The following is a 144179-nucleotide window of genomic DNA, read 5'->3' on the forward strand; positions in this document are numbered from 1 at the left end:
GTTTTACCACTGCTGTAGTGTAATACTAACAAATAAAAACATTTTTTATTGTGAATCATGATTGTTTCACAGCACAGAGAGTCAGTTTTATCTCCTCAGCTGTGTGAAAATGCTTGGGCTTTGGTTTTGCTTCTTTGTTTGCTGGGGTTTTTTTTAGGACATTAGGAAGTCTCAAAAACTGTAATAAAAATGAACAGCAGCTTAGCTATTCCAGATTGACCTGTTGATCTTGAAGATTGGAAAAAGAAAGGCACCAACAGCTCTGGGTATCCATATTGGAGTCAAAACATCATGAAGATTTAAGGATGCAGCATCTTTTATTTTAGTGAAAGACTGACAGTTGACATTCCAATCAAAAGCTCAGTAGGCATGTTCTTTCACGTTACCTAAACTGAAGGCAAATTATGACCTTGCCTTAGGACATGAGTAACAGTCTTTTTTTCTAAGATGAAAAAAAAATAGTATTGCCAGCTTTTCTTTCCAGAAGAGAAAGAACAGTAACTGCTGAAATCCTTTCCCATTTACACATGTGAAATAAAGTAGGTCAGGAAGCAGTCAATGGTAAAGCCTTTCAGAAAAGCTACCAGCAAGTGAAATACATCAGAAGAAAAGAAGGGGGCCTGTAATTTCTCATCTGTGCAAGTGTTCCAAATGTAAGCTGCTGTTTAAGGCAGAATTGAGAGCATTCATAAGTGAAGTGGTTACTTAGGAATCAACTTCCTAAGTGTCTCCCTTTTGAAGATCAGTCCTCAGATCAAAACCAAGGATAAGAAAATTGAAATAACTGCTCACAGAACCAAGACTCCACTCTGCTACAGCCTCTTGCGCTCTCCTTCAGCCAGCATGTAAGAGAGAGGGTATAAGTACGAGGGATCCATGCCAGCAGCTCTCGCTTTGTGCTACCCCCTAGGTACACAAACGTACATCATAACAGCTTCCTCCCTGCTAACTGATTCAATGTGTTGGCTGCAACTAGCTGACCTGAGCTGCATCCTGCCACCATGCTGCACCTTTCCATCAGGTAAAGAGAGTAAGAGAAGAACCTGTGGCATGGCTCTTCAGCTACAGATTTACAAACCACCAGGATCCTGTTAAAGAACACACTGTCATGCTATGAGACACTGTGATACTAGCACTCTAATACAACTTCCCATTTGAGGTTGTACATTACTTGATTTATATCAGCCTGGAGTAACCTTAGAGTGGCCACAGAGCCTGCTGAGCCAGGCTGATGGCTTGCTGATGGCCAGGACATGCTGGACAGTGATAGACTTATCTATAGAGAAGCAGTTCTGCAGCAAGGAGGAAACCCTCCTTTTGTTCATCTGCACCACATGACTGAAGAAAACAAAATGATGTCACCTGGCTTTTCACTTCCAAATGTGCTTCACTTCACTTGCAAATGTGCAAGATTCTTCAGTCACTACCATCTCCTAAATCCTCAACTGTGAAAAAAAGTTTTGATTTCTTTTCCCCCCCATAGGAGAAGGATGCACAACTCCCTGAACATTTCTATTTTACAAAGCAGTTTTGGGGAAGTTTTAGTACAATTTCTATTCATCCACTCAGCCATGCAAAATTTTCTTTTGTGTTTAAAATTCCTTTGAAGGCTTTTCTTTTTCTTCTTCTTTTAAGGATAAAAGTGTTTAAAGAACCAAATAAAAATCCCACAATCCTTTTAGATCAACACTCTTGAGGTTGGCCAAAGTCCAATTAGATTTAGAGAGCTATAGAGGACTATACTAATATCAAGAGATTTAGTCTGGAAATAAACAAATGTTATTTAGTCACTATTTTTGTTTTGTTTCATGCACATCTCTGTTACATGTGGCTTCTCCAGACTGTCTACTCAAATAATCTAAGAGAGCAGCAAGGGAATTAAAGTGCTGGAGTTTTGCATGTTCCCCAAATACTGCCAGCTCACAAAAACTCACAGCACACAGACAAAAGAAAAGCCAAATACAAAGCACACATCTGGCAGCTCAGAGGAAAACTCAGCTTCTTGTGTTGGTGTTCTTGTGTCCTCCTTAGACATTAATTTCTAAATTAAGTAGGCACTGCACTGAAATTAAAGCCAGTTCTAAGAGCACAGAAAAATGATAAATAATATCGTTTGTTCAGTGGATGCTATAGTGCCAGTAACCCTGGATATCTGGGATCTCTCTTGGTTCTGTCTTGATAAACTCTGATAAACTCTGTGATCTTGGACATGTCCCTGCTCATCCTCCCGATAACTCTCCTATATTATTTAGACTGTAAATCCTTTTCTAAGAAGGTCCCATCCTATCATATACTTGCATAGAGTCCAGTCCAGCAGAACTAAGTCTCTGCAAAATGCTGACAATCATCTCTCCAAGTGAAGAATTTAAGCATTTGCTTTCCAGGTACCTAAGTTAGACTTCGGCTTTCATGCACCTGATGATGTCAGCATGGAAGAACAGATATTTTATTAACATTATCATACAAGAAGAGAGGCTGGGCTGAAACAAGGAGATGGGATCCTAGCTGGCTCCCATAGAAGGCACACTCCAACTAAGTTATAGTACTGCCATATCTCTCTCCCAGTAGGCATGTTGGAGGATGAAACAAGACATAAGAAGGAAGGAAAGAACGAATGGGGGTGAAGGAAGTGGAAAAGAGTGTCTCACAATGAATGTATGAGATTTAGAAGGAGTCAGTGTAGTTGGCAGGCAGCATGACATCAGATATTGTAAAACTAAGACTATTCAGAAGCTTGGGCCAATATAACTCAATTGAATGCATATCATTGTCTCTTTCTGCAAGCTGAGGACCTGACCTGACCTTACCTAACCAGACCCAAAAGGGCTGCGAGAATAACATAACAGTCAAAGAATGAATTTACTCTACTGGATTTAAATACATTACATAGGTACATTTTTGCACACATATGAATTTGTCAGGCCTGATTCCTCACTTCCTCAAATGGTAAATGCTGTAGCTGCAGTTATATAAGGCAATTATAAATGGAAATCAGAAGCACCAAACCTGTGATGTTCATTTTACAGCTGTATTTCTTTTTGCTGACTTCTTGAAAGCAAAGTCTCTCTGTCAAGACTACGGTCTCAGGTCATAGGAGTTAAATAAATAGGAGATAAATGGCTTCTTCGGCAGCATCTAGCAGCAGGACGGTGAGTTCTGTGGTGGGGTGGACTTTTTGAGGCGGTGGGAGCTTCCCGGAGCCGGGAAAATCCCAGAGAAATAAAAAACCCAGGCGGGGGTCCTGACAGCCCCCACACGCCGGTCCCGCGCGGTGCCTGACGGGAGGGGGCGGTCCCGGCAGCTACCGCGGGAGATTTAAACTGCGCCCCTGGAAGCACGGCGAAGAGGAGCGTGGCAAAGAGGTGCGGGCCAGTTCGAGCGGGCCAGTTCGAGCGGGCAGGGCGAGAAGGCAGGGCGAGAAGGCAGGGCGCAGAGAGGACCTAGGGAATAGGCAGAAGACACTGAAGACCATGGTGGCCACCCGGCAGCAGGTTAAAGCTGCTCCGTGTGCTGCAGCCGGCAGGGTGGGTGCTGCCACCCAGACGGAGCCACAGTGGGTGCATGCACCTACCCAGACCCTGGGCTGCAGGCAGTGCCCCCTCCCACACCGGCTCGTGCCTCTGGTCCTGGCCCCACTTGTGAAAGCTGCGCTCGAGTGGGGGAACTCCTTCACATGGTGAAGGAGCTAAGAGAGGAGGTGAAGAGACTGAGGACCATCAGGGAGTGTGAGAGGGAGATTGACCAGTGGAGCAGGGCCCTCTCACTAACTCAGCAGCCTGCTGGGGCTGGAGTGTCCGAACATCATCCACCTGCAAACTGCAGGGTTGGGGGAACAAGAGATGGGGAATGCCAGCAAGTTCCTGCCAGAGGAAGGAAACCTACTCCCCTCACCCATACAGCAAATCCCCAGATCCCCCTGGCGAACAAGTACCAGGTGCTGCAGGTGGAATCCAGCCCTGAGGATGAGGATGGTGGCTCCCACAGCCTAGAATCCTTCCCTGGGCTGCACCATTCTCAGAAAAAGATAAAAACATCCTCCATCAAGAAGAAGAGGAGGGTGATTGTTGTAGGGGACTCCCTCCTAAAAGGAATGGAGGGACCCATTTGCAGACTGGACCCGCTCCACAGAGAGGTCTGCTGCTTACCGGGTGCATCAGGGAAGGAGGTAGCTAGAAAACTTCCTTCCCTGGTTCACGAGACAGACTACTATCCTTTGATAGTAGTCCAAACTGGTAATGATGACCTAACAAACAAAAAGGCCAAAGCCATCAAGAATGGCTTCAGGGCAATTGGGAAAGTGATGGAGGGCTCTGGGGCACAAGTAGTATTCTGCTCCATCCCAATGCTAAATAGAGAGGAGGGGGAAGCCAGGATGAAGAATTCGATTAATACCTGGCTCCAAGCCTGGTGCGAGGAGAGGGGCTTTGGCTTTTTTGATCATGGGGGGGCTCACGCACCCCCAGGCTTTCTCGCTAAGGGCGGGACACATGGGTCTCCTAGGGGGGCTAAAGCCCTTGCCAGAAACCTAGCCAAGCTCATAAATCGAGCTTTAAACTAGATGTGAAGGGGGAGGGGGTTGAGCCCAGGCTAGACAGGAATGAGCCCGGATGTGGGGAATTGGTGATTGGGAGAGGGTGCGCGGGCGAGGACCACCAGTACCTCACCGCACAAAAAGTGGGGGAGAACACACCTCGGGGTGTTAAGGGAGATGCAGGCACTCTGGTGTCAACTACTCCAGTTACCAGGCAGTTGGGAACAAGCCCTGTTCCTTCTAGGAGGGCTGAAGGCTCGGCAGCTCAGCTGAAGTGCATTTACACCAATGCACGCAGCATGGGGAATAAGAAGGAAGAGCTGGAAGCTGTCGTAGGGCAAGGGGCCTATGATGTCGTTGCCATCACGGAAACGTGGTGGGACGACTCATATAACTGGAGTACGGCTATGGTGGGGTATAAGCTTTTCAGGCGGGACAGGAAGGGTAGGAGAGGAGGTGGGGTAGCCCTCTTTGTAAGGGAGGACTTGGACATCACTGAGATGGATTGTGGAGATGAGGAGGTTGAGTACCTGTGGGTCAAAATCAGAGGAGCCCACCAGAAGGTAGATTTTGTGATGGGAGTCTGTTACAGACCACCCAACCAAGGAGAAGCAGCTGATGAGCTCTTCTATAAACAGCTGCGGTCAATCTCTAGATTGATGCCTCTCGTTCTGGTGGGAGACTTCAATCTGCCTGATATCTGCTGGGTGTACAACACAGCAGAAAGGAAGCAGTCTAGGAGGTTCCTGGAGTGCGTGGGAGATAACTTCCTTGCACAGTTGGTGAATGAACCAACCAGGGAAGGTGCCCTCCTGGACCTCCTGTTGGTGAACAGAGAAGGCCTTGTAGGGGATGTGGCGGTAGGTGGACGCCTAGGACTAAGCGACCATGAGATTATAAAATTTTCTGTTCTAGGTGAAGTGAAGAGGGTGGTTAGCAAGACTGTAGCATTAAATTTCCAGAGGGCAGACTTTGATCTCTTCAGCAGGCTGGTTGGTGAAGTCTCATGGGAGACAGTACTCAAGGGCAAGGGAGCCCAGGAGGGCTGGGAGCTCTTCAAAGGGGTGGTCCTAGCAGCTCAGGAGAAAGCCATCCCCGTGGTCCAGAAAAAAAGCCGGCAGGGGAGAAAGCCAGCTTGGTTGAATAGAGAGATCTTGAGGGATATCAAGAAGAAAAGAAATGTTTATGGCCTCTGGAAGAAGGGACAGGCCTTGGGTGGACTACAGGAGGGAAGTGAGATTGTGTAGGGAAAAAAATCAGAAGGGCTAAGGCTCAGCTAGAAATTGGATTGGCCAAGTCAGTGAAAGATAACAAAAAATCTTTCTACAAATATATAAATAATAAAAGGCGGACTAGGGAGACCATACAGTCCCTATTGGACGCAGAAGGAACAACAGTGACAAGGGATGAGGAAAAGGCTGAGGTACTTAATGCCTTCTTTGCCTCAGTCTTTAGTCGTAAGGAGGGTCGTTCCGCCTGTGTACAAACCCAGGAGCTAGAGGAGCATAATGAGGCTCCCATGATCCAAGAGGAGGTGGTCAGAGCCTTGCTAGCCCGACTGGACAGTCACAAGTCTATGGGGCCAGACGGGATTCACCCTAGGGTACTGAAGGAGCTGGTGGATGTGCTGGCCAAACCCCTTTCCATCATCTTCCAACAGTCCTGGAAGACTGGGGAAGTCCCACTGGACTGGAGGCTGGCTGATGTTGTGCCCATCTACAAGAAGGGTCGCAGGGAGGATCCAGGAAACTACAGGCCTGTCAGTCTGACCTCAGTGCCAGGGAAAGTCATGGAGCAGGTGATCTTGAGTGCTATCATGAAGCACATGCAGGAGAACCGGGTGATCAGGCCCAGTCAACATGGGTTCACAAAAGGCAGGTCTTGCCAGACTAACCTGATCGCCTTCTATGACAAAGTGACCCGGCTACTGGATGAGGGAAAGGCTGTGGATGTGGTCTTCCTGGACTTCAGCAAAGCCTTTGACACAGTTTCTCACAGCATTCTGCTTTGGAAACTGTCAGCCTCTGGGCTGGACAGACGCACACTCTCCTGGGTGGAAAACTGGTTGGATGGCCGGGCCCAGAGAGTGGTGGTAAATGGTGTGAAATCCAGCTGGAGGCCAGTGACAAGTGGGGTTCCCCAGGGCTCAGTGCTGGGTCCAGCCCTGTTCAATGTCTTCGTCAATGACCTGGATGAAGGCATCGAGTGCACCCTGAGCAAGTTTGCGGACGACACTAAGCTGGGTGGAAGTGTCGATCTGCTGGAGGGTCGGGAGGCTCTGCAAAGGGATCTGAACAGGCTGGACCGCTGGGCAGAGTCCAATGGCATGAGGTTTAACAAGGCCAAATGCCGGGTCCTGCACTTGGGGCACAACAACCCTATGCAGTGCTACAGACTGGGAGAAGTCTGTCTAGAAAGCTGCCTGGAGGAGAGGGACCTGGGGGTGTTGGTTGACAGCCGACTGAATATGAGCCAGCAATGTGCCCAGGTGGCCAAGAAGGCCAATGGCATCTTGGCTTGTATCAGAAATGGCGTGACCAGCAGGTCCAGGGAGGTTATCCTCCCTCTGTACTCGGCACTGGTGAGACTGCTCCTCGAATCCTGTGTTCAGTTCTGGGCCCCTCACCACAAGAAGGATGTTGAGGCTCTGGAGCGAGTCCAGAGAAGAGCAACAAAGCTTGTGAAAGGGCTGGAGAACAAGTCTTATGAGGAGCGGCTGAGAGAGCTGGGGTTGTTTAGCCTGGAGAAGAGGAGGCTGAGGGGTGACCTCATTGCTCTCTACAACTACCTGAAAGGACGTTGTAGAGAGGAGGGAGCTGGCCTCTTCTCCCAAGTGACAGGGGACAGGACAAGAGGGAATGGCCTCAAGCTCCGCCAGGGGAGATTTAGGCTGGAGATTAGGAAAAAATTCTTTACAGAAAGGGTCATTGGGCACTGGAACAGGCTGCCCAGGGAGGTGGTTGATTCACCTTCCCTGGAGGTGTTTAAGGCACAGGTGGATGAGGTGCTGAGGGATATGGTTTAGTGTTTGGTAGGAACGGTTGGACTCGGTGATCCGGTGGGTCTCTTCCAACCTGGTTATTCTGTGATTCTGTGAGAATATATTCAGATTGGTGGGCAGTCTGCGGTTGCCATCTGGTGGCTAAATGTAAATAGTACAGGAAAATAAGGAAATATTCCCTTCTCTCAATCATGCTTTCTTAACAGAATTTTGAAAGAACATGCACTTATTATGGCTATTTTCTTTTGGTTTAGTGTTAATAACATTTCTAATACATTACAGGACTCATAATTTATATCTGCATGTTCTCAGAAATTTAATTATTCTCTTTTACCTTTTGCTTCCAGAAATCTCCAATTACTGCATTCTCCCTCATTCTCCCTCATGTAACTTACCCTCTGCAGACTAGGCCAAAAAAGACTTAAAAGTAGTCGCATGTAGAAGAGCAAGAGATTCTCCTGTAAACTTCATCCTTTGTCTAGTAGTACATCAATCCTACTATCATGTCATCGCCACCACCCCTGTACCAGCACATAATTAGATCCTGTAGAATCAAGACAATATTGTCAGACAACACCAGATGGTGTTGATTGACTCTGATGTCCAGGAAGCTGATATTGAGGTGGCCAAGAGCATCAGAAAAGGGACTGATGATATGGACATTGTGAGGAAGGCTAGAGCTGGAGATGTGATGCTAGTCAGGATGCAATTCTATAAAATTTACATAGGAGAGGTTGTTCACTTTCATTTTTGTTTCAAAACCCTTGCAATTTAAGGCTGCTGCTTCATAATGGTATTTTGAAAATACCATTATACAAACTTTCATTCCTTCTCCACAGATTCCCTATTTCGATGCTGTCTTTTCAGATAACTTTGGCTTGTTCCAAAAGAAGAATAAGTTGCTATTGGCAACATTTCTTTTTTAAACCCCCTCTACAGGATTGTCTAAAGGATTCACCCTGTGGGTTCAGAATGTAGAACACAATTTCTCCAAGGACTAAATGAAATGCTATGGTAAGTCAGACTGGTTTTATTTAAACTCTTCAGGTGAGGATGAAAGGATCACACTTCTTGGTAAAATACTCATAGAAAATCTTTGGTTAATTATGTATGGTTACAGTGCCACGTTTCACAGGCATCCATACATATGCATAGCACCAGTTCTATCTGAGGCTGTAGATGCTTCTATAACACAAATTAATAATATTGCATATGAAATGTCACATACATTCTACCAAAAATGAATGTAATTTTAAAAACTGATATAAGTTCTTGTCAACAGGTTTGTTTTAGCAGTCTTTTAGTAATACAACCTAAAGTCACTGAAGAGCAAGAACCTTTGACAGAGTTGAATTCTGTGTCACCAGGATGATTGAGGCAGCACATACTCAGCTCATCCCCATACGCCATACGTCCTTTCACTTCAGTCTCCCAACAAAGGAAGTATGTTTGGTTTGCAGTTCTGGCATAGCAATTGAAACACGTGAGAGGAGATCTTTTTGCGTGATAATGATATTCAGCAATGAAAATAGTCTAAGACATGAGTGGGACCTGCCCTCTCATGCCTGTCATATGCATACAAAGAAACAAAAAATCAGACATGGCAGGTCTCCTCAGAGTCACCAATTTCACTGTTCTCATACTTGAAGGCTGAGGCAGTTGGCAATTTTAACTGAACCACAGCGATGTTGGAATTATTAAGGAATCTTTCAACAAAAGAAGGCAAGGTGTTGACAACTGAAGTAATTAAGCTTGTGGTGACTGAAGGAAGAAGTGGACCCCACAGATCCAATTTTGCTCACCCTGAAAACTGCCAGACTCTCATTTCAATCACCGTATTTTACTGCTTGTTTCAAGCTCCGCTATAATGATGTGTCTTCAACATAAAATGGCTCAGCTAAAGAGGGCTTTCCTTACACTAACAGGTAGAGCAGCTAACATGACTGAATTATTCAGTGAATTTCTTTATTCAAACAATATCAAATTCACTGACTGAACATGGAGAAACATGTTAGGACTTCTTTTTCACATAGATTTTTCAGAGGTCTGACGACTTCTCTTTAGAAGTCAGGGCAGAGGAAAGCATTTTTCCCCTTGCACTGCAGGACTTTCATGGGAGTTATTTTAAAGAGTTGTTTATTTCTTGCCTTGCCTTTCTTCAGCTTCCGTCTTTAATCTGAACTCTATCCTTTGCTCATATTTTTTTTTCTACAGCTCCGTACCCTACTTATTGCTGTCTCAATTGCTTTTTTTTTTCTGCACTTCAATTTGTCCTTCGCATGGTGATCACCCAAAGTTCAGGAGTCTGATTTACTTGTGTATCATTCCAATTTCACACCAATGCAGTTTCTTTTTAAAGAGGCTAGAGAGTAAGATTGCTGTGATTCAGGTCAATGCTACAGATTTGTATGCAGTACTGAAAACCAGTGAATTATTTAGGTGTCTGCTTGGAGGAGGTTTCATGTGAGCCACTGGGGCATTTTTCAAGGAAAGACAATGCTCGAAATATGCAGGAAAATGGTGGGAGGGAAAACCCTCCCCACTTTTTTACTGATAGCAGAAATTTCAATACTGTAAGCAGAACTTTACCCGGTAGCATTTTTTTCCAATGTGCCCACAGTGCCCACAGTCTTTCTCAAAACAACTTGCCTTTGCAGTAACAGCAGTTGCAAAGACCATGAACTAGTTAGCTCATGCTCTGAAAGTCAAGTGTAGGCTTAAGGAATTCTACAGGCTCTGGACTCAGAGAAGTTACCATAGTCAGGTGTTCAAGAAACAGGACTGAGAAATCAGAGACCTTCCTTGTTTAGTCTAGTGACCTCAGATAAATCAGAAAGACTCTGTACTTCAGAGTGAAAAGAAGTACCCTGCATAAAGTTATTCAAATTACCCAGGAGAAATGCTGCTGTCTAAGGCCTAATATAGTAATTTCTCTGTATAAGAAAAAAAATAAAACAAAATAAAAGATCGTGAAATCTCTAACCACAGAATTATCCTGAATAAGACAAAAAATGAAAGAGAGATTGTAAACTTCTGGAGCAAATATTTATTTCTTACCTCTGACCACAAAAAAATCCCACTGAGAATTATTAGCATCTTGTTTCTGAGAAAATTATATTCACAACAGGAAACTATTAAAAAATAAGCTTCATACTTCACATTACGATGCAATCACAGAACAAACACAAATGTCCATAATCATGGTGCCTATTTTTAACTTGTTTTTAAAAGTTAAAGCAACTATGTCTTGTTCACCAGCAGAATTGAAATGGTTACCTGCCTCTCACTTTATATACTGACTCTCTTCCAGCTACAATCGAGCATCTTACAGAATGAATGGCTAGGAATAGACAAAACTGCCAGAATGCATACAACAGTGATAACCACAGCAACATCAAAGAATGCCGGATTCAGAGAATACATGTTGGCTAACTGTGACTCATCATCAGTAAAGAGGGTTATTTAGCAGGCAATACAATATAAGTCTGTGTGGGCAAGCACAGAAAACAACACTCTTATCCATTGCTTCTGTAGCATGCAAAAACTAGGATATTAGTAGGCATCAGCAGGTTATTAGTAGGCATTAGTAGGCATGCAAAAACTAGGATATTAGTAAGCATCAGAGCACTCCAGTGCAGCTATGAGTTAAGCAGGAGCAGTTGGTATGCTCAGCTTAAGCCACTTGCAACACGACTAAACTGCAGTTTATTGATTTCTCAAAGCAGAAGGGCACACATTTTTATACAAACTATGCCCTAACACCTGAGAGGATTTCCAGGTTTATATCATTAATTCTGCTCCATTCTCCTTGTTTTCCACTTGGCATCTCAGTCTTTGCTGGAAGAATCAACAGAAGAATCTGCACTTGCTCTATGTGAAAGATCAATGCCCTGTGAAAGCAAAAGCTGAAAACCACAAAAAAAAATTGCCTTTCTGTAAAAACCTGTCCTCAGTCCATAGGAAGACTCAAGGCAATTCAGCCATGATGGAGTTCATTCTGCAGTAATAACAGGCCATTTATGTTCTCATCTCAAAGAGCGGTTTGAGCCGATTCAAGGTTCTGCTGCCACAAAAGGGGAAGACATTTGGTGGATACTTTTTGCCACAACTGCAGCACTCCAACTCCTCCATGGTCCAATTCAACACCACAACCCAGCAGCAAACTGAAGTTGAGAGAAGTACTTTTCCATGCATAGCGATGAAGCTTAATGAATCAGATCATGAGCAGTTCAGTGAGCACCACAATTGGGAGAGAACTGACTTGTGAAGCCAAGAGCAGAAGCAACATCAAAAGCTCCCTCATTCAATATGACAAGCTGTTAAATGAGTGCAGGTATCTTTTCTTAGCTTTATCCTTCTGCGTCTTGCAACACTAGGGCTGAGTTGATCTCTGATACAATCCAGAATTACCTCAGGTCTTTACCTGTGTAGGACAGATCCTTAGTTACCTTTACACTAGTTTACAGTCCCTTCCTCTTCCCTCTTTTACAATGTTCTACCCCAAAATATTACACTATTTGAATAACCAGATTCCTTTCTGCAAGCAGATAGATATTCACTTCTATGACTTCTGTAGAAACTAGAGTGTTCCAAAAATTCATTAGCAATCTCCAGAAGACAATACAAGCATTTCTGACAGAGTAAATAATTTCACCATTCAGTACAAAAGGGAGTTAACAGACGAACGCACGTAAGCAGGTAGGTACTATGGTTAATTCATTACTGTTTTCAGTAGGGCACAACAACTGATTCCCTTGCAGACTTTTACAAGTTGGGAGAGTAGGAAACAGGATACAAAAGGAACTCAGAAAAGAAAAGGAGGACAAAATTAGTGAGCCATTGTGGTAGGAAAGCAGCCCTACCACTTCTGCTTTTATTAATAGTCACTAAAGCCTCAGCAGAAGGAATGCCAAACATGGAAAGCTAAAAAACTTGACTGCCAAAAATTAAAATCAGAGAGGTGATTCTGCCCCTCTAATCTGCGCTGGTGAGACCCTCCCCCCCAGAGTACTGCATTGAGGTATGAAACATCTCTCCTATGAGGACAGGCTGAGAGAGTTGGGATTGTTCAGCCTAGAGAAGAGAAGGCTCTGGGGAAACCTTACTGCAGCCTTTCAATACCATGAAGGGGACTTTGAAGAAAGATGGAGACAGACATTTTAGCAAAGCTTGTTGTGATAGGAAAAGCGGTAAGGGTTTTAAACTAAAACAGGAGGGATTCAGACAAGGTATAAGGAAGACATTTTTACAATGAAAGTGGTAAAACATTGGAACAGGTTTACCAGAGAGGTGGTAGATGCCCCATTCATGGAAATATTCAGAGTCAGGTTGGATGGGGCTCTAAGCAACCTGGTCCAGTCGAAGATGCCCCTGTCCAAGGCATGGGAGTTGGACCAGGTAATCTTTGAAGGTCCCTTCCAACCTGATCTATTTTATGATTCTGTGATTGCCCAGTGCATCATGTAGGTGCAAAGGCAGCATTCTGACTTCTTTAGAGACCTATATGGTGAAAGATATGGTTCCAGTACACAGGCATATGTGGCACCTTGCAGAATGTTTCAGAACTGTAGTGTTTTGTGAAAGTCAAAAGTAGCATGGTTTCTGGGCACCTGAGAAAGTTTTATCTATGGAATTTCTATTATAAATACAATGCAAAGAGTATGTAGAAGGGGAAAGGAAAACACAAGTAACAAATGTACTTATTTGCATGCCTTACATTATATAAGTAAAAATTATGAAGCTGGTATTTTGAATAGTTTGAAAATACGAAGCTAGAATAAAGTATAAGAAAAGTTTTCTAGGTGAAAAATCTTCTAGGTTTCATTTCCTGCTCTTCTATTGACATTTGACAACAATACATCTAATTTAATTCACTCATGAAGCATATAACAATAACTTCTATCAGAAACACTTCAAATTTAATTAGCAAGTGGTGCTATCACATAATAGAGACTTCGAACTCATGAATTTCTTTCCTTTTATTCAAAATAATTTAAACCTACAGAACCCTCGGGAAGTAGGCAAGTCTTTTCATTTCACTATCTCTATTGTAAATTTGTAACAGAGAAACACAGACTTTAACATTTACAAAGCAGACCCCGTATTAAACTACAAGCACCTCTCCATTAAAATCACAGAATCATAGGAAAAGGTTACAAAGGACCCCAGAGGTCAATACAGACCATTTCCTGCTCCAAAGAGAGCTAACATCCAAATTAGATCAAGTTGCAGAGGCTGTTGCTCAAAAGCTCCAAGAATTTATATGCCACATTTTTGGGGCAGCCTGTTCTAGTACTTACGCACTCCCATGCTGAAGGACCTGTAATCATGAGACTTCTAGTTGTTTAAATAAGGCTTCATGTATTTTCTTATCTTGAAGAGAGCAGTCAGTAGCAGATGATCCACATGATATCCCCTTGCTGGCCTCCCTTTGAGCCCTGACATGTAAGCACCCAGCCAGTCTGTCACCAATTCCACAGCAGAACTCCATGCATTTGAGCATCCAACTCCATACTAAACTGTCTGTTCCTCCAGTGGACTGTAAGTGACACAACCGGTTTTGTCTTCTTTGCCTTATGCTCAACCAAAAGCTTGGAAGCTCCCATCCCAATCACCTATCAAACTAGCTTTGCGGCTCAGAGGAATGAAAGGCTATTGCAAAAGCTGCCACTGAAATAACTTCCTCACCCTTCCCCAAATCCCAAACCTGAGTAAACTCACAGCATGCACTCAGTAGGTACATCAAGAACCCTCTCCGCAAATATTTGTAAACCTTATTTACAGTGAATTAACATGACAATATCTTCACATGCTGAATAAAGTAGTAATTCAGCAGGCATATCAAAAGGAAGTAGCACAGGAGTTGATCTTACTGTATCTGCATTTGAACAGCACCTTAGTATACAACTAAGTTCCTCAACATCTTCCAAGGACAGATCCTACTCAAAATAATCACATGAAATTGGTTTCAATTGGACCTGAGGAAGACAGTGTCACAATAAATGATATGCAAAAGCACAACCCTAAACAAAATGTTACCTAGTATTTGCATCTGAAAAAACAATGTTTGTTTTTTCAAGTGGACTAATTGAAAAAAAATCATACATTCCTCACATACATTCCCCAGAGTTCAGAGATAAGAAAAATAATTTACAGTACTTGATTTAGCAGAAGATATAAGCAGAAATGTTCTCATAAGCCATGGAGATTGATTAAATCCCTCTGGAATATTAATCGAGAGATAAGATATACTTTGCTCAGCGCCTAGTCCCATGGTGCTTCATTAACTTAATTTCCAAGTGCATCAAACAGAAATTAGCTGATCCAGAAGCTCTTCCAAGTTCCTATGCTCAAAGATACCTTGGCTATATTAATCTTTTTTAGGAATACCATAAGATCTGCCTGTTCTTCAGCCCACTTAAGCACTGCATTGATTTCAGCTTCCATCACAAAGCAGCAGTATAGTAGCAAGCACAGGCATATTGTGACTCTCCAAGTACACTGCGGGGTAGGGGTGCAGCTTTCCATTGGGCTTATTTCCAAACTTTGGTTCCATATATATTATAGAGGAGAGTGAGGCATTCCCAAATGGTATCTAGAGCAGCCAGCACGCTGAGGGCAACTTGACAGGCATCTGAGTGGACTTGACAATGTGGCAGAGCACCTTGCTAAGAGTATAGTTAAAAGCAGGGCTTTTGCAGAACAGCGCCAGAATGTGTAGTACCAAATAAATCTGTAGACAGGGCTAATATCACTCTGGCATTTTTTATTTTTTTTTAGTATGTGGCTGGTCATTTGGGGTTTTTTGTATCTTATAATGTTTTGAAGCACACTACTACTGTGTCATGGGTGCATTGCTCTTTGCAATCAACATGTCTGTTTTCCACAGGGCTCATTTAGTGGTCTGGTATTAAGATTTCCTAGTACAATGGGCCCCACAGATGAGGTCAGTCAAAGTCCAATGTCTGGAATTTATCTTAGGCTGAGGTTTTGTCTGCCTCAGCAAATAGTAGGGTGCAACAGGAGCACCTGTTGCTTGCACTTCCAGTTAAGAACGGCTGTTCTTACTGTATGTCCACATGGACACAACATAACTTCAGACTTTGTGTCTTAAACATCAGCTTCCTCCCCAGCTGGCACCTGAGCAAGTGTTCCAAGGATGAAAATCTGTGCATAGCTCAGGAGCTCACCTCTGCATGTAAAGTTCCTCTCTACTCATGAACCTAAAGGTACAGCCTCCTCCTAAAGGCAATGACCAAACTGAATGGAGAGTTTTTTCTAAAACCATACAGTGGAAGTTTCAAGAAGTGGAAAAAAGACTCCAGCAAAGCAAGTTGTGTACAAAGTTTCCGGTTTGTCCTCAAACCAAGAGCTGGAGTGCACCTTCAGGTGTTAGGGTTGTGCTTCTGTAAACTCGAAAGAAACAGAGCACAGAGATGTGTGATAGTCAACCCACCCCTGCAGGGGCATGTTTGTCTCTCTGAAGAGTCTTTATAGCCTTTGGGAGAATGTTTGGTACTGGGGCATAATATTTCTTAAAATAAATCTCCTAAATAATGGCTTTTAATTTTTGCCTCTTCCCACCTTTGCCCTGCTGGTATTGCCTACTCTGGCATATGCCCTGTGGAGGGTGGTGCAGCCCTGTGTTAAATAGTCACAGAGAACCAGGTGTCAAACCCATCACTTTACTTCCTCACTGCAATCTGTAGCAAGTTAAAAGAAATTTGGGGTGGTGGGATAGCTAGGACATGCAGAAAGTGAGGGGGAAGGCAGAAGGGAGGTCCTGAGGACAAATGTCTCAAAAGTGGCAGATGGAAAAGGACCTGGAGGTGTAGGTTGACAACCAGCTGAATAAGAACCAGCAATGTGCCAGGTGGCCAAGAAGGCCAATAGCATCCTGACTTGTATCAGAAATACTGTGACCAGCAGGACCAGGGAAGTGATTGCCCCCTAGTACTCAGCACTGGCGAGGCAGCACCTCAAATGCTGTGTACAGTTTTGGGTCCCTCAGTATAAGAAAGACACCAAGGTGCCGGAATGCATCCAGAGGAGGGCAATGAAGCTGGTGAAGGGACTGGAGCACAAGTCCTATGAGGAGCAGCAGGGGGAAGTGGGATTGTTCAGCGTGGAGAAGAAGAGACATTATTGCCATCTACAACTACCTGAAAGGAGGTACTAGTGAGGTGGGTGTTGGTCTTTTCTCCCAAGTAACAAGCAATAGGATGAGAAGAAACGGCCTCAAGTTGTACCAGGGTAGGTTTAGTCTGGACATTAGGAAAGCATTGGAACAGGTTGCACAGGGAAATGATTAAGTCGCCATCCCTGGAGGTATTTAAAAGAGGTGTCGATACGGTACTTGGGGATATGGTTTAGTGGTGGACTCAGCAGTCTTAGGTTTATGGTTGGACTCAATCTTAGAGGTCTTTTCCAACCTAAACTATTCAGTGAGGAGAACACTTCTGGACCGACTGACAGAGAGTGGCAAGATCTCAGCTGAGCTAAGTGGTGCAGTGTCACACCAGAGGGACAGGATGTCACCCAGATGGATCTGGATAAGCTGGAGAAGCGGGCCTGTGCGAACCTCATGTGGTTCAACAAGGCCAAGTGCAAGGTCCCAGACCTAGGTCGGGGCAATCCCCAACTTCAGTACAGGATGGGGGAAGATGTGATTAAGAAGGACTTGGAGGTGCTGGTTGATGAGAATCTCGACATAAGCCGGGAATGAATGCTCGCAGGCCAAAGGCCCAACCGTATCCTGGGCTGCATCAAAAGAAGCATGGCCAGCAGGTTGAGGGAGGTGACTCTGCCCCTCTGCTCTAGTGAGACCTCATCTGGAGTATTGTGTCCAGTTCTGTAATCCACAGCGTAAGGATATGGAGCTATTGGAATGGGTCCAGCTGAGGAATGGGTCCAGATGATCCAAGAGCTGGAGGACCCTCCCTGTGAGGACAGGCTGAGAGTTGGGGTTGTTCAGCCTGAGGAGATCTTAACAGTGACTTTCCAGTACCTGAAGGGGCTACAAGAAAGCTGGAGAGGGCCCATTTACAGAGGCATGGAGTGAAAGAACGAGGGGAAATAGCTTTAAATGGGAGGGGGGAAGATTTAGGTTGGGCATTGGGAAGAAATGGAGAATTCCTCACGCTGAGGGCGGTGAGGCACTGCCACAGGGAAGCTGTGGCTGTCCCATCCCTGGAGGCGTCCAAGTCCAGCTTGGTGGGACCTCGAGCAGCCCGGCCTGGCGGGAGGCGACGCTGCCCGCGACAGAGGGTGGAGCTGCACAGGCCCTCAGCTCCCTTCCAGCCCAAACCACTCCACGATTCTCCGATCCGTCACGCCCAGCGGGAGGTGCCTCAGGGCGCAGGGAGAGACTCGCCCCTTCCCCCGCGGCGCCGAGCGGGGCTGGGCTCGGCCGCGATGTGGGCGCCGCTCGGTGCTCTGGCGGAGCCGCGGGGATCCCGGGCAGCCAGCGGCCGCCGCTGGGCAGCCGTGCTGGGAGCGGCGGCGGGGCTCGTCCTCCTCGGGTTCCTCCTCGGTACAGTGCGCGGGGAGCGGGGAGCGCTGCGGCCGCCCTGCCCGCCGCGGGGACGGGAGGGGACGCGGGGGAACTGCCAGCGCCCGGGGACGGGAGAGACCGGGCTCCCTCCTGCCCCGCAGCCACCGACCCCTCCGGGCATTCCCGACCCCTCCGGGCATTCCCGGCCCCTCCTGGCATTTCTGACCCCTCCTGGCACTTCTGACCCTCCTAGCACTTGTGGCTCCTCGTGGCATTTCTTACCTTCCTGGCATTCCTGCCCCCTCCTGGCACTTCTGGCCTCTCCGCAGAAGTGGTCCTGCCATCGAGAGTGGCTTTGGGGCTTGTTTTTCATAGAGTAGAATCATAGAAAAGGTTGGAAAAGACCCCTGAGATCATCAAGTCCAACTGTCGGTTCAGACATGCAAGTAGAATGTTTTGGTTCGGTGTTTTTTTTTTTTCCAGTTTCCTTTTCAATCAAGTCATTTTGCTACGGGCAATAGCAGAGCGGCAGGATTTGTGAGGAGGAGACTGACATGGGACCCTCGGCTCTGCTGCCTCAGGGCTGCACCAGCCCAAAGCAGAAAGGGTGAAGTGTAAATGCAGGGCTGAGGAGCCTGATGGCAGCAGGGGTGTGGGCTGCAGCAAAAGAAGTGTGGCCAGCAGGTCGAGGGAGGGGATTCTGCCCCTCTACTCCGCTCTCATGAGACCCCACCTGGACTATTGTGTCCAGTTCTGGAATTCCCAAAGTAAAAATCATATGGAACTGTTGGGATGGGTTTAGTGGAGGGCTACGAAGATGATCAGAGAGCTGGAGCATCTTCCATACGAGGAGAGGCTGAGAGAGTTGTTCAGCCTGGAGAAGAAAAAGCTCCAGGGAGGCCTTATAGCGACCTTCTCCTACATGAAGGGGCTACGGGAAAGCTGAGGAGGGACTGTTTACGAGGGCTTGAAGTGATAGGATGAGAGGGAATATCTTTAAATTGGAGGGGGAAAGATTTAGGCTAGACATTGGGAAGAAATTCTTGACTCTGAGAGTGGTGAGACACTGGAACAGGTTGCCCAGGAAAGTTGTGGATGCCCCATCCCTCGAGGTGTTCAAGGCCAGGTTGGATGGGGCTTTGAGCAGCCTGGTCTGGTGGGGAGTGTCCCTGCCCATGGCAGGGAGGTTGGAACTGAATGAGCTTTAAGGTATCTTCCAACCCAAACCATTCTATGGTTCTATGAATTTCTTGTTCCGCCTCCTGCTTGGCCCAGGCAGGGAGGCCTGGCACTTGCTGCCACAAGAGATTTTCCCTCCCTCCCTCCCTCCTCATTGCTTCACAGATGGATCAGGATCAGTTTGGAGGAGGAAGGAAAACAAAAGAGCCACTTGTATTTTGAAATGCCTTTTGGTATGTACTTGTGATTCATGCCATTGGGACACCCTGACTGAATTATTTATGTGAAAAGAACCTTTCACTGGGCCACCAGTCAGGGCTGCGCTCATTTGCACTACCTATGTAACTGCTGCTGCATTTGCTCTGAATATGTCCAATCTCTGACTTATAAATAATAAAAAAAAAGATGTCAGAAACACTGTATTTGTAGCCAGGTGTTCCTCTCATCACTTACTCTGGTAATGCCAGCACAGTAAGAGAAGGATTCCAGAATAAGAGCCAGACAGACCAGAGGGTGAGAAAGTAGTTAGAAGACATCTGTTCCTTACCAAGGGTGTCTGTGTTTCTGTGCATTTTTTGTAGAGCTGCTGCCTTATTACTGAGGCGACAGATATGATTGAAATGAGTGACAGCACGGTGTTCTGCTGCTAAAGCAAGATAGATAAGTCTCCTTAGCATCTACAGTAGAATAACTGCTGAATAAATATAACATATTATTTCATTCCCTTCGATATCCACCTAAGTAAAGAAGTTCTCTTACTGTGTGGATGACTGCCACTGCCATCACTGTGCAGCCTGTATTGGTTTGTGGCTGCTTGTCTGTGCTGAGGTAAAGACGATTGCAAAATACGCAGTGAAAATCTTGTGGTGATACCGAAGAGAAATGGTGTGTGTTATGAGGATATTACTTTGGTGGTTTTACTGTCATATTTTGCTGTGTTGTACAGGCTGGTTTGCAAAACCTACAGAAAAGAAGACATCTGTGAGTCCTTATGAGAATGTGAAGGCGGCATTTATGGCTGAAATGAAAGCTGAAAACATCAAGCAGTTTCTTCAGTAAGCAATGTATAGACTAATGAGTCAAATAAAAAAAAAAAAAAAAGAAAATCCAAGCAGAAAGCAGCCCAAGGATGCTACCAAACAGAGGCTAGTGTACAGGTTCTCAGCCATAGCTTTTATCTAATTGTCCCAGTGAGCTGTGATTGACAAAACAGTTCATCCCAGCTTCTCTCATTCATGTTTGTGTTAGAAACAGTTGAGTTGATCAGTAATCTCAATACTTAAAGTAACTAAAAACTAAACTAAACTCTTGCTCAGCCTTCGGTGAGTGCATGTACAGTATGAAGGTTCAGCCTTTCTCTTCTGTGTCTGTTTTTAGACTACCACCCTGTTTATTTTACATCGGTTTTTATGTGAAAACATTCACTTAAAATTGGGCTGTATGAATGAACTTATATCAGGAGAGATTGAATGGAATATCAGTGTAAAAGAGAAGAAAACCATACCAGTGTTCAAGCCTTTAGTTCTTCCTACAACTTAAGCTGTAATATCTTATTGCTACTCTCTCTTTACACTTTGTCATACAGTGACCAAATGTATGTTTTCATCTGTCACCATTCTGACCTTATTTTCGTGAGGGAAGATAGATCTCAGTGCTCTCTCCTTCTGCACAGTGGATAGCTACAACAGACATACTAGATACCAGCTAGTCAGCCAACAGCGCATTCCACTGCTCATGATATACATCTAATAGTCTTAAAGCTTTAGAGCCTTTTTCAACACTATGTTATTTTCCACAATAATTTTTCCTCTCATCTAACTTTTACTGCTTGAATTAGTTGATTTTAAATGTACTCATTTCTTTTATTAAATCCTAAAAGCAAACCTGCTAACAGTTGTTCCTGAAAATTCAAACAATGGAAGATGACAATACAAGGGGCTTTTTTATTCTGTTACAGTTTAACTAATCTAATTGATTTCTTAATTTCTGTAACTTAGAAGCTTTAACAATAAGAAAACTGATGCACTATTGTTTGTTTATTTTAGAGATCTTGTAAGCAGATTATTTTTCTCTTAGGAGAGTGTAGTAGTTGTTAAAAGCTGTATTTATTTCAGTCAATCCTAGACCAAAAGTCGAAGTTTATTGATAGAAATTTACTTTCTGTTGAAAAAAAAAAGTGTTAGAATATCAGTTATTTTGGAAGTGATCAGCAAATTCAGGTTTGCTTTAAATTCCCAGCCTGATTAAGTAGCATGAAGTTGTATCTTGATACAAAACTAAATTACTAAAAATACATTTTCAGTTTATAAGATTTTGGCAATCCCACTTCTTTCATTTTAAGTGCACTTGCCACAAGCTGTTGCAAATAAATTACCTGGAAAGTATATTCTCTTTACTCTAGAACAGCCATGTCCTGGATTGTATAAACATTGAAAACTAAGAAGATTTTTTACAGTCTTAACCTGTGTTTTGGCTCCTACAATGTCAGCTGTTGTTAAACAGCTCTGTAAGAGGACTGCTTTCTGCCATCTAAACAACCTGTGTCTATGCCAACAGGAAACATTGTACTTCCTTTTACTGTCATAGGGCCAATTCTGCAGTGAAATAGGGCAGACACTTTGTCGCTACTCAGAACTACAAGTACAAGCAGTCAAGAGAGGAAATGAAAAAAAACCACAATATGCAGTTAAATGGGAATATAGTACAGGCGAATGTTATTGCATAAGTCAAATTTTAAGGAAAACATGCCTAACTCTTACAGAAAACAGCAATTGTCTCTAACAAAAACACATAACTCTGCTCTCGGTTATGTGTGTCATCTAGAAAATGGTACTGTCACCATAACAAGGATTTCTAGCACAGTGTTGGTACTGGATATTGACATTATCAGAGGACCATGGTTTTATCTAGCAGTATTCGTTACAAAGCAGAGGTGTGTAATTCTTTCAGAGTGTTTTGTTTGATGACTTTGTTTTTACTGGAACTCAAGAATTAAAAGTTTTCCTTATTTTATTACCCCTTCCTTGTTGAAGATCCAGTTTCCTTCGTTAACACCAGCTGGTACAGCACATGCTTCTGTGGCGTGTTGATGGCATGGCCCTGTGACAGGATGAGGAGATCATGATGACAACTTCATGCAGCTGGGAGTTTCTTCAGCTCACTGCACCACTGGCCTCTCTCAATGGTCTAGAGAATTTATGTTTTTTTCAGGCAGTGGGTTGCTCACTATTTATGGTATCATTCAGTGCTTGTTATTCACTCTGAATGACTTTTAAGTCATAAGCTGTTGAGGTTTTCTGTTCCTTGTTTGTAAGCCATGGTGAACTCACTCTTTCTTATTTGCCAACAAGACACACTCAAAGTGAATTTTTGTGCCAAAATTCATTAAAGTGGGATACAAGAAGAATCTCCAGTTAATTAACTGTATGGATCAGAGTAATGATGCACATTTCTAAATGGAATATGCAGAGATAAGTATACTCAATTTTTTTTAGTGCGTCATAAAGAAGTTTGGTCTCATTATGCATAGGATTGATTTGCTTAAGGTCACCCAGAAGACACTGAGTAAAGGGAAGACAAGATCCCACAGCTGATATAATTGTGCCATTCTTACTAAACCACACTCTGAGGAAGGTGCAAGCACCTGTGATAATCAGGACAGACCAAAACCATTTACCCCAACTTATACGCATACAAGATGGGCAAAAGAATTGATGTAGAGGAGTCCAGGTTGTTATTTAGCCCAGGTACATCTGGTTCATTTCTAAGAGGAGTTTTGATTATGAGCTGCAGTGCCTGATCCTGACTCATTCCTTCTTTTTCTCCAGCAATTTCACACGGCTTCCTCACCTAGCAGGAACAAAGGAGAATCTACATCTGGCACAGCAAGTCCAAACTGAATGGAAGGAGTTTGGTTTGGATCATGTTCAACTGGTTCATTATGATGTTTTGCTCTCTTACCCTGATGCTGCTAAGCCAAACTACATCTCAATAATTGATGAGCATGGAAATGAGGTACAGAAAATACAAGTTTTTGCAAACAGGGAACAAAATTACCTTCATACACTTGGGAAGTCTGGGAAGGAAAACTATACTTGGTTTTGTTGATGGTGTTGGACCTGATCCAAAACTCAAGGAAATCAGGGGTTCCACTTTCCTCTTATATTTTGTATAGTTATTTCTTAATTTATGTGTTAGAAATACTATTAAATACCCTGACTTGTATAGCATACTGGCACATCGATTAAATGAGAATTATGTATGGTAATTACTTTATGTAATTAAATTGTTTTGAAATTGTTCTTTTACTCAGAAAGAGGAAAGCATCTATGATCAGCACTACTATTTATGATGTTTCATCATATAATATCAGTGATAATGCTAAATTCAGCTTCTTGAAGATTAAAACTTAGACCTCAAGATGTATTATCACAAGTAACATCAATTCATTATGGAGCAGCTCAAGTGTTCGAGAAGCTGCGGGGAAGAGGAGAATGCATGTGTTTTTTACTGCTACAATATATCCTGCTTTTATCGGTGGTACTGAGACCACCTTAAGGGACTGTGTGCTCATTTAAGTGAGATTCTCTGTGAAGAGTGAAGATGGGAGGAAGTCAAGCATTGAATCTGCATACTGAAAGGGATGTCCAGTGCTTGCTTAAGTTTTGGCCACTCTAGGGTTGTAAAACTAGAGTCCTTTAAATACATGTGAAATGTGACTCAGTAGGAAGTGCTTCTTTTTCATATTGCCTGGTTTTACTTTTTTCTTCTTCCCTACTAGATTTTCAACACATCATTGTCTGAGCCTCCTCCTCCAGGATATGAAGCTGTTAGAGATGTGGTGCCACCTTACAGTGCTTTTTCAGCCCAAGGAATGCCTGAGGTAACATATTAAAATAGTAAAAGAAGTAAAAATAGAAATGGAAACAGAAATACAGGTAGGAACTGAAATAATAGAAACAGAAATAGAAATAATAGAAACAGAACAGATGGAATACCATTGCATACTGTAGCATAGCATGGCACAGAATAGTATAGAGTGATATAGAATAATCTGAAATTCCTGTGTCTTAGACTTTAGTTCAAAATCTGACATGTCACCAGTTAGAAAGGTGTCCTAGCTCTGATGTATTTGGGAGTTTTACAATGGAGTAAAGTTCAACTTGAGCAGTCATACGTATATGTTTAATTTTTTTTGTCTAGTTTGAGTTAGAACTGGATTTTGTATTTATATTTTCCTAAAAAAATGGTAATAAGTCTTGAATGTTTGCTGTTGTAAGCTTATTCTGTGACTATGCACCCTTGTTTCCCACCCTGGTGAACAAGTAAGATTCTTATATTTACATAGCCAAATGAACAACTTCATTTTCAAAATGCTGCTTGCCAAAGGCTGATACTGGCAGGTAGAACTGTGCCGTGTGTAGTATGCCTGAAAATGGCTTTTGCTAGCATTTCTAGCTGGTGGTAGAAGTGTTGCTGTGATCTGAGCTTTACACTAATCCTTGCCATCTTCTTGTACAGACGGTACCAGCTGACAGGCTTCCTTTTATAAAGCTGGCCTGTGTAACAGGAGTTTCCTATCCTTTGATCCATTAGCGGTTTCCATTAATATTTCGTAAGATTAGAAATTTTTTGTTGTTGTTCTTAGTATCTTTCCTGTCTATACATAGAAGACTGTAGGTTGGCAGGGCCCTCTGGAGGTCATCTGGTCCAATCTCTGAAACAAGTTTTAAAAGTTGCAGCTTCCTTCTTTAGAAGAAGATTTTATTTTAATTAAATATAAGAGCTTTTTTTCTGAAAAAAAACCAATAAATAAGACAGATTGTCTTTTCAAATATGAGGTTTATGTTCACTTTATTGCATAATACTTTGACAAAAGCTCCAGGTACCTAACTAGTGCTGATAGCAATAACGTTCTCCAGTGAGCAGTTGTCTGCACCTGTACTGCAATCAGGGAACATGTATATAGCTGAGCAGTGGGAATACTCAGTGGTTCAGAGCTCTTCAGAGTTCTCCCACACCTGCGTATGTATTTTGTGTTAAAAGCTATTCTGTTACATACCAGAACTAAGCTGTGGAGAGAGATATGTGGAACTTGCCAAATATCTTTCTGCTTACTAATTTTGTGAATGATTCCTGCATAAAGCTCTGAGTCAGTGAAGGCAGAATGCTGTAAAGTATTTGCATCCCAGGCTAACTATAGTTTCACAAGTAGGCCCCCTTTTTGGAAATCAGGAGAAATGTAGCAAAGCTCTTCGTACTGAGAGTCCAAGAATGCAGTGCTCACATTTTCTGGGTGAATGCTTTAACGAGGGAGTTGTGGAAATACAGTTTGGTGCTGCTAGCTCTATTACTTTTTCCTGCAGCTTTTTTTTAAAAATAAGTGACAGTGACTGTGTTTTGAAGGCTAAATACTGTCAGAGTGGGATAGTGGCTACTTGCCTGGTACAGTGAGGCCCTGCAGAGATTTTCAAGTAGATTCCACTCATTTCAGGTTCTCAGTAGGTGGAAGGTGGAATACATCCTCATCTCATATAGATTGTTAGGAATGTTTGTTTCTTCTGTGTGGTGTATTCTAACTAAATCCCAATAAACTGATGGATGAAAAAAAGTTAAGTTTTGAGCAGAAACTTCTTTTAACAGAAATATTTAACAGAGAGTAAAGTAGTGAAGTCGCATTCTGTCAGTAGTAGTAATAGTGGTTCAGAACATTAGCATCATAAATGATGGTAAAAGTCTGCTCTTCACCTCCTTTTTAAGTGACTGCAAAAATACTCTCATCTAGTTAATGGTGGTCACAAGTAAGAGGTGTGCTTGAGATCTCTTAACTTTGCTAAAACAGCACAGACAAAACATTTTATGAGTCTATGTTACATTCCTAAAGCTTATATTTTGTAATAGTTCCATGTACTTGAGGGATTTAATCGTATCACTAGGAAATGATGATCCATAACTGTCATAATGGTCTAATGAGAAATTTATTGCATTGGTGTACTTCTTATTCCTGTTAATGAAAATGAAGATGAAGAATTTTCAGAAATGCTAAAAGAAATTAATTAAGAAAGCCTGATTTACTATGCAATATATTGAATATTGCCAGAATCTTCAAATAAATAGCTTTCAATGTAGTTTCGGAGATGTAGAGATTGAATAAATATGAATTATTCTGCAACACTTGGAAAAATGCTATGAATACAGATGATATACTTTATATAAGATATAGTTATGAGAGCTTCTTCTAAAGATCAGAAGTGTTCTTTTCTTTAAATGATGGCATTTATTTAATCAAAGACATTATTTTAAAAGCCCTGTGAAATGTGAACAGGTTTTTACCATAAAATGTTACTGTTGTGTTAACATCGAACAGGGGCCCTGAATGTGAGAATCCAATGGGTTGCTATTAGTTGTTATAATTGCAACTCTGCAACTATGTAAGTCAAACTATTGAAATCCTCGGTTTTGTATTTTTCATAAAAAAGCCCAATAACCTACAAATGTAGGTATTCTGTACAAGGTACTCTGAAGAAATTAGGTTAATATGGAGGAAGAAATTCCCCCTCTGATTAATCTAAATAGACTGTAAGAACTTGCTTAACTTCCGTAGTTATACTTGATTTTACAGAAAGGGAAAACTGCTCTCTAAATTCAGAAAAGCTACCCCAAGAGTAATCCATACATTTATTAATTGTTCTCTGAACAGAGAGAACTTGAAACTTAATAGATGTGAAACTGTTTGCCTTATTTAAATAGTCCTTTTTATTTAATGAATTTATCCTAACTGAATTGATTTTGCTTAATTTAAGAAGGAATTAGAAATCGAGCGGGTTACTGATGAAACCAGTACAGTCAAAATGACTGTGCCACAGGTATAATCAATGTAAGGTGTATCCAGAGGGTAATTTATCCCTTCCTAAAATAGACTTTCAAAACAGGTTTGGGGTGAAGTCTCCTGGAAAGGGTTAGTTCTCAACTTTTCCCTGGCTATGGTGTGTACTGTTGGACCTTATAAGACAATGCACACAACCTTTAGGTTACTGACACTAAGGACGATGAGGCACACACCAAATACTGAATTATGTCGATGAAGCACAGTCATGAAGAATACTTCATTTGTGTGCAAGGTGTATTTATTGTGACAGTCATCTAGTTGTAGCTTCTGCTGTATTCAATGAAAATCAAGTCCTGAGAATTTCATCGGATGTTGGCATAATTCAGATTACTCTTACTGTGCAAAGTAGAATTGATATTTACTGTAGTGTCTGGGTTCAATATATGTCCAGCTATCCAAGGACAATTACAGCTTAAACAGAATATGAAGTGAAGTAAATGCCATAGACTGAGCACTTACTTTAACTTTCTGATTCGCAAGTCATATCTTAACATTCTCCATTGAGGACAAAATCTGGCAGCTTTGGGTAGCAGGGGTCTAAATTCATCAGAAGTCACTTGTCTACCTAATGGCCTCATGATCAAAGCTTGAACTCATACCAAAGCCAATCCTGGAGCTCGTTGTTCCCAGCTTATTCTCTTAATAGATTACATTGTCCTTTTGACATGCTCATTGACATTCTTGTTTCAAATTCTACCCTTTTTTATCAGGGTGAGCTAGTATATGTGAATTATGGCCGCACCGAGGACTTCTTTAAGCTAGAACGTGACATGGGAATTAACTGTACAGGAAAGATTGTTATCGCCAGGTATGGGAAGATCTTCAGAGGGAATAAGGTAATGCCTCTATATAAAAATGTTACTTGTGCCATCCTTCAGTTGATTTCAAGAGACTGAAACACATTCCTGAAGTATTCAGGAGATTTTCATGTAACTGAGTTTTTCATAGGCATGCATTCAAAGATGTTTCTTTAGTAGGACATATAAAATACATATTTGATATGTATATAATACATCTATAGTATAGAATTAAATAAGTTGGAAAATATGTATTTTTTATATACATTTGCATGCTATAAATTGTTCCAAAATATTTCTGTCACTATTGGGTATCTTAACTCTGCACTAGATTGTCTTCCCTATTGGTTCAGCTGTGCTTTAAGAGGCCTGCTTTGGATTTCTTTATAATAGTTTCTGTCCATCAGGCAGAGACTGTAACTACATGCAGGTTATTGTAAGTTCTGTATTTGTTTATTCAATGTCTGTATCATATAAATGTTTTTAAACTACAGATTTCTGCACATTTACATGGCCTGACGGGAAAGTACCTAATAATGTGTAAAATCTTGATAACCGTACTGTGATTTTCCAACTTCCTAATGTTATGCAAGAATGGGATAGAGGATGAAGGCAAGTAGTGTGTTTCCTAAAAAATGCCATGGTATTTCTAAACTAAAATATCCAAATATAAAACTGTTGAGGATTAACTGTCACTCAATAACTACGAATCACTGTCTTACCTGGTGGCAAAATGGATTGGGATGTCAGATTGACATATATTTTCTCTCTCTCGCTCTCCACCAGCCAGGATCATACAATAATAAATTCTCATGGGAAGACTTTTCTAAAATCAAAACAGCATGCAGGTCAGCCCCTCTGCTGTAATAAGCCTAAGCCTAATGAACAGACCTCTTTGGAGTTAGGCTTGCTCACACCCAAAGACATTTTCGAACTCTCCAATAACACTTTTTCTTTGTAGTCTAAACTCTGAGATACATTAGGAGGTCATTTAGGGTAAATAAAATGAATACATGACTGACTGAAAGATGTTTGCATCAATGTGTTACATTTTTTTTTTCCATCCATGCTGCAGACATTTCAATAGTCAATATTGAATTGGAGGACAGAAAAGAAACTCAGGCTATGCAGTAATACTGTGAAGGGTATTTTCCATGTTCACAGAACAGAATCACGAGGTTGCAAAAAAGACCCATAGGATCATCGAGTCCAACCATTCCTATCAATCACTAAACCATGCCCCTCAACACCTCATCCACCCATGTTTTAAATACCTCCAGGGAAAGTGACTCAACCACCTCCCTGGACAGCCTGTTCCAGTGCCCAATGACCCTTTGAGTGAAAAATTTTTTTCTGATGCTAAGCCTGAACCTCCCCTGGCAGAGCTTGAGGCCATTCCCTCTTGTCCTGTCACCTGCCACTTGGGAGAAGAGGCCAGATCCCTGCTCTCCACAACCTCATAGTAGCTGTAGAGAGCAGTGAGGTCTACCCTCAGCCTTCTCTTCTCCAGGCTAAACAACCCAAGCTCTCTCAGGCGCTCCTCATAAGACTTGTTCTCCATCCCCTTCACCAGCGCCGTTGCTCTTCTCTGGACACGCTCCAGAGCCTCAACATCCTTCTTGTGCTGAGGGGCACAGAACTGAACACAGTATTTGACATGCGGTCTCACGAGTGCCAAGTACAGAGGGAGAATAACCTTCCTGGACCTGCTTGTCACACTGTTTCTGATACAAGCCAAGATGCCATTGGCCTTCTTGGCCACGTGGGCACACTGCTGGCTCACGTTCAGTCGCTGTCAACCAACATCCCCAGGTCCTTCTCCAGGCGGCTTTCTAGCCAGACTTCTCCTAGTCTGTAGCACTGCATAGGGTTGTTGTGCCCCAAGTGCAGGACCCGGCACTTGGCCTTGTTAAACCTCCTGCCATTGGTCTTAGCCCAGTGGTCCAACGTGTTCAGATCCATTTGAAGAATCTCCCTACCCTCCAGCAGATCAACGCTTCCACCCGGCTTAGTGTCGTCTGCAAACTTGCTAAGGGTGCACTCGATGCCTTCATCCAGGTCATTGATAAAGACATTGAACAGGGCTGGACTCAATGTTACTGCAGTTATCTCCTAACTAAATTCTGAAGAACAGCAAATATCTTATTTTCTTATGGAGCCTGATATCTGCATATTTATTTTCAGGAAATGTTATGATATGAGACACTTAACGGGCCCTACTTAGCCCAAGCTCTGTAAAAGGCCCTGAGGAATAATCACTGTAATTTATAATACCTCCTTTTGCCTCTTGAACTTGTGTCAAGCTGTAAAGAGACAGGGACTGGAGATGTGCTTTGCAGGTGAAGAATGCTGAATCGGCAGGTGCCAAGGGAGTTATTCTGTACTCTGACCCTGCTGACTACTGCGCCTCAGGAGTAGATCCCTATCCAAATGGCTGGAACCTTCCAGGTGGAGGAGCCCAGCGTGGAAATGTATTAAACCTGAATGGGGCGGGGGATCCTCTGACACCAGGTTATCCTGCAAAAGGTAAGTAACGTGAGGAGTCGTGCTCTGAGGGTCTGGATTCAGGAATGGTGGGGAAGGTAATGGGGATGTTCTTTCCCTAGGAACAAAACACTTTTTTTTCTTGGTCTATATGTTCCTCAAATAAGCAGCTTTGGACTTAATGTCAGTAGGGCACCTCTGCAAATGGTGCATGAGAGAAAATGAGAGGATGTTAAGGGAGCCACTCAGTGCAGTGCTGGGCTGCTTAACTTCACAGACATACCCAGGCTAGCCAGAGGTCATGACACAAGTATTTGATAGCTGAAACCCTAGTCTTTTCTTTCTGCTTCTCATCAGTAAGTTAGCAAGGAGCCAGCCTGTGTAGCTCACAGGTTTCTTTGCTTTTGTAGTGTTCCTTTCTGCGGGATTTGAGCTCCTTTTCTTATACAGGAGTCCCTACTGGTAATTCTGGAAACTTTCGTGTTGGGAGTCATGACACCTGGCTGCAGCTGAGGCTCCTGAAAAGATGACTATTCCCCACTGGTTCATCACCTTCCTCATGCCTCCTTGGCAGCTTATTTGAGCTCTGCCTAAGCTGTTTCTTTTAGCACTTGACTCAGATAATTTTAGCTGAAATGCATTAAGAACCATTCAGGCCAGCGCTGGAACCAGGATGTCTGGGCGAGGCAGTCACCTCAAGAGCAGCACTCTCTGTGACAGGGAAGGTTACCTGTAGCCAACACAGCTTGAGCTGGAAGAGGACACGTGTTCACAACAGCAGCATGGCAGGAGCAAGAAGAAAATTTCTGGTTCCTCATGCTAGAGTCAGGAGTCTCATAGATGAATACTTGTCTGCTTCCCTCAACAAGGGTCCATGTGAATGTTGTGTTAAGGAGGAAACTATTCTTTTCCATACCTGCTGGCTTGCAAACATCAAATCTTGAAATTTTGTCCACATTGTGAGAATGAAGATTCTCATTTGTTAAAGAAGAGCAAACCAAAACCAACGCAAACACTTTATTTGTATTTAAGCTCCATGAGAGCAAAGCAGACTTCACAAAAACAGCAAAACAAACCAGAATATTCATTAGCCCAGTGCGTAAGTTTTTATCTGCATCTCTTATCAGCTGGCAACAGTTTTTTATTTCCAAGCTGAATGTTCCAAGCATCAGACTACGGGATCCCTCTTTGCTCTTGTTCTTTCTCTGTGGCTTAGTCTTCAAGTTCCTTCCCATGGAAAGAAATAGTTCTACCTACATGTATTTCAGTGCCAAAAAAGCAAACAATTTTAAAATTTCCAGCCTTTTCTAAATGCAAGACTAAAAGAATCTTTCTTAGTTTCTTTCTGGAAACATGTTGATAGAGCATAAAGAATGAAATCACTGAAGAAATGTGAGCCTAGCTTTGAGGAAAGTGAAATGATTATCCCCGACTACAGTGTTAGGACTGTGCTACAAACTGTACAGTTCCTTCTGAGAGTTGTAAACATGAAAATATCTGTCTTCTGCTTTCAGAATACACCTACCGATTAGACAAAGCCAGTGGTGTAGGTCTCCCAAAAATTCCAGTTCATCCTATTGGCTATCACGATGCTGGGGTATTACTGCGGTAAGTGTATGGGAGACACGGAATTTTAAGCAGACTGTTTTTTGAAAATTATGAGAGTATTTGAAAAGAAAGGGAAAAGACTTTTGCACTGTGCTTCTACTGTTGCTGTTGAAACAGTATATGTTTGTCTGTCATTAGGTTCTCTGTAAGAGGTAATTACTACATACCAGCTATGTGCAGAGTGATCTGGAAAGGATAATCTGTAATATATCATGATTAATCATGTATACAGAAGTTATAAAAGTGTTTCTCAGCAGGATTAAAGGCAAAAATTTTTGAGGGTGGCATGATACCTGTCTTGTGAAAAAGACTACAAATGAAGTAATTAATTTGTCTGGGGATAGACATATTTGCCACAGATTATTCTCCTGTGGAAGCTTGTAGTATAAATTATCTAAGGTAAAGACCATCACTGTGATCTGTGTGCGCTTGGGACCTAACAAAGTGTGGTTCCCGGTTCCTTATTTGTGTTTGGTGTTTGATAAGATGTTTGTAAGTAATAATGTTTTTTTTCTTTTCATAATAGTAATATGGGCGGATATGCACCACCGCATACTAGCTGGAAAGGAAGTTTGAATGTCTCTTACAACATTGGTCCAGGCTTCATCACAAATTATTCTACAAGGTCAGTTTTGTTTCATAAGGAAAGCTTGCTTGGGCTCAGAGGAAAACTGGAGGAGGAATAGAATTTCACCAAAGGTAGATTAGTTTGGGTTATATATCATTATTTTGATTATGACCATTTCCTGGGCTGAAATGCTCTCAGTGCAAAACTTCAGTAGATTTACATCTTGATTGGATGGGTATGACTGAATTGCTTTAGTTTCCAGGTTTCCAGGTAGTCTTGAACCAGTTTCATTTGAAAAGCATCTAGGCTTTGACAAACTATTGGTAAGACTTTTTTTTTTTTTTTTTTGAGAGCTGAATTTGTTTCTTAGTCAGACAACGTGAAAAATTCTTCCTGAAAAATATACAGACAACCCTTGAGGATGAGTTGTTGCACCTCCAGTTATGTGGTGAATAAACAAAGTCTCTTGATGCAACTCAGGTTGTCTGATTTTCTGCTGCCTGAGGTGCAGCATTGATTTTGCTGGAGTCAGTTCTGATTTGCACCAAGCTCTAGATGATTAGAACTATTTACCTTTTTAACATTAGGTGGTTTTCATTGTTTGGTCACTTTTCCAAATTTAAAAACTAGCTGCTAGCAAAAAAATCTTTGAACTTAGAGTTCTGAGCCTGTTATCCATATAAATCTTCATGACATCAGTAACTGTACATAGCTTTCAAGGGCTAAATGCTGTTCTCAGTTGCACAAGTATAAATCCAGAAAAAACCTACGCTGAAATCTTTTGAGATTTACTTTGGTCTAATAGAGGGTAAATTTGGCCCAAATGTTTTCCTTACAGTTTATATTGTATCCTCTTGAAAGATGTCAATATGTTATATTATCTAATCTAGTGGATTTTTCCTTTCATTTTCTTCCCAATGCACTAGAAAGGTAAAAATGCACATTCATAGCAACAATGAAGTAAGAAGGATTTACAATGTGATTGGTACCATCAGAGGCACACTGGAACCAGGTAAAGTAATTCGTCTTCAGTGTAATGCGGGCGTGCAGTAACCTCTGCATGCACTTCGTACTTACAAGGGGGAAACAAAGAATATTGTTTTCTCTGAAATATTGCACTACATGGTCATTGGTGTTGAAGTATTTATTGCACCAGCTTTCATATGGTTCAGGGCATGTCAGAACTTTCACTGTAAATGCTGATTTTCAAGAGGGAGTTATAACCGGACAGGAATATTTGTCTTCAGGCAAGTAACTTTACAATTGAAAGAGTATTCTTAAGTGGATATTCTTCTCTGCTAACACGAGAATGGATTTTGCATTCCATCTGAAGACATCATATCCACCATTACTGACTTTTTGTCTGTCTTAGCCTGCTGTAACCAGTGTGATTTTAAACCCTTAATAAACAGATATATAGACATCCATAGGATGATGCTAACATCATTTAACTTGTAACTACAGCACTTCCCTGTTGCCTGTAACACAACTCTTAACCATATTATAGAAGCACAGAGATCTAATCTGACTTAGACCTTATTAATCACTTACCTGTCATGATTTGGACAACTGTTTTTATGATTGACTATATATATATATTCAGAGAAATACTGCAATCAACACACCTTATTGTTGTGAGTTGGCATGCTGTACAAATATAATTAGAGGATCAGCTTTACTGTGAAACACAGTATTGTAAAATATGGAAAGATGCTTTTATCTTTAGAAGATAGCTGTGTTTCTAATAATAGCTGTGACGTGGAATTTAAAAGGTTTTAAGTCTTACGGGATCAAGTTATTGTGTTTGACAAATTCTTTAGCACTGGCTGAAAATGCAGAAGAAATGTCTTTGGAGATTTAAAGTGTTCTTTGCCTTTCTATCATGTATATTATAAACTATTAAGCTTTGTTGCCTGATATGTACATGGAAAATTAGAAATTGCTTCCAATTAACATGTCTGTGGCAGGAAAAATCTCGTAAGTAAACCTTCATCATTAATTTCTCTAGACAGGTATGTCATCCTGGGAGGTCACCGTGATTCATGGGTATTTGGTGGCATTGATCCTCAAAGTGGGGCAGCTGTGGTTCATGAGATTGTGAGGAGCTTTGGAAAACTGAAAAGGAAAGGTAATGTGATGGAAGAATAAAGCAAACCAAATTCACTGCTCTCAGCAGTACCTATTGATTTCTCTGAGATTTAAGTATATGATTAGAATCAAACATGTGTATCTTTTGATAAGTATGCTGCTCTGCAGCTGTTAATTATTTCCAGTTACAGCCTTGGTATATTTGCGTACTTCTGCTCAAGTGAAAGTACACTTAAAGGAAAACAAAACACACACTGAGGGATACTGAAATAAGTAAGATGTTTAAGTGCAATTGATTACTGCCTGTTTGAGGCTGGTCAGGCTGGATGTTTCAATGGTCCTATAAAATTGCTGTGTGGACTGATCAAGGCTTCATCAGGGCAACACTGAGAACCTTCTCAGCACTTGACTATAGTTTAGGGACAGACCCAAATATAAGTAAAGCATGTCTGTGTGATGCAGAGAATGAGCCGTGCAAATGTAGTAGTAGGTAATGGTTACAAATACTCAGTTACATTAGAATAGGAACAAATGTCAACTGTACCACATTTCTGCTGCTGTCAGAGCAAATCCTGTCTCCCTATCTGACATCCCATGGCAAGAAGTTCTGACTTAACTCAAATATGGTGCTAGAAGAGCTTTCTTCGCCTACCTTAACCCTATTGACATTAAGTTTTCTTTCCATTTCCAAAAGGAAGAAAAAAAACCAAAAGAGGGGGAACAAAAGAAGAAAAGGTTCCAGTAGCCTCAAAGTAAACTCTGGGCAAAGATACAGAGGCAGGGCAATAGGCAATAAAGCCTGTTACGTTTGACCTGGGTTTAAATTGAATGCAGAGCTTCAAGTTAAATACCTTTGTTTAGAAAGTGATCTGTCAAAGTTGCAGGGAATTCCTTAGATTTTGAAATCTGGCATGTGAGAGACAAGTCAGAGAAGTTCAGCGGTAGATATGAAAACTTGCCAAACACATTTCTGTCAAAGTAGACACTGGTATACAATGTGAACTGAATTGAGCACAGCAAAACATAGTTAAAAAGCTTGCTTTTTTCACAGATCAGGATGAAAGATGAGCCCTTCCCCCGTCAAATGACATTTGTTTTCACATTAGTTGCCATGTAACAAGCAGTCTTTATTTCTGTAATACAATTTTCATAGTCTTTTATGGCAGGATGGAGGCCAAGGAGAACAGTGATATTTGCAAGCTGGGATGCAGAGGAGTTTGGCTTGTTGGGATCGACAGAATGGGCTGAGGTAAACCAGTAGTGTTCAAAGAGAAACATTCACAGTGGTGGATCTTTGAGATATTTGTACCAGAAAACAACACTTATTCTTTCTCTGCCTCCCTCTCTCTTCCTTACTTACACATACACGCTCTCTTGAGTTTCCTATTGAACTACCAAGAATATATGGCTTCTTGCGGTATGTGATGTCTTTCCCTGAAACAGCTGTTACTTCTGTGGATGGGGAGATAGTTCTCAGGAGAAATAAGTTTATGCTCTTTTCCTTCTCTTAGGAAAATGCCAAAATATTACAAGCACGAGGAGTGGCTTATATCAATGCAGATTCCTCTGTTGAAGGTACAGAGTTTTGAATTGTGTTTGACAGGAATAGTAATGGTATATACAACTCACTGGGCTGGGAGGCATCTTCTCTTGAAGATCCATAAGACCTTCAATATGATAATGTTGTTTCATTAGTTCAGGAGTAGATGCAGGGGGAAATCATGACTCAGAATCTTTAAATATCATAGAATCATAGAATAACCAGGTTGGAAGAGACCCACCGGATCATCGAGTCCAACCATTCCTATCAAACACTATTCCTGTTACTTGAAGGAAGGAGTCCATTACAGTAACTACACTGTTTCAGAAGTCAGGAAAGGGACAAGCAGTGTTGTGTCCCTGTCAGCAGTTTAATGGCAACTCTTTAGTCAGCTGTGTGTAATAAACGTGTGTAATAAACATAGGGACATAAGCTCTTAATTGTTGCTTCAAAGCTGGGCTGTAATTCTTCCTAGCCAATAAAAAATGTGCTGACAAGATCAAAGAGCTCTTGTACAAGAAGAATCAACTTGTTCCTTGTGGACAGTGTAGCTCTCTAGTCTCTTTTTTTATTAACAAATAATGGCATGAGGTTTCTCCTGAGTAGAACTTGGTTTTTCCTGTTTTTTCAGGAAACTACACACTACGAGTGGATTGCTCACCATTGATGTACAGGCTTGTGTACAGTCTGACTAAAGAGGTAATACAACCTGAAATTTTTAGCCAGCATATTCAGTGCTTCCTTAGTGGATGGGATTCTCTGCATAAAATATGGTGTCAGAGTTTCTTTCTTTTCCAACTGCAGTATACCTTTTCAGTCAGTAGCTGTGTGACTAGATCTTCTTCCCAGGAGTAGCAAAGGGATTTCAAGCTTCTAAGTTTAAAATACTATCTATTTATGATTATGGGATTTTTCAACTCCTGTGAAAGTGTTACTTCTAACGTCAAAAGAATGAAAAAATGCCATGAATCAGAGGACAGAAACAAGAACAAACCAGTCCAACTACTAAGGTGCCCATGGTAGTGGAAGACCCTGACTCACTTTAGGCAGGGAAATAAATTAGGCTTGCTACAGTGTTGTTTTCAGCATGATATGGCAGGTTTGATCAACATGCTCAGCTTCAGTGTAAACTGTTCAATATTAATTGGCTCTGACAATGATGCTCTCACATATTTGTGTGGCACACAAAATTAAAACGTAGGGACCTTTTTCAGGAAATAATCTCACCATCTTGAATGTAAGATGTTCCTTGCTTTGTGAGTGAGTCTTAGAGGCTGGCACTACAGACTTTTTATTTCTGTTCCTTTTTCTGTACCTCTGTATTAAAGCATGAACATTTAATTAGTCTTCTATGTGTGCATTTTATATGTGTATATACAATGTACATTCAACTACCATATATGTACCATGGATCTACTACACTGTCTTCATCTGCTATATATATATACATAGAAAGAGAGAGAGTGTCATCTGTTTTTGTCAGCGTCAGTAATTGGGTTATCTCTTGGAAGGTGGCATTGCCCTGATACAAAAGTAAAGCAAATGTAGTAACTCAGTGTAATCATTTTGGGGCAACTGAAAGACAACAAGTAAAATTTAACTGTTTTAAAATTAGTTGCCCAGATAAAGATAATTCTGTCCTGAACTGCAGAAGAGCTGATCACCTGCAGTTCCCATGGTAACCTGTGTTAAGTGCAGGTGTTCAGAACAGTCAGAAAATCAGGTCAATGGAGCCTCAGTGTGGACACTAAGAAGCATTGTTAAAATATTAAGGTAAATACCAGTAAACATGGTTGTGTAACTCTGCGTGTTCTGGGGAGCAGAAACAAAAGCAGATGAATGTATGTAACCATAGCTCGTTGCCAGCTGATCAGGAAGCAGGTCCGCCTGTGATCCCATCCAAAATTAATCTATGGCAAAAAGTGTTAACGCTGCTAATACTGTTCTATGAACATTTAGCTTTGAGACCAAAAATTCAAATATATTAGTTTTATGATTCCTGTTGTGCAGCAATTCCTAAATAGTAGATACAGATATTAATAATAGAATAGATATTAATAATCTTTAACAGATTAAATGTAATAAACTCAGCAGCCCACTGATAAAAAGAAAAGATGAAAGGATACTTACAGTGTTTAACCTGCTCAGGTATCTGGAAAGTAGTGAGAGTAATAGATATGAACTTTAGGATGATTATTACTTGATTTGTACACCTTTGTAGCCGCTGTGATGACCAATACTGTACACTTTGCCCTTCTAAGGTTACTGCTGCATCCATGAAAATAATTTTTGTGAACTAACACAAGGTAGAAACAGTTTTGAGTTATAATAGGACAAAATTGAAATTTCCTGACAAAATGAAATAGAAAGTTCTGGCTTTGTGAAGGATTTTCTTGTTGAATGTTTAAATTAAAAGGCTGCAAATCTCATAAAGAAATATCAGAATGCAAATATTGACTTTAAATGTTTTGCTTTCCCTGTGTCTTCTTCTATCTAAAATTGTCTGCCTATTTTTAGCAAAGAAACCATTCCTCTAGAAAATTTGAACATTTTTTAACGTTTGAAATGTTAAAATGGAAATGCTGAAAGGCTGAGGAACTGAAGATTGTGGTTTAGTCATTGTCCTAAGCCATAGACTTTATGTGATGACAGGTTGTAGATTTATTGCTTGGTAACATTTAAAATTGTATCGTTTGTCTTTTTATACGATATACTTCTTCTAGATACCAAGTCCTGATGAGGGATTTGAAGGAAAATCTCTTTATGAGAGTTGGTATAAAAAAAATCCGTCAAGAGAACATAAAGAGGTCCCCAGGTCAGTGACAAAAGAAAATAAACAATATACCAGAAGTTATTATCATTTGAAGAGTGTGGCTTTAAAAGAAATACCCAGTTATAAAACTGATCACATAAAAGAAATGGTGGGATTCTCAGCTGGGATAAACTTCAGAGTTTTATTGATTGCAGCTGATACACTACTGAACAACAGTTTTGTTAACTTGTCTTTTTAGTATGAATAGGAGGCTTTATATATGAAGAGTAAAGTTTTCGTGTAGTTTATAGGGATTTAGGCGAAATAGAGGCAGGCACACAATATGCTAACACAGCAGCTTTCACTGGCACTTGCTTCCAGTCTCTGGAAGGCCTCTCAGTTTAGGTGGCTGGGGAGTGCACTAGGTGGGATGACACTGTCCTTCAAATTTACTACGATTTCTTTATATCATTTCAAACCCTGATTTTATTCCATGGAGCCATACTGGTACTGTTGTGATTTCTCCTAGTTGAGAGTTTGGGATAGTGGAAGTTCAGGAAGTCATTGGGTGTTCTCAGTGATTCAAGACAATGAGTTAAACTCTGCTTTTGCAATTTTGATTTCTGTGACCCTGAGAATGATGACTCTGCTCCTCTGTGAATGCAATCGATGAGGTACATGTGATGTAGGGGTCACAGGCAATTCATGGTGTATTAACAGAAGTGGCATACTAGGGAAAGACCGTCCAGTGATTGTAACTGCGGAGTAGATAATTGTCACAGTACTTCAAAGCAAACTAAATTTATACTTTAAGTATTGTCACTCAAGGCATTTTCCTCTTTCTTGTTAAAAGAATAAATAAACTGGGTTCTGGCAATGACTTTGAAGTCTTTTTCCAACGTCTTGGCATCGCTTCAGGCAGAGCACGTTACAGTAAAAATTGGGTAAGTTTGTGTCTTTGTAATTTTATCTCCTCTGTAACTGCTGCATAATATCACCTCTAATTGACCTATTTAGACTGCCAGCTTTTTGCAGTAGTTCAGTTTGGTGTGTCAGGAGTGGAGTCCTAGTCCATTACTAGGACTCTATGTGCTGCTACAACAACAATATCTAGTAAATAGGAATGGTCAGCTTGGTATCAGTCAAGCAAAAGGACCTTTACTCAGGGTAAATGGATGGGCTCAAATTTACCTGTGGTTGATTAAGGCTTATGAATGGCTTATGATGACTTTTGAGTAATTTGAAATAACTTATGAAGCTTTGAATTCAAAACAGTTCATGTTTTATGGAAAATACGGGTTTGACTCCAGAGCATATTGTGAGATGACACTAACTGAGAAATATTCAGGGAGTAATCTATTCAATGTGGCCTTTGCCTCTGAAAAGGCATACCCAAAGGCAGAAACACTTTACTGCTGGGATCCAAGCAAAAAGAGAAAGGGCAATTTCACCTTAATTTAGCCAACTAAAAGTTATGTCTGTTCTGAACTACTTTCTTTAGGCTCTGTATATGGTCAGTGGAGAGAGACATCTCCAAATGACTATTCATCATAGGTCAATGTCTGAGAGAGCCATCACTGAGCAGTTCTGATATGATTGACTGTAGTGGCTACATAGGATTAGGGTGACCTAAACACTTAACTTTTCAGTGCCTTGAATTGCACAGCAAGGTTTTCAAGCAAAGCTGAAGTATCCAGAGCTGAATAAGGGTTTTGTTTGGGTTTGTTTGTTTCAGAATGTAGAAAAATACAGCAGCTATCCAGTGTACCACAGTGTCTATGAAACCTATGAACTTGTGGAGAGGTTTTATGATCCCACTTTCAAGAATCATCTGACAGTAGCTCAGGTACGGGGAGGGCTGGTGTTTGAACTGGCCAACTCCGTTGTTCTTCCTTTCGACTGTAGAGATTATGCATCAGCTGTGAGCAACTATGCTCAGATCATCTATAATTTGTCAAGGAATCATGAAGAGGAGCTCGCAACATACAGCGTGTCCTTTGGTACGTACAGTCTTTCATTGCACTCCTACTCTGTTAGTGCTAGCAGTGTCTTATCTTAATGTATGTCTTAGTCATGAAAAAGTGAAAATAGCCACACCCTCCAAAAGTTTGGAATTTGACTGTTTTGTCACTTAGAGACTCTGTAGAGACTATGCTGCTTCCAAGTAGAACTAACACAGTTGTATATTCTGTGACCTGGCATGGCTCACTGATGTTAGCAACAAGATATCTTTGTCTTGGTCCCTAAAAAAAAAAAAAAAATCATCACACTGCTTTGCAGCTTTTTGCACAATTCTCTGTCCAACACTAATCATAGGACTATAGGATAATTCAGGTTAGAAGGAACCTCAGGACTTACCTGTGTCAGCCTGTCCAAGGCAGGGTAAAATTTCAAGTTGCTCAGAGCTTTATTCCATTTGGTCTTGAAAACTTGCAAGGACAGAGACCACAGAACTTCTCTGGACCACAGTTCATGACTGTCCTCAAGGGAAAAAGATTCTGCTTACATCCAGTCAGAACTTCTCTTATTTCAGGTTATGGGCACATGATGGCAGGTGCAAGCATTATGAGAATTTTGCCTTGGGGCTTGGTCAGGCAGGAATTGTTCTTCCCTATGCTGCAATAGGGATCTCATGCTGGCATGTGAAATTTTATTTCATGTTACAGGGATTAAAAATATGCCTATTGCCTCAGAGGCCTATATATTTTTTGGCAAAATTATATAGTATGAATATTTAGGACTTGGCTGCTAATGACCAATATCAGGTGTGTGTGTGTGCATGCACACACACATACACACAGGAAATCTTTCTCAAAACTTTGTGTGGAGTGGCATACCAGTAAAGGACGGGTTGTTGAGATTTGTAAAATCCCAAACCTATCTGAACAGCCTGGTTGTGGCAATCTGTACTCTAGTTTTTGGTATTTCTGTACGTGCTTCAAGTAGCAAATGATAAATGATATTCACAGAAATACTGATTTCTATTGCCTCCAAGGCAAGTGTTCATGCAGAATTACATAATTTTTAATGTAGGAATATGGGGTCATTAGATTTTTCATTTGATGAGAACTGACAGGTCACAATCACAGAGAAAGATAAGGATATAAATTGAACAATTTGATTTGTTAAATTTGAAGTTTAATACTTCCTTCCTTTCCAGATCCTCTCTTTTCAGCTGTTAAGAATTTTACAGAAGCTGCTGCGAGTTTTCATGAAAGACAGGAACAAATAGATATCAATAAGTAAGTTTAACTCTTTTTTTTTTTTTTTTAATCCCTTCCAGTCAAATACTCCATAAAGTACTATGGGCTCAGGTGACAAAGTCCTCACTTGCATTTAGTCCCCTAAATAACTTTGTTGAGAAATGATGGCCAATCATTTGTTTTATTATACATCCTTATGAAGTCTTGCCTTTAAGGATCTGGTTACTCTAGCAAACTAAGCATAGAAATGTTGAATTAGTGGACATCAGAGACACTGCAGAGACTGGGAATCTAGCCAGGCTAGCTTCAAAAAGTGTCCAAGCTAATTAGTCTATAATAGCCAAAATAAAAATAGCTAAATAAATAGCTGTACTATGACTGTACTTGCAGCAAGCTTTCTGATGAGCTTTTCAAAAATTCTGCGCGTGACCTATGCCAAGAGGCCTAATTTGCACATGACTTAATTCTTAATTTATTCATTGTAGGCGATACCCAGAATAAGAAACCAAACTTCCTTTTTTATATACATATATGTATGTTCCATTTCTTGTGAAGAATTTCATTAAGCCATATGCTTACCCTTATGGAAGACTAAATGTGAAGAAAAGCCAGCTTTTTAATGGCAGCAACTTTCAAGATAAATGCGTTAACAGTAATTTCTTATGTAAAATATGACACTTCTGACATATGACATGTATGTGACAATTGCAAAATTATTTCGTTGAGATATGGCTTAAACTTAAGCATTAACTCAACAAGACAATTTTGTTTTCCATTTACACCAATGTAAATGTAAAGCATATTCACTGATAGTAGTGGAGTTATTCCAGGCTTACTGTACTATAAATTTTACCCTTTTTTGTTGGTGAGTAACTTTTGATGCTCTGCAATCAGTTACTTCAGTTGTAGACTTCCAAACCCACATGTATTCAGTATAATCTTCCTCACAGTTCTTCTATTTGTTAAGCATCAGTAGTATACTCGGAGCTATTCAAAGCACACTGACACAGATGGTCTTTGCTCTAGGGAATTTACAGTCTGCTGTCAGAAAAAAAAACAATTCTTGGATGATTCAAAAGATGATTCCAACATCACAAGGTTCCTGTTTCTCAGATGTTGTGATGTGACATAAAAATAAATGTGATATTATTGAAGTTATTTGCAGCTGGCTGGGTTTGTGGAAAACAAGGTCTTTAGAAAACTGCTATGCAAAAGAAGAGAATGGTCTGCCTAAGCATCCCATTGAAAAGGAGATAGAGTAAGATGCAACATGAGAGAAAAGTTTCAGTCTTCTTTCAGACTTTTCCTTGGCCTTTAAAAGCAGCCTTAAGAGACTTCCAGATTATTAGCCAGACTATCTCACAGTAGAGATCAGCATAATTCTGTTGTGCAAATTAGCTGACATGGGCTGTCTTGTGAACTTTAATTTCAAGATCTTAGATCTACTGTCCTTCTTAAATCCAGAGTTGTGCACAGTGGGGTATGAGATGAGATGAGATCTAACATATTCTTCTCTTCTTTTTAGCCTACTTGCTGTAAGAACACTAAATGATCAGCTCATGTTTCTAGAAAGGGCCTTCATCGATCCTCTTGGATTACCTGGCAGGCCATTCTATAGGTAAGAAAGGCTTATTTTTCACTTTGTGCCATGAGTACCCTGTGAGAATTCCTTAAGTCTCAGAATGGAATTGTAATGATTTTATTAAACACGGTAAAAGTAGATTAAGCAGGACAGATAATGACTGAAAAGGGAAAACAACATTAGGGGAAATTTCAGTTGAGATACACTACACAGAATGAAGAAGAATCTTACTGGAAGCCTAGTAAGATCAGTAAACCCATTTCCATTGATCTCTGTGGGCTTCAAAACTGATCTAAAATTTTGCCCCTGGACTTGGTTCAGGTAATTGCAATGGTAAAAGATCTTTAGGAAGTCATTATGATTTGAAAGTGAAATGGAGTATAACTGAAGTGTCTACAATTTGATTGATTACAGCAGAACAGTAATGCTAGCAAATACAGTATAGAGGGCAGTGCTTCAACAGCCGTGAAGTGTATTCAGTAGTTCTCCCATTCAGTTCAAGAAGTAAATCTTGTTTGAGAGGCAGAATAGTAAAGCCAAGTCTAGCTTTTCGGTCCTCTACCAATCTGCACAATTCAGAATAGTAATCTTTCAACTAAAAAGTTCCACTACAACTAACTGTAGAAAGAGAACTGAAGATTTACAATTGTTGTATGTCTCATAGCTTCTGGTTAAAAATCTATTGAGAACAGTCTCCTGATAAAGCATCAGCTTTGCTACCTCAGAACATACCTCTATCTGTTGCAGATCCTGTATATTTGTGAGAAAAGAAGCTGGCTTTTTTTTTTTTAATCTTTCCATTTAATCTAAAATGAGGGAAAGGAAAATACTTCCATCAACTTTATCTTGTGTCTTCTTAGCTACAAAGTTCTGGAATTCATATGGAAAAATGCAGCCTATATAATTTTCTTGCTTCATAGATTATAGTTACTATTGTTACAATAATCTAGTTTACATCTTCACTACAAGAATTTAACATATGATACAAAACCAGATTAGTTTTATTCAGAAAATATCATGGTTTATTCTCCTAATGCAGAATATTGTTGTTTTTTCCCCTCAATTTCCCTACAGACATATTATATTTGCTCCAAGCAGCCATAACAAGTATGCAGGAGAATCATTCCCAGGGATCTATGATGCCATGTTTGATATTAAAAACAAAGCCGATCAACATGAAGCCTGGGAAGAAGTAAAAAGGCAGATTTCCATTGCAGCCTTCACTGTACAGGCAGCAGCAGAAACACTGAAAGAAGCAGCATAAATATAAACAACATAATCATCAATGGAAGCAACATGACAGTTTGAAGAAACCTTAAAAACAGGGCAACTAAAAACAACTATTACAAAACAAATTTAAAAAATCTTGTTCTTTGCAAATAATATACCCAAGCGGAATACATTTAACTATGTTAACAAGGTAATGTACTCAATTCAGAGAGCTCAGATTTTAGATAAATTCTGAAGTTAAAACGTTTCATGTTTTCCTTCTACTTAATATTTTAAATATTACTAACCACTGGATTTATTTTCAGAGCTTTGAATTTTGCTAGCTTCATTATTATAGCACTACTCATAGTGCATTAGAAAACCAGAAGTAATTTCATGTTTCTGTAGGTTTCTAATTTTGTTGTTGAATTTTTGTTACTTACCTTGGAATTGCAAAATTTTACTCCAAGATAGCCCTTTCAGCTCTCCTTTTACACAAAGAATCACTGTCACATGCTCTGTGAGTGATGTATAATGATTAAAACAAGTTTTGGGCAGCAGCCCAGAATACTCATCCATGGTGTTCTTCTTTTCACATACTGAAATTTGCAGCTGTTTGCAAATAGAATTTGAGGAAGAAGCCTTGTAGACACTGGAGTGAAGACAAGGTGATACATCTTGTCAGATGTATAATCATCTCACAAAATATGTCTTTCAAGATGAAGACCTACTTGTATTTGTTTATTCCAAATCTACCCCTGCTATGCCTTGTCTATATCAAGGCATTTTTAATAAGAAGACGACTAGAAGCAAAGAAAATTCGTCATGTCCTTAGTCTGAAATAATACCAAATTATTGCCATCTTTGTAGAGTCTGTATTTCTGATTTTTGTGTGAAGCTTACTCTTCTGGCAGACTAATCAAAAGACTCCAACGGAACATCTGGGATCAGAGAAGACTCAACAAATCAAGTCCTTTCATCTAACATTTTGCCACTGCAGGATTACTAAGCTCCTGCACAGCAAATATGTTGTGCAATTGTGATCTGCTGTTTTCACTGAGGCCTCTGCCATGTGTTAGAAGGCTGTCCCATTATCTGATGGTTTTCAGTGTTATGGTAGATTTTTCCTTTTCTGCAAGATCTTGTTTATTTATAAATATTTCTACTTTTCATATTAATACCCTTTAGGCAAATTACTATGATTAAGTCATTATTTCACTTAACTGTTGGTCTGTCTCATAAAATAATCCCGCTTACCAGATAGTGGGAAATGCTCTTACACTCAGTTAGTGTTCAGTTATTTCCATATTTTTATGAAAATGATTGGAATAAAACCATGGAGACATCTTCTCCCAAATCTAGTTGTGGTGATGGGAGACATTGCTTCAAAAAATGGCTAAACCAGACATGAGCAAAGAGATACATGCTATGAAGCAGTCTAGTAAGGGGAGGCAAACAATGAGAAGCCTTATACAGAAATAACTACTTTTTAAGCATCTGTGGATTTTGTTAGGGGCATCGTTATTAGCTAACTCAAACCCTGAGTGTGAAATCCTTTCCTGCACAAGAAATCAAGATAAGGTTTCTGTGCTAATTCTCCTTCAGTGAAGTAGAACTACAAACAACATAGTCTTCTGTATTCTAGACTTGTACAGTGAGTTGAAATTCACCCTTAAAGCTGCCAAGTGCTGTTAATCAAATTAGCTGGTTTGGGTCTCAAGCTTTGATATAGTAATTGGCCAACAAAGACTGTTGAATTAAGTAAAGAATAATTCAGTTGTTAACAGGAATGTAAACCAAAATCAACTATGTTGAATTCATAGTTTATTGATCATTTAACATGAGCTAGTTTTTTGTGTAACTACAGATGGTTTCAGCTAGAGATGGCCATTAGCAGAGTTGCTTACTATAATCAACATTCATTTACTTTATTTTCTAAATATGCTGGAATTAATACTTGGAAAAACTAATACTCTAATTCCAGACAGCTCTTTGCAAACACTAATTTGGCTTTTACAGCTACTGCAGACAAACTCACAGAGACACTGATTTATATACAGCAGCAGATGACTTAATTACAAAAACTTCAGCAGTATTTAGTAAGCAGAGGGAGGAACCTAGCTGGCAGTGTGGTATTGTTGAGAGCATCCTTTCCAATTTGAGCAATTACAAGAATCTAGAGATTAAATGAAAAAGAAACAGTATTTTTTTCAGAAAGTACACCCTTCCATATGATCACAAGTTGGATGCTGTCAAAATTTTCCAAAGAACTCCACACAATGACCATCTTATGCACTAAGAGTCTGAATCAAACAAAATGAAAGCATGCCCATGTATGGAAATGGTAGAAACTAGACTTGTATGAAAATAAATTCTTCCTTTCATGGAATCAGAAACTTCAATGTCTTGTGACCTGGCAGCATAATTTCTAAGTTGTTGTTGACACAGATATTTTAAAGGCTGGTTTAGCTGAGACAGAGTAATCACTGGTAGTCAAGATCTTTGAGACGGGACCTGTGCTCATCTCTGCTTGTAGAAGCAGCTTGAAATGTGCTTCTGGACTACAGACAACACCACGGTGGAGTAGAGCAGCCAAGTCTCACAGCTGGAGTCATAGTAAATTGTATTCTTTCACTTGATGGATAGCAACTGTCCTGGGCAGGGGCTTGTAACAAGTGGAAGAATATACATGATCATAGGATCATAGGGTTGGAAGAGAACATGTGGGATACCTAGTCCAAAGCCCTCAAGACAGGATAAGCTTCAAGGTCAGACCAGGCTCCAAGTCCACTCTTGAAAATCTCCAAGGATCGAGAACACATAACCTCCCTGTGCAACACATTCCAGTATTTCACTGCCTTCCTGATGGAAAAGCTTTTCATTATGTCCAGACAGAGCCTTTTGTTGTTTCACTTTATGACTTGTTTCGCATCCTCATGCCATGCACCACTGAAGAGGCTGGCTTTGTCTTCTTGGGAAAATTCCTGTACATGCTGCATGTCATTTGTTTTATGTTCAGTGCAGTTCTTTACTCTTATTGCCTCGCTGAGCACATTCCTCTTGCAGAAGAAAGAGTCAAAGTTTGCAAACTGAACTTGTCAGCTGCTAGCAATGTAAACTTTATTTTAGCTGGAATCTGATAATGGCTTCCTGAAGTTCAAGATAACAGAGATGCTGACTCAACACATCAAAATTTACTACCCTTTTAATTTAGCAGTGATATAAATTGCAGAGGCCATGAGAGAGTGCTGGGGGACTGTGGAACTGGAAGAGTCAGAAGGAAACTACTGATTTGGAATTGCAATTGAGCGTTTCCCTGTTGACATTTTTCCTGCAAGACCTGCCTTTCCCACAAACTAGGGCCCTTTGATCTCTGAAGCCACAAATTCAGCCTTTAGTCAAACAACAGGGCAAGCAGCACAGCAGTAGCATATCTTCTTGCTGCAGATATTGACCTTTGCAGCCTAGTTGCTTAACAGCCACAACCTACAGTTTACAGTCTCTGGCTTTCATTCTGTCTATTACGTATTTTTCTGTACTGTTGCTCATTTTGCTTATTGACTCTATAGCATAATTATGCATTCAACACACAAATGCATGTTAGTTTTGCATTTGGCATGTGTATCCTTGCCATTTTTTGAGCTTTTCTAGTTTACCAGAGATGATTGGATTTGTAGTTTTTTTAAAGCAAAGTAGAATATATGTACCTACCTGCAAGATTTGCTAGCTTCAGCTGAACCTCGCTCTTATTTTTACTCTCAACATGAGCAGTTCTTGCTACTCCAGAGCTCAGTATGAGGCCTATGAAATAACGATAGCTTCCTTGCTAGATTTAAAAGTGATATTTAAAGAAGTGCTGTGTGTTCAGAAGTTAGTTTGTGATTTGGATCTTTTTTGCAGGTTTTTCACCTGATCTGAGAAAAGAAATCCTTTTTCTTACTGAACGTTTCACATTACTTGTCTTAGTTGGGGTTGTTTAGCCTGGAGAAGAGGAGGCTGAGGGGAGACCTCATTGGTCTCTATAACTACCTGAAAGGAGGTTGTAGAGAGGAGGGTGCTGGCCTCTTCTCCCAAGTGACAGGGGACAGGACAAGAGGGAATGGCCTCAAGCTTCACCAGGGGAGATTTAGGCTGGACATTAGGAAAAAAATCTTCACTCAAAGGGTCATTGGGCACTGGAACAGGCTGCCCAGGGAGGTGGTTGATTCACCTTCCCTGGAGGTGTTTAAGGCACAGGTGGACGAGGTGCTAAGGGGAATTGTTTAGTGTTTGATAGGAATAGTTGGACTGGATGATCCGGTGGGTCTCTTCCAACCTGGTTATTCTATGATTCTATGAATAATATTTGTGACTACTTAGGATCAGTTTTATCTCCCATCAGACTCAAATCTTAACTTTGATTAAACTTAGGCTAAGGTGGATATTTTCACCACTGAATAAATACCCGACTGTTATTAGAGAAGGAGTCTTAGCAGTATTTTGCATTCATAATATCTTAGTTCTGGCAGGAAAAGCTTCATGTAAAATAGGGTGGCTGATGGATGTGTTTTTATTTTGGTCAGGAAATGCCTCAAAGAGACATGAGTCTTATGGGATACTGATGATCTTAACAGCTTTGATCTCTCCCCGTTGCTCCTGAGTGAGATGCTCTGTAACAACTAAGAGTGAGATGAGACTGGTTTGGAGCAGCTTCTTCCACCTCCTCACAGCCGTGATACTGCATTCCGAGCATGCTGTACTTCAGATTTCACCATGTCAGGCTTATTTTTTTCTGGCTCCTGTTATTCTGTGGAGCATTTGTAAGACATGATACTATGACTTTGGCTTTGTGATTAAGTAATGTGTATAGCTGGGTTTTTAGGCCATGTCCCAAGACTCAGGAAACAGTAAACATTCAGGATAGATACTGAATTCCTTATGCTGCCTCTCTTGGAACTGATAATACCAGCAAAGAGTGAAAGTAAAAGAGGTACAGAAACAAAAAGAAGGGAACAAAAAAGGAGTGGCAAAGCAATGCTAAAGGGAACCTCCAGTTCAACCCAGACACCGAGGAAAATGTAAACTAGTATAGAAAGAAGTAGCTTTATTCTCCTTCCTTACTTTTGGAAAACCTAGTTCTAGCTGCTTTCTCACCACATTCCTTAAGAAGCATCTGGATTGCTGCACCCTGTTCCACTTTCCAAAAGGGAAGACAGCAGCATCTATAAAGTCTGTTTTCAAGCCCAAAAATCTGTTTTGACTGTGTGAATGGTATTTATTTAGCCTTTATATGCTGTTTTTCTCATCTTCCCAAGAATTATGTAGATGAAATAGCTCAGGGATACTTCTGCAACATATCAGCAAGCAATTTCAAATATCTATGTATAAAACAGATATGATCCAAGAGGGACAACAAAAATTCCTGTGTAGCAATGTCACTCCTTACACTGGCCTGCACAGCATACCAAGCTGATTCATAAAATAGAACAGAAGAGTTTGGGATGGAAGGGACATCCAAATTGGTGCAATACAGAACCTGGGAGAATTGCAAACACAGATGGGTATGCTGAGGCATCTGAAATTGCACCAAGTAGTTATTTTAATTCCAGTTGTAGTTCTTGTAACTCCACTGGCTCCGTCTATGGACAGTTAGCTCACATCTGTCTGCATGGGGCAACCTTCAGTTGCCTGAAAACAGGCTCTGCAGTATCACTTTAGGTGCTGTGGAAAGTCTTATCCGTCATGTAGCTGCTGCACCAGAAGAGGGCAGCCCTCATATAAATGCTGCCCTGCACAGGTTTGTTCTCTATAGCAGTCTGGAATACTCCATGAGCTACCAAATGGCACTGTGTATTTTTCTCTTAGGAACTGAACACTCTACAGAATAATTGAAGTGCTTAAAGTGAGCTTCCTAGTGTACTTTAGATATCCCACGGGTGAGGGAGTTGATTCTTCCCCTCTATTCCTGCCTTGTGAGACCTCTCCTGGAGTATTCTGGAATCTGCAACATAAGAAGAATATGGAACTGTTGGAACAGGTCCAGAGGAGGGCTGCAAAAATGATCAGATGCCTGGAGCACCTCTGCTCTGAGGACAGGCTGAAAGAATTGGGGTTGTTCAGCCTGGAGAAAAGAAGGCTCCAGAGGCCCTCCAGTGCCGGCAGGGGTTATACAAGAAAGCTGGGGAGGGAATTCTTACAAGGGCATATAGTGATAGGACAAAGAACAGTGGCTTTAAATTGGAAGAGAGGCAATTCAGATTAGGCATTAGGAAGAAATTCTTCACAATAAAGAAGAAATTCTTCACCGCAGACACTGACACAGGTTGTCCAGGAAAGTTGTGGATGCCCTCAACCTGGAATTGCCCAAGACTAGGTTAGATGGAGCCTTGAGCAGCCTGGTCTGGTGGGAGGTGTCCCTGCCTATGGCAGGGGATTGGAACTAGATGGTCTTTAAGGTCCCTCAAAACACAAACCATTCTATGATTCTATGATGTTATGTAGTAGAAGCTACTTGGTGCTGCTACTGTTCATCCTCAGCATTGCTGATACTCTTATCAGCTTAAGAAGGGGTAGGTATAGCAATACATTTCATACTTTCTCACTGTTGCTATTCTTACCTTCTTTCTTCACTGATTTTATCATCATATGAGGTCTAATTTAGGAATACACTTTACTGTGTATTATGTTCCTGTCCTACACGTGTGGTGCTATATAAATGCTAATAATACATCAATATGCTCATTCTTTATAAGTTCTGTAGGTGGAATTCCATCTGGTTTGTATATGTCAAGTGAGATGTTGATTTGAAAAGTCCTTGCTGTTAAGAATTGGTGATGGCTTATGTTTGGAAATGACAGGATGAAAGATCACAGAACTGGACATGCTTATCATCTGAACAAAGACACCCAGATGTATGCTTAAGATAGTGGCTGTGACTGGTGCAGAATACTGAAGTGATGTAATTCTCTTCTAATATATGAAACGCCTTAGTGAAATAATTAGGACATTAACCAGTCTTTTCAGCTGTTTTTGAATATTTACAGCTCTATCATTTCTATTTGAGAAAGTTTTGACACTTGGAGCAGTGCCATTTCTTTCACAAGATGCAGGATACCTACTTTGGACTCTTTTGGCAGCACGTCCAGGCTCCCCAGAAAAGCTTTCCTGTCTTCAGCCATGTAAGGTCCTTAGACAGGCAGATCCTCAGTTCCAGAAAAGTAGGTCTTGGCTTCAATGTAGCCATGTAGGAACTCACCAGCTGGGAGTAGCTACATTTGTACAAAATATAATGATTCTATGAAAATATCTTGACTCTTCCCTGGGCTGAAGTTGTGTTCTTTCCCATGAGACACTGGTGGATTTTGCTGAATTAGACGAGGAAAACTTGATTCTAAGAACTTTGTGATCCAAACTGTAAAAAAGCTAGAGAATATAGGAAATAATTTTGCAGTTTTTCCCAGTTGCAAATTGGATGACGTCAGCTAGTGTCCCTATTGGCTAATCTAAATTGTGTTCTGAGCTGCTCCAGTATTCATCACTTGCCAAGGATTAATGCAACCACAGATTACAAAGGGAGCAATTCAGTCCTTTCTTGGTGAAGAGAAAACAAGTCTTCCCTTCCTTCATTTCCATAGCCATTTCCACTGGAACAAATAAATACTAATTGTGGTTAAGCCTAAAAGAACAACTTTCAAACCCAAGAAGTCCTGATAATTAATAGAAAGTAGCCTTTAAAATAGTACTTAGTGCACAATCCAGATGCATATTTGTTACAAGATGCACATACAGCTACACACAAACTGTCTTGTGGGGTGAGACTAAGAAAAGGAATTGTTTTATTGCACTCAAAAAATTGTATCGTCAGCCAGTGATTAAGGCTGTTTAGGCAGGAGGAGAGCTGAGAATCACAGCAGCTGGGGGTAGCCCTGGGACTGAGGGTGGGAGGAGGAGGAGGAGAAGGAGGAGGAGGAAGGCGGCTGCTTGTCTGCCCTCTCGCAGCCAGCAAAGCTGCTGGGCAGCAGTGCCCCTATGGCCAGGAGCAAGCCTCTGCGCACATGGCTGGGCTGCACCGGGCTGCTGGCTTCTTTCTTGCTGGGCTTTTTTGCAGGTGAGTACAGAGCCACCTGGGCTCAGCCTGCAGCTGAGCATCCTTCTAGGCAACTCCTGTTGTGATGAAGCCCCTATCAGGAAGCTTTTATTGCTTTTTAGGGACGTTATAAAATTCTCATCCCACTGTTTTTCTAAGAGGTTGATCTTTCTAGCACTTTGGGTTTTGAGGAGTCAGAATTAGTGTGGCTGTGGGCTTCAGCTCAGAACAAGCCCTGCTGAACTAGCAACTTGCTATAGCAGGCACACAAACATTCCAAGAGGAGAGGTTAATAGGAAAGTTTGCGTCTGCACAAGTAGCATTTTTTTAAATTTTTATTTCCTGATTTTTAATGACGATCTGTTAAATGCTCCGATTCAGTTGCTGTTTTAGAAATTAAGGCAGTATGTAGAGCAGGAGGAGCTTTGTCTGACAGCCAGGAGTGGAGTTGTGGAGTTTTCCATCACGTGCAATGAACTCCACTAGAACATTATTTTCTGCGGTTGTTTTGTGACATTTGATTTTAAGTCTAAAATTGCATGCCTGCATCTATCCTTTTGCAATTTGAGTTGTAGCACACATTTAATGCTAAAGCATGAAAAAAAAAATCCATGAGGGTTATTAAATATAAAAAACATAAGCTTGATTTAGGAGATCCCTGAGCTGCAAGTTTCTGGTGCTTATGCTCTTCTTGCACATTTCCCTGGACATAATCTTATGGCCATACTCCAAACCAGGATACTGGACAAGAGGGACCTTTGGTCTGATCCAGTACCACTGTTCAGAATATTACTACAATTGCATTTAAGTTTTAGCAGATTACATATATTGTCTTTAGCAGCATATACACTTGGCTTTATTATAATTTTACGAGTTTGGGATTTTGTAGCTATAAAAGCAAAAGGATTTGGGTTTTCATAAAGACAAATTAATATTAATATATATTCTCTCCTTTCAGGTTTATGGCAACTGAAAAATCTTTAACTTTTTAAAACTGACTAGAGTCACAATTACCTTCATTCTTTTAATAATTAAATAGACTAACTCCACCATTCCCCAAATCTGTAACTATTATAACAGTGGCAGGGTATCTATTGAGTCCTAGACCTTCACTTTCAATATGCTTATGCGCATATTTATATATATATATAAATTAAATAAGGAAATTTCATCATGAGTATCAGGACTTCAGTCCTCTCACTGCAAACAGTTAACTAGAAATTTAAAGTATAGTTGAAAATCAATGAGAGATAAATCTGCCTTAAAGGAAGGATTGTATTTACCAGAGGTTTAGGGTGTGCCCTTTTAATTATGCAATTTTGGCAGTTCAGTCAATAAAGTATATTTTGCTTTTCTGTTTCACTGCTGTGTTTGAGCCAGCAGTCACTGACAGAGGGTGCTCTAAGTCCTGTTAATCCTCGTGGTTTTAATGAAGCTGTTCAGTGCTTTAGGTTGCACATGGGCTCAAATATGCGAGGACTGGGATTCTTCCTAAGTAGGAATCTTTTCAAATGTCTTTCAGGACGGTTTACAAAACCGACCCAAAAAAACCCTAACTCTTCAGATGCCTATCAAAATGTGAGAGAGAAACTTGTGGCTGAAATGAAGGCAGAAAACATCAAGCAATTCCTTCGGTAAGCCCTGCGTCTTGTTTTTTGAATAAATTTATCAGTCACAAAAGCCAGAAAGTGATAAGATCAGCTCCAAGTAACAGCCTCTGAAAGCAGAGCTGTTAAGATGCTTTGGAAGTATTTGACTCACAACCCTTCTGTTCCCCCATCCCCTCTATTTTTGAAGTTACCTTTTTGAAGTGTTTTTACTGTTAAGTGTTCTTCCCTCAAGCAGCGTTTCTGCCAAGTGCTTATCATGCTTTTTTTTATTATGGTTTTCTATAGTCTTGATTTAATGTGGTGTAAGTGTCTGTTTTTTCCTCACAAGTCTCTGAAACTCTAACATCAGATAATTTTGCTTTATCTCAGACTGAGATGATTTTAGTGTATTTAGGATACCCTGATTGTTATTAATTACATTTGATTGATAATCCATCTAGTTCATCCTTAAACTTTCAGTTTGAGCAGCTAGTCTAAATAGAAAATTAATGTATGAAAAATCTTACAAATATTGCATGGCACTGAGTTGCCTGTGATGTTCCAAGTGCCATTTAGTGTGGACATGTCGGATAATGTGTTGTTAACTTGAGATCCCATTATACCTTGTCTTCCCTTTCAGAAGATGAAGGGCTGTTCCCATGCATGTATGGGTGGTTGAATCTTACGTGTTGTAGTTATTATTAAATATACTTTTTTATATCCTAGTGCATTAACATGTTATTTTCAAAACATCTAAAATGCTAGGAATATAGAAATACCTTCTAGTTTTGTTGTGTATTCCACTGGAAATTGAAAAAACCCCATTCTTCTGCATATTTATATCTTCTACAGAGGAACAAATATATTAATACAGAAAGCAAACAAATATAACCTCTGGTTAGTAACATCTCGGTATACAGCATGTAAGTCATCAGCTGCATAACAGTCAAAGGATTGTTGACAAATTGGATTTCTGTACATTTATTGTACAAGTAGAAGTTTTCATTTCTAACATAAATTAGCTTTTTAGGGCTATAGGCCTATCTTGGTTGTTGCTCTCAGTAGATTGGAGAGTTCCTGAAGATTATGTTTGAGTGAAAGTCTAGACAACATTGAGATTGATAACAGAATGAAATAGCTCTGCAGTTATGCTAAATTTTCTTGTCCATAGGGTGTTAATAATGTGTGGTTTGTCTGCTTGCTTAGATAATGAGCAAAATGCTTTGTGCTGTTTTTTCCCCCTCTAAAATCAAATAAAACCGGGAACTGAAGAAAAAATATATTAATACACTATCCAAAAAGTTTTTTAAAAGCATAAAATATGTGAACTTGAGACATTTGGTCCATATTCCTAGTTTTTTAAACTACTAAGTCTGTTTTTATCAAGTGGAGAACACAAACTGTGAGTCTCAGAAAATGACGATAGCATTGAATCATGGCTCTGGAAAGCACATAACTGTTTAAAAGTCTAAAATTGAAAAATGACATCATGTTCAGTGTATTTTTCCTGGTGGTATATATAGTAGTTAAACTAGAGTGCTTCAGGAATCAAAAGGTACTTAAATTTAGAGAATGGAAGTACAAGAAGAAAATAGGCAACAAGCTTTGACAAAGGTTGTTTCTGGACCTTGGCGCATACCTGCACAGTGAGGCAAGACAAAAGCAGAAAGCAGGAGGTTGTGGTCTACATAAAGACTCTAGATGCGTTCAAATCCAGGGGGCCAGATGATTTTTCCATGAAAGACCTGAATGTTATGATTGCAGGACTGCTGTCTGTGAGAAGTTCTAGTGATTGAAGGAGGTCCCTGGTTGCTGAATGAGGCTGATGTTGTGACCATTTTTAAGTAAGGCAAGAAAGACAACTTGGGGGCACTGTGGGCTGGTCAGCTTTACTTCAGTCTCTGGAAAGGTGACCAAACATCCTTTTGGAATGTCTTCCCAAACACATGAAGGACACAAAGGTAATTAGGAATAGTCAACATAGTTTTTATTACTGGTAAATAATAATGAAAAAAAACCCAGCTCTGATCAGAGCGATTGTCTTTTTCTAAAGAAATGACTGGCTATGTGTATCGCTGGAGATGTTAGAGTGGCTATAATATCCTTAACTTTAACAAGACTTTGGACATCATGTCCTGCAGCATTGTCATTTGGAAGATAAGGAAGTGCATACTGAAGAACGAGCTGTTACATGGGTCGAAAAAGGCTAAACTGACAGGTTGAACTGGTGCTAATAATGGTATTTAGTACCACTAATTAATGGTAATTAATGATATCTGTCATCCCTGGGACTGCCATTAACAGGTAGCCTGTTGGGAATTGAAAGTTGATGCTTAGTACCTGGCTGACTCATCAGCATTTGCCGTAACTCATTTGTTCAGTGGGACAAAAAAATGCTATACACATTTGTGTAGGGTAGCCCAGAGGGGCTGGATATTGTTTCTGACTATGTATCAACACTATATGTTATAGCTGATCTGGATGTATATGTTAAGAAGGGCCTTATTATTCAGTCTTTTCATTAAGAAGAAATCTGTGCAGATATTTTTACATTATAATTTTCAAGTTGACCTGATTAGTACACGTCATGCCAAAGCCATCATAAGATACCAAAATTATTCAGGGGGCTCCTTTCTGAATGTGTAGCTTTTCTGGATCTATGCTCCTTGCATACTATTCCTATTCTCTTGCTGAATGTCTTTGACACTGATTTTCATTGCTTCTGTGTTGATATGGCTATTCCTGTTATGTAAAGAGAAAGGTTCAGCAGAATTATGTTAAAGCTTAAGGAAAGATCCTCTGCTCTGACAACGTTTTGTGCTTATGTTGATACAGATGTATAAATAATCATGTTATACAGCTCAGAATTTAACTGTAAAACCTTACTTTCTATGCATGTGGCTGGAATATAAGCATTATACACGCTGCTCCAAGTTCACTATTTTGCCTCTCTGCATTTGCTGCTTACTAGCAATTTTCTGTTTTATTCTAGCTCGTTTACCAAATTGCCTCACCTCGCAGGAACTGAACAGAATCTTCTTCTTGCCAAACAAATTCAGGGCCAGTGGAAGGAATTTGGACTGGATTCAGCAGAACTCGTTCGTTATGATGTGCTTCTTTCGTACCCAGATGAAAAGCAGCCAAACTACATCTCACTAATTGATGATCAAGGGAACGAGGTGATCTTTTTAATGATGAAGCTATATTTACATAAGACTTCTGTAAAGAAACAGTGTCTTCCTCTGTTTTCCCACCCATTCATCCCAGCACGTGCTTTATAATATGATAAAAAATCCAATGCAATGGGAACTCGTATTTAGAAATATTTTTCCAGACTGAGCAGCAGAGCAGCAGAGCTGATGAAATCTCTGTGCCTCGTACAGTGGAGAAAGGATGTGCAGAGAGGCTGCAGTTAACACCAATAGGCCATGAGGTATAAGAATGGCCATACGAGTTCAGATTAAGGATACGTCTAGGCCAGCGTTTCTATAAATAACCTGAAGTGGACACACAGGGAAGTTTAAGAATAAAGAAATATATTTAAGGGATGCAATACTTCCAGTGTCTAGCTGTTCTCAGCTCAAGGGTTCTCTGAGCATGGTGCAATTCGTCTCTTTAGGAATCCTCATTAGCCCTCTTTTCTAAGTATTTATCAAGTTAGTGACCCTCATTAAATCTCTCTTCCAAGTACCTATTCAATCTCTACTAGAATATCTGTACAATTTTTGATTCCAGAAACACTGAGTTAAGGAATGCCACAAAGAAAGTATATGTTGATGAAGTACTACCTTCCTTTATTTGCTCTGAACCTGATCCTACTGCCTTTTTGTGGTGTCTCCTAGGTTACTGTTGGAAGTAATAATGAACAATCTCCATTTTGTGCACACAGGAGTGTAAAGAAATAGATGTAAAATCTGACAGGGAGCCTAAGCAAGGAGAAGAGTTGGGACAGCTAGAGGAACATCATGGTGCATAGGTAGGGATGAAGAACCCTGGTGGAAACTAAGGACTGGCTGGAGAGCTGCCTGGAGGAGAAAGACCTGGGGGTGTTGGTTGACAGCAACTGAACATGAGCCAGCAGTGTGCCCAGGTGGCCAAGAAGGCCAATGGCATCTTGGCTTGTATCAGAAACGGCATGACCAGCAGGTCCAGGGAGGTTATTCTCCCCCTGTACTCGGCACTGGTGAGACCGCTCCTTGAATCCTGTGTTCAGTCCTGTGCCCCTCACCACAAGAAGGATGTTGAGGCTCTGGAGCGAGTCCAGAGAAGAGCAACAAAGCTGGTGAAGGGGCTGGAGAACAGGCCTTATGAGGAGCGGCTGAGAGAGCTGGGGTTGTTTAGCCTGGAGAAGAGGAGGCTGAGGGGAGACCTCATTGCTCTCTATAACTACCTGAAAGGAGGTTGTGGAGAGGAGGGTGCTGGCCTCCTCTTCTCCCAAGTGACAGGGGACAGGACAAGAGGGAATGGCCTCCGGCTCTGCCAGGGGAGGTTCAGCCTGAACATTAGGAAAAAATTTTTCACTCAAAGGGTCATTGGGCACTGGAACAGGCTGCCCAGGGAGGTGGTTGAGTCACCTTCCCTGGAGGTGTTTAAGGCATGGGTGGACAAGGTGCTGAGGGGCATGGTTTAGTGGTTGATAGGAATGGTTGGACTCAATGATCCGGTGGGTCTCTTCCAACCTGGTTATTCTATGATTCTATGATTCTATGACTGTGTTCTCATGGATGACACAAGCTTAAAGGTGAAAGAATGGAGAAATTCTTCTACAAATCATATAACAATCTCTCAGCTATAACCTCATAAGGTGACAAAGAGTGGATATGAACCCTGAGGCAACATGAATATTACAACAGATAGTGCTAAAAAGCAGCATGCTTAACTAGCAATGAGGTGAAGAGTAACAATACAGGTGGGTTTAATCACAAAGTACAAAATACAGGTGGAAGTAATCACATCGTACTAGGTGTCATTTATTGTCACCATCTCTTGGCAGTTTTGAGCTACTTCTTTGCGTAGGTTCAGGCAAGTGACTGATGAGCATCTTCTAAAAAGCGACCTATCTGTATTCATATCTACACTCTGTTATAAAAATCTAGATATATATCCCTAGCTGATTTTTTGTTTGAATTTATACATGCTAGTTGGGATTGTATTTTTTTGCTAAGAATTTATGGAAACTAGCATATCATTTGTAATAACCAAGCTTAGTGTACGGACTTGTGCCTGGAGGTAGAATGTTTGACCAAAGATGTCTGTTATTTATTTCTAGATTTTCAATACATCACTGTTTGAACCACCTCCACAGGGGTACGAAAACATTACTAATATACTGCCACCATATAATGCTTTTTCAGCACAAGGAGTGCCAGAGGTAAGAAAGGAATTATGTAAGAGCATTATTATCTGAAGTCATATTTTGCAATACATTTGCTGGGGTAGAATGCTCTAACTTCTCAAAATATTTCTTATTGTAGTTTTAATTAACCATTAGTAGAAGACAACACAAGGACAGCTAGGCCATGTATCATTTGAAAGTTAGAAGTCTCAAAGTGCTGGAAATCTGAATCGCATAATAAATGAAAGGCTTTTACCTTTATGGAACATTTTGGATCCATCTCAGGTTACTCCACATTACTCAATCAAATGGAGAGGACTTGCTGAAGTCTTAAGGTGAAACAGCAATATATAAATCAATTTGGGAGACATTTTGGATTAAGTGAATGTCTTCAAAGGCTAAAATAGTCCCTCACTTTATGTGATAATTCATTATGGAAGAACAAGTCAGGTACTATGCTGCATTGCACAGATGGATTAGATAAGTGATAGTAGTGAGTGCTGTGTATACAAGGAGTACAGCTGGTTTTTTTTTGATGGCCATAGAAATTTGCCAGTTTAGCCAAGTGCATTGGTTTCATTTCCAACCACAGTTTATAGGATTTCTGTTAAATGCAGGATAATATAGAAAGGCCAGCAGTTTGAGCCAAGGCCTTCTATAGAATATTATAGAAAACTTGTGGCTTCATGGGCACCGGTTCTAATTTGTAGAAATGCAACTGTATCTTACATAATGAATGAAACTGTGTATTTCTGGAAACTGGTATTTTGTTTGTTGAATGACCAGTTGCCATGAAATCTCTTTTCTTTTCTGTGCAGGCAGATCTGGTATACGTGAATTATGGTCGCACTGAAGATTTTTTTAAGCTGGAGCGTGAAATGGGAATTAATTGTACAGGGAAGATTGTCATTGCCAGATATGGAAAGATCTTTAGAGGAAACAAAGTAAGGGTTGTGCTTTATTGCTTCCTCTGCAGGTCAGACGCTGCTCATGGTTGAGCCAGCAGGAGTTATGTGGGCTGTTAAGTTGGAACATGTGTGCAGAAGGACACCTGCAATGTGTCCATTGTGACTGCATTCTAAGAATAACTTCCAAAACAATAAAAACAGATGAATGCATTAATCTGCTGAGAGTGAGATGGCTGCAAATCCTTAGGCAGTTCTTGCACGGGATTAGTTTAGGGAACTCAGAATTTTGTTGAGCCAAGGCTTTTAATACTTCTCATCCATAAACTGCAGTATTTTGAAGAAGTAAATATTTGACAAGGAGTCTGATGCACAGAGATTGAATAATTAACTCTTCTTACTTTGGACAACTTGCCCACTATGACCAGTTTTGTCCAAGTGGTCGGTTTTTGTGCCTCACTTTTATGTCTTGTGCTTTATTTCATAGCCTTGAGCTATGACTAAAGGTGTGACACTAATAATGAACATACCGTGTTTCACTGTGTTTTGTTCTGCTGAGTCTGTGGTCATTTTCACTCTTTCTTATACAGAACTTCAAAAGCAATGTCCCCATGGAAATAAATTGCAACATTCAGACTTATTATTGTGATGGGGGAAAAAAAACAACCTTTATATCAAATAATTTCACAGGTTAGAAATGCCATGTTAGCAGGAGCCCAAGGGATCATACTTTATTCAGACCCTGCTGACTACTGTGCACCAGGAGTAGATGTTTATCCAGATGGCTGGAACCTTCCAAGCAGAGGAGCCCAGCGTGGAAATGTGTTAAACCTGAATGGAGCTGGGGACCCTCTAACACCAGGTTATCCTGCAAAAGGTGAGTGGAAGATCTGTACCCTGGGCCAACAAGTATTTCATAAACTGGCACTGTAACTTATTGTGGCACTAGGAATTAATCTATTTTCAGTGCAAATACAAAGGGAAAAGTGGCTTAAAATTATTTTTAGCAGTAATTGATTTTCCTATTGCAGACTAAACTCTGTCATTTCAACTAGTTGCTGTTGAGTTAGGCAGGGAAAGTAAGTTTTGAGAAAAATCTTGTTGTACGGTCTCAGCTTTGTAAGTCTTAGAAAAGCAGGACGTGTAGGTTTACAGACTGTGAGTAAGTAGAAAATTACTGAGAATTGACAGCTATTTTTAAATATCTCTGTTTCTCAAGAGGACCAGTTTAAACTAGATTATAGTCTACCATCAAGGAGGAGTAATGGGTTTGCTTGGAAATATGTTTCTTTGCTAATCCTAAATTCCAAGCAGAAAAGAACAGTTTAAAATCCCTTATATAGGGAGTAAAATTTCTGTATTGGAAATAAAAATAGCCTGGAGTTTTTTGAAACTTGGTACCAAATGCTTGCCTTGTCCTTATGCTCACTCTGAACTAAGGTGCCTACCAGTCTTGTCTGCCAAAGAGATGGGAACACAGAGGTGCTTCTGAAAAGCTCACTGGCTTATGTGAGCTTATTTCTAGAGGCACAAGACAACACCATACTGAAAAAAAACCCAGGATAGATTGCGTTCACCTGGCCCAGCAGATTCAGAGAGATGTTGATTATTTTCAGCATAGCATAATGCACCTCTGGATGTCTTCTGCAGCTTGTCAACAGGCTGCATAGGGGCTCTTTTCACCTCATGCACCAGCCTGGTTATCCCACAGTCACCTTTGAGGAGATGTAATAATATGGATGGACAGCACATATAACCTTGCATCAAATGTGGAGTCTTCTACACATTTGTGCAGATGCACTATTGGGTTTCTGGTTCTATCATTACATTTTGGTTTCCTGGAAGTGAAATCTAAGAAATTATGTAAGAATTAAAAAGTTGATGCATGCTCATGGCTACTCTGTTTAAAAGTATTTCCAGTTTGGTGAAAGTCATGAAGAACACTATAAACTTGACATTTTGTTCTGGTTTCTCAGAGTACACTTTCAGGTATAAAGTTAATGAAGGTGTAGGGATTCCCAAAATCCCAGTTCATCCCATTGGATATCATGATGCAGAAGTATTATTACGGTGAGTATACATCAGTCCTCCTCACCAGAAGTCAGCATTGGCAGATGTACAGCAGAAGTTTTTATTCTAAGAAGGTAAAAATCTATGCTGTTACTTGTATTTATGGCTCTTTTGTATTACTGTGTATTTCATGAAATATGGACTATTTAAAAAAATTAGTTTCTGGCATAATGTTTTTAAGACTTTTGTAGGCCCACCTTGCCTTAAGTGCAGTAATTATTAAGCCACTTTAAGGTTTTAGCCTACTGTAGAACTACATATGTCTTGGTTTTCACTTAACAGTGCAATGGGAGGACCTGCAGCTCCAGACAGCAGCTGGAAGGGAAGTCTCAATGTGTCTTATAACATAGGACCAGGATTTGCAGACAACTCATCTACAAGGTCTGTTTTAACACTTGCCTATTTATAAAATATTGCCAAAAACAAAGCCTCAAGAAGGAAAAGACTGTGAAACAATGTATCTAGAGATATTCTGGAGAAATTTACTTCCTTCGGAATGGGCAACCCTTGGTGGTAATTATTAGAATATGAAAATAAATTATAAAATGTATGATTTTTCTTAGTGTCCCCAACACTAATGCATAGACAGATTTAGATGCTACAAGTCCAGTTCTCTTGCTCCAATTTTAATCCCTGCTTTAAGGTTCGGACATTGTTTCACTGGTTGTTTTACAAATAGCTATATACTGGTAAGTAGACATATGTTAGTATTGTTGAATTAACCCTAAACTTCCTCCTCACTTCAGATTTGGTCCTTCTTTTCTGTTTCTGATGACTGAGGGAAAAATAGGACAGTCAAATGGGGAAGGGCTGACATTTCAGTAGTTCTACATGTTTGCCTTTTCCACTGGAAGCCTCTCAGGTTTTCTGTGAACTTATTGCTGTGAAGTGTGGCAATGGTTTGGGAGTCCACCAACTGTTCCCCGAAGCTGGTAGACCCCATGGTTGAAAGCCCTGAACAAAACAAAATGGAAGAACCCAAACTATACGTATCTTACTAATTGTTTTGGGAAGAACTGGCCTCTGACCAGTTGAATTAGCAATAGTATGTTTGCTGTCTGCATTTTTTTCGTTTCTAACAGAGAAATTAAATTGTCTAGGTCTCCAAAACTAATAGAATCAATCTCTAACAGATCAAGACACGTAACAGTTGCATTTGGTGATCAGGGATTTGACTGGCTGTCAGGGACTGTCATAGCACTCTACCTTATTTGTAACTGATAAGCTGCAAAAAATAAAGCTGAAGATCACTTCTCTATCACTTTTTCACATAAAAATACTTCCATTTTACCTGAGATATTATTCTGTGAGGACCGGTAGGGGACTGCAATGAACAGTGTGTAAAAACAGTGTATTGTTATCACTGTTCCACCTCCTGCAAAACATGAGTATGTCTGACTATATAATTTTATAAAGACTTCATTAATCATTTTTCTTTTCTGCTCTGCTTTAGCACTAGCTAAAACATGACTAAAGCAGAAATAATTAAATAAGAAAGAATATTTAACATAATTAAGGTGCTGCTTGGAATGTCTTGAGAGCAACAATGAGAAAAGCAATACGATTCATCCACAAAACAAACACACAGGAAATACTTTGGAATGCACTTTTTAACATCTTCTTACTTGATAGGGTAACAGGTTTTGTAAATATTGGCTAATCCTACATATACTTCTTTCTCACAGCAACTCCATACCAAAATGAAACTTTTGAGTCTAGGTAGAAAGTCACTTACACTTGGAAAGTGTGTAAGTATATGCGTGTTCAAGGCACTGGTGTCAGTTATTTTCTGGGCAAAGATCCAGTAGCTGTCCTGAAGTAGTTTTTGATTTTGACAGCTATGCAGATATGAACACATAACTTCAAATGTAAAACTCTTGGATTTTGCCAGATAGAAAAATGCATTGGTTGGTGCTTTACTTCTTCTACAGGTTAAGAAGGGCTGAATACCACATTATTTTTAGCTCTCCTAATACTCGAATTTCCTTCCTTTTCATAAAATTTCACAAATAAGTATTATTGATGGAGAAGGATGGAGGACTGACTAATCTTGATCACTTAGAACTTCTGTCAGATTTCAGAGTTCTCAATTTATTCTCTCCAAGTTTTATTTCATTAGGTGGAATTGTGCTAGAAAACCCAGGTGTATTCTTCATAAAAATATAGATATATCCACAATTACAATTTTTGTCTATCACTGTATAGGCCTTTCAGTTTACTCCTCTAATATGTAATTATTGAGTTGACTCCCATATATAACAATGCAATAAATTCTGTAAACGTTTTAAGGTTCATAGATTGGCCCACTTCATAGGGTTGTTTCTAAGGCATCTTTTTGTCAGCAGATTAACTGGAAATAAAATGGGACACTGATACAGCATGACAGATATATCAGTGCTGAATAGACAAAGCAGAACAGAAGTAAAACTTCCTGGCTTACAAGCTATTATGTTGGGTTTTTTATTGCCGTCTTAGACAGAAATGGTTACTCTAAACTGCTTTTCATTTCAGAAAAGTCAGAATGCATGTTCATACAAACAATAAAATAACACAAATTTACAATGTCATTGGCATCCTCAGAGGAGCTGTGGAACCAGGTAAGCATTGGGTGCTTGAGGATTTTAATTCCTTCTTTTTTTTGTGTTTGGTGAAATTTTTCTTGTGTTTCAGGAAACTTGAAGTTTTAGATAGCCAGATAACACGGAATCTGAGAAACCCATAACAGTTTTCCTGTCTCTCTTATCACACTGTTTTTCCTTGGTGTTCCCAAGAGTATGTTTGAATGGTCATGCTAGAACAATACATGGTAGAGGACTTTTATAATGCCTATTATTTTACGGTAGGTTTCCTCTTGCATCATTCATACATTTTGCCTTGCAAGAATTAACACAATGCAAAGTATGGAAAACTGGTGATGATTTGGAACCTCAACATGCTGTTATTGATATGTAATAGCAGGCCTTATGCATGAAAAATTTCTGAAATGTGTTTATATATATTTATAAAATATATCTTGGCTTCACTTTTATTCTTCAGTAAAGTAAGCACTGGTATTAAACTTGATATTTCATCTCACACAAGTAAGGATGCAATCAAAGGAAATATGGGTAACCTAAACGCAGTTTTAATTAAAGACTGATGTTTTGTGTTTGTTTCCAGACAGATATATTATTTTAGGAGGTCATAGAGACTCTTGGGTATTTGGTGGTATTGATCCAACTACGGGTACAGCTGTTCTGCAGGAGGTTGTACGGAGTTTTGGTAAAATGAAGACAGAAGGTAACTCACTTATTACAGACATAAAATATTGGATATGGAAAACAGCAGCTTTGAGGAATTGTGTTGAATGTTCTCATAAGCAGTTGTGTTGATTCAACTTTTCACCTCTACAGAAAGTTGTATTTCTAGTTATGAAATATGCAAATTCAGTGAAAAGATGCATATGTAGCATTACATCTTAGTTGGCTGGATTTATTCTTTCATCTGTTTCATCAATGTCATAGTACCCTGTTGGCTGTCTGGAATGAAAATATTGCATTAAGATGAAATATCTCTGCAATAATGTGTTCCTCCAAGGAGTTTAAAGAGGACTTTTTTAAAGTGCTATTTAAAAAAAGTATTTCAAGTAACTATGGTGATCTTTCATTAGACTTTCTAACTTTAAGTTAAATTTTCAAGTTTAACAATGTGATTGCAGGTTGGAGACCTAAGAGAACTATTATTTTTGCCAGCTGGGATGCAGAAGAATTTGGATTGTTGGGTTCCACAGAATGGGCTGAGGTAAATAATAAAAAAAAAAGTGCAAAGGAAGCAAAACTTGGAAGTCTTTTGTAGGCATCTGCAGTACCCAGTGGTATCTATTCCTAGACTGCAATCAATAGCTTCAAGGTAAAACTGGAACACAACAGACTCTTTAAGGTACTGTGTGGCCTTTATATATTTACACAAATTACTTACCTAACTTCTTACAACGTAAGTATGCTAGTGCTTCTAGAATACAGAAGTCTACTGTGATTCAAGCTAATGTCCCTCAAGGATCTCTGTGTGGAAGTCTAGCCCTTCATTTAACAGAATGGTAGCATTTTATATGACCTAAATTTGTTTTATTTTCTAAATTTCTGTTTGAGAAATTCTTTAGTTTATAGAAACTAAAGTCCAGATTGTGTATCTGTGATCCATAAGCCACCAAGCCTTTTGTTTGGAAATTAATCCTTCTGGGTGATGGCAAAGATAGTAATTTATGAATGAATAGTTCGAAATTCCTGTGAAACTGTCTGTATCATAGAGACTTAGGGGCAGGGCAATCATTTAATTTTGCAGCTGCATCCCTGACTATATTCCTGACAGATAGAAGGATGTTAGGAAAATGAGAAGTGAGGTTCTGGACGTTTTATCTTCCTTTCCTTGTTGGGTATGTTCAGTTCTTAACCCTCTAAGTGGATTTGTTCAATTCCAGTAAGAAATATAGGTCTTATGAGAGTGTTCATTGCTTTGCTGTAGAAACCAAATTAGAAATAGAGAACACAGAAAATTGCCTGATGAAACATTTCTGCTGAACTATTGAAATTTGTTAGTACTGTTTTAACAAAAATGTGTTGTCTTGTTCTTCTGTTAGACTACTAGGTTATTTTGATATGTGGATAGAGCTTTCAAAACATATAAAATATTTAATCTTATTATTTTATTTTGTTCATTAACATGTATTTTAGTAAACTAAAAAATTACATAGCAAGATGACATATCTCAGAGGAGGGAGCAAAACCAGCAAGATGCTTCCAGGCATCAAAAGGATTCCGTCTTTTTTTTGGTAGCAAACCCAAGATTTCTGTTCCTTCGGAGTTCTGTTAATTCTGTCTCCCATAAACTGTTTGACTTTCAGCTGCAGTAGACTCTCTGCATCTTATTGAAGGCTTAAGGGACATTAGATGAAGAAAATGTAATTTAAATTGTCTTTAATATAATATACCGATCCAGCATTAAAGTTCCACCCAACTTGAGCTCCACTGTTAACAAAAGTTTTCTGTATGTAAAACTTTATTTGTGATTTCTTTGTCTGTGTATATGTGCACATATTTTGATGTTGTCAAGGAAAAACAGGCAATTGTTTTAACTATGAGGAATACAAAACAATGATACTTTAAAAAATCAATTTCTCTTGAGGAAGCCATGAATAAATTAGGAGTTCTTTCTGTGTTTCATTTGTTCACATATTGCTACTGTTGTTCTGTAGTGTTTTTTGTTCAATAATTTAATATCTAGTAATCTGTCATCCATTATTTCATGAAACAGTAGCTGTACTAGGTTAGAAAGCCATGAGCACAATTCATATATGAACTTCAGTGTTTTTATTTTTTTTTCCTTGCTTTATCTTGGTAGTGTGAATTTCTCCTCTTTGACACCGAAATTAGATTCAGTTTCTCTGGAGACATTCCTCACAGCTTACATTCATGTTTTCTGCAGCTGGTGGATCTGTCTTCTACTAAATCTTGATGAAAATTAACCCGTTATTTTCACTGTCTGCTGTGTAACAAAGAGACCTTGCAACAGTGGCAATACCCTTTTGTTATGTAAATAGTCTTCCCTGCTCATAAATGAAGGAATTTCTTTATGTTACAAGTTATGCTTTTGCATATATTCAAGGCCTCATGTACGCATGCTCCCTCCCTTCACATTCTTTTGCAGAATCTCCTCTACTGTTTCTTTTAAAAATATCAGTTTGTTATCAAGAAGTTATCAATTACCAATCCAAGTTTTAGTTCATAGTTTACAAATGATTAGTTGACTTTTAAATTGAATGAATCAAGTAACAATTACTAACCTAATTAGAGTATCTACCACAAAGCCAAGACTTAGTAAAATACCACTCACTGATTAGAATTTAAATTTCAAAGATAATTGCCAGTTTAAAAAAATTTAACATGTGCATATATATTTAGCATGAAAGCAATGCTTAGTTGACTTAAAACAGTCAGTCAAATTCATTTCAAAAGGAAGTGTCAGTGCTTTGACTCATAGCATTTTGCAATTGAAGAGTGTAGAAATGACAGGAGTAACTGATTCATCAGTGTTAAAATGGAGCTTACTGCTGAGAGTTCACATAAATAAAGAGAGATTAAAAGTGTGGAGGAATTCTGAGTCATGTATTGCATGCTCAGAAGCACTGCAAGTGCAGAGTTAAAGCACATGTATAATCTTAATTTATCCTTTTACAATGCTGTTCGGTAATTTTCCTGTTCCATCTTGCTCCTCTGTAATGCAGCAGACAGCACCTGCATTTTGTGAATGTTTTTTTTTCCAAATGAAGTCTCAGAAAGCAGGACTGAATTTCATAAGTCCAGATAATTGATCCATCCTTAAATATTAATATAATTAATAAGGTACATAGTACTGCTTTTCCTGACTGGGTTCTTAAAGGTAATACTGTAAAAAACAGTGCACTTAACCTGCTCTTGACTATATGTCACTAATTAAAAGTAATAACTACACTTCTACAACTCCAGGAAAATGCCAGAATCCTCCAGGAACGGGCAGTTGCTTACATCAACACAGATTCTTCTATAGAAGGTGTGTATTTTATTTTTAATTTCACCTTATTTCACAGATGTCACTTTTAATAGTTCACTGCATATTATTTATTGTATCCAGAGCTGGAAAACAGAAGATAAGTAGTGTGATGTTCGGAATAATTGTAGCAAATACAGAATTAAGTGGAGAGTGAGAATAATTTCTCATGTTGCTTTCTTGTTGCAAATAACACCATCCATGAACTTCAGCCCACATCTGGTGTCCACAATATCCTGGAACTATTCTGTGCTAATGAACTGATAGTGCTGAATGTTAAACTCTCTTTAAACTGCATTAGCTTTCATTTACAATTACAGTTTAAATACATGGCAGACTGTTGCTTGTTCTATTAGCAGCTCCACCTCCTTTTCCTGTAGAATTACACTGCTTTGGAACACTGTAATTTATAACAATCCCAAGACAATTTGTGTCAAGACCTTAGGCTAAGATTTTGTGGGAATGCAAAGTCATTTTGGTATTGTAGGCCACTGTGGTTACCTTTGCTTATTGCTGTGAACAGGGTTGACATGCAGGGAGTAACTTATGTATTATGGCAGGGCTCTCCTGGAGAAATAAGCATTGAAGAGTGTTTCACTAAAAGCTGATACACCATTACCCAATTTATTATGCCCTTCAGATTCTGAGAAGAATCTGGCATACATGGATGCTGCTTAGAACCTGGACTTTGAATTTTGAGCCCAAGACTGTGACCTAAATCACAAAATTCTTCTGAAATTATACTGAGCTTTATTAGAAAAGGGCTTCGCGTGCTGTTGTCTGTGTTGAAATAATAGTCAGAAAAGTCCTGTGAAGCTTTCCTGCATCAGAACCTCAGTTACTTAAGGCATTGCTCTTCCCATGTTAAACCCAGCTTTTTGAGCTTACTGTATGTGAATCAGTGGATGTCAACAGGCATATTTAAGAACTCTTTTTATTCCTGTCAGATGAAAATTTTGTCTGTCACAAAAGTATTGGAAAGGAAGAAAAGCCAAACCCAGTTTCTAAATGCTCAGTTGGAGTTGGGGTATAGGGAGGGTTAGAGCTGTTCCTTCAATTATGCAGCCTACATGCTGTGTAAAAAGTAGAGCAGAATTTCACGCCTAGAAGATCTCACAAATGAAATAATAGCTTTACAACTTCTCCATATTCTCAGCATGGATTGTAACACATATTTCTTAGTTGGTTTGCAGCCAACATGCTGCTGCCTTAACAATTTTCTTCCAGACCTTGATTATTCAAACATGCCTTGTGCTTTATGCATTAAAGAAAATGTGAAAATAAAACCACTGGAAAAGAAATATGTAATAATGAAAATAATACCGTATCCAGTGTACTGACTGAACTATCTTGGACATCTTACACCTGATGGAGCATTAAATGCCCCTGTAGAGCCATAGTATCCCTGTACTCTGGCGATTATTTTGTTTATCATCATAACATTCTCCACAGCACTTCTTATGTCATGTTTTGGGCAGCAAATTATTTCTACTTATTCTTCTTTAGCAATGAAAAGAAGAATAGTAGGTCATCTGTATGAGCACTTTTGTGACTTTAATTGCCAGTTCTCAAATGTGGACCCTCCTTGAAAATGTAATTAACACAATCTAGTATTTTTTTCATCATCTTGGGATTTTCTGTAATTGTCAATCTGGTCCTCTTGTGAGTACTCACTGTGCAAAGATGACCCAAAGGTCTAAAGCCATATCAAAATCTCATAACAATGTTATCAGAGAGCTTATATTTTACTATGTCTGAGAATTCTCACCCGTCTTACTCTCTTTTTTGTTGGCTGTATTTGAGGGTGGAGGTGTTTGCCCAGTTCCAGTCCAGTGGCTATAGTCTATAGAGGGCACTGCTTTAAACTCCTGCCTGTCTCTGAAGAGGAGATAATTTATTTTTGATGAGGCTCTTGCTGCTGTAACTGGCAGCTTCAGCGCGAGATACTTTCCCAGCTCAACATACCCCACAGGCAGTGTGGAAGCCTCATGGGTGTTAAATGCAGAAGCCACAGCATGGTGGTGAAAGGGAAGATAATTAAGTAGAGAAAACCAGAAAATCTCAATTTTTGTAATAAGAGAAGAAGCAGCTCCACTGAAAAACTTCTTAAAACATTTTCCAGGGAATATGTCATTCCTCCTGCACAGTTCCTGAATGCACTAACTTTAGTTTTAACATCCTACAAGTAGTGGGATGTTACTGTTTTCTTCTGTTTAGTACAAGCTTTGAGGAGCATTGGAGTGACAAGGGCTTGTAGCTAATGAGGGATAGTTGGGTGTATTTTAGAACTGTGGGAAGGCTTAATTACATTACTGTGTATGTACCAATACCTCATTGTCACATACTAGCAGTCGCTTATACAATGTGTCCAAACAGTCTATTTTGGTATGTATTCTGAGGCAAGATAATTTCTTGCCTTGGAGTCAAAAGGTTTATCTAAGAAGGGACTGCAGGGTTTAATTCACAAAGAAGATGATGCCACTGTTAAATGAAGGGAAAATTTCTATGTCTTTGTTTCATTTTCAGGTAACTACACATTAAGAGTTGACTGCACACCTCTTCTCTACAAACTGGTGTATAATCTGACAAAAGAGGTACAGAATCAGACTGTTTATTATTTGTGAGTTCCTAAGAATGTGAAACTGCAAGTTTATTGGACAAGATTGAATTATTGAATAATATTAGATTTATCTTATCACTGTGGTGGAAAAATCTTGATCCCATCAAAATCAACAGCAAATCATCCCATCTCTGATGCACAGTCCAGGCTCACAGTTCTTCAGTATTCTTAGAAAGGCTGAAATATGTCACTGACTGAAGTGGAATATTGTTTGTAATATATAGGAAAAGTAATAACAATATAATAAGATAATAAAACAATTGAGCAAGATCAATTCTCTAAAGTGATAAGCATTCAAAGAAATAAATTTTGCATTTTAAATTCCTGTTTCATGTGCCAAAGAGAATCTGTTCATTTTCACATTGGCTAGCTACCTTTTTTCTGTCTTCCCACTGCATGTCCTTCATATCTAACTGAGCCCCTGAAATACTGTGATAAGGGATTGAGCAGATCAGATGCATTTGCATTATGCAAGTGATCTAATCATGTCTCCTTAGCTTTCATCTCTCGTGGTGAATGATCTTAAGGCTGAAAGATTGTGATTCATTAAAGCATGAAACTTCATTGGCCATATGAGGAGCTAACCAGTCAAGGAATCCAGCATGAGCTATTGTCATTATCCTCAGATCTGGATTCATCTCAATTAACAGAAGAACTCTCTGACTTCAGCAATGTAGGCTCTCTTTAAAGAAAATGGGTAGAAATAGGTGCCTTTGGGATGAGATTCATGTGACCAAATGTGTTTGTCTACACTTGTGTATACAGAACTCTCAAAATATTTTTTCTCCAGATATCAAGGGAAATCAAGTGACTTGGTCCATTGTAAAAACCTTCACTGTAAAGGCACTTAATAACATGTCTCCAGCTACTCTTCTCCCATCCTGTTAGATGCATTCATCTTGAGTTATTTTCAAATGCAATACACTTCCTTTCACACTGGAAACACCATGATTTTTATCTGAGGCAGTTTATATGTGCTATTCCCATATATTCCTTTTATTTTCTACTGTTTATTATCTTCTTTTCCTGTCTTGCTCTTCCTTCTTTGCTGAGGAAGAAGCTGTGCTTGTTCAAATGTTAGCTGTTATTCTTTGCACACTGAAGGGCATTCTAGTTCACCTATAAAAATTTCTACGTCCCTAGTGCTGCAGGGCCCTGGATAAAATAGTTTACTTTCTATCCACAGCAAGCCAATTATCCCAGGACATGTTTTTCTGCAGAAGATAAAAAAAAAAAGTAAAAAAAAAAAAAAACCATGCTCTGGGCTAAAAGTAGTACTTCACTCTTGATCTTTAGTGAACTATTCAGCTATTGCTAGGTTTGAGTAGAAAAATTCCATTGAAGTAGCATACAAGTACTTGAGGCGGGCTTTTTTTTTATTGAGAATGTTCCTATTCAGTGCTATGTAAGCTTTTAACAGTAGAGGCATAATGTAAACAACTGAAAACCTGACAGCTATTTCATAATTCCACCCTGTCTCCCTGCTAAAAAGCTCCTAGAAGCGTGTTATATTCATCCATATTCTTCACAGCTCCATTTGTAAAGGGGATGATTATCTTGCATTTGAGAGTTGACAATGAAGTCTTATTATTTCTTGAACACCTTAAAGCCTCTGTTGGAACATCATAGATTTTTTTCTTGTTAGCTTGTTATAGACAAAACCTGCAACTACTTTTTCTTTTCCATTGTTCCACAGAGCAGGATTCTGCAACAACATTCTCATTCTCTGCTGTTTTCTGCTTTCTGTATGCAGTCAAAGAGCACTTTACCAGTTTTATCTTATTTTCTTTGTCTCAAGAATGTCATCTACAATCCTTTTTTTTCCCTTTTGCAAATTTTTTAGTGGTCTCACTAACTTAAGTTTGAGACAACCCTTGCCACATTTTTCTAGAGCAGTTGTCCTTTTTTTTTTTTTTTTTTTTTTCCCCCTGGGATGCCTCTTATCTTTACAAAGGAAATAAATCATGGTTCAGTTTTCACAATGGTTCACATTGTAATTTGATTTTTCAAACCATCTTTCATTTAGCAATCTTTATATGCTACCCGTGATCTCCTGTGATCCACGAGTCTCAGGTTGTGAAACCTTTCTCTAGAACATTTAAGCTTGTTTGAACTTTTCTGTAAGATCGTTCATAAGAGGTTGTTGGAATTTCTCCAAGTAAAAAGATGCTTTGATGGATTCTTGGAGAGAAATCAGAGATACCAGAGCATGTTTGCTGAAGGACCACTTCTAGCTGGGACACTCTTTTTGTCAGCATAGAAACATGTATACAGATGACTAATAGACCTTGTAGAAAGATGGCACATATTTTAGTTGGCTCACTGCTTCTAACATCACAGTATAGAATTCCTTGTAGGGTTTAAACACCTTTATTTTGCAGATCTCTATGGATTCCAGTGAATTGGATTAGCAAAAGAGAGAAAAACAATAGCAACAAGTAGAACAGGGATGCTCTGTTTAGCAGAAGGGAATGCTTAATTTTCTCTGCTTTTTTCTTCACTTACATTTAGTTAGCTTCTTGTAAAGATAACCAAAGACTACAGTATGTACCTTTGCTAATTGCTTGTGTCTTTCTTGCTAATCTTAGAAAAAAACACTGATTTCTATAAGGGATAGAAGGACTTAAGGCAGAAAGATTATATTTGTAGCTTTGTGATATACACGTAGAACCCTCAGCCCATTAAGTTTTTGCATATTCTGCTTTTTAGTTTCCTGAACAGGAATAATGAGGTCCTGTGCACCTCAGGAGTCCTAGTTAATTCTTGGAAACAGCATAAATGAGACCAAAATGTTCCTTATGCATTGCATTAGGCTTTCGTGTAGGCTTGAATTCTATTCAGAAAGCCCACTATGTGAAAGAACATTAGTGCAGATGTGGGTGATTATGCATGCCCAAAAGAAAGTTATTTCTGTTCATATTAAAGAGTCCAACACCCAGTTATCCAGCATCCCACGATCTCTTTTCTTTTCTTGTTTTTTAGTGAGCCACTTCTCACCAAAAAAATGTAGTGTACCTATGAAGTGTCATCTTTCAAGGAGTTCTGCATTTGAGTGTGGTGCTCAGGATACATATGAGGCATTTAGATGTTGAAAGTATTTTTTGGCCCTGCTCTGCTGCTAGGCTTTAGACAATTGGTCACCACTGGCCAGTATCTGCAATATCCCACTCCAGTTCCCCTGTTCCGATCACCACTTCACAATTTATACTTACAGAAATCCTCATTTTCCCTTGAGGTTGCAATAAGCTTATGCTCATTCTAGATCTGGATCTAAATCAGAACAAATAGTATGCTTTGCAAGGCTCTCAGTGTTGTATGAAAAAGCTAGCCGATGTTTTTTACATGACCAGAACTGTCAGAATAACATCTCTGCCAGAGCATGGAGTACGTTTGCTCCTGTATGTCAGAGTTCAGCTTGCTCCTATTAATGTGCCATTTTCAATTTAGTCCTAGAACTTGATCAAAGTGCTCTGAAAATGACAGCAGCCACACAGTTACTTCACTAGGTTGTTATTTTTCTGCTAGCTGCTGACATAATCTCAGAGGTCAGAACTCTTTTCGATTTTCAATTTGGAGTCTGTATGTTTTTCAATACAGAATTTAAGTCTCGACTATACTGTGGGACTTTGTACTTAGCCATGAACATTTATACATTCTATTTTGGGGAAAAAAAAATAAATCCCAATCCTCTGCACATCATAACTGATTTATATGTAAAGGACCTTTTGTGTTAGATATTGTTTAAGTGTAGATGGAAACTGGGGCCCAAGTCTTGATTTTTTTTTTTTACCTCTGCCACAGATTTTCTAAGGCCTTTGGTCAACTTATCTTATGCTTTTTCATTGTTATCCTGGCTGTATGATGGTTGTACTAGTACTTACCTTTCCTGTCCTGGTTACACAGCTTTTTGATTTTATTAAGGTAAGGGTGGGACCTACATTTGTACATACAGTGTGTTGCACCGTGGTGCTCCAGTCTTGATTGAGTCCCTTTGACACTGCTGTAGTATAGTTAATGACTGGGTCTGACCCTTCCTTCTAGCATAATTCTTTTGTACTCTTCCTATAGAAAAAGCAGATGAATTTCAAGCTCAGACAGCTGCGAGAATATTGCTGCTGTGCGGGGCAAACCTCTACAGGTTAGGGCTGTCATCTCCCCTTGCCTGCTGACAGGAAAGCAGATGGGACATCCTAGTTGCTGGAGGATTTCCATACTGTTATATATGCTATTGTGTGTGTTCTTACACAGTGCTAAAATAAGGTGGTAAAAAGTCCTAGAAATCCCCAGGATCCACTTCTTCCAGAGGCGGATGAGCTCCAGCTAGTGTCCCTGAACTTTTAACCTGTCCTTCCCCCCTGTCTGTGGATGGTTCCAAGTTCCTCTGATATGTTATTCATGTTTGGGATCCATAAATTTATATAAAAAAATGTAAATAGTGTATGTGTACTTCCCTGCATGCAGCAGTGCTGTTGATTAAGAATGATGCAGATAACTCTAAGGGTCTCCTTTGATAACGAATTGAGTTAAAGGTACTTAAAATGAGATTATCATATTTCCCTCTCCAGATTTTAAGCCCTGATGAGGGTTATGAAAATAAGTCTCTTTATGAGAGTTGGCTTGAGAAAGATCCGGCAGCTGATAATAATGGCTATCCCAGGTAAGCTGTTAAACTGTTTTTTTCTTTCCCAATATTTTCATCTTATCATAGCATGGCTACCTTCCAGAATTTTTCAAGATTGGCTACAGATGACAGCAATAGAAAACCTTTTAGTACACGGTGACTCTCTAGCAATATCTTTTAAAGTAAAATAAAATAATATTTTATGACTTTTTTCTAATGATGGTGGTATCTATGTCTGCTGTAAAATGAAACCTCACACTTTTTAAAGGCCTTTTATTACTAGAAAAGCAATTTGGAAAGCAATCAAAAAAGAGCAGGGCAGGGAAAAATATCAAAATATGGTTAAGTCACCCTACAAGACAGGATAATATCAAAATTGTTAGGATTAGCAAATCCTCAGTTGAAAGAAACTGCCTAGAGCAGTAATTAAAAAGCTCTCATGATGCCTATTCTTTGTTCATTCAGTGGATATAAATGTAATACATTACAAAACTGTATCTGAAGGTATTAAAACTTCATATTTGAAAGTATTAAACCTCCAAACCACTCTTTTGAGCCTGTGACTTGTAGGGCTAAATCTTCATGACTTGGCATTACTCACATAAGGTAAATAGGATCATAGAGTAGTTTGGGTTGGAGGGGACCTAAAAGATCATCCAGTTCCAACCCCCCTGCCATGGGCAGGGACATCCCACTAGATCAGGCTGCCCAAGGCCCCTTCCAACCTGGCCTTGAACACCTCAAGGGATGGGGCAGCCACAGCTTCCCTGGGCAACCTGTGCCAGTGCCTCACCACTCTCATGGCGAAGAAATTCTTCCTTATATCTAGTCTAGAACTGCCCCTTTGTGTGAGTTGAACAAAAGGTTCTGCATGTATTACCCTGTTTTTCAGCTCTCACTGAGATTTAATCTTTTGGAAAAAGGTGCCAAATTTGAAATTTCTCAGCTAATACAAGTAGTTCCTTGCAGAAATTTATATTAAAAGAACTTTAGCCAAGTTGTTTTTCTTTTTTAAGCCAAGGAACACCAGTTATTCACAAGACTGGACATATAAATCTAAAGCTGAATTAAAAAAAAAAATATTTGAAAATGGTTACTATGTTACATCTTTAGTATTGTTATTTTCTTTTCCTCTGTCTTGCCGCACCTACCCAGCAGATGGCAATATTTACTTGTAAGTAATATGCTAATTGTCTTCTGCAGCAGAAATTATTTATCAGTCTTTGATTCTACTATGGAATATGCCAAGTGTATAAACACATCAGTCATCATGTGTGTTGCTGCCCAATTCATATTAGCTTGGAAATAGATGATTAATGTTTTAAGATTGTAGAGATGTCTGATCATTTTATGGCTCTTGTGCATAGTCTATACTTCTTTTTAAAACGTGGTCAGTTTCATAAGCAGGATTGTTGCCTTTAAAAGATCTTCTTATTAATACAGGGTAATAAATTAGTGTGCTAGAATGAAATCAGTTAGAGTAATTAAGCTTGCCACTCATCTCATCTCTGACCTTACTGGGGTCCCTGATGTGCCCTCCACAAGAACTGACCTCCATTTCTTTGAAAAATCTACATTTTGCATAAATTACTACCATACTATAAAGTAATCACTCTTACTAAGATGTTGTCTTTCCTATGCGTAGAATAAACAAACTGGGATCAGGCAGTGATTTTGAAGCTTACTTTCAGCGACTGGGAATCGCATCAGGCAGAGTCCGTTATACCAAGAATAGAGTAAGTCTTCCAGATTACTTAAAGAAATTTGATAGTGCTGAGCAGTCGTTTTTTAAAAGCATTTATTCACAATTAATAAAAAAGCTTCAAAGAATCACTGACTGGTTAGTATATCTGTGCCATTTCTTAATTTAGCAAGAAACCTAAAACATATTTCTATACACAGTGATGTGTATATTCTATAGGCTGTCAAGTTCATAGCAAGTTACTTACAGAATCTGATTGGAGGTGTATATTTCCTTCCATTATACTACTTGTAGGCTCCTTAGTTTACACATTTCCCTTGACTGTGTTCAGAAATAACTACACAAGATAGAAAGGGGCCATAATTGAGGACTTCTGCTATCCAACCCCCCGAAGTGTTTTCCAATTATAGTGAAGGCAGGTGTGTGTACATAAGGAGAAGGAAGCCTGCTCACTTAATCTTGTGCAACAGTCTCTGGATTCATGTTGGTGTTGTTTTTTAAAATGAATACAAAAAAAAATGTGCTTTGTAGCAAATACCTTTTATGATTTGGGAACTGTTGTTAAGTGATCAATACATCCCTTAACTGCCGTTAGAATTCAGGGCATTGACAAATTTGCTTGCTCTTTTTCAGAAAGCAGACAAGTTCAGCAATTATCCTGTGTATCACACTGTGTATGACACCTTTGAGTTAGTGGAAAAGTTTTATGACCCCACCTTCAAGAAACAGCTAACAATTGCCCAGTTACGAGGCAAACTGGTTTATGAACTGGCAGATTCCCAGGTCATTCCATTCGACTGTAGAGATTATGGAGAGGCCTTAAAAGGATATAGCAATAGAATTTATAAATTGGCCGAGAAACATGAAGAACAGCTGAAAACTTACAAAGTATCATTTGGTGAGTAATAGCCACAAGACTATTTCTCAAATGCATTAGTTAGAATTCTGCAAGGACATATTATATCTGTCATAACTCTAAAACTGAATTCTGTGCTTTCCTGTTTCAATTCTGCCATCATAATAAAGAGCTTATTTTTTTTTTCTAAATGTAACACAAGCTTAACACATTATTGTCTAGATGAGAAGGCTACAACAATTTTCATGTATATTTTTAATTATGGGCATTTTTACAGTTCTCATAAACAGTCATGAGCCACAGTCAAATGCAGAACAAAAAGATACATCAGCCTGCTTCTCACTTTCTAACATAAAAAAGAGGAGTTAAATGTTTATGACAACTGCCTGGAACTTGAGAGACACGGGTGCCTATTCCTCCTCAGCCAAAGACTTTGTCTGACTCTGGGAAACTTGCTTACCATCTCTCTCAGTGCCTAGTTACCAGTTTTAGGCAACAGAAGCATATATTTAGCTCCTCTGCACAAATATATCCATTTGCTGAGCACTTGAACACATTGCAATGAAACAAATAAAACAGGTTAGAAGCAGAAGAGTGCTCTGGATCCCAGGTTAGGATAGCTTCCACAGTAATTTTCTCACTCTTCCTCTCTCTTCTTTCTTCTTGCCTCATTCATGTTTCTGTACCGAGGAGGGTTTTCCCTCAGTCCTAATTCACTTGCTATCTAAGGAACCTATGGCTTAGAGACATTAACTAGCTTTTTCAAGATGCAGTACTCTTCTGGGTTGTGTGAAACATTAGAAGTAACTGAAACGGAATGCTCATTTGGGGAGAAATAAATACAACTTTTAAAACTTCATGTAATGGCTTAGGTGAGAAATTCTTGCTTATTTTGAAAAGTCGCCCTTTTTTGCAAACAGGTCACTCAAGACATGCCTTGAATGATGGATCATCTGGTCTGAGTTTTTGCAAAACACAAGGATTTATTTCCATTTGCTCTTGTTTACTGCAGCATATCTTATAAGGAAATACCAAGTTTGGACATTATTTTTTGCAGTAGCAAAATTTCTGTTAAATCATTTTCATTGGTTTTCTTCCTCATTTCAGATTAGAAGCTACCCAAATTACCTTATGACCAAAGCATCTATTTTTGTTCCCAGATTCTTGAAGCAATCTTATTTTTAGCCTTTTTCCCCAAGCATCACTTAACCTTCTCCTTAATAACTTTATAGATATGTCACTTTTACCAGTTTTTCACAAGGCGTATTTTTTAGCCTGAAAAGACTCTTCTCTGATGCCTGATCAGTTTTAAGTTATTTCTTGAATTAAACCAAATATAAACATATATATATTCTAAATAGATATATATTTAAAAAATCTATTACACCAGAGTGCAGTAAAATGTATAGGTAGTTTTTACAGTACTGTGAAAATGAAAATTCCTTTCACTCAGAATTTTCATAGAATTAACTTGGCAACAGTGAATGTCAGTAAATTGTTATTCAAGCCTAAATAAATCACATAATTGTCTTTCAAAGTAGTAGATTAAGTATTTTATTTGCCTTTGGATTCGCATTTCAGCAGCTCCTCTACAACAGTGAAGGCTGGAAACCTTTTTTCATTAAACATGTACTTGTGGTCATATGCTATCAGGAATGTTTGCAAGGAGAAATAAAAAAGAAATGTGATATTTTCTAGAAAAAAAACCCCAAAACTGACATCACTAAGTAGCTAGTGAACACGAGGACAAATTCTCTTACATATTTTCAGGTGGCTATTCTTTTTTCCTATTAAATCCCATCCTGCTGCTTCTGAAATATAATCTGTTGTCGTGATACAAACCTGGTGTCAGCAGGGCAGAACTCTGTTATCTGGCAAAACTATAACTGTTACCACGGTTGTGGACAAGTGTAAATTCTCGCACTCATAAGGTGACATAGGTCTGACAGTACTGCAGTCCGTACACTGGATGCATATATAAAATCTGTGCCTCTAACTGTGTAAACTACACAAAAATACTAATCCAAGAACAAGCAAGTGTAGGGTGGTGATGAATAAATAAGTTTTCTAGAAATAGAAGAGCAAACAAGACTGTGGAACAGCTTTCAATAGGAGTCCTGGGAACAGAAAGTCTATTGCACTAAATAGTGTGATAAATTTGTAAACAGTGAAGCGCCATAGTTGCCAACAGAGGACTGGATTTAGGAGGTGACCTAATCTCATGCTTTGTATTCCTGTAGGATCAGAGAGAGGTTATTCTGATTTATCTAAAGTTTTCAGAAACTTGTGGGTAAAATATATAAGTTGTAAATCTTACTTCTTTGTAATTGAATTGAATTTTGCTAAAGGCCAGAAATTCTTCTCCTTGTAACATCCACCTTTTTCTTATTCTACAAAAGTTAGTTGTATAAATTCCTAATGTTCCTGGGTCTGTATTAAATAGACCCTTTCACAGGAAAATCGTCACAGCCGATATTGTCATTAAAAGAAAGGCCTGCTGGTTCTTTGGCTAAGTTGTTCCACATGGCTTGGACACACTGCCAGGGACAGAGTCAGAAAAAGCAGCTGACTTACCCGCTCGCCCCCCTGCACGTAGTCAGGCGTAATAGGCAAAATCCTGGCGTGTGAGGAGCAGGGCTGTGGGGTGGCCTGCAGGGTCAGGGCAGAGACACCTCGTATGCTATAACCCCAGTGCATGTGTGAAGCAGGCATGGGACCTGCCTGCTTCAATCCGCCTCGGCTGCCACTGATTTCCATGACAGTTTTGTCTTCTGTGTCTCACCTAATAGAATTCAATACACATGTCACCCTCCTCTGTTATGATACAAATAGGATATAAAGTTCCAAGTGGGAACTCCTCCTTTTTCTTCCACAGCCTGCTGAAAGAAGTGGCATTTTTGAAGTCTGGCTTTTTATACCTAAACACTGCAGTGTGTCCTGTTGTTAGAAAGGACACTGCAGAGTTCTCTGTTTGCAATGCCAGTGAGTTTTCCTTGCCAGGTAAGAGGGAAAACGGATACTTGTGAAAGCTTTATCAAGCATTCTGCTTTATTGTTGACCTTGTCGTACAAGGTGTTTGTCTCTTACTGTTAGTAGTTCAGCTCTTTAAAATCTGCACTAGGAAAACTAATGGATTCTGGAAAGACAACAAAATTAATGCAATTACAGTAGCAAAACAAATGTAGTTTTTCATTGAACAACTGAAAGGTGTGTAGGGCTCAGCACATACTCTGAAGTTGCTCACAAAGTCCTTCCTTTTCTAGATCCTCTGTTTTCTGCTGTGATGAATTTCTCAAAGGCTGCTGTTGACTTTCACAGGAGACTTGAACAAGTCGACAAGAAAGAGTAAGTGAAAAATAAGTATTGTTTTTATATATACTTATATATATATGTATGTATGCATATCTGCCTTAGGTATACAGGGTGGCAATTCTTTCTTTCCAGTGACACATGAGGAGTCTCTTATTACTGTAGAATAGAGCCCTTGAACTCTGAGACAGGCATTACCTGCTAAGATGAATTCTGCTTCCTGTGATGAATAGTATCAGATGTAGAGCTTATTACTAGTATCAGCTTGTCATTAAAACATGGAAGGGCAGGTAGCAGTGAAAATTAAAGTTGGACTGAGCTCTGTATTTAGACACCTACACTTGAGTGTTGTAGGTGATGCCAGAATTTGTACTTTCAGCACACCTCAGGGAGACAGAATGATGCTTCAGAGTATCTAAGATATCTGTATGATATTTGCAAACCTAAGGGTCCTATGGTACTTCTGTGCATTGTGAGTGCAGTGGCTGGAGGCCAAGTGCTCCTAGCACTTTGTATGGTACCAGATAATTGTGGTTAGGCACCCAAATCCAATTCTTACTATGCTACTGTATAGATGAGAGCAGGTTTTTCAACACTTGGCTTGTGAGTAGACACCAAAATCTAGATATCTAATCTTGACCTAAATCTCAGCTGCCTTCTCCTCTCTGTTAGGTGGGATGTTTCTAGTGCCATGTGATACTAAGCAAGTATCTGACACTCTCGGGAAGTCTTCCATTTTATTTTACATAAAGTGAAATCTTGCAGTCGCGTTTTCTAACGCAGAAATCCTAAGGCATTAATGTAAAATGTATTGAATACCCCTGTTTGCAAAACCTCATCTTTTTGTAGACTGTAGACCATCTTTGTATTTTTTTTAATTTGGTCCAAAGAAAAGGAACGTTTTTAAATGAAACTGAGAAGTCATGCTTTGTCATTGTGTGAAATGCCTTTGTCTCAATTTTCTGCAGTCCAGTTGCAGTGCGAATCATGAACGATCAGCTGATGCTTATAGAGAGAGCTTTTATTGATCCTCTTGGCTTACCAGGAAGGAAATTTTACAGGTGAGGCAACAAGTTTTTTTATCAGCTAAGACACACTTTTTTTTTTTGCAGGTGAACCGCACCTTAACTGACTGGTCAGTTAAACTGCTGTATAGGTCTTATATAGGAATTACAACTCAACAGATTATGTTTTAAGTACAATACAATAAATAGTGGACTTTGTTTATAACCCCCAAGGAGAAATCCTTGGCAGCACCAGTCTTGTGGTGCCTAATTCCTCTTATTGGATCTGGCACTCTGCTTTTATTAGCCATCATACTCTGTGACTTTTATTTGCAGGTGTTTAGTGCTACTTCAGTTACAACTTGCTTTTTTAAGCCTGTCCATAGAATCATAGAATCATCAGGTTGGAAAAGACCCATTGGATGATCAAGTCCAACCATTCCTATCAAATACTAAACCAAGCCCCTCAGCACCTCGTCCACCCGTCCCTTAAACACCTCCAGGGAAGGTGACTCAACCACCTCCAAAGTGAGGATTCAGTGGAAAATCAACTGTATGAAAAGAAAGGAGAAACAAGGGTAGAATAAAAAGGAGAAGAGGAGGAGAAGAGATGTGTAGTGAGGGTCAGGTGAACTGAGAAGTCCAGAAGAAAGAGCTTGGAGAGAGTGATCTTCAAGCACAGGATAGATAAAGGTCCATGAGCTTTGGCTGCTCCTATGGATGTTCCTGTTAGCTTAAATCATTAACTAGTTATTCTGTCAGTGTCCTCTCTGCAAGCACATGGGCCCAGTGAAAGACAGTATTTGGTGCACTATAATATTCTTTATAGAAAGCCAGTGTATTTATTAGTAACACTTGACAAGAAGCTAAATCCCAGTGTCAGGTGTCATACTACCTCACTGTACTGTTAGTATCCTCCATTTCCTAATGACTGAATGTAGCTGACTCCATGATTGATGGCTTTCACACCAAGCCAGAAGGCCCTCAGGCAGGTAGAATTGAGAATGACACTTCCATCCTCCTAGGATAAACAGTTGTTCACACTTTCGGAAGAATTAAATGGTTGTTTTCTACAGTTCTTCCTGTTGGGTGTTAGGTATCGTTTAGAGCTGTCTGATTTTTTTTTTCTTTTACTAGCTTGCATTTATTAATGTAGTTATAGTGTTTATATTGATTTAAGAGGACTCTTTTACATACTACAAATAAGCTTTAATACTTCATACGTATAAAATCAATTTAAAAGCAGATCTGCAACTACCCATTATTGGAAAAAAATACCAAAAGTTAAAACTGATACTTATGCACAGTTCTGTTCCAATACAATCACTACTTCTTTGAAGAATTCATGCTCTTCTCAAGAACTGTCCCACAGATTTTTTTTTCCCTCTTTTTACATTCCTTTCCCAGATCTGCTAACCATCATTCAACTACTTAGTTATTTTTGATTTATTATTTCTGTTCCACTTCTCATTGTACACCCATAGCTAGTTTTATTTCCTTTTCCAGACTGCCACATTAGTTCAATGGGCTTGTTGAACTCCCATTTAAAAAACAATAAAAAACACATTTTCATTCCTAATTAGACAAATGCATCACCTCCTCCCAAGGAGAAGGTTACCTGTCCTAAATTTGTGCCCTTTCCCATAGATTTTGCCCTTGCAGTTATTTCCTCTTGTCCTTTTAAAAGATAAGTACAGGCAGATTTCCTGAGTGTTTAGTAAGTTGTGATCTTCACAGGTTTTGTATCTGTTTTATGAAGCACAAATAGTTGCCCACAATGAAAACACACACACACTCTCACACTCACTCTCATCATAGTTATTTAGTATACCTACATTTTTCTCTTCTTTCCCCACAGACATGTCATCTTCGCTCCAAGCAGTCACAACAAGTATGCTGGAGAATCCTTCCCGGGGATCTATGATGCCATGTTTGATATTGAAAGCAAAACTGATCAACATGGAGCTTGGGAAGAAGTAAAGAGACAGATTTCAATTGCAGCCTTCACTGTGCAGGCTGCAGCAGGGGCACTGGAAGAAGTAGCATAGAGTGATGGCTCTGAAAAGCTCAGTCATATAGCAAAGACTGAAATACAGTGTAGTTGGGCTTCTACAGTGACCCAGTCTCCCCTGACTGCCTATCTGTCTGAGTTTCCAACCTTCTAAATGCATGCAAGTGTATTGTTAGGGTTAGCAGGAATTCCATGTATCAAAGAACTTCTGAGCTAGAAATTACTGCTTCTCTGATACTGACAAAAATGTAGCTTTATGGACAATCCTAGATGTAAGTAAATTTGCAAGTGAGAAGAAGGAAGAATCAGTTCCCAACTAGAGTTTTCTGAAAGATCTGCCAATTTTGAGGGCCCATTATTTTGGATGTACAATTGCAAAACCAGTTATTTGCCAAGCTACCTGTAAATGTCGTCTGTAGCAGTGATCAAGAGCATGCATTTCAAGAGCAAAAATGTAACACTCTTCAGGGCATGCATTTGTCTTGTTCTGATAATTACTTCTATAATATACGATACCAAAGGCTACTCTGTATTTTAGAATCTATTCCACAAGACTAGTGAGTGCTCATTATATTGATTTGCTTTCTTTTCCAGGAAAAATAAGATACTGGCCCTCCTGCTGATTGCCAAAGCAGTATTAACCATTCTTGATAATCAGAGAAAACAGCTGCTTACATACAGAAATCCAAAAGCATTTTCTCAGGGAGTGTCTGTTCCTCTGAAGGACAGTGTGCTCCTCTCTCCTTTTCTCACACTTTGGAATATGCAGATTGTGGGGGATAACCACAGCTGACCTCCCTGCTCCTTATGGCTCTTTCACTAGTCCCAAACCCACGGGCTTTTGTTCCTATTGTTTTCCCAGGAGATCTCTTTTATGTTGATGTCTTCTTCCAGCTGAGGGAGCTGAAGGACTTTCTGATTATTGGCATGGGGCTTGAGGTTATTCTGTTTTCAAATAAGACCGGAAGAAAGTTTCCCATCAGGAGCTGCTTTCACATTCAAAGAGAAAATGAAATGTATGAGAAGAGTAATTGTACAAAACTGTTTAATTTGTAAAAAAAATTATTCTTGCTTCATTTGCCCTTTAAATGTACTTCTCATCTTCATGCTTTACAACTAATAAAATTGCTAGAATCTTATTAAATCACATTCCAGTTTGTGGGAGCTGATAATAACCAATTTCTTCTCTCATGTAAAATATACTACAGTTTTTCTCAAAACCATAAATTGCACCAGGTTGTGGGAATAAAATCCTTTTTTGTTTTATTGGGAATAAAACAGATGTGGTACTAAAAAGGAGGGAATCAGAGAAACAGGACTATTACTCAGCTGCAGAAGGAGTTGTTCTCATCTCAGATGCCTTGAATTCAAACAAGAGAACTAGAAATTACTATAGTTCAGTACTTTGGGAAGTTGTCTTGGTGGCATGTGCCCCCCGGAGAAGAGATGCTTTCTTTAGCGTCACTTCCACTGAGCCTCTCTGAAAGACAAAGGACTGTGTATCTATGGATGTTGTGCTCATAACTGACTGTGAAATGGTTTTTCACAAATCAAGCCTTAGGCACGGAAATTACACTTCCACAGCCCATGCTTTACCTGTTCCTTTGGAAAAAGTAGTGCTTAACTGACCTTGTCAGCATGCACATAAGAGATATTAGTAGTCAATGCTGAGGACACCAGAACAGTGAGTACATTTTTTTGTTCTTACTCCTACCTAACTGGGGCCATTCACAATTTTTAAGTTTTTCACGATCACATCTTTCTTTAGCTTACGGTGTTGCTGAAGGATGTGATACCCTGTGAACGGTGACTGGCACATAACAGTACTGTTTTTTCTTCCCTTTTCCTGAATTTCCCATTCTTCCTGCTCCATCCCAGCTTTATGTTAACTGTAATGGGCAATAACTGAATGTGCCCCCAAGGTAGGGTTAGGATATCTGGATGGTGGAAAAAAGCCACTAGTGCCTCTTCCTTGTGAACAGCAGCCAGGTATGGAACTGTCAGTGGTCACTGCTGTAGGATTATCAGGGGATAAGGCAAAAAAAGGGATTTCCACATAAAAAGGCATACCTGGTAAAGTGTGCTTGCTGCTTTATTTACAAAAATCTCTGTAATGGTGTAAAAGAGTGAACAATTTTTTCACCCGTACACATAATTTTTTAGCGGTAGTTAGCCTTTTAAGTTCTGTGCCATTACCTTGCTAATGTAAAAGAACACATAATCTCTTCTTGTTTCTGTGTGCAGTTTGAAGCTGTAAGAATGAATTACAGCTCATGTCAGGCTGAATGCACAGCTGGCATTGATTACTTTGTTCCTTTTCTCAACTTAATTGATAACTCTGCTTGAATGTGTGATTCACCATGACCCACTACATCCTGAGAAGTATACAAAATAACTTAAATCTATTTCCATTCCTCTCTATAAATTTCTGCTGAGGGAGAGTGCTATCTAAACCCTTATAAATAAGGAAATCAAACCACTTATAAATGGCTCATACCAATTGATTTCCATAAAGTCCCATATTCTTGGTACTGAAAGGATCAGTTACTCAGAGCTAAGATTGCCTTCCTTGCTTCAGTCAGTAATATCTCCTTTTCTGTACATGGGCAACCAAGCAACTGCTGCTGTCTGCCAGCCCAAAAGCTGCTGTATCTTGTAGCTCTGCCTGCCCATAATTTCAAAGTGTGTGGGTATTTTTCAGGCTTTCCTTACAAACGGATAATACTGGATCACTTACTCTGTCCTGCCCTAATTCCATTTGCACAGTTCATTCACTCAACCTGGCCAAAGCAATATGTGAACCATACAGCTGGGAGAAATAGACCCTTCAGCCTGGACTGGGGCTGCACATTACTTGGTTATTTGGCTTGCCAATCATCCATTTAGAAAATCAGTTTCAAAGGGACAGTGCCAGAACGTTTATTTCACATTCTCTTATGGTTGAAATACCTTTGATTTGCCTTTGGAAAGGAAGCCATAACACTTGGTGATCTTAGTGATAGCTGGAAAGTGGATATGACCTACATGCTCCATTCTCCACTAAGTGATAAACACTATCCAGTTAAAATATTGATTTGCAAAAAATTGGAAATAATTTAAAATCACAGAATCACTAGGTTGGAAAAGACCCATTGGATCATCTAGTCTAACCATTCCTATCAAACACTAAACCATGCCCCTCAGCACCTCGTCCACCCGTGCCTTAAACACCTCCAGGGAAGGTGACTCAACCACCTCCCTGGGCAGCCTGTTCCAGTGCCCAATGACCCTTTCTGTGAAAAATTTTTTCCTAATGTCCAGCCTAAACCTCCCCTGGCAGAGCTTGAGGCCATTCCCTCTTGTCCTGTCCCCTGTCACTTGGGAGAAGAGGCCAGCACCCTCCTCTCTACAAGCTCCTTTCAGGTAGTTGTAGAGAGCAATGAGGTCTCCCCCTCAGCCTTCTCTTCTCCAGGCTAAACAACCCCAGTTCCTTCAGCTGCTCTTTGTAAGACTTGTTCTCCAGCCCCTTCACCAGCTTTGTCGCTCTTCTCTGGACTCGCTAGTCTGCTGTGGTTTTCAACCAATTGATAAATAGAAATAGAACCACCTAAAAGAAGCTCTGCAGATCTTAAGCTTAATAAAACTCAAACCTAATTCAAAGCCTTTAAAGATTAAGTATTCGGGACTAAATGATGCTAGTGCTTCTCTAAACACCCTGTAAGTTAGCAACCTTTCCCAAAGATAACTTGTGCATCAAGGGACTGTCATTATGAAGCAATGCAATGAAAATGTCCCTATCCCAGTATCCTGATGACTGAAATACAAACACATCAGCTGAAGAAGTTTCATAAATCTTCTCAGCAACTGTACAGTTCAGGTGCTAGAACAGGACATTTGGATTTGTCTGTTCTTTTGGTTCAGCCAAAGCAATTTATCAAGTCCATGTCAAACTTCTAAATTGCTTCAGCTGATCTAAAATTGCATTATTTTACAACAGTGATAAAAATAAAACAAATAGTGTAACTCTGTGTATCTATTAAGGAAAAGACATTGCAGAAGAAAAGTCCTAAGACAGTCAATCAGCCCATTAAGCAAACGATCACAATCCGCATCAGTACTGTGTGCTGAATTTTCCTCAGACCCGTTTTCTATTATTCTGTCTTTCTGCTGTTGATAACCTATAAAATCATCTCTGCACATTCATAAGGGTCTAGAGTTCACATTCTCTTGAATGCCCAGGTCTCAGCGGCCTGAAACTCTTTTCTTGTGTGGAGGAACTATTGCTGTTCCTGCCCATGCTGCCAATCAGATATCAGGCAGCAGGTTTCACAGAATCACAGAATCACAGAATCACAGAATAACCAGGCTGGAAGAGACCCACCGGATCACCGAGTCCAACCGTTCCTACCAAACACTAAACCATATCCCTCAGCACCTCGTCCACCCGTGCCTTAAACACCTCCAGGGAAGGCGACTCAACCACCTCCCTGGGCAGCCTGTTCCAGTGTCCAATGACCCTTTCTGTAAAGAATTTTTTCCTAACGTCTAGCCTAAACCTCCCCTGGCGGAGCTTGAGGCCATTCCCTCTTGTCCTGTCCCCTGTCACTTGGGAGAAGAGGCCAGCACCCTCCTCTCTACAACGTCCTTTCAGGTAGTTGTAGAGAGCAATGAGGTCACCCCTCAGCCTCCTCTTCTCCAGGCTAAACAACCCCAGCTCTCTCAGCCGCTCCTCATAAGGCCTGTTCTCCAGCCCTTTCACCAGCTTTGTTGCTCTTCTCTGGACTCTCTCCAGAGCCTCAACATCCTTCTTGTGGTGAGGGGCCCAGAACTGAACACAGTATTCGAGGAGCGGTCTCACCAGTGCCGAGTACAGAGGGAGGATAACCTCCCTGGACCTGCTGGTCACGCCGTTTCTGATACAAGCCAAGATGCCATTGGCCTTCTTGGCCACCTGGGCACACTGCTGGCTCATATTCAGTCGGCTGTCAACCAACACCCCCAGGTCCCTCTCCTCCAGGCAGCTTTCTAGACAGACTTCTCCCAGTCTGTAGCACTGCATAGGGTTGTTGTGCCCCAAGTGCAGGACCCGGCATTTGGCCTTGTTAAACCTCATGCCATTGGATTCTGCCCAGCGGTCCAGCCTGTTCAGATCCCTTTGCAGAGCCTCCCGACCCTCCAGCAGATCGACACTTCCACCCAGCTTAGTGTCGTCCGCAAACTTGCTAAGGGTGCATTCGATGCCTTCATCCAGGTCATTGATGAAGACATTGAACAGGGCTGGACCCAGCACTGAGCCCTGGGGAACCCCACTTGTCACTGGCCTCCAGCTGGATTTCACACCATTTACCACCACTCTCTGGGCCCGGCCATCCAACCAGTTTTCCACCCAGGAGAGTGTGCGCCTGTCCAGCCCAGAGGCTGACAGTTTCTCAAGCAGAATGCTGTGGGAAACTGTGTCAAAGGCTTTGCTGAAGTCCAGGAAGACCACATCCACAGCCTTTCCCTCATCCAGTAGCCGGGTCACTTTGTCATAGAAGGCGATCAGGTTAGTCTGGCAAGACCTGCCTTTTGTGAACCCATGTTGACTGGGCCTGATCACCCGGTTCTCTTGCATGTGCTTCATGATAGCACTCAAGATCACCTGTTCCATGACTTTCCCTGGCACTGAGGTCAGACTGACAGGCCTGTAGTTTCCTGGGTCCTCCCTGCGGCCCTTTTTGTAGATGGGCACAACATCAGCCAGCCTCCAGTCCAGTGGGACTTCCCCAGTCTTCCAGGACTGTTGGAAGATGATGGAAAGGGGTTTGGCCAGCACATCCGCCAGCTCCTTCAGTACCCTAGGGTGAATCCCGTCCGGCCCCATAGACTTGTGACTGTCCAGTCGGGCTAGCAAGGCTCTGACCACCTCCTCTTGGATCATGGGAGCCTCATTATGCTCCTCTAGCTCCTGGGTTTGTACACAGGCGGAACGACCCTCCTTACGACTAAAGACTGAGGCAAAGAAGGCATTAAGTAGAAGAAGGCATTAAGTTTAAAACAAAGGGATTATTCACACTACATGTGATTATACAATGAGCTTCATTGCTACAGGAAACTGTGATAGCTAAGATGTGTTAAAAAAATGATCAGACGCATGCAAGGGGAGCTCACACGTAATGATCCAGATGCAACCTTTCATTCAGGAGGCCCTAAAGCACTGGGGAATTAAAGCGTATGTATGCATGAAGGGATTAAAAACACACCTGCTTTAATCCTTGCTTTAAGCTTTTGTCATGGAGAGATTACAGGGAAAGACAGTACTATGCACTCCGTTGTAGTGCTTGCTACTGAACAGACATTCCCTTAAGTGCTGCTGGCAGTTCTCTATTCCTGTACATTTGATTGAAACCCATGAAAATTAGTAAATGTATCTTTGAAAGGTAGCTTGTTCTCTTTAAACCAAGATAATGATCAATATGTCAATTGAATATTTTTTTTTAAAAAACACATAACTCTTTGAAAGCAGAAATAGTTTATCCTCCAATGTTGTCATTTGGAGGGTAAGAGTCGCTGTGCTGTGTCTGCAGAGAAGAGCTACTGCAGTGACCCCACGTTATTCCTAAGGAAAATATCAATAGGAAGATGCTGACCAGGTCTGAAAGTCACTCAGGACTTTCTGCACAGCCCAGGAAATGCTGTAAACACCCTCAAGGAGGCAGAGATGAAATCTCCATGTGACACAGCATCAAAAGCCACTGGGGACCTTCTCTGCGGCTGGTAGGATCAGGATTAACTCAGTATGGCCCATTTTTTCTCTCTCTTATTCTAAATTCCTCTTTCCATTCATGGGATTTTAGCATAGAGTTAAGAGTGCCATTAAGAGAGCTGAATGATGGTGAACATCATGGACTAATCTACAGCAAAGAAGAAAAGACAACACTGAATGAAATACAGAAATTTTTGCTTCTGCTATGCTGTCCTTTCCCTAGCTGAACCAAAGTGCCGTGTTCCTCACCAAGCAACACCTGCTACATAGAAATTGCCCCTAGAGAAACCAGTAGGAGCTGAATTTAGTGAACAGCCCTTTTTGAAGTAAAAGATAATTTCCTTTACACCACTGGGACTGAAAGCAACTCCAGTCAAGCAAAAGATGCTACCATTTAGCCCTGTAGTTTAGCTGCAAGGCTATTGTGTGTTAGAGTTGAGCTCTAAGTCAAGTTCAGCAGTTACTTCTGTTGATCAGTGTCAGTAAGAAGAACTTTAAAAGCCTAAATGGTTCAGGAGCTGTCTGTCCTGTGAATTACTCTACTTGCTTCTGCCAGTTATAATCCATGAAGTCAAGGCAGCTCCTGTCAGTGCCAGCACAGTGTTTTTTGCCTGATGGATCCTACACCCTTAAACATTTTCTTCTTTATCCTAGAAAATCTACAAGCTATTCTGCAACACAATCTGTAAGGCACATTCATTTTCTGGATAAGCATGGGGAGCTCAAAGAATGGTGGAGGAGGAGAAAGAGAACTGGTTTGTTGGGCACCTTGCGCAGAAGGACTGTACTTAGTTCAAGCAAACTGCAAACATGTTATAAGCTTCCACAAAGGGAAAAAAACTGAGACGCAGTAATGGGAAAAGCATTTCACAGGAGGGTATCAGATAAGAATAGACTTGCTATGTTTACATGGAACCTTCCCCAGATGTGCTTTGCTAGCTTGCTGACAGTAAACTGCTGACGCATTCCTGATACTGCCATCCACATTACCTCCACACTTGGCTGTATTTTTAGAAGGAAACTCAAGCCACAGTTGCTGGACACAGCAATTGTTGTAACAACACCCCCTTATGTAACCCATAAGCAGCAGGATGTCAGGCTGGAGTAGCACAGTCAGCTGCAAAACACTGAGGGCTGAAAGATTTAGCTCCCTCTGAGATCAGTCATCCCTTCTGATTTTCCTGGAACCAACACTCTCTCCTCCTGAAGCACTCAGCTCCCTGTGTCTCCCAAGCCATGTTTCCACACTCTTTCCATTGGAGTCTGCATGCCCTGGCACCTCCTGCCTGTGCCAAATCACCATCTTCAGCTCAACTGGAATTACCTTGGTGATGAGCCTTGCCGAAGCGCAGGCACTTGTGTAGTGACGCCTGTTGCCACAGCGGAGGAATGAAATACAGGGGATCTTCCTGTCTTATTATGAGCAGGAACAAACAGACTTTATAAGCGAAGACAAATTCATTGTCAGTATACTTGAATTCTCAGCTGTCTGATCGATGGATTTTTAATCTCAATCTATTCATTACAGAAAAAGAAAAAGAAATGCTATTACAGACAAGCGTTTCAATAACAAAGCAGCTAAAATGGTTATGAGCTGTCTATTTTCTCAGGGTCTCCAGTATCATCCTGTGCCCCTTCTCTAATCATCCTATGCCCATGGTCCTCTCCATCTTGGGTCCCATCTTTCAAGGTCCCTGCTATGGTATCAGGCTTAGAATCATAGAATCATCAGGTTGAAAAGACCCATTGGATCATTAAGTCCAACCATTCCTATCAAACACTAAACCATGCCCCTCAGCACCTTGTCCACCCGTGCCTTAAACACCTCCAGGGAAGGTGACTCAACCACCTCCCTGGGCAGCCTGTTCCAGTGCCCAAGGACCCTTTTTGTGAAGAATTTTTTTCCTAATGTCCAGCCTGAACCTCCCCTGGCGGAGCTTGAGGCTGTTTCCTCTTGTCCTGTCCCCTGTCACTTGGGAGAAGAGGCCAGCACCCTCCTCTCTACAAACTCCTTTCAGGTAGTTGTAGAGAGCAATGAGGTCTCCCCTCAGCCTCCTCTTCTCCAGGCTAAACAACCCCAGTTCCCTCAGCTGCTCTTCGTAAGACCTGTTCTCCAGCCCCTTCACCAGCTTTGTCGCTTTTCTCTAGACTCGCTCCGGAGCCTCAACATTCTTCTTGTGGTGAGGGGCCCATGATGCTAGAATTGTATGTTCTACACAAATAACTGCTTGTTCCTAGTATCTGTATTACCAATGTGATTATACCATAGAACTGTAAAAGGAGAAACATACGTAAACTTAATAAGGCAATAGCCACCTGGTCATTAGAAAACTTGTAACAGCCAAACAAGGAAACAAGAAAACAAAGCTACAGGCAGGCGAATAGAAGTTCTGACAATGCAAGCCTGGTAAGTCCTAAGACCCTGTAGAGATGGAACAAAGCTTGTGCCCTGCTTTAAGCTATAAGCTGTGGCAATACTGTGTTTATTGAGCTGTCAGCAGAGGTCGGCACTTGGGTTACTTGGGGGTGATGCCACGTTTTTGAAAGTACGATTGTTAGGAACAGCTATTTATATACAGTCATATACATACTTAGTACCTAGTCCTGGCAAATCTGAGAAACGGATGAAATACAACTAGCTTTTCTTTCTATTTTCAAACCACCCCAGCTTACACAATTCAGCCTGACTGGACTTGGGTTTTGCAAAGATCAATCATTCTTGTCATTTGCATCCTGATAAATGATAACCTGCCTGAGGACTAGATATTTATAACAGGATCCAGAGTGTAACTGCAGGACTCAGCACTTGCCTCTCAGGCAGTATTACACTCCATTTTGTACTAAACATAATTACCAGAATATGGAGAAGTTCTGGCAAAAATCTATCAGCTCTCTCATGGCTAGTGGTCATTCTGCAGACAACTATATTTTCAATTTCAGTGAAGAATACTGACAATGCATGCATGGAAGGCAAATGAGGACATACAACACTGCAGATTGTAATTTACCCTTTGAATAGTGACATTTACTGAAATTAAAATATATATATATTTTATAACTGAACTGTGAAATGCAAAAACTCCTTATAATGACACATACTTAAGCTTAAGAATTCTGTGCTCAACATTTTAATACTGCTGCTTCAATCATGTTGAAGTTTTTGGCCTCACTTTGTTGTGCAGTCTTCAGGCAGCATGGATCAAAATAATGGTTCAATAATAAATGCAATAGACTTCATTGTCTTAATTCTGAAATAAATTATTATTGAGGTGTAATAACAGCAGAAAAAGAAATGCTGAACAATGCCATTGTGCTCACATAGCAACTAGGTCAACCTTTATAAAAATATGGGAAAAAAGTATAACACTGATTTAAAAAGATGCAGTGCTTTGGCTCATTCACAGCTGGAGCTGTTGCTTTGTATTAACCTTCAATCCTAGCATGTTTTCTACAAATATGTTTTCTATAAATATGTGAAAACCTTTCTCAAAAATTTATTTTCAACTACATTTTAATATTCTACATTATTTTTTCCAGCTTTACCTTCTTTACAGCTGCTAACTTTCTCAGACAGCATAAGCATCCATTGAAGTAAAAATTTTTCTAGCAGCAGTGCTGACAGGCTTCCAATTTGCAGAGCTATAATTAAAGAATAATTCTGCACTGAATGCTTTTGTTTTAGGTTTTGCTCATGAGTAGACATTCCAAATGTCAACTGCTTTCACAAATGAAGGGAGAGCATTTAAAATTTGGGTTACTGTTTACATAAACAGAAACACATCTTGATTACAAAGGTGTTCCCTTATAAAAAAACCCTAAGTTCCTTTGGGTCCAGAAGTGCACAGTATCAACTCTGTCTCTCACATGAATCTGATTTTCAGTTAAAGAACAAATTAGATTAAGCACATTACACTAAAAGCATATTATGCTTGTTTGCTCTGAAGTATTGAACTCAGCAGTAATATTGCAGTATTAATATTTATCATGAATTCGAAACACATTTTGGAGAACAAGGTTTTTGGACTAACAGTATTTCATAGATGGTTCTAAGGCAACAGCCTCCAGCTAGCTTTCAATGGCTTTTGCTGCAATGCAGCTTTATTTAACCAAGAACTAATTTTTCAACACTTGTTACCAGTATGTAACAAAAATATTTTATTCAAGAAGATGCTTCCTTCTCATAAATAAATACACTGACTGCAAAAATACCCTGAACACTTTCTCAAACCAGAATCAGGGATCATATAGACTGATCAGTTAAGCTAATGAAAAACATACTGATACATTGGGAGGTTTAACAAGGTCAAGTACAGACTTCGGCACTTGGGACACAACAACCCATGTAGCTCTATAAGCTTGTGGAAGAGTGGCTACAAGGTTGCCTGGTGGAGAAGGACCTGGGGGTGTTGGTTGACGGCCAACTGAATGTGAACCAGCAGAGTGCCCAGGCCAAGAAGGTGACCAATGGCATCTTGGCTTGTATCAGAAACAGCATGGCCAGAAGCACCAGAGAAGTGATTCTGCCTCGGTACTCAACATTAGTGAAGCTGCTTCTTGAGTACTGTGCCCAGTTTGGGTCCCTCACTACAAGGACATTGAGGTGCTAGAGTGTGTCCTGAGAAGGGCAACAAGGCTGGTGAAGAGGCCGGAGAACAAGTCTTATGAGGAGCAGGTGAGGGAACTGGGGTTGTTTAGCCTAGAGGAGGCTGAGGGGAGACCTTATCACTGTCTACAACTACTTGAAAGGACGTTGTAGAGGGGGGTGTTGGTCTCTTCTCCCAAGTTATAGGAAATGGCCTTGAGCTGTGCCAGAGGAAGTTCAGATTGGACATTAGGAAAAATTTCTTCACCAAAAGGGTTATCAGACACTGGAAGAGGCTGCCCAGGGAGGTGGTTGGATCACCATCCCTGAGGGAATTTAAATGACAGGCAGATGAAGTGCTCAGGGATTTGGTTTAGTAGTGGATAGGTATGGCTGGGCTTGATGATCACAAAGGTCTTTTTTACCAACCTAAGTGTTATACAATTTCACATTCCTCCACTCCATTTGATTTTAGGCTCACAGGCTGGACTACAGATGTGTGGTTGACAACAATCGTGTACATTAGCTCTTTAGTCCTGCTCACGTGAACATTGTAGCATGAAGACAAAATGTTCAGCCATCTATCAGGAAAAACTTGGCTTTATGAATATAGGTTGAAATCTGTGCTGCCTCCAAAGAAGCCTTAAAACTCATCCTTTACCCACCCATCATCCTTACTGCTAACATGCTACCTCCTCAACACCTGCCCTTCATTTTCCAGTGAAACTTGGAGAAACTGAATTTGTTTGACAATCATTTGCCACAGTAACTGTGGATTAGCTTATGTCTCTGACAGTATCTTGGTTATCTTTGGTTAAAACACCTACTCAAACTTTGAGAAAACAGTTATTAACACAGAAAATTTCAGGACCAAAGAAGTGAATCTTTTTTCTCTCCCTTGTGGGAATGCCAGAGGTTTTGACAGGTATCTTCTTCCCTTTTCCAAGAAAAAAGAAAACAGGAAAAAAAAAAAAGCAGTACAGCTGTATCTTCAGCATTCTCAGAACAGCTCTAACATTGTGTCTGGAATTATTCCAGTTGTAAGAAGTTTGTGATGGCTCACAGTTCTAGGATAGAATAGTTTCTGTGAATGAGACAGGTTTCCATCTGAGCAGCCATATCTATTCAAATTGCTGCAAAACATACGCATCTTGACTGGGCTGTTGTCTTAGAAAACAAGAGGAAGACTAAAATCAACAAGGGAGGGGGGAACCTCTTTGCCACAGTCGCCCTCATATGTAGGCTGATCTGTGGAAAATGCTCACTTAAATTTTACTTCAACCACAGAGTTGCAAATCCAAAAGAAAGTTCTCTTCCGTAACAAAAGAAGTCAAAGAAACTCAAATGCAACCAGCATGTAATAAGAATTTTATTGAATACATTTGAAAAAAAAAAATTGGAGCATGAAGACGTGAGATTTATTTCTGCATATAAGTTTTACAAATTTGCAGAATCTAACCGCCATGCAAAAAGACATCTCCCCCCTTCAGCTGTAATCCAAGACTCTCGTAATGGCAAAATTATTACTGCCTTAAAACAGTGTTCCAGACACATAAGTTATTCCTTTAAAAAAATATCGTGAATGAAGATAAAGAAAAAAATTTAGCAGCAATTGGGAAAGACCAATGATTAGCAGGTGCAGCATTTAACCAGCATTCATGCCATGTTTGAAGAGCGCAAGCAAAATATGCAGTACACAGAATAAGTAGATTTTTTTTCAAGGCAAAATTCCTAGTAAAACTAATCCCTACACTACTGAAATGGTGACTTAATAATGTACGTGTTCCAGAAGATCATCCAATGTCCACTTAACATCAGTGCCATGTAAAACATAAGAACCAGAGCAGCTGAACAGCCCAGTGTTTAACAATGTATTGACATTAAAAATAAATTCCAGCTCTTCCAAGAAATGTTGTTGTAATACGTAATGATAAGTAGAAAGTGGGCTTATACATGAGGGAAAAGATTTCTGTCACAAACTTGTATACCCATGAGATCTCTCATATTAAAACGGCATTGTACATCAGAAGTTTCATATGCACCTGGACAGTCAGTTTTGACACCCAATACATTGTCTACCTGTGTAATACGCAAACTGAAACACAACAGCTAGAGACACATTATAAACATATGGCTGGGCTGCGGCAAGTTTACTAACTTGTTAAATACAGGACAGCTTCTGAAAACATGAAAACCAGGGTAAATTGAACAGCAAATATTCCAGCATATAGTTGTTTGCAATTTACTTTCACTATTATTAGATAGGTGAAAGCATATGCAATCAAAAACCATCTAGCCGAGTTTTAAAATCCTGCTTTTGATAAAGTACTGTGATTGGTTTGGTATGCTTCCATTCTTTTCATCACCTCTCCATGTTCACTAACAGAAGATAAGGCCAAGCAAATATTGTACGGAGGTGTCAGCTACCACCATCCATGTCAAGACATCATTTCATGAAACACTAGGAGATCCAACATTGGTATTTTGAAGCCTGTTCTGAGCAACTGCTCAAAACACTCAAATTCAGTAAGCTATAAAGCTTTTGCAGCTTTATGATAGATGCAGACATATGGTTATAAAAAGCTGCAAAGAATTAACGCAGTTAAACAAGATGCTGATGGCAGTTTATACTAGCTGAAGGTTTATCTTTTTATTTTGAAATACATCACAGGCCATACAAAAGTAGGCAATTATTTGCAAACCCCATACTTTCTTGCCTGATCAAAGCTAGCTTGTTTGTTTGTCTTACTTTTTTTAAACAGGTGAATTTTTAAAATTGATTTTATTGCCATCGACAGGGAAAGTCATTAAGGAATTTCATAAGTCTCTTTAATTTTGCGCTGAAAGTATAAACAACAGAAAGAGAGTAGGAGGAATGAAAAAAAAGCAAAAGCAAAACTGAGGACCATGTTTACAGGAGTTTTCTTCCACTTACTGCCAAGTTGACTGTTACCAGCAGAATATACTTTGAAAGGGTATAACAAATAGTGACAGGGTCCCAAGCATTAGCAGCAGAAGGTATATTAATCCACATTTCTCCACATTTAGCGTTTAGAATACCAAGGGAGAACAAGATTTGCTTAAAAAATTCCGTTTCCCGAGAAATTCCATTTACCACTTTAAAGTGGATTTTATATGATGTAAAACCTACTGCACGTTGAGAATGCAAATAAATTGAAAATATGTTACAAAAATGTGAAAAACATAAGATATTTAGGGTATTTGTATATCCATATGGGTAGACACACGTTTCAACTTGCTTGTTAAAGAAGAACTTTATCCTGGCGTTTAAACACTGCTCATTTTGCTGTCCAAGTTCAGAGTTCTGCATACAAAAAACACAGATGGTACACCAGTAGCTACAGCTATACAGAATTTCTTGTCTACTGAAGTGATTGTTCTTAGTATTATACCAAGAGCTCCACTTGTTGGTTCAGAACACATCAGGGAACACCTGTTCAATTTTTAGAGGACCATCTGCAGGCATCCATTCTTATAAGCCTGACCCCTATCACATAACAGTATGTAACATTTTCAAATTATTATTATTTTTTTAAAAAAAGGCATTATTAGAAGTTAATAGAATCTTTTGAGCTGGAATTTTTAATAGAGGCCCAAGGGAGTCAGCAACTATCCAAGTCACTGAGGAACTGGGATCTGGAAAATAAGGTCAAAAAGCACCAGAACAAATTTAATTGATATAGCACTGGTGTTACTTTCTCCGTGTCTGGGAATGGTTTCTTTGGCAAAGCATTTCCTACCACTTTATGCATGAAGTAGGATTTCAAGTACTGCTAGAAACAGAACTTTGAACTCAAATCAAATTATACCAGTTGGAAAACTTAGAAATCCACATTTAACTTCAGAATGCCTTTATTACATTCTGTCTTTCCCTTGTCGTTGTTCAAGGTCTGCCAAAGTAGGTTAATGAGCATCCACACATTTCAATAGTCCACAGGACTGTTTGTTTATATATATATATAAGTTTCAGAACAATAAATGATGGTGTACATTTTGCATGACTCATACAAAAACATTGTTTTTCTTTCAACTGCAACCCCAAATTAAGAACCTATTTTAAGTATAAAAGGAAAGCAACATTACTGCATGGATAAAAGCCTCATCTTCAAAACTGTTTTGTTTTCAGCCATAAATCTTTACTGATGGATGACTGAAAACAAAAATAATTATTTAATTTCTAATTACAGTGTTTTGCTTATGGTGATCAAAAGAAACAATTCTATTTTTTTAATTCAAAGGTACAATTATGGTTTGAGGCAGACATTTTAAAGCTTGTTGTTCATTTCTCCCAAGATTCTTCCAGTAGATAAATTCAGTTCCTAGACCTGCAGAAACAAGAGCTATGCATGTCTACATGAAAATAATTTTCTTCAGACACCTACAGTGTATACTGGTCTCTCCTACTACACATATCCATCTACTATGAAAAAAGAGTCACAATTTTGAATGTTGCAGAATAGGACAGAAAATATATCCTAAAGACTGTTGAATATATACAGCACTTTGGTAAATTTCCAACAGTCTGCTGTTTGTATATTCTTCACAGCTACGATGCTAATTTATCTGGGCATTTCCCTGTCCATCCACTTTTATATTTAAAAATTCAAATACCAAAACGTATCGGAGTAAAAAATAGCCTCTTGCCAACTTTGGTTTCATTTTAATCTGATCTGCTGTTTTTATAAATGAAAGACAGCAAGAGTCAGCAAGTACTGAGATTCTTCGCAAAATACTGTTTATTCCATAGTTTCATAGGACAAAAATGCAACTCTACCAAGAGTTCTTTCATATTTATGTTCATGCACCTTTTCATTCTAAATGCAGAAATGCATGCTATTCAGTTTGTAAGCTCAGATTTTTCTATCTGTATTACTATACGCTGCATAATGAACCGTGCCGAATTTAACATGTGCTACCCAGTAGATCCAGTCTAAACCGAACACTTAAAAAATTAAAACACACAGTGGACTGAGAACACGTCTATTTGGAAAGTCAGTGCATGGTAGGTAAGGTTGCAAGTAAAGGGCAATAGCTCTTTTACTCTAAATCCCCACGAAGACACTCCAATTAGAATAAATATACTCATGGGAGTAAGAGCAAAAATAGCTATTACCATCACATTTACATCCCTATTTACCGTGTGTCAAATTTCTTCGTAGAATGGAACATTAAAAAAAAAAAAAAGAATCTATATAAAAAGTTAAATATTTGATTACAGTAGCAAGTCACCATTTCATAATGGGAAATAACTTGTCTCTTGGAATTATTGATCCGAATTCTCTTTTTTTTGTTGTGTGTCAGATGCCGGCAATTCAAGACTTGCCCATAATAGGGGCTCTGCTTTTCTCATAGTAAGCTCAATCTTTGTAGCGGTCATGTTTACATAACTCCTCTTTACATCGATTACCTAGAACAGAAAACAGATTTCACACTTCAAGAAACAGAATGCTACAAAATCGGGAATTAAGTTCGGAACAGCACTTTACCATTAAGTATCAGTAGATGTTTAGGTAGGCAGAGTTCCCTCTGTTACCTAGAAAAGTCAACTCTCTCCCATACCTAAGCCACAAACACTTGTCTGTGCATACACAATACATATGTTTGCTTAATACATACACAAGCACACAATCATATGAAGTTAAGGGTTTTCTGCAACACTACTATCATAGTGTTGGGATCTTAGGAAATATTGGGACAGAAAAGACCTCTGGAGGTCACATTCTGCTCAAATCAGCATCAACTACGATGTCATACCTGATCTCTTGGGTCATTAAATTCACATTTAAATGTGTTACTGATGACAAGCAACTGAATTTCTCTCAGTAAGTAGAGTAATGAGGAAAATCAAACTCTTCCAAAAGAGAGGAAATGGAAGGTTTGTATTATGTTGTGTTTTGGGTTTTTTTGTTAAAATAAAAAAATTATTATACTTACTCCCCATAATTTCACACTGCGATGAAATTCCTTTTCTCCTTCAAACACAATATGGATATTTAACTTAAAGGGAAAAAAACCAGAAAATTTTGTCAGGCTAATAAAACATTTGACATCTCATGTATGTTTAAGCAAAATATATCACATGAGGACTCAGACCCTGCAATGAACAAAGTTATCAAATTGTCCCTTGAGCATAGAAGTGAAAGCCTGTTCTAACAATCTGATACTGTATCACAGTCAACAGCAGCCTTATATATCCCATGTGAATAAGAAATCAGAGAAGCATCTTAACACTTGCTTAATAATAGTAGCTGTGGAATTGCACACCGTGAGGCACAATATTAAATTTCATTAAACCCCATACAATGAAATTATGAATCTATAATTATTTACACATATGGTGATGCAAATCCTTCATGCTTGGGTTTTAACTGTAGAAATAAAATTTAAGATTTATTTTGACACATTATATTGTATCTTTTAAAAATGCCCATTAAAGTATAATGTACAAACAGAACAGAAAAATAATGCTATACATACTTTAACAAACACAAATGCCAAGAACAAGCTGTTACTCAAAAAAGACTTTTATGCAACTCTACCTCTGCCTCGTAAAGCAGAAACCAGATTTACCTAACTTCAAGCTGCTCTAAGAACTAAAAAACAGAACTGCATCTTAAGGTAGACACTCACCATTGTGCTATTTGCTTCTACATAGCTCAGATCAGGAACAGAGTTTTTTGCATATACAGAAATAGTGACTTCTCCTCCAGTCTGGTGCCAGTCATGCCTGCATGGAACTACTTTTTTTCCCTATATAAGGGGAAAAAAAAAAAAAAAAAAAAAAGACGACTTAAAATTGCACTCAGGAGTTTGTTTTTTTTACGAAATTAGGATAAAAGCCCAGGACTATTTTAATAGCTATTAAGTAGGCCTTATAGACGACTACATTGCGTGTTTACAGGAGATGCAAGACTCCATTTATGGGTTTTTTTCACTAAATATTTCAGCTACCAGTCCATGACAAATGTTAGAAATGAGAAAAACAATGCTTACAACAGAGACTACAGTAAGAATATAGAGCACTGGGATAGAAAAAATAATAATTAAAAAAAATTCCAAAACAAACAACCAAAAGAAGTTAACTGTTGAATTAACTTCGTTTCCAAGACCACACTTATCCTGCAGGTATATGAAAGGAACTAATCAAAGAAAAAGAAAGTCATGACTCCAAGAAACTTCCATATTCCTGCAAAAAAATACTGCATATTATCCTATGTTCTTTGATCCAGGAAAAACAAAGTTAAAAAAAACTCTAAACAACAACAAAAAGTGAAGTCAATTCCACCCCCCACCAGCTACAAGGCCATTATTTCAATACAGACACACTTAATATACCGAGTTTCTTAGTATCTGGGTAAATTCTTCACAAGAATACTTTACTGCTTCAGGCTCACAACTTCAGCATTTTTTTAATCCCTCCTTTCGGTATTTGAACATGCTTTTTAAACACAAACATAAATATTCAGAGTCAGTAGCAACTGCTTGACTTAAAGGAAGTAAAGGACTTGCAAAGAAACTGTTACAGAACGAGATAACAGAACTACACTACATACCATTATTTCCTTCTGTGAAATGTAACTGGTGTTTGCAATATCAAACTAATTTTGTCTCAGCCATAGAGAGCATACTCGTAACAAGAATTTTGCGTTTACCTCTGCCCAGAATGTGATCAGCTAATGTTTTTGAGGTAAGCGTTCAGTTCCATTGTTACGTTCTATAGCATTCTCCAAGAATCTTTTTAAACCCTGGATGGAAGTATTTTTCACTTTGTAATTTTGGAGTTTGTTCCCAACTTTGCAATGAAATACCTACAAACTAAAGAGATGCTCTCTCTATATTTGTTATACTGTTAGCTAAACCAAAACATTCAATCAGATTTAGTTGTCTTTGAGGAAAGAAAGACTTCTAATAATATTTTAAAGGAATACATACGGAAAATATTCTGTATGGAATACCAAGACACTCTTAACTAGCAAAGCAGGAAAGACTGCTGGTTTTAACCTCCAAATTTGCCAAAGCCACTTTTATAGTAAAACACTGATACTATGTAGATCACTAAAAATAAAGGTTGTACTCTATTACAAGTTTACTTCTACCACAGATTACTTCAAACCATTTCTCTGTTGTCATGCTGTACACAACATCCTCCACATTATTTCAGAGTAGTCATCTGTGACAGCCTGACCACAAAAACTCCTCAATCAAGATATGAACCACGTTTCAGTATTCAAAATTCAGAATGGCTACCTACAGAATACAACATCAATGCTACTTACTGCATCCTTTTTAGTCCAAACATGTGTTCCTCTTGTGCAGCCTTCTTGAGCTAAAAACGTATTGAAGTCAGACGTTTTTCTTTTACAGCAGCTCCAATACTTCATCCTTTAAAATATGCGAAGTAATTAACAAACAATATTTAGGATACTATTTACTGTGAGCATTCAAGATGTTTACTGTATGCAATCACAGAATCATAGAGTAGTTCAGGTTGGAAAAGACCTTGATAATCATCTAGTTCCAACCTCCCTGCAATGCTACTGTTAATTTAATACATCAGTATTGCTATTTTTAACTGACAAAAAAATACGGAATGAAAACCAGGCAACATTCACAAAGAAAGCAGGAACACGCAATAGACTAAAAAAATAAAAAGTTAAAGTTAAGTGAATACTAACCCTTCATGGAATATAGGTACACCAGAATGGTATATACACACTTCTTCTGTGCTCTGTGGTCCTTCGTATGTCTAGTAAAGCAAAGCATTTGAAGTGTATTACTGTTACAGGACATGGACCAAAGGGAAAAAAAAGCAAAACAAACCACAACCACAAAAGAAACGTTGAACAAAGTATAACAAAATTTTTGAGTAAATAATTCAAACCTAATAGCTTGCCCTGGCTTTTCCACATAGTCACTCAACTTTCATTCACAAAAAGTTCCCTGGCACTCCTGCAATAATTTTCTATCAGTTCAATGGCATTCATCGATTTTGACGTCATCTGTGTTCATATACGTCACTTTAGGTCCTCGGAGATATCTATATTTAAAAATACTCTGAATATTCAGTGAAAATCAGTACTCAAATGGAAAATAAATTATCATTCATAAAACACATGGAATATCAAAAGGAATTAAATTAAACAGTATCCAATGCTGCCACTGAATAACATATCAGTTCTTCCAACACAAGCAAGAGACTGCTATAAATTCTCCTCCAATCAGAGTTTCAGTAGAAGATGCAAAATCTCTCACACATCCAGTGAAATCCCTACTTAAAATCTACTGTCCTGTTCTGTCCAGTGCAAGGGTGTCAGTATAAAAAACTTTCAGTTTAAGTTACTATGCAATATAAAGAATAATTTTGGTGCCAGAAGTGTTAAAGCATTATCTTTGTGGATTCTTCTGGCAGTAAGCATGACTTGATAAGACTGGAAGATGCTTCTCATCCATACACAGATGATCAAGACCAATACAAGTGTTATAAATCACCTCTCACAAGTATCATATTTAACATTTTAATAAGAAACATGTCAGTATCATGGATTTGGCAAGCTTCCTAATTAGAAGTTCAAGTCCGCCTTAAGAAAAATTAATCTTAAAACTTACTGCATTCACAGTACAAAGCACCCTACATTTGTCCATACTAGAGTGGGTTATCAAATGTGCATTTATTAAGCATGGACCTCATGCCGCTTCCAAATCAATGTGTCACACATGAACAAACACCCACAGAAGGAAAACCAAACTGCATGCTTAATTTAACAGCTAGGTTTTAAAGTGGAACTGAACCACTTACTTTTGAACAGCCTGCATTTTTACATGCTGTCCCAATCTTGATTTCATCACTGTCTTCCTCTGTAAACAGAATCGTGTTATAGAAAATAGCAAATGAGTCATATTATGTATTAAATATTTTGCTTTTATTAAGAATTAAAACAAGCTAAGGAGTAGGCTAGAAGGAAAGCCCTCAAGCTGTTTATTTTCTGCCTGGTACAGAAGTCTGCCAGAAACGAACAAAGAAACACAAATGACACAAACATTCCAAAAAGCTGTGTTACCTATTCATCAGACCCTAGGTTCTATACTTTTGCATTGTCTTAAGTGAGGAAAAAAAAAATTATGAACAGGATTATTACAATCATAGGGGAAGAGAGCAATCACTCATCTTGTTTGGTTTTGTAAAACTAAGAAGGTAAAAAGCTCCAACTGCTGTCTATAAATACACACAAGGAAAGAATTCGTATACCAAGTAGAAAGAAGAGCTAAATGACAATTTTGGCACAGGAACAGGAGAGTATAAAATAGCCACAAAAGTAGGTTGAAATCAGAAAGCACTTCTTAAGGATCAGTGCAGTTCCAGAACCACATTCTAAAGAAACTGTAGGAATTAAAAAAAAAAAAAAGAGGGAAAACTGATGATGGAGAACCAACTAAACTTCAGAGGAATTTCTCTGGTTTATGAAAAGCTTCATATGACATCATGTTTGCAATAACTCAGAAGCAGAGTTCATTTGTTGGGAGACTCTTTCAGTCAGATATTTAGAAATGAATGTTCCCATCAAGTCCACTCTAACAAGGACCTCTCACAGAACAGGAAAATCATGGTCCTAGCAAAACAGGAACATAAAGGTCCAAGTCTCCACATTGGTCACATTTAAACTTTGATTATCATTTCCTAGACTGGAAGGTATTTCCCCAATTATTAGGAACAAGAACATAATTACATGAAATAATTACTTCAGAAAACAACAATGAAATATAGCATTTTGTTCATTTCTGTGAGAATTATCATTATATACGTACTTAACCTCCCTGTAGCCTTACCTTTTTTCTCTTCATTTTCTGATGATAGTTTCAGTTTATCTAGTGCTTGCTTCAAGGAAGCTGAAACTTTCAGCTGCAAATTTGTCATTGGCTCATCTGGACTAATAAATGAATAAATAAATAAATAAATATCCATGTATTCACGTTAGCTTTGTGAAAAATAATTTACAAAAGACAACAAAGTAGCAACTTTCAATCTTGCTAATAAAGCTCTTCGTTTCCAACAAAAAAAAAAATAAACTAGATTTGTAAATGCCAACTCTTACTGTTTACTGAGAAACAGACTATAAGTTTAGAAGGCAGTCTTGGCTTTCAACAGGAAATGCCAAATATAACAATAAAAATAAATCAGAAAGATTAAGGAATCTAAATACAAGCACTCTAAATTATCTTTTAAGACTGCCAGTGGCATTCTAAGCTATACGCGGCTTTACATTGCAGTTTTGTTTCCCATGAAACTAAGTCCTAAGAGATCCAGTACTACCTTGTCCTAACCAGAATTCCTTTATATCATTTTGAAGCACAAACTCTTTTAAACCTAATTTGGGAACTTTTACACTATACGAGGTATGTAACACTGAATAATCAAATGATCTTTAACTTGGCCAAATGAGCACAGGTTTGGCAAAACAGTTCCACATACTGTACCTTGGCCTTTGAATTGTTTCCAACGGTTTTGGTGCCTTAATTATGTGTTCTTGAAATTTGGGTTTCAGTTCAGCTAACTCCTTTCGCTCAGAGGTAGTTTTGACTTCTGGTTTAACAGGTTCAGGAGGTTTCTCACTGTTATGGCGACCCTTTGTGCAACCCTACAGTGGAAAGCATATTTTTATATACATATATACACACATACACAGTGTAGTTTGTGTGCACAATTAAAAATTACCAAACATTGCAACAAGTTTTCTTGACTTATTTCTTCAGTCTAATCTTCTGCTTTATCTCACTCTAAACACCAGCTGCAAAGGAAATCCTACGACTAAAGTAGAAAATATTTTCATTTGGACTAACATTAAAGAAAAGCGCATACTCTATGTAATCAAGCAAAGAAACAAAAAATATTGACCTTCCTTCATTGTTAAGAAGTGTCTAAATAGGTTTTGATAGAAATAATTACTACTTCTAAAGCTTGAAAATAAGACTCAATATTATGCCAAGAAAAATAGTACATGCCAGATTTAAGATAGTTTTAACAAAAGTACATAACTTTTAAATATAAGTACACATACAACTTAATATTTGTAACTGTCATTTGACAAGTATAAAAAACTGTAAATATGCATGAGTACATACCACAATGCTTAGGAAGTCAGAAAAATCTGTAGTTCTTCTCTTACAACATGACCAACCCTATAAACATTTCGGAATAAAAACAAAACAAGCATGACTACCTCACTTGGCAACAGCTTATAAAAAAACCCAAAAGACTAATTATATTCCTATACAAGATGAGGCACATCATGATCAGCGATTATTTTCTTCCCTTCTTTGCACAATATTACCATCTGCATTTTTAAAAGCCAGAGAAGCATGTCACAACTGCCATTTCTATTTCACTCACGCTGGCTTAATCAGAAAGTTCAGCAAATGTCAGGCAATATTTCCATGACAAGTTAGGTGCTAACTCTCTGTGACAGAGAACAGAAATGTTGTTTTATCTCAAAGTAACACATACGCAAAAGAAACAAATGTTATACCTGAGACTAGGCTCACTTGTGGCAGGATGTACAGGCCCCCTTCCTAAAATGATGAGGATTTTTCTTTTCCCCTTCAGCATTAGACAAGTCTTTCAACTGCTTACTTCCCACCACAAAGCTGGATATCTGCATCATATAGCCACCTATCCAACTACAACAATCAAGAGCACTTTTCATCATATAAACCAGATAACCCATTTCTGAGAAATTATCTTGCCTTTCTGACTAGTGTATCTTAGAACTCAAGGAACCTTATTAAAGGCAACAGTTTGACTAATAAATGCACCATCACTTTGAGAGCCTAGGCAATGTGACAACAACAGGTTTTAGGTAGGTGGTTCTAAAATATCCTCAAGGTATTATCTGTTTCCACAGTTGAGGAGACAAACTTCACCCTGCCTGCTTAGATTACCCAGAATTCATAGCAAGAAGGAAAGGGCCCATACCAAATTATGATATTTTTTTAATCAGGACAAATGATGGGATAAGGGGGGGGGGAAAGTAGTACTTGTTTTAAAAAGAGTGCATATGTAAGATACAGAAGGAGTAATTTATAATTTTTATAATCTTTATAATTACATAGAAGTTTTATGTACTGTTTTCAGTTCAACTATTGTTTTGTACCAAACAAATTGTCATGCTTTAAGTACCTGTTTCATATTTGATCTAACAGCATCTGTCCTAATTTGTGAGTGGTATCCTGTGGTTTCATGTACTGCAATATGAGCTATAGCTCACAGAAAATATGCTACCCAGCACATATTCACAAGCTTCCATGAGCCCAAAAGACACCACGTTATGGGACAGGGTTGAAATGCGCTACCAGCAGAAGCACTTCCCGAGTACCAAGAAAAAATGCTTGTCCCAAAGCTCGGTTAAATAGCAGTTTGGTATCCTGAGAAAGGTCATTTAAGCTACATCTGTTTTAATACAGTGAACAGTGCCAGGCTCCCTTTCTGGACACCAGATCTCTGGTCACACACTATTAAATTGTTAAAATGATATGCAGTACTGTTTTGGCAGCAGTCTCAGATAATCCCCTGTAGGCACTTAGGATGCATCCAGCAGATCCTGAAGCAGGAAAACAGTTTAATGTAATAAGCATGGGCTATGCAGTTGGCCTGAGCACTGGAGATCAGTCACAGGTATATTTAATTCACTACTGAAGACGTAGCCTAAGAATCCTGGACAACTGCATCTTTCAGATTAACAGAATGCAACTGTTTTTTGCAGTAGGCAAACGTCACATACACATTAGTGCTCTTGCCACATAAAACCATAAACAGCTGGTCTGAATTCCAAGCAGGCTAATTAACTGAAAGAATATGACACCTCTCAATGCCTCCAAAGACTTACTCAGTGGGCCTAATGAAATTCTTGAGACACATAAGTCAATCAATAGGAAACAAGTATCATACAGACTTGCATGACATTTAGACCATATGAGTACAGTTTCTTACTTCTTGAGGTCTGAGTAAGCATGCTTTTCTAATTTCATGGTGTTGCTCAAATGTGATAGCCTGAATATTGGTTTTTACAACTGAAAGATTTGGAATTGAAAATAAAGCACACTGTTTTACATAAACTGAAAAAAAAATAAGACGTAAAAAGCTAGTTGCATACTTACTTTGAGAGCATCATGGAAGACTGGAACACCTGGATGGTAAGTGCATGAATCTAAAAGAAAATAACTATTATTAACATCCAGGCACACTAAGAATCTTTATTCATTTGATCACAAACCCAGTAAAAAATTCACATGTGGAATTCATGTAAGTCACCAGCCATCACACTTCCCCCAAGTACACATAATTATGAGAAAAATACAGGCTTCACAGAACAAGCTTTCTGAGTGCACATATTAAACCTAAATAATTCATTTTTTTTTTCCTGTACTATACAACACAAACTGGAAAGCAAGCATCAAAGACAAACTTCTACTCTATATGGAGCAAGTAAATATTCCATGGAGCATCCCTTTCCTTCATAAATAATTAGTCCTTAACAGTAATTTAGAAGAAGTAAAAAAGGTGGTTCTATGGACAATCAATACCCATAAGATACCGCTTTACGGCACCAAATACACCTGGCCGAGGCTTTCTATCTAGAAGCTCTCGTTAAAACATTCTCTTAACACAAATCCCGAGTTCCTTATTTTATCCATGATACTTCGCTTGGGGTTTTTTTTCACTGTTTGTGGAATCGTAGGTCACTTAAGGACTGGAACTCAAAGGCCAGTCTGCCACACATACAATTCAGACATGTCAATACTATTAACTATTAATAGTTTCTGTACAAAAGCTAAACTGAAACATGACCTCCACTAACTGAACTATTTATATTCACCTATGTTTATCAACACTACAGCTTTTTATGTAGCAATTGCTCCTCGTTCACTAAACAGATATTTTTTTTTTTCAAGTGTAATAGAACTGCTTAAATTATATAACTTCTCTGATATATACTGCATGGATAATATTTTAATGACCTGACTCTACAAGCGATGGGAAACACTAGCTATCTTTTAGCCTTTAAAGTACAATTTTTTTGTTGTTCAAAACAGCTAAACATAAAAGTGACACAAACAGTAACAACTTTAATAAGCCTCCATAAAACAGAAGAGTGAAAAATATCTACAATTCATATAAGATGCGAAAGAGAAGAGTGATAAAAAGCTATTAGTAATCTGTTTATAGATACTGAGTAGGCTTAAAGACAACTTAGTTTGTTATTTTCATTTTTTATAAATATGTAGATTTCTAAGAAAGCTTTCTTAGTAGAATTTTCTTTAGTTTTATATTCAGTGTCTAAGACACTAATACAGTCTGACAGATGTGGTGCTTTAAGATAACAGTCCCTACCTTAACTCAAAAGGAATATATTTTGGGGTGTTAGTCCTTCAGCTGGACCTACATACACATCCATTAACTTCAACCAATTCCTTCAGGATGAAAATCCAATGCTTTTCTAAATGTAAACCTCTCAGGAAAATGAAAAGAAAAGTGGTTATTTTGTATAAGAACCCCAAGACTTCACTGCTAAATCAAATAAAAATAGAGGCTATTCTTTTCCAAAACTATGAAAGTATTACTACCATGATAATTACGATGACAAGCTGAACTCTGCAGCAAAGTTTATTTCTGAATCATAAGACTTAAATTAGTATTTCTAATCACTCACAAGCATGTGGGTTTAAATGAGAGGTGCTGTTAGTCAGTGCAACATTTTTAGAGACCAAAACCATCTTATGGTCAATTAACTCAGGGATGTCTATTCTCCAGCTCACAACCTGGACACAGACAAGTGCCTATTTGTCCATCTGGCCAAGTTCAATCCTTTCTCGTTCCCAAAGCACTCTGCAAGACATACACCACGAAGCACATGACAGCCCACTCAGCTGCTGCTACCTCGTGAAGGCCATGCCTGTTCCACAACAGAAGATGCTAAGACAAGGAGTTCTACAGTAGCTGAAGAAGAGGCAGTGGGACTCAAGCAGTAAGCAGTCTGACCATTCTGCGTACCAGAGGACAGTAAGACATCACTCATTTTCACTCATGCTGAGCCAAAAAGCTCTTATCTGACTGAAGTTTAGATCCATAAAAATATCCCATCTCAATCTAGATGGGGAAAACAAATCACTTTGCACACATCAATGGTCACTTGAGAACTTAGAAGCATATCTATTTCTGATTTGTCAGAGTTCAACTCCAGGCTTTAATTGCTATTCTACCATTTTCTCTACCAAAAAAAACCCCAAACCAACCAACCAAACAAAACCCCCACAAAACCCCCAAATCCCTCCACTCTCCACTCTATCACCAAGAGAAACAAGTTTTTTTTCAAAAAAAAGGCACTTTCTCTCACCTTCACATCACTTTTGGAGGTGCAACTACTATGTTTGGTGGGCTCTTTTTTTTTTTTAATGCTAATTTCATACACAAAACAATCCCATCCTCACAATGCACACACTGCTGTCACCTTACTGCTACATCCTTGCTTATTCATTGAAGCACTTTATTAGTCTATTTGTTAAAGGACATAGTAGAAAATAGTGCAGGTTATCCAAACTTACAAGTTATTTATAACAAAATCCTGTTGAATTCTTGAGGATGGAATAACACCTGTCTATATACAACTTCCAAACCAACTTGTTATCCTGCAGAAACAAAGGATACTTTGCAAGCTATGCTTTACAGCCCCAAAGTACTGGAAGATCATCACACCTTCATTCAGCAACTTTGGGAAGCTGATACCTTCAAATGGTTGCTGAACATAGAAAGCTAACTCCACTGAACTACTTCTCACAGCGTTGGAAAAGAAACATAGAAAACAGGACAAACATGTCACAGCAAGAGCTTATAACTAGTTCACAAAGAAGGCTCAGCCTAAGAAACAGAAAAGAGGATCAAGAGGATGCACTTTATAGGAATGAAGTTTGAACCGTGGGGACCAAAGAAGGTTAAAGAAAACTGACTTTGGGCACAAAGACTCAAAAAGATCTAGGCTACTGTTTCTTGCAACTCCATTTCTCACTCACTTCACCTTAGAGATACATAAAGTAAGTTTTCCTCAGGTCTGTAACTGTATTTTTCCTGCAGGTACAACATCACCACGTTTCATCTAACCAAAAAGGGTATGAACAAGCATGAAAGGTATATTCTTCTGTTCTGTCAACGGACCAAATTAAACCACATTAAGAAAGATCCAAATGATAGCCTAAACCAAAATATGTTGCAGTACAGTGAAGAAATTGAAACAAACATATAAAATACACGTTCCATCTGTTTGTGCACACTACCTTTACAACTGCCATTAAACAGCACTGCTTTCCAACTTAAATCAAAGTGTGCTTGTACTACTTGAAATTTTTAGCAGCAAAATGTGACCTTGCCTTGAAATGGATTAGAAATGGTCATTCATAGGTTAAAAATAAAGTTTAAAAACCAACTACTGCTTTTGAAATTCTACCTTCTATGACAGATGCTGTCATATGTATGGACTAACTACTAGTTAACACACCCAAAATGTATGTGAAATTTGTACCTCCATCACACGTGCTACAGATAAATTCATAACTATGTATTCCAGCCACAACTGTTTAGACATACCTTTAATGCTTTCCCTCAGGCTGTTTTTTCTGTGTCTCTTTAAAAAGCATACAGTCTTAGTCAGTTGCCACCGGCTCACTTTTTGGAAACAATGAGAGTTTCTACAGAAAACACAGGCCTATATTACTTCAGCCATCAGATTCCAAAGAGAAGATTAATGGTCACTTAGATCAATCACCACTATGGGAATATCTGCAGTGTAGACAGAATGTAGATAAAAAAATTGGAAGATTTAAAAAGTGCTTCAGGGCCAGAAAGCCTTATTTCTTACCTATTTTCATTTAAGAAAACCTCCTAATACTATGTTTATAGCTTAGCTATTAGATTATGTCAATATAGAACATCTTATTAAAGGGTTAAGTATTTCAGTGTTTGTTTAAAGCATGTACCAGCTTAAATACCCACAGTATTTTAGAGGTAAACCTAAAGAGCTCTGAAACAACATTTGCACTTGACAGACGTATAGTGTTAAATATGGATTTAGATGCCTAGCCAGCCACCATCCCACTGACCTGGGTGAAATTTAGGAATGCCAAAAATTATAATTAACTCCACTTCCGCAAAAAAAGTCCAAACAAGGCTTTCTGAAATGGTTTGTGACTACATTTACCTTTAGAATTGCTTAATCTAGGACACGGTAATTCCAGTAAGTGTTCCACTCACTTACTACAACAAACTTCATCTCAAGAAGTTGTTTTCCCCAATCCAAGCACCACACAGTTAGTACAGTCCTGTGCCAACCACATGGCATCTACTACAACTTGGTCACAAACACAGGAAGGCAAAGAACCGTTATTTTAATGAGTGCAAGTCATGTGTCCCAGTGAAAACTTTTAGTGTAAAAAGCCCTATCTGCTTTGTCTTTGGAGACAAAGAGGTGCAGGGTCTGGTGGTGGAAGAGATCATTAAATGGCAGCATTCCACAACCATACCTGCTTTTGCTATTACTAACATTAGCAAGTCTTACTTTAAATGATACTCCTCTCTTTGGAAACATTTAGCTCAGAAAAATAAACAAGTTTTATGCCATGGTTCTTAATCATGGAATATGTACATGCTAGAACATGTTAACTTCCTTTTAATCTTGAGGGTCACTAAAAATTAAGCTAATGCAATGATGCCATTCTAGAAATTCTGCCAACAGTTACTTTACAAACCAGTTTAGGGCAAGCCTCCTGAGAACTCAGACCACCCTTTTGCAGCCTCTGTGGAACTATAAAACTTAAGATAATAGCGCCTTAAAGATGTTTCACCACTTGGCAAGACAGACATACATATGTCATAAGACATTTAACTACCTGCTACAAGTCTATACACTATAATCAAGAAAGTCCTACTACTTAAGATAACTGCTACGTATGCAACACCCACAAAGGCAAAAGAAAGATGTCTGTTGCTCAAGGCCTCCAGCTTCTACTTTTAGAGTATAACGTAGTAAGATACAGAACTGGTTCTTAGTGCCTCTCTTCCCTCATCCCGCTGTGAACAGTTTTATTACAGAAGAACCTTGGGGCCAGGCTCAATGCCAGCCCTGCAGCCCGCGCAGGCTGTGCTGCCTGGCAGTCACCATGCCCCACACACAGCACCCTGCAGCAGGGCTTTACCCCAGCTCAAAAGCAACACGGAAAAAAACCCACTAGTCTTCCCAGAACAGAACGAAATGAACTGTGACCAACACCTCACACTGACAGACCAGCGGAGGTGGGAGATACAGGGACACACACAGGTCCATGCTCCTCAGCACTGCTGGCCTGGTACAGGTAGGTCCTATTACAATAAGTGGAATATTTAAGTTAACGTAGAGTTAGGTTTCATCTAAGTAATTGCATTTTTTAAAAGTTATACAGAATGTCCCTCTGATAGTATGCTTTGTATCAGACAATGTTTCCATACGCTGTTCATTCCTTGAAGATGATAACATCTGTGTGAAGTATGATCTGTGCTGAAAAGATGTGTCTTCTTCTATAATCACCTCGGTTTGCCGTCCTTCCCCATCTCAAATGACAGGCAGGCAGACAGCTGGCTCCAAAGCTTCAAATTAACAAGAGTTTTGACTGTTGTGAAGTTCATAATAACCTAAAATTAGTCCTTGTAAAGTAATAGAATAGGTATAAGATTTCTGGGAAAATTCATACGCACGCCTATAAATGGCAAATATATTCCGTACCCAGCTTTTTTCTCGCTGCACATGACTGATGCACATCACTCCCTCCTGTTGCCCAGCCTTGATGAAAGATGCTTGCTTTCTAAAACTCCAAAAGGAGTCTCGGAGAGTTTATTTGCCGGCATTTTCGGTATCGCAGCCCCGAGCCCGGGGTGACAGCCCCGAGCCCTGGGTGACAGCCCCGAGCCCTGGGTGACAGCCCCGCCTCGGCTCGCCCCCCGCATCCCCCTGCGGACCCTCGCAGCGCCCCCAAACCGAAAGCCGATGCGAGGAGGGACGAGGGAAGGCCCCGCGCCCCCCTCCCGCCGCCGCTGCGCTCACCGTCCGTGTTGGTTTCGGGGTCGAAGCGCTGGCCGCAGCCCCGGTTGTAGCAGAGTAACGACATGGCGGCGCCCCCCGCTGCAGCGCCCGGCGAGGCGGCAGCCGGAAGCCGGAAAGAGACGGCGGGAGCCTGCCGGAACCTTCACGAAGCTTCGGGGGGGGGAAGGGAAAGGGAAGAGCGGGCGGCCGAGGCTGCGCAAACGCCGGGCGGCGCGGAGCCGCGGCCACAGGACGAGTAGGGAGGAAAAGAGGGAGGAAAAGAGGGAGGCGCCGGGCGGGCGCCGGGCGGGCGCCGGACGCACGAGCGGGACGCATGCGCGAGGGGTGCGGCGTGTGCGCGCGTGGGGGCGTGGCTGGAGCGTAGGGGGTGTGGCTTGTGTAGGGGGGCGTGGTTTGCGCGCGAAGGGGTGTGGGTTGTTCGTAGGGGCGTGGCTTACGTGCAGGGACTGCCGCGCGCATAGGGAGCGTGGCTTGTGCGTAGGGGGCGGGGCTTGAATATGGGGGCGTGGCTTCCAGGGACGTGATGTCAGGGGCGGGGCCTGCGCGCGGGGGGCGGGGCCTCGGGCGAGGAACGGGGGTGGCTGGCGGCGGCGTGGAGCCCCTGAGTCACGTGACGAGCTGAGTTGGAAGGGTCTCGTAAGGGAACCATCGAGTCCAACTCTTGTTCCTGGATAGGGTAACTTAATAATTTACACTGCATGTCTGAGTGCTGTAGGAAGAAATCATAGAATAGTTTGGGTTGTAAGGGACCTTAAAGATCATAGTATCACACAATAATCAGGTTGGAAAAGACGCACTGGGTCATCGAGTCCAGCAGTTCTTATCAATCATTAAACATGCTCCTCAGCACCTCATCCACCCATTCCTTAAACACCTTCAGGGAAGGTGACTCAACCACCTCCCTGGGCAGCCTGTTCCAGTGCCCAATGACCCTTCCCATGAAAAATATTTTCCTAATGTACAGTCTGAACCTCCCCTGGTGGAGCTTGAGGCCATTCCCTCTTGTCCTGTCCCCTGACACTTGGGAGAAGAGGCCAGGTCCCTCCCCTCTACAACCTCCTTTCAGGTAGTTGTAGAGAGCAATGAGGTCTCCCCTCAGCCTCCTCTTCTCCAGGCTAAACAACCCCAGCCGCTCCTTGTAAGACTTGTTCTCCAGCCCCTTCACCAGCTTTGTTGCTCTTCTCTGGACTCGCTCCGGAGCCTCAACATCCTTCTTGTGCTGAGGGGCCCAGAACTGAACACAGTATTCGAGGAGCAGTCTCACCAGTGCCAAGTACAGAGGGAGAATAACCACCCTGGACCTGCTGGTCACGCCGTTTCTGATACAAGCCAAGATGCCATTGGCCTTCTTGGCCACCTGGGCACACTGCTGGCTCATGTTCAGTCGGCTGTCAACCAACACCCCCAGGTCCCTCTCCTCCAGGCAGCTCTCCAGCCAGACTTCTCCCAGTCTGTAGCACTGCATAGGGTTGTTGTACCCCAAGTGCAGGACCTGGCATTTGGCCTTGTTAAACCTCATGCCATTGGACTCAGCCCAGTGGTCCAGCCTGTTCAGATCCCTTTGCAGAGCCTCCCTACCCTCCAGCAGATCCACACTTCCACCCAGCTTAGTGTCATCCGCAAACTTGCGAAGGGTGCACTCGATGCCTTCATCCAGGTCATTGATAAAGACATTGAACAGGGCTGGACCCAGCACTGAGCCCTGGGGAACCTCTTTTAAAGATCATCCAATTCCATCCCCCCTGCCATGGGCAGCGATACATCCCACCAGACCAGGCTGCTCAAAGTCCCATCCAAGCTGGCCTTGAAGTCCTCCAGGGGTGGTGCAGCCACAACTTCTCTGGGCAGCCTGTGCTAGTGCCTGATCAATCTCATGGTGAAGAAATTCTTCCTTATATCTAGTCTAAATTTGCCCCTCTCCAGTTTATACCCATTGTCCCTTGTCCTGTCACTAGAAGCTTTTGTAAATAGTCCCTTCCCAGCTTTCCTGTAGCCCCTTCAGGTACTAGAAGGTTGCTCTAAGTTCACCTTGGAGCCTTTTCTTTTCCAGGCTGATCAAGCCCAATTCTCTCAGCCTGTCCTCGTGCTCCAGGCCTTCTCTGGACCTGTTCCAACAGTTTTCATATCTTTCTTGTATTGAGGATTCCAGAACTGGACACGATACTCCAGGTGGAGTCTCATGACATCAGAGCAGAGGTGCAGAATCACCTCTCTCTCCCTGCTGGCCACGCTTTGTTTGATGCAGCCCAGGATGCTGTTTGCCCTCTTAGCTGTAAGCAAGCATTGCCGGCTCATGTCAAGCTTCAATGTAGTGTTGCTGTGAAAAGCCAGACTCAGTAATCAATGCCAATTAAGTAAGGTGTTCTTCAATGAGACGCTGTGCATCCAGGGGATAGCTCCACCTAATGTGCGTGCAACTTCTACCACAATTCACAAAGTCATACATATTCAAATCACAGTCAAATCATACATATTCATCACTTTTTCTGGAACAGGGTTTTCTATTATAATCAGTTCCTGGAATTTATTTACATAAGTTTCTTCCCCTTGGTGCACACACTGTGCCCTCTGGCGGTCTTCTTTGGGGGACTTGGGATAAAGGCCGTAGATCTTCCTCACAGCTGAACTTTTCAACTCTCTTTCTTGCACGTCCTCTTAGACTCCTTGGGCACCTCTTCAAGGTTGCATCTGGTCCTAGCTGATTCTTCTTTCTCTTATCATTGTGCTAGTCCTTGTTATCTGGCTTAATCAGATGCAGTCACATTCTTTCACATTCTTTCTAACTGCAGCCTTGTTAAAATTGCTTATTTAAGCATAAGTATCCAGGCACAGGCTAGTTTAAAGTCATTATGCAATGTAATCCTGTATTTTAGTTCTAAAAGGACAAAAACTGTATGTAATATTCAAATATATAATAGATTAGCAACTTACTTTCAGATGACACCAAGCTGAGTGGTGCAGTTACCACACCAGAAGGACGGGGTGTAATGAAGAGGGACCTGGACGAGCTGGAGAAGTGAGCATTTGTGAACCTCATGAGGTTCAACAAGGCCAAGTGCAAGGTCCTACAGCTGGGTCGGGGTAATCCCCCATTTCAATACAGGATGGGGGATGACATGATTGAGAGCAGCCCTGTGGAGAAGGACTTGGGGATGCTGGTCGATGAGAAGCTTGACATGAGCTGGCCATGTGTGCTCGCAGCCCAGAGGGCCAACTGTATCCTGGGCTGCATCAAAAGAAGTGTGGCCAGCAGGTCGAGGGAAGTGATTCTGCCCCTCTATTCCTCTCTTGTGAGACCTCATCTGGAGTACTGTGTCCAGTTCTGGAGTTCTCAACATAAGAAGGATATGGAACTGTTGGAACAGATCCAGAGGAGTGCTACAAAGATGATCAGAGGGCTGGAGCACCTTCCATATGAGGACAGGCTAAGAGAATTGGGCTTGTTCAGCCTCTAGAAGAGAAGGCTCTGAGGAGGAGACCTTATAGCAACCTTCTTCCAGTACCTGAAGGGGCTACAAGAAAGCTGGGGAGGGACTTTTTACAAAGGCATGAAGTGATAAGACAAGGGTGGATATCGTTAAATTGGAGGAGGGGAGGTTTAGATTGAACATTAGGAAGAAATTCTTCACGATGAGGGTGGTGAGACACTTGGCACAGGTTGCCAAGGGAAGTTGTGGATGCCCCCTCCGTGGAGGTGTTCCAGGACTTGAGCAGCCTGGTCTGGTGGGAGGTGTCCGTGCCAATGGCAGGGGGTTGGAACTGGATGATCTTTCAGGTCCCTTCCAGCCTAAACTATTCTATGATTCTACGATTGTCCAAATGCTTCTTGAATATTGTTAGGCTTGGCGCAATGACTCCTTTCCTGGGGAGTCTGTTCCAGTGCTCCACCACACTCTGAGTGAAGAAACTTGTCCTATTATCCAAATATAATATCCAGCAGCTGGGCTGGGAAGAGGCAGAGGGAGCCTGGCCATGGGGTACCTGGCTGGAAGCACCATGGAGTGGCCATGCTCTCCTGCGGTGTGGAGTCACCAGCAGCCAGCGAGCACCTCTGCCTGTGACCAGTGCTGTGGCTGGGCTTGGGAATGCCCAGCCTTTGGCAACATTTTACCTTTTTTAGGGGAATGGACATAGTCTAAGTCACTTCAAAAAATACGTGAATACATAAAAAGCCTTAATTAGAAAACTGTGAATTCTTGTCTCCTAAATGTTTGTGGTAAACGTGAGTTTTATTTTGAAAAATACTTTTGTGTATGTATTAAAGAATTGTCTCATTTGCACAGGAACAAAGATGATTGATAACATCAGAAATTACTGTGAAAAAGTTTATTTTTTTAATGTCCTCTCAGTTCCCTGAAGTTCTCTTGAATGCTCCTGCCAGCTGACCAGTTTATGTCCTCTGTAGTGTGCCAATTGCTTTCGTGTATTATGATAGTTTTGTATATAATAAATACAGCTATTTAGTTTCTGCAGGCAAATACAAGTTTACGTCTTCTAATTAAACATTTACTGTACAGTTTTTAAACCAGAAATGCCTAGATGTTTGTATGGCATATGACAAATCCTGAAGCACGTGCATAGAATGAGAAGATTAAGTAATCTTACAGCTGCTTCTTTAAAAGGAACTTAGGGATGCACAAAAGATGAACAGGTGACTCACTCCAATGTAGCCCTAAACATCTGCAAACCCCTAGCTTTAAGATGTGCTCCACTTGCTTTATCATCTGTGTATCTTACATAAAGGTACATATATTCTTCGTCAAGGAGCATGATTGTTTGAGCCATCAAATACGGAGTGCTTGCTTCTGATCTGAAGATCCACTGTCCTAAGACTGGGAGGATAAGCTGCTTAGTTTCAATCAGAAAAAAACATTATTTTGCTATTTGCCAAGGAGCATTTTAATGTATAAATATGTGTGGTGATAACAGTTTGGGAAGAAATGGTAGAAATAATATTATAATTAGGTTTTATGTATCCCATTTCATTGAAAGCATTTAAGTTGTTTCTTTTTCCACTTACAAATGGGGTTCCCCAGGGCTCAGTGCTGGGTCCAGCCCTGTTCAATGTCTTTATCAATGACCTGGATGAAGGCATCGAGTGCACCCTTAGCAAGTTTGTGGATGACACTAAGCTGGGTGGAAGTGTGGATCTGCTGGAGGGTAGGGAGGCTCTGCAAAGGGATCTGAACAGTCTGGACCGCTGGGCAGAGTCCAATAGGATGAGGTTTAACAAGGCCAAATGCCGGGTCCTGCACTTGGGGCACAACAACCCTATGCAGTGCTACAGACTAGGAGAAGTCTGGCTGGAGAGCTGCCTGGAGGAGAGGGAGCTGGGGGTGTTGGTTGACAGTGACTGAACATGAGCCAGCAGTGTGCCCAGGTGGCCAAGAAGGCCAATGGCATCTTGGCTTGTATCAGAAACGGCGTGACCAGCAGGTCCAGGGAGGTTATTGCCCCTCTGTACTCAGCACTGGTGAGACCGCTCATCGAATCCTGTGTTCGGTTCTGTGCCCCTCACCACAAGAAGGATGTTGAGGCTCTGGAACGAGTCCAGAGAATAGCAACAAAGCTGGTGAAGGGGCTGGAGAACAGGCCTTATGAGGGATGGCTGATAGAGCTGGGCTTGTTTAGCCTGGAGAAGAGGATGCTGAGGGGAGACCTCATTGCTCTCTACAACTACCTGAAAGGAGGTTGTAGAGAGGACGGAGCTGGCCTCTTCTCCCAAGTGACAGGGGACAGGACAAGAGGGAATGGCCTCAAGCTCCACCAGGGGAGATTTAGGCTGGACATTAGAAAAAAATTTTTTACGGAAAGGGTCATTGGACACTGGAACAGGCTGCCCAGGGAGGTGGTTGATTCACCTTCCCTGGAGGTGTTTAAGGCACGGGTGGAGGAGGTGCTAAGGGGCATGGTTTAGTGTTTGATAGGAATGGTTGGACTCGATGATCTGGTGGGTCTCTTCCAACCTGGTTATTCTATGATTCTATGATTTTGATGGATAGCTTGTTTTATAAAAAGATTGACAGAAATGTTACATAATTAGAAATTCACATTATTTGCTGACAGTGTATACACCACATAGGAGAAAAGGTCTAATTTATATCCATAAAATAATTTTTATGCTATTCATGTTACTGTGGTTGCATTTCATCCACAGTGAACAAGCATACTTCCATTTAAGAGGGAGCCAACATTTTTTGGCTCTGTGCAATGCAAGAAAGTTATGCTTCTGCAGAGGCAGCATCAATTTCTGTTCTGAGAATATTTGTATAAAAACTGAAAAATCATTATTTTATTAGCATGGTATTTACTGTATTAAATAATAGCTTTCCTGTGACCTCAGTAACGGAGTTTTGTTCAAACACATTCAGGGAAAACTTGTGGGCAGAAAAATAAAATTTAAAATCCGTTAAGTGCTCAAGAAGTATATGGTGCTATTCCACACCTAATTACTATCTCACTGGAATGGAGATATGCCCTTAGATCTTCCAGAGGCTAATCTGTCAGGAATGTGATTGTTTCATAGTTCAAAGTTCTGTAGAAGGAAATGAAAAAATAATCTGAAAACTCAGTGTCTTGTTAATTTTAACACACACATAATTTGTTCTTTGAAGGTTACTGAGCTGTATCTGTCTTCTTTGTACGTGGTGTTCAGTAGAATGAGTTTGTTGTTTTGCAGAACTGTGTAAAAGCAAATAGTTGTTTGTAAATGAGTCTTTTGAAATCTCATATTTTGTGCCAGCACAAATCGCTACAGTTTCACAGTACACATTAATAATCTAAAAGAAGTCTGCATCACTTCAAAAAGCCAGTTTCCATGCTTGGTAGGAAGGTGTGAGAACCCAGTTTTGAAAATCTAGGGGATGACTTGTTCAGATAAGATTTAGATATCATCTTGTGTGTATAACAATAGACTTTTAAGACTCTTATTCCTGTCTACTTTGTTTAGAAACATCTCTTTTTAGCTGAGATTCAGAACAATATGGAATAAACATCTAATATTTGATAACTGGATTTTGAGTCCCTAGTACTTAAAACATTACAAGTACTTGTATAATTTTTTGTGAGTTCTGTCCTTTATTTTCAGTTGCAAACTCTTCCAGAGTGTTAAAGAAACTTCTATGTTGTCTTTAACAACTGGATCTTGTGTTTAGGTTTCTGAGATGTCTTAACTGAGAAACAGCAAGAGAATGAAGTGTTTAGATAACTTCCTTTCTTTTATTAGATTTACACATGCTCTATTTTTCTTACTTCAGAAATTCTATACTTGAAAAACAGTATTGTGTATGTTCTACTGTGAACATACACAAGAGAATGTACTGCTGCTCTCTACTTGTACGTACGTGTTTGGGTAGACTGAAGAAGTAGATGGGAAATAATGTTAGTGCCAATCATACTGATGATAGGAACACAACTTTTGCTGATTTTATAATAACAAATGCCAGAAATGTTCTGATTGAGGGGAATTTTGATGTAGTTTTAGAGAAGTTTAAGATTCGATCAAAGTTTGTTTAATCTCATGCAAAATTGTCAGTTTTGCTGCAGGGTCACTGATGCTAACAGAAAAAGATGGGAAAAAACAGACTGCAAAGGGAAACAACACCTCTGCAATCCTGAAATCAGATGCACATTCTGAAGAGTATTGGTGATTGATGAGATTATTATTATTCCATCACTGGAAGCTTTAAAAGGATAGTTGATTTTGTATGATGTCTATTGCTTTTATTATGTATGTATACATGCACACACACACACACATATTTATGTGTATATATATGTATGTATAAACCAAAGCACAGATTACATATTTGAAGGAGGAATTGCTCCAGGAAATTCCCAGATCTTGTTATTCAGGGGCTCAAATTAGGTCATCAGACAGTGTCAGTTAGTTTCCCTTGTGGTGTAGGAGTTCAATCTCTTTTTCTTAGAGAAAATCTCTTTTAATTTGGGATTCATTGTCTGCAATCTGGACCAGGAGATTGAAGTGGCACAGTGTACAGCAACGCATTCGTTGTGACAGTATTTTCTTCTTTCTAAATCCTCTTTGCTTTCTCCGGAGTGTTAGCTGGAGAGGTAGAACTGGTGCAGCCAGGAATGTGTATTGCCTTTTAGAATGCAGAGTTATTGCCTGTGCTATGGTCTTTAGAACCCATGAAAAATGTTTGCTTATTATGCCCTGGAGGTGACCACTGTCATGTGAAACTTCCTTATCTTTTACACCCGCCTACCATAAAATATTACACATTGCGTTATTCTTAGCAAACACTCATATGTTCCTAAAACCAGTGGACTTGTTATGGAAGTTTTCTGTTCCAGGTATTATGTAGCAAGTCAAAAGCCTCTACCAAGAGCTCTATTTGCTGTTTTGTATCAAACAAGTAGTTGAAATGAGCAGAATGGGATGTTGAATTCTATCAAAAGATATATAGCAGGGCAATTCTTTGTCAAAGACAGCTTTAGGCAGGCAGAAGTGGTGTCTTTTCATTGTGCTCTAAGCTTGAAAATACCAAATCTGGTGTGTTTAAGTAATTTTAGTAATGTTATCCTCTTTTGGCTCTCACTGCATAGGCAGCATATCACTATACACTCTCCTTGGACACTGAATGCTTTCTGTGTGTCCTGACATGCGGGATGCATTTTCTGGCTGATAGCAGGACTTCTATTCCTCTGCCAAAAGCCATCCTGAGATTTTACTAGTCAAAAGTCAGCCCATCTCACCCATACTTAATGGAATTTATAGATTAGATAGTCACAAATTTTCAAGAATTTGAAATAGTAGGTTTTCACTACAAAACCTGAATCTGTAAAGAAACAGCAGGTTTCAGTTCACTTGGAAATGCAGAAGCTGCTGATTTTCTTGCCAGTTTGTTTGTTGAGAAGCCTTAGGTCTTTCTGTCTGGAAACCAGGATGCTGTTCTTGAAGAATTGCTAATCCTAGGATTGCAAAAGGAAGTCCAAACCCAACCAGTTTTGGATAAAACTGACTGAGGGTGGGGAGAAGGTTGGCAAGACTCTAGCTCCAGACTAGGGCTGCTATGTGGGTGGCACCTGATTGTTTTGGCTTCTCCTCAGTGGCAGAGGACATTTTGACCTTCCCCAGCTTCCTTGGAAAAGACAGGCAGTCTTCAAAGTTTAAAGGGAATCTTGGGACTCACCGAGAGTCAAGTCAAGTAGCTCTGTTACAGATCTGAAAATATAAAAATGTGAAATAATTAAACAAATATTTTCTTTAGGAAGCTCAACTAGAGTTTTAAGATACAAATCGAAATCCCCGAGAAGCTGAGAGTCAAAAACCTGCAGTGTTTGCAAGAAACCGCCCAGTTAAACTGAATATGCTCAGATTTGATAGACAGAATATCTGAAAACATCACATCTAATAGAGGCAGAATGTCTGGCTTTTTAGGAGAGAACACTTTTCTCCCCCTCCTGTGATTGCGGTTGCTAACGTTTTTTTTAAAAGCCAGTTTTTCCCAGGAGGTAAGAGAGATTAAATAGCACACGCTTCTAATAATCCACCTGAGTGCTTGCTGCTAAAACAAGGCCTGAGTTTGAGTAGATGCTTCATTAAGGCTCACCACCTGCCTTTTGATATTTGGCTTCAGCGTAAGCTTGCTGTGTGATTGTAAGACTTCATTTAAAGCAGAATTTTCAAAGGTGTCATCTAAGTACCCAAGGTGCCTGCATTTCATTTTGAGAGAGGCTTAGTCACTTATGGCTGGATTCTCAAGGGGCCTTTGAAAACTAGAAAACATAATTTTTAATCAGTTTCCTGAAGTCTGCATTCAGGTCTTGCTAAGGAGACTGGAAATTTTGTTATTGAGTTCAATAGGATGTGGGTTAAGTCCAAGTATACATTGATGCCTCCTCGTTTAAATTTTTCTATGCCTTTGACCTACCTGCAGAGAGTAAAACCTCTTTGATGCAATCTGTACAGCTGTTCTGTAGAGCAGTGCTTTGTAATAACTTGCACTGATGTGTGTATTATAATGATCTTTTTCATCCTTCCTACAGCTGAAACAAGGATGAAATACAACAGAATCTGTGAATAATTAAACATAAATGCTATGATGATTTATTTTTAAAAAAAATTCAGATCCCTAGATGAGAGAAAATACTTAGATAATTCATGTAGGTACATAGTGCACTAATGTTATGACCCAGAGCAATTTGAAAATAAAGTTGATGGATTATGTGGATACTAGGGAGAAGAGTGAACTAAAGATAGATTTGATACTTCATTGTTACGGTGTAGTAACATGTTCACTTTAATTTGGTGGATATTTTCACCATGTCTGAGCTTCTGTTTTCCTCATCTCCAGCTTCTTGTCCTTTTTTCCTTTTTTTGATCCTGGAGGGAAGTAACAAAACCTGTTTTTGTGCATGGTGAAGGGTTGTTCTGATCACCTGTTTCAGCAACAGCAAGGACTAACATTAGAAGAAGTGATCTGGTCTTAATTATATAAAATAATGATAGCCTTTACTTTACTCCTGTGCTCCTTGCTTATGTGACTGCCCCTCCTTGGTCTATATAGCCAGGCACTTTCAGTTTGCTCTCTTGAACAATTCTCCACATCAGATGTTGTTTTAAAAATAAGGGTATTTTAAATGTTTGCATACAAAGTTCTTTCTGTTTATCACCATGCTTCTGAAAGTTTAATCTTACTCCTTCAGGCTTTTCTTCAGCTGAAGGCTGGCTAGTTACTTAAAAAAAGAGCAAAATAAAGAAGTGCTGATTTTGTTACCTAACTCCAGAAGTTTTAAGAATAAATTGTGGCAACGGCAGAACAGGTCATAACACAGCTAACGGGACTTGGAACTGGATTATGCTCCATTTTCATTCAATTTACTGCAGCAATTGTATTCAAGTAAAAGCAGCCATCCAGCATACCAATCTTTTTTTCTGGTACTGTGAAGTTAGTAAGACTAAATCACATGTGCAATAGGAGAAATGTGCAAAAGACATTACAAGACTGTAACTTCTGTGAATTGTTGTTATAGTGGTGAAACAATGGATTTTCTGTTCATTCATAGCTTAATGAAATAAATTAAATTGATCCATGACACTTTTTGGGAGGGATAAGAATGGGAAAAAAATGCTTACTTTTGTATCAAGAAGTTTAATTTCATTTATAAATTTAGATCTTCTTAGTTACAAACCTATAATTTTTCAAATCCTTAAAAAGTTCAAATTAAATATTTAGACTTTGCAATTTGTAGGGTTTTTTTTCTTTTTATCAGAAAGCTTTGCAAAATGAAGGGGTAACTTTTTTTGTGTGTATTTCCTATTTCTTTATTAAAGAAAATGGGGTACTAATGTGTGAAGAATGCAGACTGGAAAAATGGCAAACACATAGTGAACTCTGTGTACCCTGGTTAAATAAATGCTAAGCATTCCTGTCAGCCAGAAGGTGGTAGCAGAATTCTCTTGCAACAGCTCTGAATTGTGTTCCAGCAAGCATTCTCAATACAAAGTGATTTTTGAAATTCAGTTTGGAAAACATAGCAGGAACAAATAGCATTGACATTTTTTTGATTTGGCAGCATCTTTGAGTTGAAAAGTGTCTGCACTTACGCCTGAGAAGTCGTGTGTTGGGAATGCATGTGCGATCTGTTACTTGGGTTTTGTCTCTGTTTTTTTGCAATTGTAATTATGTTTTTTACAGACTTTTTAGTGCCAAAGGGAGCCATTTAAGGGCTGAAATGACAAGAGATTTGTTTTGCTCATAGTATCACCAGACTGGAAGATGTCAGTACCATGGGGAGACTAGATAACACAGTTTCCCCCTAGAGGAATTCTGCCAATATGAACACAAATGCAGAGAGTGTTCTCCATCAGCTGGGACTGATGTAACATCTTGGTTGTACTATAATATTAACAAGTGTTCCAGCTTGAAGATGCAAAGGGATAAGTTTTATTACTCTGTTTTATTATTTTGTGATGGACTTGTGATACTCATGTGACCCACTGATAGGGTCAGTTCACTCTGCGAATAGCCATTCCCATTTCAGCAAAGATACTCTTCATCAGTGTTAGAAACTTGTAGAAACTTGTTAGAAATTCAGGCTCTGGAGCACACTGCCAGTCCCTCATTCCCCTCTGAACCATTGTATCACAGCTGTGATGATACTCGCTACTCCTCTGCAGACTTCTTTAAGAAATTGTTCTGTATCTTAGAGAGAGTTTCTATGGCAACCATAGTTGTGGGGTTTGTTTTTTTTAACTTAGTGGACAGTTTGGGAATTGAGGGAGCTGAGTTTCAATGTGATATTAGGAAGAGTAACTACAATAAAATAGACTAGAAAAATAAACCGTTCTGTGCTTGATCTGCTTATCAGTAAACTGAAACAGCCATTCAAGAGAGCATCAGTCTCACGGCCTGTCTTACAAGGCAAGCAGGCTGGAGCTGCTGGAACTACACAGGAAAGCAAAGAAAAAGGAAGAACCCCAGAACAAGCCCTGGGACTCTAAAATTTTGCAGCTGGCGGTCTTTTTAAAATTGCAGCTCTTTAGAGTGACTGCAGCTTTCATAGCCTGCTGTTGCTGAAGTTCCGAGAGAAAAACATGCACACAAGATTACAATAACAGAGTTTTTTTTTTCATTTGTTCTCCTCTCCTCATCTCTTGTTTTTCAGAGAATGAATCTGAAATTGTTTGAGGCAGTATGTATGGAATTAATAGCGGAGCTACAACAATTACAATGGTGAAGATACTAAATGAGCTGATTTAGAACACAGCAAAAGATGACATGAAATACCAACAATGGGTGTATATACATATATATCTAAATACAGGTATGGAATATAGATATCAGAATACAGATATAGAAGGCATGGTTAAAAAGACCCAATATGTGTGTACTATGTGGAAAACACACCAAGGTATTGAGATAATCATGAAATTCAGACATTTGTTTTGCACGTATGCAAGGAAAGTATATTCACAGGTAAGGTGTCTTTTAGGCAAAAATTTAAGTGTTGCAGGGGTGGGTAGAGGTAAAATTGATTCTGGGTTACATCGTAACACCTAGGCATTTTAAAAACACCAGACTAGTTTTGCCAACAGCTGTGGGGTTTTTTTCCTGTTGAGGCAGAAGCTAGTAGAGGGTTAACCCCAAATGAACTTCAATGAAAAGATGAATGTTTAAGCAATAAGTAATAAACTTCCTAGGATTATGTTTACACATCATTACCATAATGCTTACCAGTACTCTGACTGTATGTAACTGTTTCATCTTGAAGGAGGAAGAATGTTTGTTTTGGGGAACCAAGACAATGACGTGAAATCAAAGACAGTTGGTGAAGGATGATGCAAAGGAAAAGATACTATTAGTGGAGTTCTGTGGTGTTTTGTCAGTACTGTTGCAAACATCACCAGTGGGGGACTGATGTCACACGCTGAGTCCCGTGACATCATTTCAAAACAAGGTGCAGTGATGCCTCTGCCTGGTGGGTGCCCCATAGCGTCAGCCTTGGCGGTGGGGCCAGAGCAAAGGTGTCAGTGCAGGACAGCAGGGAGGGGACAGTGGACAGAGCCAGTGGCTCTGGCAGCTCTGAGAGCCCGTGCAAATTCAGATCCATGCATAATAATGATTGCTTAGAGCCATGTCCATCCTTGTATCTTGAGTTGCATACATCAAAAGGAAAGAGTACTGTGTGACTAGAAAGCCAGAATAGGCCAGCTGGAGTTCCACCTGGAAAAAAGGATGCGTGGTACAATATCACCTTAACCACGCTGCTCAACAGACGAGTTCAACAAGAGGATACTTGGAAGTGATTCATTGAATCATAGAATCGTTTGGTTGGAAAAGACCTTTGAGATCATTGAGTCCAACCACACCTGCCCACTACTAAATGATGTCATCCCTGAGCACCTTGCCTGCCCGTCTTGTAAACACACATTGTCTTTCTCTTTCTTCGCAATATAGGAGGAAAAAAGATGTTATTAAAAAATACTTTGCAAATACGGAGTTCAGTTCAGCATGGTACTGAAGTACATAATGGCTGCACTTTCAAATGTGCAGGGTACAAAAGCATAATTTCTAGACAAGCACAAGTGAATATTTTAGAAATAATATACAATATCTCTCCAAGAAGAGAGACTTCTATGGAAAGTCCTAATGAAACCCAAAGATGTTCTTGTTTGCTTTAAATTGGTACTTGGCATCTCCTTTTAGATTATTGAGTGTTATCCTCATATAATGCTGAATGACTATTTGCTGAAAAATTGATATTCTTTTAAGATGACTTATGTCGGACACCAAATTAATTGGGATATCTGAACTCTATTAGTTATCTGAAACATCTTGGTGTATATTTCCTGCTCTTACTGACTTATTAATGTGGTTGTAGCAGGAGAGTAAGAGGGCAAAGAAGAAAATGTCAATGCAGTTATTTGCAGGTTATGCTTCCATCTGGAGAGCAGTGAACACTGCAGTTCTTGCAAAAAGGCTAGAGCATACAAACCTTCTGTAGAGTCACTTTTTCAGAACTGAAGTGAAAACCCTGTTGCAGTAAAAACTGGAAAAGACCACATTCTGTTGAGTGTCCTATCTGAACCCTTTTAAATGGTCCTACATTGCTGGCAGTGAGGGACCATGCAAGGAACGAGGAGACCAAACTGTTGCTTGTCCTCCACTTTGCTCCTATTTCCCTTTATCCTGTAGCACTGACTGAAGTGAAACCTGTATCTGTGTCTATTTAACTGTAAATAAATGGATGTGTCAGCCAGTGAGAAATTTTGAGGATGAAAGCTGTGCAATCGATCCTGTGTAGCTGGTATGAGAAACTGAGCGCTGAAACTGCTGACGCTGATTGTGTTGTCAGGCATGAGTAATTAGAAGTAGGACTGGCAAAACCAGGGTACCTGTAATTTAAGCTGCCTGGCGGTCCTCACAGTTCTCCAAAGCAGGATGCTAACAGTCATGTGACTAGCTGTTTAAACCTAATAATAAAAACAATGAGTTATTGCATAAATGTATGAGCAGGCAGTCAGTTACTAGAGGCCTAAACCAAAGTATCAATATTTTTTGTGCGAGAGAAGCGGGACATCCTTGTATTCAGGTTCTTGTGTTTGGAAAATAGACATTTGATGGGTACCAATGCATTGCATATGGAACTTGTAGTGCCAGTAGAAGACCACAGAACTCTTCTGAGTGGATGCTAAGCTGGAGAACAGGGGATACAATGGCCAGATTTGCCTTAGGATGGTCTCAGCACAGTAGGTTGAGACCTAAGCAGGACCAGTGCTCTGCAGTAATATAATACATAGTGGTAGATACGCTTCTGAGCAGTATGCACATGTGAACTACGCAGTATAGTCTGAGCACAACAGCACATGCCTGAGGATGTGTTCTTGGTCTACAAAGGCTGACACACTCAATGCAAATGCATTATGTGTGATTAGATATACAATAGATTTTTCTTAATTTTGAATTTATTTGGTGAAATTGTCTGGGTTTTTTTCACAGATTGTTGCTCAGATCTCTGCAGTTGATCACAGTCCTTTCTATGTCATTTGCCTTTATTACAGTGTTCCATGATCTGTGCTTAAGATCCTTATAGAAAACTGTAGCAGCAATCAAAATATTTATCTGCACACTACAGCCTGTTTCTGAGATTAAGGTGATGAAATGTGTATTTTCCTTACAATCTTCTAGTAATTTGAACTACTATTCCACATTGGAAAAACAATCTCATCACTAAGAGCTGTGAGATTTCCCTGTTTTCACAGTTGTGTGAATACCACCCTTCCTGAAGTAATAATCACTCGTTAACCTTACATTTGCTGCTCTTTCAGATTTCACAGCCAGAACTGACGCTGCTGACAGCTTGATAAACTGTTTGCCACTTCAAATGGCTTCGCCTCTTCCAGGAACGCTCCTTTCTACGTATACTCAGTTTGGAGAGCCACTCTGATTTTAATCTGAAGCTCCTGTGATATTTTATTATTTTTCAAATTTTGATATTTTGATTAATATCCTGTGATCTTGATGATTTTCTATTTGCTGTTTAGATAATTTGGTGAGAAATTTACCGATAGGTGGTGCTGCTGCACTAAATCCAGCTGATTCGGTTTAGGAAAGGAATGCTTGCATTTGTGTTTCAACATCCCAGCCATTTCTCAGGCTCTAAAGAAAAGTATTATGAAATATTACTCAGGTATAATCTTTTCCATGTATTCCTGGGAAGATAATTACAATAATGAATCAGGATCTTTTATTGTAACAATGTTATTGTGCTTGTATATAGAATCTCTTAAAACAATTAGATTTATCCCACATGGAAAAGATCTTGGACTGTCTGACTCTTACCATAGTCTCTGGTAATATGAAATGAACATTTTCTTAATAACTGCTGAAGTAACTAACTATTTCCATACATAATGCTTGGAAACAGAGGGACAGAAAAATGACTTGTCTGAGTCATGAGGAAGTCTTCATCAAGGCAAGGATTTAAGTCCCAGTAACCTGGGTCATACCTAATTTACTTTCTGCTGGTCAGATGTTCATTCCTTAGCAAATAATCTGGGAAAGGATGTCTGTCCTGTCTGGCAGTGACAGAAACATCAGTGTAACATCAAAATGAGCAGTTATGCTTCCTGTGTCTTCTTTTCGAGGAGCAATGAGACATAGCTATTTTATTACGTTTGTTGTCATTAGTCAGGGCTACTGCTTGTTTGTCTGAGGCTACCAATAAACACAATGTGATTCATGCAAAACTGCTTGGGGGATGGCTTGACTCCAAAAGCACAGTTTAGCCTTTATTTGGCATTGTTTCCTTAATGCAGAAAAATGTGTGTGAAAGCTATGAAAAATGAATCTGTGCTGTAGCACACAGCTTGTAAAATCCACTTGATTTATTCTGCAGAAGATATTACAGCAAAAAGGAATAATGAAGACAATGCCTACCTTCATTTTCTTTTATTTTTTGGTTATGCTGTCATCTTCCATATTATTGCAAAGGATTCTGGCCTACATGGAGTCACTGTAACTAATAAAATGTCTTTATAATCAAAGATGATCTGTGATGCTGAGCTTTGAAAAAGACATTTTTTCATCTAATTGTAATATATGTGGAATTTTCTTTCCTTTGTATGATTACTCTGATTTAATCCTAACTCTGTAGGAGAGAGACAGTAGTAGTGGAGCATCTGAAGAGGCATCGTTACCTCTCTAGAAGTAGGTCATCGACTGTAAGTAAGTACTGTGTTACCGTTGTAGGCTGGTTATTGGTTCTGTCCTTTGTTCTGTGAGTTATGTAAAGCAATAGTTACCTTGTAGCCTCTGTATTTCTGGAGATCTTTGGGCCACTTCCCTGGGGTCCTTGGCCTTGAAGAAGATATTGGAGAAAAGCAAGCTTGTTGTTTAAATATGATATTCACAGACCATCCGTTCCTGTGGAAAAAAAAAAAATATTAGGGTTCTACAAAGTAGGAAAAATTGAAAATAATTGATCTAAACAATACTTCCCACAGAACCTGGAAGTGCAAAGGTTAGTAACACATATTTAAAAATACAGAAACAAAGGTACTTCATATTAGGAAAGTAAGCCCAGATTTTTCTGACCCAGCTGAAGAGGGCTAAGACGACAATTGACTAAAAAATCTGAAATGTGAGTTCTGACAATTGGATTAGACTCCATTAACATTTTAGTTTGGATCAAATGTACACTTCTGAAGTGAATCTCTGAATTGCCACCAGTTTCCCTGGTTTGGTTTAGAGTGGTCTCAGAGCACCTAAGCTAGAACCATCTCAGGTGAAACCAGGCTGGAAGAGGTACTCCAGGAATACACCTAGCCTATTTTCGTTGGCAATGAGCATGCAGGGGACATGACTGGACCAGAATTAGTCTGGAGGAAGCTTCTGTAATGCATCTACTGTGGGCATCACATCCTCAGTGACAGGAATTTGGGTCTGATGATCATTCCTGATGGTCACTGCTACTTGCTAATGCAGGCACAGCTTAGCAGGTAGTGTGCAATGGAGTTCCACCACTGACTACGGTGAGGCTATGGGAGTCTTCTTGTGGAGATACATGATAGCCTTTATGCTTCCAAAATAACCTTATCTGAAGCAGATTGACTTTCACAGATGTTCCTGTTATGATAAGACCTAAGTGAACACAAATCATAGAATCATAGAATCGTAGAATCATAAAATCATAAAATCATAGAATCATAGAATAGTTATGGCTGGAAGGGACCTTAAAGATCATCTAGTTCCAACCCCCTGCCATGGGCAGGGGCAACTCCCACCAGATCAGGTTACCCAAGGCCCCATCCAACCTGGCCTTGAACACCTCGAGGGATGGGGCAGCCACAACTTCCCTCGGCAACATGTTCCAGTGTCTCACCACTCTCATGGTGAAGAAATTCTTCCTAATGTCTAGTCTAAATCTGCCCCTCTCCAGTTCATACCTGTTCCCCCTCATCCTATCACCACAAGCCTTTATGAGTAGTCCCTCTCCAGCTTTCTTGTAGCCGCTTTCAGGTACTGGAAGGTCACTATGAGATCTCCTTGGAGCCTTCTCTTCTCCAGGCTGAACAAGCCCAACTTTTTCAGCCTGTCCTCATATGGAAGGTGCTCCAGCCCTCTGAGCCTCTTTGTAGCCCTCCTCTGGACCTGTTCCACCAGTTCCATATCCTTCTTATGTTGCGGATTCCAGAACTGGACACAGTACTCCAGATGAGGTCTCACAAGAGAGGAATAGAGGGGCAGAATCATTTCCCTTGATGGGAATTCCCAAATTAGTGCCATCATTGCCAAGGAGACAACTGCACTGTGCTGAACTGAGCTCCAGCCAACCAAGGTGCTCAACATGGGTTGCAGGGGGCTGTAGCAGATGTGGAAAGTAAGTGGAAAGCCGAAGGGCCAGAGTCCAACTGGCTGATGAACACGAGGGCAAAGGTCTTGAAAAACTTGAAGAGTGTGGCATTCTCCTTGCTGAAGTCCCAGTTATGTGTTATTGTTCTCTTAAAATGTACATATTGTCTTGCCCAAATATTTTCTTTTCAAAACTTCCAGTTCCTGGTAAAAACAAGTTGGTTTAGCTCTCCTACATAGTGTGAATAATTCTCTTCATTCCTTGATATTGCTTCCTTCAGGTTATTTAAACTGTTTTATCATGTCCCTTCAGGCTCCTTTTATCTGACAGTATATATTAGACTCCTGTTTTCTCTATTTTTATGTCACAGTCTCCAATCTTGCTTTCATTTATTTGCCTATCTCTGTCTTTAAATATGTGGGATAAGCCAGCATACTGATATGGCATTTTGCTAAGGTAATAGAAAATTTCATATAATTCTGGGTAGATCATTATTGCATCATATAAAGCTCCTCAGGAGTCAGCTTGGACTGTTTTAAAAATCACCTGCTGTTCCAGTTTCTTTTTCATACCTAGCTTTGTTAAATTATACATGTAGTGGAGGTTTTTTTGCAGGGTTTTCTTGTTTTTATTTCAGCAACAGAGATATACCAAAAATGTGTTTATTTAAATGACAAGTTAAAATTGTCTGAAATAATTTTTATTAACTTAATATTTGTTTTCCTTTGCATACAGAGAAAGTCTGCAAAGTCTGCTGTCCTGCAACAGGACTGGTATGGATACCTTTGCACTTGGGCATAATCTTATTAGTAGCTTCAGTATTTTTTACAAGCATTAAGGTGCACCAATATAAATCCAATTTAGGGATTAAAACATAGCTATGACAACACACAAACCAAAAGAAAGTCTTCAGCTAAGGAAGTGATGCATGACTGGAGGATGAGAGTCAACAGAGTCATATGTAGAAATGAGAGTCTCACAGGTTGCCCAGAGATGTTATGCAGGCTCTGTATCTGAGGGTTCCTGAGACAAGACTCAATAAATTCCTGCAGAACCTGATGTGAACTCAGAGCTGATCCTGCTTTGGGCAGAAGGTTGGACTAGATGACCTCCTGACATCCCTTCCAACCTGAATGTCCCCATGATCCCATGCAAAAGAATGGCTCTAGATTTACATGGTGATATTTTGGAAAACATTAATAGCTAACAGGAGTAAATCAGTGTTTACTGAGCTTCCTTCCATAGCTGTTATTGTAGTGGGCTTGTAGAACCTCATGAAAGAAGAGATTTTAATTTCTTTAATAGCTGGGATCGATCAATTGCTCCCATAATATATACCGTGGAATATTTTGCTTGTTTTATTTTCAAGATGACAGAACCAAATTTACATCTGTTCATAAGCATCTGTGATGTTTATGGTTGAAAATGGAGCGTGGTTTTTGGAACTGTAGCATATTTTGTAGGTAGATTGCTGAAGCAAATACCCTTTTATATGAATGTTTGAGTCAGTCAGGATTTATCACTGTGCAGGGGCCAGGGCCATAAAATATAATGGTGTGTAGAATCCTTACTAAAGGATCTTCTACTCTGCTTTGAAATTGTATAGCATTTTGTAATCCAATGGCAAATTCTATAGCATCTTTCCGTAAAGGTGTGGATTGCCTCTTCACAGAGAATAACCTTATGTTCTGAACTACTGGGTTTTTTTGCATAGATGTATTTTTCAGAAGAACATGCATCTAAGTGTAAATTTAGTTCATGGCTGCTTGGCTTATGAAGTTGGAAAAGATTGTGACACTAGACAGCACAGAACAGGCTCATGTGAGATAATTCTAAATGTGCTTTAAATCAAGAAGGAGGGGGTAAAGTATATTACACTGTGATAGAATGAGGTGAAGGGTGTTTATGTGTTCAGGATGAAGCCACTGAAAAAACCTGTTAAATAAGCGGAAGTAAGGCACAAGTTTATCAAAGGGAAAAAATTTAGATGTAAATATGCTTGTTATCCACAAGGGTTTCCATAGAGGGGAACTGACTGAAGAAACCAGCTCTTGACTTGTGCTTTGATCTACAATTCATTCAACTCCGTTTTGCAGCACAAGCAGATATCTTGATTCCTCTGGCCACAGGGTAACTGCTGATTTCCCTTCCTTCCTCTCTCCCTTTCCCTCTTTTCCCCCTCAATTTTCTTTTCCTTCCTTCCTTCCTTCCTTCCTTCCTTCCTTCCTTCCTTCCTTCCTTCCTTCCTTCCTTCCTTCCTTCCTTCCTTCCTTCCTTCCTTCCTTCCTTCCTTCCTTCCTTCCTTCCTTCCTTCCTTCCTTCCTTCCTTCCTTCCTTCCTTCCCCTTCCCCTCTGTCTCACATATCTGTAGAATAATTACCTACAGACATGACTTTCCCAGACATCTAGTATGTTACTGCTATGTTAATGTAGAAAGAAAGGGAATGAACCATAAAATCATTGACAAGTCAAGAAAAAAAACTGGCATGGGAGCAAAGTATTCAGAATAATGCATGTATTTTTATTTCTAAAGAATTCTAATGGTATGTAAATTAAAGGCAGGAATAACGGAAGAATGGAGGCCCAGACTGCTACATTAATAATACTTCTGTAGTTCTGAACAATGAATGTGAGAGTTTTTCAGATGGTTTATGCAGCCACCTCAATACCAATCATGCAGGAAACCATATCCAGTCTGTCCAGACACAACAACCCTGTGCAGCCTGGGGGAAGAGTAGCTGGAAAGCTGTCTGGCAGGGAAAGACCTGGAGGTGTTGGTTGACAGCCAACTAAATACGAGTCAGCAGTGTGCCCAGGTGGCCAAAAGGCCAGTGGCATCTTAGCCTGTATCAACAGCAGTGTGGCCAACAGGACCAGAGAAGTGATTCTGCCCCTGTACTCAGCACTGGTGAGACCGCACCATGAATACTGTGTTCAGTTTTGGGTCCCTTGCTACAAGGACACTGAGGTCCTGGAGCTTGTCCAGAGGAGAACAATGAAGCTGGTGAACAGGCTGGAGAACAAGCCTTATGAGGAGCAGCTGAGGAAACTGGGGTTGTTTAGCCTAGATAAAAGGAGGCTGAGGGGAGACCTTATCACTGTCTACCGCTACCTGAAAGGAGGTCGTAGAGAGGTGGGTGTTGGTCTCTTCTCCCAAGTGACAGGTGACAGGACAAGAGGCAACGGCCTCACGCTGTGCCACGGGAGGTTCAGATTCGACATTAGGAAAAATTCCTTCCAAAAAAGGTTATCAGGCACTGGAAGAGGCTGCCCAGGGAGGTGGTTGAGTCACCATTCCTGGAGTTATTTGAAAGGCAGGTAGATGAAGTGCTTAGGGATATGATTTAGTAGTGGACAGGTATGGTTGGGCTTGATGATCTCAAAGGTCTTTTCCAACAAAACGATTCTATAGTGGTGTCCATTTGGTGCTTTCTTTTCAGGAAGTGTTTCCAATAACCTAACACACTGGTGAAAGGGACATCAGAAAATTGAAAACACACACACGACATTGTTGAGTTCACCTGTGTGAGTGTAAGGGAGTGTAAGTGCTCACCTTTCACAGACAAGTAAGCTGACAATATGAAGTCTAATGTTCTTTAAGTTATGAAAAGCATTACTTACTGTATTATGGCTAGAGACTATGCTATATTCAGCAGCAGGGCTTTTTGTTTTCATGTATGGTGCCGAAAATAATTGAGCAATGAAAAATCCTATTTAGGTCCTCTAATAACAATTAATCAAAATTGAGCATGTTATAAAATATGGCTTGGATGTTCATCTGATGCAAATCAGTTCTTATTTGAAATCAATAGAGCTGTGGCAATTTATGCCAGCAAAGGGCATGGATCTTTTTCTTTTGAATGAATAATATACCCCAGAATACATTTTTCTTTCCTATAGTAACTGCCAGATTTCAACCAGTTCATTCATAAAGCTCTAGAACACAATCAGTTGTAAACCTCCCTTTCTCCCATAATTCAATGCTTTCTAGGACAGGGTTTCTCATTGTCCATTTTTCTCTTCAGCATCACCCAGGTGAAATATTGTAATTGTGAGTTTTGTCATGCTGCTAGTCTGAAATGAAAAGTTAAGCAGGACTGAAATATTTTCTTATATATGCCTCCACAACTCTAGTGTAGTGCTTATCAGGTCTTGAGTGTTACTGTAGTGCAAAGTAATTCCTGCCCTTGGATGTTTACTGACATGAAAGAAAACATCAGATCTAGGCTAATGAGGAGCTGTTTTTTGACAGAGCTGGAGAACGACTGAATATGAGCCAGCAGTGTGCCCAGGTGGCCAAGAAGGCCAATGGCATCTTGGCTTGTATCAGAAACGGCGTGACCAGCAGGTCCAGGGGGGTTATCCTCCCTCTGTACTCGGCACTGGTGAGACTGCTCCTCGAATCCTGTGTTCAGTTCTGGGCCCCTCACCACAAGAAGGATGTTGAGGCTCTGGAACGAGTCCAGAGAAGAGCAACAAAGCTGGTGAAGGGGCTGGAGAACAGGCCTTATGAGGAGCGGCTAAGAGAGCTGGGGTTGTTTAGCCTGGAGAAGAGGAGGCTGAGGGGAGACCTCATTGCTCTCTACAACTACCTGAAAGGAGGTTGTAGAGAGGAGGGTGCTGGCCTCTTCTCCCAAGTGACAGGGGACAGGACAAGAGGGAATGGCCTCAAGCTCCGCCAGGGGAGGTTTAGGCTGGACATTAGGAAAAAATTCTTTACAGAAAGGGTCATTGGGCACTGGAACAGGCTGCCCAGGGAGGTGGTTGAGTCACCTTCCCTGGAGGTGTTTAAGGCACGGGTGGACGAGGAGCTGAGGGGCATGGTTTAGTGTTTGATAGGAATGGTTGGATTCGATGATCCGGTGGGTCTCTTCCAACCTGGTTATTCTGTGATTCTGTGATTCTGTGAACTTTGTCAGAAATAATGCTACAGCATTGTAGCTACAGCACAGCAGATCTGATCAGGAGACCTTGGAGAGTGGAAGGCAATTATATTTTAAAACAAAGCTGATTTCATTCATTGGTCTGCACATTCCCACAGCACGTACAACACCAAAATGTGTGTATCCAAATAGCATGTTTGCTCTTGGAGAACCAAGATGCTGGTATACAGGCAAGCAGGCTGAGATTCCCTGTGGTGACCTAGAGAACAACATAAACAGGCCAGTTTCTCTTCACCTCTTCTGGGTTCATCTGGGTGATTCTGGATATGCTTCCCACAGTGTTATAAACTGACAAGGATTAGTCTCTGCATCCTGTCCTACCTGTGGGTCGTCAGAGTTTACTCACTATCTTGTGTTTCCTAGTCTGGGTATTCTGGGAAGAAACATGGAGATATGCTGGGATCTTGATGACCTCGTGATCTAAGTGACATGGACACATGTCATTCTTCTAGCGATCCTCCTGCTGTGTGATCCTTGTGAAAGCTCCCGTACTCATGCATTTTATTCATACCGACCTATGCATCTCTACTGTGATTCTCTGCAACATGAGACAGATGCTGTTCTCTGTCTATTTAATGTAGACATTTATGATGAACTGTGATGCTGAAAAATATGTTAATGGGGCATTGCAAAACTGATACCCAACTCTTGTCATACATTTTCATATTAAATATCAGTATCTCATCACCGGTATATTACTTCCCACAAGGAGGAATTTTGCAATAGTGCAACTATTATAGGCTTGAAGACAAAGGTACATTAAGCTTGTTTCTCATTTAATCCACAGTTGAGAATACCTCATAACATGGGTAATTGCTGTTAAACATTAACATAATCTACATCTTTTTCTTGGGACTGAATTAATCTCATCTAACTATAGACATCTGCAGTGCTGACATTTACTTCTGAGCTACCCAAAGTTCTGTGTTACTGGTGAAGAAAAATGGGCATTTCTAAGGTACAGTTCTTTTGACCTGTTTTAGATGCCTACTTTAGCATAAGAAAAATAGCAGCTAAAAATATGTATTTTTCCCAGTTGAATACAAAGGAAGCCTATACAGAGTAGATCAAATATAGAAATCTACATTTAGTTAGTAAATATCCCCACATGTGTCTGCTTATGTAATAATGGCCCCGCAATTATTATTGTGACCAAGTGTGGACAAAATAAAATTTCCCTACTACCCCCAGAAGTGTCACATCAATGGTGGAAATATTTCTGTAATATAAATAATTTGCATTAAAATGTCTTTTCAATATGCGTAGGATGGAAGGATTGACTTCCTTTGGAGTGTAGTTAAATGTATTTCCATTTAGTGTGGGGATCCAAATGCATTTATACATGATCCAAAATCTTGATTTTTTGTCTGATGCATGATAAATGTGAATTAAATGTCTCCTCTTGTGTCATTATTGCTACATTTTCATGTTGTATTCAATTTGCTTCTTAACAATAACTAAATTGATAACATCTTTAGCTTCTCTAGCAGGTGGACACCAGCACACATCACAGTTATCAATGGCAATAGCATGGTAGATACAGTATCATTAGTAACTTGGTTTTCAGTGGTACTAAAACACTTTTGAACTACTGTTGCTTTTGCTAGTTCAAAGGCTCAGATTTTAACTTTTCCAGATGACCAATGACTATCTTTGTCATTATTGCTGGTAAATTGTAGTGGCTGTGAACTCTTGTTCAAGCATTATGGCCAATAATTGCAAATGTGGCTACTAGTTTTCAGTGCTCACTGAAATAGGGGTGTGTAACCAGAATGGCACGAGTCTTCGCAATGACAAGGCTGATAGCTCCATGCTGATATCTGAATGTCCTACTGAGTCCAAAATAGTGCTATATGCCCAAATTTAGGCAACTGAGTCCTGCTCCAGCTGCTTTTGAAATTCCTGGACAAAAATACCAGACAGATTTTTCTGAGCCCTGTTTCGGTAAGGTAAAGGAGAAAGTAAATAATTTGTCATGAATGGGATTCCTTTTGAATGACTCAAAACTGCTTCCTCTGCTGAAAGCCTCCTTTTCTGCCCCCTCAAAACCCCAAACTCCCAGCTCTTTTCAACATGGGTAATTACTATTAAATATCACCCAGATGTAAAGAAAAAACATTTCAGCAAAATGAAGCAAAGATGGTCAGACATGTATATTGTCCAAAGGTGCAAGTGCTGAAACATTATTCAAATTTTGACCATAGCACATGTTAGCAAACCAAGCCTGGTTCTTTCTTTTTCCTTACTTCTATCTTTTTAATGTTAATTTCTTCATACAAAAGGCCTTAGCAAGTCATCCACTTGTGGTGTTCAAGGAGCTTGCCTACAGGAAAGACTGAGTTCTTTGGAAAAGCATGTAGGATCAGGAACACTGGTTAATATTTACTGGCTTACAATAGCAGATGCTATATAATAATCATTTGCACAGCAGCGTGGGTGTCAGAGTATTGCACAAAACTACAATTAGTCTTTGAGATTTTCCTCTGTTCATAACAGGTTCTGCTGAAGCAGATAAAGAAGAGAGGGGATCAGAAACAAGTGCTCCTTCAAAGTAAGAGTCGAGAGTAAAAGGAGCAATTGTACCATGTGCCATTTGAAACAAAGAGAAACTGTGGAAGAAGAGTTAAACTTAAGCATAGGACAAGGCTCCTGGGAGAATACTCAGTCCAAGAACTCAGCTGCAGAATGGTCTCCATACTATGACGTGAAAAATGAACAGCAGCACAGGTGTTCGAAGGCAGTGTGCTATGTTGGTGGCCATGTGAACTGTGTATTTGAGAGGAAAGCCTAGTAAAGACTATTCAGTATCTGTGGAAAGCTCTGTTTGTAAGAAAAGCTGGTAATGTCAGTACATGAAATAGGTTTGATGACTGCTTATACAGCCTTTCTGTAAAAGCATATGAATATGCCATGGCTTTATATCTCATATATCACATCATCCAAAGTCAGTATCATGTAAAGACTCTCTATGGAGATGTGAAAAAACATGGTTTAGCCTCCTTGTCAGAAAGATCTACTGGATTTTTTTTTGTTCTTCTCTCTTTAGAGAAAAACTTGCTACATCTGCTGAGTGGGAGCCTTGACAAAAATTGACAAACAAAAATCAAGGAGGAAGTCTTTGAAATAATATTCTCAAGGATGCTTCCCATTATGTTTACTCTATTGATCTCATTTGCATCGAAATTGACAAGACACTTTTTGTGCTGACTTAGGCCCCTGTTTGGCATTATAACTAAGTCAAAACCCATGGTTTTAGCTGTATGTGGAATGCTGATTGTCGCTTCTGTTACTTTATGTCCACACCATTGTGTTATTATTGCTACACTTTTGTACCGCTTATCGTAATCATGTCAATCCTACTGTAGTCCACACTAAAACTTTGCACACGAGCGGTCAGCTCTTG

At 39.8% G+C, this 144179-nt stretch overlaps 3 protein-coding genes across 9 annotated transcripts; 2 read left to right on the forward strand and 1 right to left on the reverse strand.

Moving 5' to 3' along the window:
* Window positions 1–17938: 17938 nt before the first annotated feature.
* On the forward strand, window positions 17939–45422 carry LOC138735361 (glutamate carboxypeptidase 2-like). 4 transcript variants are annotated; one of them, XR_011339712.1, is made up of 19 exons: window positions 17939–18063; window positions 20150–20258; window positions 23031–23217; window positions 23984–24085; window positions 27802–27927; window positions 30228–30414; window positions 31887–31980; window positions 32507–32605; window positions 33475–33560; window positions 34557–34676; window positions 35803–35885; window positions 36148–36211; window positions 36808–36875; window positions 38900–38991; window positions 39782–39872; window positions 40664–40774; window positions 42089–42170; window positions 43657–43749; window positions 44788–44834. XR_011339712.1 is itself a non-coding variant. In XM_069883315.1 (19 exons), the coding sequence occupies exons 1-19, from the start codon at window positions 17946–17948 to the stop codon at window positions 44975–44977; spliced, it is 2256 nt and encodes a 751-aa protein (XP_069739416.1). In that variant the 5' UTR covers window positions 17939–17945; the 3' UTR covers window positions 44978–45422. The 4 variants fall into 4 exon arrangements, 3 of the variants coding, with proteins under 3 accessions (XP_069739416.1, XP_069739418.1, XP_069739417.1); XM_069883315.1 differs by having other exon boundaries at window positions 40664–40928; window positions 44788–45422; XM_069883316.1 differs by lacking the exon at window positions 17939–18063 and adding an exon at window positions 19403–19436 and having other exon boundaries at window positions 40664–40928; window positions 44788–45422.
* Window positions 45423–52874: 7452 nt separating this feature from the next.
* On the forward strand, window positions 52875–85865 carry LOC138735363 (N-acetylated-alpha-linked acidic dipeptidase 2-like). 3 transcript variants are annotated; one of them, XM_069883318.1, is made up of 19 exons: window positions 52875–53008; window positions 54510–54621; window positions 57569–57755; window positions 59846–59947; window positions 60730–60855; window positions 61507–61693; window positions 62793–62886; window positions 63169–63267; window positions 65398–65483; window positions 66046–66165; window positions 66584–66666; window positions 69387–69450; window positions 71974–72041; window positions 76633–76724; window positions 78334–78424; window positions 79024–79288; window positions 82510–82591; window positions 83524–83616; window positions 85418–85865. In XM_069883318.1, exons 1-19 carry the CDS (start codon window positions 52930–52932, stop codon window positions 85605–85607), a joined length of 2220 nt encoding a protein of 739 aa, XP_069739419.1. In that variant the 5' UTR covers window positions 52875–52929; the 3' UTR covers window positions 85608–85865. The 3 variants fall into 3 exon arrangements, with proteins under 3 accessions (XP_069739419.1, XP_069739420.1, XP_069739421.1); XM_069883319.1 differs by lacking the exon at window positions 63169–63267; XM_069883320.1 differs by lacking the exons at window positions 52875–53008; window positions 54510–54621; window positions 57569–57755; ... (1 more) ...; window positions 60730–60855; window positions 62793–62886 and having other exon boundaries at window positions 61578–61693.
* A 12356-nt stretch (window positions 85866–98221) lies between these two features.
* CHORDC1 (cysteine and histidine rich domain containing 1) lies at window positions 98222–117250 on the reverse strand. Of its 2 annotated transcripts, XM_069883321.1 has the most exons (11): window positions 117012–117250; window positions 111046–111095; window positions 109015–109071; window positions 108370–108530; window positions 107722–107822; window positions 106694–106752; window positions 105573–105643; window positions 105174–105279; window positions 103528–103647; window positions 102832–102894; window positions 98222–102304 (listed from the first exon to the last, which is right to left on the reverse strand). In XM_069883321.1, the coding sequence occupies exons 1-11, from the start codon at window positions 117073–117075 to the stop codon at window positions 102161–102163; spliced, it is 996 nt and encodes a 331-aa protein (XP_069739422.1). In that variant the 5' UTR covers window positions 117076–117250; the 3' UTR covers window positions 98222–102160. The 2 variants fall into 2 exon arrangements, with proteins under 2 accessions (XP_069739422.1, XP_069739424.1); XM_069883323.1 differs by lacking the exons at window positions 111046–111095; window positions 117012–117250 and adding an exon at window positions 110837–110924.
* Window positions 117251–144179: the final 26929 nt, after the last annotated feature.

Source organism: Phaenicophaeus curvirostris, chromosome 1 (assembly GCF_032191515.1).
Source record: "Phaenicophaeus curvirostris isolate KB17595 chromosome 1, BPBGC_Pcur_1.0, whole genome shotgun sequence".
NCBI classification, from domain to species: Eukaryota; Metazoa; Chordata; class Aves; order Cuculiformes; family Cuculidae; genus Phaenicophaeus; species Phaenicophaeus curvirostris.

Excerpts from the sequence above, each read along its gene's own strand:
- LOC138735361 (XM_069883315.1), top strand. The coding sequence starts at position 17,946 with ATGTGGGCGCCGCTCGGTGCTCTGGCGGAGCCGCGGGGATCCCGGGCA. Across the intron at positions 18,064-20,149 it reads CCTCCTCGGGTTCCTCCTCG|GCTGGTTTGCAAAACCTACA; the intron begins GTACAGTGCGCG and ends TGTGTTGTACAG. Across the intron at positions 20,259-23,030 it reads AACATCAAGCAGTTTCTTCA|CAATTTCACACGGCTTCCTC; the intron begins GTAAGCAATGTA and ends CTTTTTCTCCAG.
- LOC138735363 (XM_069883318.1), top strand. The coding sequence starts at position 52,930 with ATGGCCAGGAGCAAGCCTCTGCGCACATGGCTGGGCTGCACCGGGCTG. Across the intron at positions 66,166-66,583 it reads TGGTAAAATGAAGACAGAAG|GTTGGAGACCTAAGAGAACT; the intron begins GTAACTCACTTA and ends ATGTGATTGCAG. Across the intron at positions 82,592-83,523 it reads GAACAAGTCGACAAGAAAGA|TCCAGTTGCAGTGCGAATCA; the intron begins GTAAGTGAAAAA and ends AATTTTCTGCAG.
- CHORDC1 (XM_069883321.1), bottom strand. The coding sequence starts at position 117,075 with ATGTCGTTACTCTGCTACAACCGGGGCTGCGGCCAGCGCTTCGACCCC. Across the intron at positions 108,531-109,014 it reads CTGACTTCCTAAGCATTGTG|GGTTGCACAAAGGGTCGCCA; the intron begins GTATGTACTCAT and ends TTTCCACTGTAG. Across the intron at positions 106,753-107,721 it reads AGAAAATGAAGAGAAAAAAG|AGGAAGACAGTGATGAAATC; the intron begins GTAAGGCTACAG and ends TTCTGTTTACAG.